The 144,179-nt window shown below is 39.6% G+C and overlaps 2 protein-coding genes across 3 annotated transcripts; both read right to left on the bottom strand.

Moving 5' to 3' along the window:
* Window positions 1-29,459: 29,459 nt before the first annotated feature.
* cables1.S (Cdk5 and Abl enzyme substrate 1 S homeolog) lies at window positions 29,460-82,438 on the bottom strand. Of its 2 annotated transcripts, none has more exons than XM_018223669.2 (10): window positions 81,388-82,438; window positions 53,905-53,976; window positions 50,973-51,065; window positions 49,164-49,241; window positions 39,682-39,787; window positions 37,602-37,758; window positions 37,163-37,266; window positions 34,453-34,559; window positions 32,768-32,975; window positions 29,460-31,569 (listed from the first exon to the last, which is right to left on the bottom strand). In XM_018223669.2, the coding sequence occupies exons 1-10, from the start codon at window positions 81,969-81,971 to the stop codon at window positions 31,429-31,431; spliced, it is 1,650 nt and encodes a 549-aa protein (XP_018079158.1). In that variant the 5' UTR covers window positions 81,972-82,438; the 3' UTR covers window positions 29,460-31,428. The 2 variants fall into 2 exon arrangements, with proteins under 2 accessions (XP_018079158.1, XP_018079157.1); XM_018223668.2 differs by lacking the exon at window positions 81,388-82,438 and adding an exon at window positions 74,198-75,238.
* Window positions 82,439-87,031: 4,593 nt separating this feature from the next.
* On the bottom strand, window positions 87,032-132,861 carry rbbp8.S (retinoblastoma binding protein 8 S homeolog). Its single transcript, XM_041567847.1, is given in 19 exon segments — window positions 87,032-87,390; window positions 89,524-89,665; window positions 90,300-90,396; window positions 91,452-91,524; window positions 92,469-92,687; window positions 93,129-93,234; window positions 93,315-93,406; window positions 96,164-96,281; window positions 99,104-99,848; window positions 101,296-101,387; window positions 101,631-101,719; window positions 101,873-101,968; window positions 112,289-112,479; window positions 114,227-114,299; window positions 116,620-116,732; window positions 117,613-117,708; window positions 119,532-119,574; window positions 122,471-122,678; window positions 132,521-132,861. Coding segments are annotated over 18 exon segments (2,601 nt in total). The 5' UTR covers window positions 122,589-122,678; window positions 132,521-132,861; the 3' UTR covers window positions 87,032-87,292.
* Window positions 132,862-144,179: the final 11,318 nt, after the last annotated feature.

The raw sequence follows: 144,179 nt of genomic DNA, 5'->3' as shown, positions 1-144,179 counted from the left end.
CTAAACAGCCTATTGATATTGAAGAAAAAGGGTTGATTTGGCTTTGCTGAGGCCTGAAATTGTACCAAAGCTATCAGTGAGCACCACCAGAGCCACTAATGATGGGCCCCTGTCCCCCAGGTAGACCAAAGTCTACCAAAGGCGAATGGTTCGATGGCGAGTGCAAATAGCAGGGGGGACAGGGGGCAGCCCTGTCTGCAGCCCCTTGACAGGGAGAAGCCTGGGGTACTTAAGGAGTGTTTGCACAAAGTCGCCCTAGGGGCTTTGTACAGCATTTGAACCATGGCTGTATTTTGGGCCCAATCCGAAGGCTGCCAGTACCTGCCATAGATATGGTCATTCAACAGTGTTGAAGGCTTTGGCAATAACTAGGGCAGCTATGGCTCTACTCCCTATGTTGTCTCTTGGGGCCGTTAGGTTTAGGTATAGGCGTCTGGTGTTCAAGGCAGGGGTCTTTTGCCGGTATGAACCCCTTCTGATCTGGGATAACCAATTGGGTTATAACTTTGCCCAGTCTTCAGGCTAGTATTTTAGCATAGTATTTTAGCATAGACCTTTGCCAGGCTTTGGCAAAAGGACAATGGCTGCCTCATTGAGCGATTGCGGGAATTGTTGAATTGCTTCCTGGAATAGTTGTAAAAGAATCGGGGTTAAAGTCATGGACTGCCTTTTATAGATTTCAATTGGGGTGCCATCTGAACCATCTGCTTTTCCCTCAGGGAAGGAGTCAATTGCCTCCTGTATTTCTATGCCAGTGAGTGAAGTCTGCTTCCATAAAGTCTCTAAGCTCTTGTGAGAGTGACGGGAGAGCTACAGTATTTATTCTTAATTAGCCTGAAATACTGTAATAGTGTCATGGCCCTTTCCCTTCTGTTTTTCAAAGTCTTTATTTTTGTTTTCAAAGGAAGGGGAAATACAAACAAACACTTGATTCAGAACGGTAGCAACCATTAACATGTAGTGTCTTCGATATCTGGACCAGAGAGAGGCAGTTAAATGCCAGGGAAATACAGAGCAGAACAATTTTACACAACACCTTACATTCATATAATAGTGCAGTTTAACCTGCAGTTTAAATTCATATTTTCCTTTAAATGGGTGGTTCACTGTTTAGTATCTTATAGAATGGCTAATTATAAGCAACTTTTCAATTGGCCTTCATTTTTTCTTTTTTATAGTTTTTCAATTATTTGCCTTCCTCTGCCTCTTTGCAGCTTTCAATTGGGGGTCGCTGACCCCATCTAAAAACAAATGCTCTGTAAGGCTTCACATTTATTATTATTGCTACTTTTTATTCCTCCTTTTTCTCCTATTCCTATTCCAGTCTCTAATTCAAATCTGTGTATGGTCGTTTGGGTTATTTGGACCTTAGCAACTAAATTGCTGAAATTGGAGAGCTGACGAATAAAAGTTAAATAACTCAAAAACACAAAAAATTGAAAACAAATTGCAAATTATCTTAGAATATGCAAATCACTCTTTACAACACACTCAAAGTTAATTTACAGGTGAACAACTTCTATAACTGTCTACTCCAGGAGTGTCCAAACTTTTGGCTCGCAGGGCCACATTGGAAAAAGAAATATTGTCTGGGGCCACACATGAAATACACAAACACGTTTGATTTGTAAAAGTAAAGGAAATACACAGAAAAGAACTTCAATGCCAGTTGGATAACCAGATGGAGCTATACACTGGAATATGGGGCACCTAGGTATTAAATAGACTTATTATTATATTATTATTACTAGGGATGCACAGAATCCAGGATTTGGTTCGGGATTCGGCCAGGATTCGGCCTTTTTTAGCAGGATTCGGATTCAGCCGAATCCTTCTGCCTGGCCGAACCGAATCCGAATTTGCATATGCAAATTAGAGGCGGGGAGGGAAATCGCGTGACTTTCTGTCACAAAACAAGGAAGTAAAAGATGTTTTCCCCTTCCCACCCCTAATTTGCATGTGCAAATTCGGATTCGGTTTGGTATTCGGCTGAATCTTTCGTGAAGGATTCGGGGGTTCGGCCGAATCCAAAATAGAGGATTCGGTGCATCCCTAATTATTACTAACTGGGCAATGGGCAGAGTCCCCCCTCCTCCTATATCCATTGCGACATGACGTTTCCTTGGGAACCAAGCTGGGCCGCTTTCATATGCATCCTGGGCTGCATGTGGCCCTCGGGCCGCAGTTTGGACACCCCTGGTCTACTCCATGATTCTTTTTACTGTTTACTTGACTATACTGTTTTCTGCAAGTGCATCTAGCTGAACCAACTAGCCACACAACTTGGCTTACAACTGCACATCACTCCTCACTTTTGTAAACCTATATGCCTGCTACTACAGGAGAGCCAGGAGCAAGATATTGTAAAAACAATATCATACACCCAAACCCTTCACCCTCAGCTCTGATGGTAACCCTGGTCCTAAGCTACTGAGCACTTGAGCTCTTCTCTTAAGACAAAGTGGATAGCTATTATTATTATAGTATATATATATATATATATATATATTTTCATACAGCAGCTTCCTCTCATGGCTGGCCACTGAAGCAATACATTATGTGTTTATGCACTTTATACATTACTATCTAAGTGAAAGTTCGTGGTAAGCTCTTCTTACAGATCATTAACTAAAACATGCTCCCGGAGCACTTAAGTTGTTAAGTCAATGGGCTTGAGCATGCAGAGGCAGGATAGTTACTAATGAATATTATTTTTGAAGGAATTGCTCAACCAAAAAAAGCATAATAATTTGTATTAATTGGAGAGAAGACGCCACACAGTCACACAGTTTTGTTAGTAGTGCCTCTGTGTGCCTAAAGGTGGCCATAGACGCAAAGATCTTTCCCCCGATATGCCATTAAACGAGCATGGCTATATCAGGGGTAATCTGATTATTCGGCTGTATGGCCGAACGATCCGATTACAATGTGCCATGGGCTCCAGCAGGATCGGTCGGGTCAAAATCAAACCTGACCGATCAACCAAACGACCGATCTCCGCCGGACGAAAGATGTCGGCACACACGATCCGAAAATCGTACGAATCCTCGATTCGTACGATAGGATCTGTGTGTCTATGGCCACCTTAAGGGTGGGAGTGAGTGCTGCAGGGTCTTTTCAAGATCACTTCTGCCCAGCTTGGCCTTGTAAAAAAGCATGGACAATTCTACCTGTACAGCACAGAGCACCTCAGAGAAAGGTGCAGACTAATGATGTTATTTTGTACCCCAAAATACTTCCTGAATGCATTCAAACAAAGCCACTTATTAAGTAAGACATGTTGAATTGTTGTGTAATAATGCTAATACTGAAATATGTTTTCCTTAGTACCCTTACATTATGCAAAAAATAGATTGTTGCTCCATCTAAGTTTGCAAAATATCTGCTTTCGAAAATTCATTAATGCTATTATGTTTATCTTGAAGTTGTAGCTTCTGCAAATGTTTGTACTATTGTCTGTTTCACATGGGGGTCCAGTTCTAGGCAGTGACCCCCCTAACAATGCCAAGAAGGCAAAAAATACCCATCTGAAGCCTCTCCAATTTGCCTCAGAGGGGGAAAAAATTCCTTCCTGACTCCAAAAAAGACTCCAAAAATCAGACTGGTCCATGGATCAGCTTGTACTATGGTATTCTGTTGAAATTGTGGCTGTGTGTGTGTGTAAAGAGATAATAACAAAGAGTCTTGTGAGGCAACTTCGGACGACATCGGAAAACACATCCTAGTCATCCCGCCGGCGATTTAGATTCTAGATTCATTTTGTTGGATATGGCTTATATATATTTAATTTCCATGCTGCAGTAGTTCACTTATTTCCTGTTCCTGACGAATGACGTGTTGCTTCCATGTGCCCGTCTGTATGAGTTATGGGGTGATATCACAGCAGTAAGAGGCATATGCAGGGTTTTTGTTTTCTTAATAGCTGGCTGACTCTGTGATTATTCAGAACCACAGGAATGTGGTAAGGTTATAAAAATGAAACATCTTCGAGCATGCAACTGCTTATACACTTCATATTTCACTCTTGGTCTTAGAAGTTGACATAAACCCACACAAGAATACACATCTGGGTCTGGCTGTAAAGTTTTGGGAGGCTAAAGTATAATCATTTTGTTGGATATGGCTTATAATTCCTATATGGTGGGTGCAAATGATAATAAAATGTTGGAACTGTACAAAGACCCGCCGATTGCAGTTACATGAACATCAGGTGGTTTGCTTTTCTGCAGTCCTCCAACAAATCTAGTCCATTTCCATAGAACTTTTGAGAAATGTTATGTAGAGGAACTTCAATATTAAGGTAGCCTAACATGCATAGTACCAAGCATATGGCCACCTTGCTCTTAAAGTTCTTAGCCGACTGTTAAAGGAGAACTTAACCCCCCAATTACAAGTTCTGCTGCACTTACTCGGCACTGTTAGGTGAGTATTTTAGGGACATTTTCAGGGCTATTGAAGTATGCAAGGGGAATTAGGGTTGGGGAATATCTAGGTTAGTAGGTAGGGGCTTTTCTTAATTGGGGGGGTTGAGTTCTCCTTTAAGAGGAGCTACATAAATTTTCCTTAAAGGAAAACTATACCCCCCAAACAATGTAGGTCTCTATAAAAAGATATTGCATAAAACAGCTCATATGTAAAATCCTGCTTCATGTAAAAGAACCATTATCATAATAATATACTTTTCTAGTAGTATGTGCCATTGGGTAATCATAAATAGAAAATTGCCATTTTAAAAAATAAGGGCCGCCCCCTGGGATCATAGGATTCACTGTACTCACAACCATACCAACAAACCATACATGTTAGGTCACATGAGCCAATTAACAGACAGCGTTGTGTCTTTTGCTTCCACACTTCTTCCTGTTACAGTTAGAGTTGAAGTATTTCTGGTCAGGTGATCTCTGAGGCAGCACACAGACCATCACAAAATGGTGGCTCAAGGCAAGAGATGTAAAAGGGCAATATTTACTTAAATATATATTCCAGTTTGGTAAGATTCTTTAATATGCCACTTAATATGATATGAACTATCTGTTGCTTAAGTGTTCATTTTGGGGGTATAGTTTTCCTTTAAGATAAACCACCAAGATCCCTCTACTATTGGTCTAAACAGCCCCCAACTAACCACATGTGTCCAGTATGGTTTAAATCTGCCAACCAAATCTGGGCATGCAAATGATACTCTCTGAGACCGTTTGGGTGCAGGACACTGTTCATGTTTACTTTCTTTTATATAACAATAAACCTTATGTGTTCTCCGTTAAATATATCCCGGCATCATTATGAGGGGTTGTTCACCATTGAGTTAACTGTTAGTATGATGTAGAGAGTGATACTCTGTGACACTTTGAAATTGGCTTTCATTTTTTATCATTTGTGGTTTTTGAGTTATTTAGCTTTTTATTCAGCAGCTCTCCAGTTTGCCATCTAAATGGCCCCAGCAACCATGCACTGATTTGAATTAGGGACAGAAATATAAATAGCAAAGGCCCGGAAAATTTGCAATAACAATAAATTTGTAGCCTTACAGAGCATTTATTTTTTAGATGGGGTCTGTGACCCTCATTTGAAAGCTTGAAAGAGTTCAGTTATAAAAAATAAATCATGAAGACCAAGTAAAAAGTTGCTTAGAACTGGCCATTCTATAACATACTAAAAGTTAACTGAAAGATGAACCACCCCTTTAAAAGAGAACTAAACCCTAAAAATGAATATGGCTAAAAATGCCATATTTTATATACTTATTGCACCAGCCTAAAGTTTCAGCTTGTCAATAGCAGCAATGATCCAGGACTTCACAATTGTCACAGGGGGTCACCATCTTGGAAAGTGTCTGTGACACTCACATGTTCAGTGGGCTCTGAGCAGCTGTTGAGAAGCTAAGCTTAGGGGTCGTCACAAAAGAGGTGGGGTCTGTTATATAACTGATGCTACAAGGCTGGTTATTAAATTCTGATGCTGATTACACTGGTTTCCGTGCTGCCATGTGGTAATTATCTGTATTAATTACTAATCAGCCTCATATTGTGACATTTATATTCTATGTGTACTGTATATTGTGAGTAGATCCTTGAAGGGATACTTTCATTTGAAAAAAATTTTTTTTCAAAATGAATCAGTTAATAGTGCTGCTCTAGCAGAATTCTGTGCTGAAATCCATTTCTCAAAAAAGCAAACAGATTTTTTTATATTCAATTTTGAAATCTGACATGGGGCTAGACATTTTGTCAATTTCCCAGCTGCCCCTGGTCATGTGACTTGTGCCTGCACTTTAGGAGAGAAATGCTTTCTGGCAGGCTGTTGTTTTTCCTTCTCAATGTAACTGAATGTGTCTCAGTGGGACATGGGTTTTTACTATTGAGTGTTGTTCTTAGATCTACCAGGCAGCTGTTATCTTGTGTTAGGGAGCTGCTATCTGGTCTTTTGATCTTTTGTTTGGCTGCTGGGGGGAAAAGGGAGGGGGGTGATATCACTCCAACTTGCAGTACAGCAGTAAAGAGTGATTGATGTTTATCAGAGCACAAGTCACATGACTTGGGGCAGCTGGGAAATTGACAAAATGTCTAGCCCCATGTCAGATTTCAAAATTGAATACTATTGAATTGAAACTATTAACTGATTCATTTTGAAAAAAAAAATTTTTCCCATGACAGTATCCCTTTAAGCTCAGTAAGTGACAGCAGCACAGAGCATGTGCAGTGAATCATCAGAAAAGAAGATGGGGGAGCTACTGGGGCATCCTTGGAGACACAGATCTTCCATACTAAAGGGCTGTGGTTGCATTGGGCTGGTACAGAAGCCCAAAGCATAATGTACAACATTTCAAGCTACTTCTTTAATTACACTTTAGTTCTCCTTTAAAACACTTCACCTGTTGTGGGTTAAGATGTTTCAGGCAGGCTACTTATATGCTGGGAGTCAGAAAGATAGATTGTGATCAGAGTAGTTCTCAAGTAGCCTGTTGGACTACCTAGACTACTGTGTTGGAATACTTCAGCAAACATGGTAGGATGGATCATTAAAGCTACATCTCCTTGTTTTTCAGTGTTGTGTTATTGGCCCTTGCATCCCACCCAACAGGTAAATGAAAACTGCAATTTTATATTAAAAATACTTTTTATGTCATGTTTTTAAGTTCAAGAAGGTGCCCGATTTTAAGTAAATTAAGAAGTCACATGGATGACATTGTGTCTAAGGTGTAAAACATAATTTTTTATATATACTCTACATAATGAATTGGGGGCACACAAGACATGTAGATTATGTTTTTGTGCAAATGGTATTTCAAGTACAAACATTACCATATTCTTACAGTGAAAGAGGGAAATCGGTGTGAGCCAATGGAGTGGGAATGTGCTCTTCTATTTCTGGGGACACGGGAAGCTTAAGGGATGTCTCAAAGCCTCTCAAAAAATACTAGATACTGTAGTTTTTCTATTCAATAGATACCCAGAAAAAGGAACATGGCACTGAACCTTTCAAGCTGTAAAGAACAGTAAGACCTTTAGAATCAAGCATAATATATTATAAACACAGGCATTTTATACAGTGATAACCTAAGCATTTTCCACTTTGCTAAAGATATCTTCTATTGTGGAATATTTCTGTAACTGGGCAGTTAACAGTTAAGTATCTTAATAGATGCATCCATTTTCCCATCTGTAAGGGAAAAACTCCCTTTGCACAATTAAAAAAAAAAAAAAAAAGTGTTCCAATTACAATATATCATCATTAACAGTCCTGGTGGAGAACTGACCTCTGTTACATTGTTTCAAGAGTAAAAACCAGGGAAACAAATGGGAAAACAAAAATTGCTTTCAAAATGGGAGAAAGTGTGGTCAAAATGGGATGTGTACACTGTCAGGCTTTCTGAAACAAGGGCCTAAACCCAAACAGTTGGAATTGGACTTTGACCTGCTTATATGGCCACACCCGGATTTGATTGTTCTTTGGCTTCTCCCCCTGCTCCTTCCCATCATTACACAATTTGTCGTGCAATCTTCAGTGGATTGTTGGTTAACTGGAGGATATGTAGGAATTGCCTATATTCTACACCTTCCACTAGTTAATGTATGATTCCCTGTTCTAAAAGAAAAATGGATAACTTCTCCTTTTGTTCCTGAATGTAATTTATCTCCTTGAAATATACTAAACTGTTATACAGTGTTCATTTTCAATGCGTATTGTTTGTATAACTACGATATGTATGCACCTTTATCCAATAAAATTTTAAGTTAAAAAAAAAAAAAAAATTGCTTTCAATTGCATTTACAGTCACAAAGAACTTGGAGATTTCCACATTGGTAACCTTAACTTGTATCTTTGTGTTTTCCTCCATTAGGTGACCTCATCACTGCCTTGGAGTTTCCGTTTCTCTATTTCTACAGATTCCACACCGGGTGTTGTGCCAGGTAATGCCTGTTGTAACACTATGCTATGATGGATTTGTTAGGATTCCCAGACACATCATCACACCATCACGTTTTTGTACATAAAAGTCATAAAATGTCTGCCTGGAAGATTATTTGCTTAAACATCATTAATTTTCAAACACCAACTTTGACTGTAGAACATCAAGCACTTTGTACCTCATCAAACGAGCAGATCTTTTCCTGCAATGCCCACCTTGAGGTGGGTGATATTGGGCTCATCCGAACGTGGGCCCTAGGACCCAACGATCAGATCTAAATGACAGGAATACAGACGGTCAGAGTGAGGACCACATCAATGATCCGATGTGACCCTCACTCCGACGCTATTTTTAAACCTGTCCAATTGATATCTGTGTGATTTTCGGGCAGATCTCAATCAGGGAAACCAGTCGGAGGGAGCAATACACATGCTGGTAAGCTGCCAACGTTGTCTGACAGCAGCTTTTATTGGCTCGTGTATGGCCACCTTTAGATCTCCTGTCTGGAATGGCCATGGCAATTGCTTTACATTATTTTTAAGTTCCAGAAGAGATTCAGCGGTCACAGTAAATAGGAAAGTCATCCACTGGAATATTCCCTCCATTAGTATTTCCTGCCATTTATTTTACTCTGTAATGTATAATATCCAAAACTGTAGAGCCAAAGGATCCAAACAGTGGAAGGGGCAGGCCAGTCTGAAAGACTGTAATTTATCTCCTAAAATGCCCTTGCGGGAAGGTGTATATAGGGCAGACTTCACGCCCTGTAAAAGAAAGGATAAAAGAGCACAAATCGGATATCCGCAACTTTAAAGTAGGTACCCAGACAGATACTTCTGTATCGCGTCATTTTTCTTTATTAAAACATAGCCCTGCCCAGCTTAAGTGGCAAGTGCTGGAGGTGGTGCGAAAACCAGTGAGAGGTGGTAGTATTACTAGATTACTGCTGCAACAGGAAACAAAATGGATTAGGAAGTTAAACAGTATGCAACCAGAGGGTTTAAATGAACACTGGAGTATCTCCAGTTTTTTGTAAATCTATACTTGAACTTTGAAATGCACTTACTTCCTCTAAATTTTTTTCTCTCCTTCTTTCCTTAGATAGTAAATGCTGCCATAGAAATAGCAGAAAAGTTGTGAGTAAATTGTGAACTTTTTCTACATAAGGGTAAGAGTAATTTTTGGCAGCTAATTGAAATACTATAATAATTGTAGTGTTAAAATGACATTGAAAAGTAAAGCTAAAGATATAGCCTTTTGTGAAGCATTCTATGAGCTCTGGGCAGGCTTGGGAGCAGTGCCGGGGGTGAATTTTTCTAACTTTTCTAATTTTTCTACCATTTTAACTTTTCTATATTTATATCTTATATGGATTCTGCGTATAGATCCCTATGGACAATACTACACTATACTGGAGATGATCTGTCGATGAACTCTGATGCGGAAATCCTTGGAACTGTTGTTATTTGTTTTTATTAGGCTAGGCCTTTAAAATTCCTCAGAGGCAGTTGCCTTGTTTGAATTGTTCTATATACACGGGGAGGTGGGGTTAATGCACCTTGAGCATGGTTACCACTAATGAAGGGTGGAGTTTAATGTTTAAAACCATTGTGGAGAAAGCAATATGTTATCACTTGAAAAAGAGCTCAGCTCGAAACATGTCGTGACACAAATAAAGCACTGAATTATTTTGCAGCAATCTTCTGCGTGAAACCCTTTCATTTACCATAACGCTATTTTTTGATTATATGCTTCATTGGACGGAAGCAAAAATGATAAGGGTCAAGATATACTGAAAATTTCCTCGACTGCCTCGTTTACAGTCTGAAAGACTTGTCCTTGTTATTTTTAAAGGGGAACTCTGCCTTCCAGACCAAATTTTGAATAATTTGATAAAGAGGCCCACATAACACAGAAATCCCTAATATACCCATCAGAGTTACCTGTTTCTTCAAAATGTATGAATAAATGCCATTTTCCATGCTGAAATCCAGTTGTTCCTCCAGTTCTTCTCTTTCTGCATCATTTGAAATCCTGGGGATTAAGGAGGGATTAAAACACTGATGTTACAAATTGTAACAACTTCTCCACAGTTTACAGACAGCATGCAGGAACTACATAACCCACAATGCATTGCACTGCGATGTTCTGTTCCTTATTGAAATCACTTGTGCAGGGAATTGTGGGGTTTGGAGGATGCAGGCTAAGGACAGCTGGCTGTTAATTCACAGTAACAGTAGTCAGCCAGCTCAGCAAAGTAGTCAGAGAGATCAGCAGAAGAGCAGGGGGCTAGGCTTAGGGAACTGTCAGAAACCATTAAAAATCATGAAAAGTCTGCATATTTTTTAATTGATGTATATTGCAAAGTTGCTTTAAATTGTTTATTTTTTAAAAAGCTTAAGTTATGTTTTTTGTGCGATTTTCTATTTATGATTACCCAATGACGCATACTACTATAGAAGTACATTATTACGAAAATTGTTTATTTACATGAAGAAATGTTTTACATATGAGCTGTTTTGTACAACCTTAGTTTCCTTCCCTGTTTTACCAAAAAGGTGGAACCAGTGTATGCTTTACTTTAGCTAAACTGAATTATAACAACTATGGAAATTAAAAAATTACAAAAATACATTTACATACCCATGGCTGGTTATAACATTTATGTTACCAAAAACCTTATTGATGACTTATCTTTTTTTCTAATGAACTAAAACCATATTCTGCTATTTGTTTCCTATTAGTGGGATATTGGGTTTCTTGCTGATGCTTACTTCTGTTAAGCTGAGGAGCAACTTCTCGTTATAAACAAGCTGCTGTGTAGCCATGGGGGCAGCCATTCAAGCACAGGATACACAGTAGATAACCGATAAGCACAGTAGAATGCCATTGTTTATCTGCTATCTGCTGTGTATCCTGTGCTTTTTCTTCTTTTCACATCTTTGAATGGCTGCCCCCATGGCTACACAACAACTTGTTTGTATAAACTATAGTCTTTCTAAAGCAAATGCTCCATTTTTAGCATTGCAGGGCAACAGTACATTATATTTTAATTACTTGAAAACACTTTTTGTTGTTCCTGGTCCTAATTATTTATTGTTTCTCTACTTATTCTTTCTTGCAATAATTAAAAAAAAAAATAAAATATATATTTTTTTATACAAAAAAATACTATGTACACTTTCTTTACATTGTCACAGCTTGTGTTTGCTGCTGAAGATCAATTATAATTCAGGAAAATAAGCTATTATGCAGAGGGTTGTCATTCTAATTTTGATTCTATTTTGAAAACGCTACACGTGGCTGCAGATTTATCGAGGGGTCGAAGTGAATTCGAGGGAATTTTCGAAGTAAAAAAATTCAAAGTAATTTTTTGGATACTACGACTTCGATTTGAAGTAAAATAGTTTGAATATTCGACCATTCGATAGTCGAAGTACTGTCTCTTTAAAAAAAACCGTTGACTTCAATACTTCGCCAAATTAAACCTGCCGAAGTGCTATGTTAGCCTTTGGGGACCTTCTTCAGTAAGTTTTTTGAAGTCGAAGTAAAATCGTACGATTGTACGATAAAATAGTTTGATTCGAATGATTTTACTTCGACAGCAGAATGGCCAAATTTTATGACAAAAGTTCGAATTCGAAGTATTTAAATTCGATGGTCAGATTTTGAAGTATTTTTTACTTTGAAATTCGACCCTTGATAAATCTGCCCCGTGATTCACATAAGGGTGAAAACCTTTCACCATAAGCTCTGCTGTTGACAGTAGATCTGCTGGACAAATAGATATAGGAATCAACAGAAATAAAACATTTATTTATCTTTTTGGTTTACTTGCTTTTTAAAAAGGAACAGTATCTTGTTAATAATTCAGGTAGAATTCCTAATGTAGCAGGAAATTAATACAATGTAATCATGTTCCAGAGATGGTCCATTAAATGCAGATTCATTTGGTGTTTCTGTAGCAAAAAGATGTTTCGTTTTACCAAGCAGCCATTATTCTGTGTAGAAATAATACATTGTTCTGTGCTGAAGGAGCAGCACCATACAGGATTCTGCGCAAATCAATGGTTTTCTGCTTTCTTATTACCAAAAGGAACTTAGCTCCACATTTAAAGGGATCTCAACTATTCAGTGATTAACACGCCTACATAGTTTAATAATGGATATTAATGCTGGGGAGAATACAGTAAAGGGCTGCTAAATACTTGCTATAACTCACCTTCACAACATCCGCTCTGAGGATGTATCTTTGTGGTTGTTAATGCAATAGGTATATATATATATATATATATTATAGTTTTTTGTGTTTATGAAACTGATTGTTCTCCTTCTTGCATTACTCTGCCACAAAGTTAAAACAAAAAGAACCACTGAAACCCCCTGAAAGAAAAATTGTTACACAAGAGTAACCTTAGAAAGTTAATTCCAGCTATGCTTTTATAGTTGCTATTTATGATGTTATTATGATTTCTGAAGTTATGAGTTTTGCGGCTTTCCTTGTCCTTTAATTTATACTTAAAAAAAAAAAACTGCACTTAGGGGCAGATTTATCAAGGGTCGAATTTATGGGAGTTTTTTTGAAAATAACCTCGCCATTCGAATAAAAAAAGACCAATCGAAATTTATTTTAAAAAAATCTAAGTTTATAACTTCGGGTGAATAGGCTGTATTAGAATAGTTCTAATCGAAGTTTTAGTGCATCGATCGAATTTGAATTGAAGTATTTGCCCCAAAAAACTTAGATTTTTCAAAGTCCAACAAATGGTTGTAGGAGGTCCCCCATAGGCTAAAACAGCAGTTCGGCAGGTTTTAGATGGCGAATGGTCGAAGTTTTAATGAGAATAAATTTCGCTATTCGAATAGTGAAATTTTTTTCAAATTCAAATCGAATTTTGGCCTTATCGATAGTTGAAGTACACAAAAATAACAATTTGAATTTTTTTACTTTAAATTTTCACTTCTGCCCCTAAATGTATAAATGCTATAGCAATTCTAGAAATTTGAGTAATCCATTTCATACTGGTTGGGTGGATTGGCATGAAAATGTATACAAATTTCAGTAGGGATGCACCGAATCCACTATTTTGGATTCGGCCGAACCCCCCAATCCTTTGTGAAAGATTCAGCCGAATACTGAATCTGAATCCTAATTTGCATATGCAAATTAGGGGTGGGAATGCAAAAACATTTTTTACTTCCTTGTTTTGTGACAAAAAGTCACACGATTTACCTCCTCAACCCTAATTTGCATATGCAAATTCGGATTCGGTTCAGCCGGGTAGAAGGATTCGCCCGAATCCGAATCCTGCTGAAAAAGGCAGAATCCCGAACCGAATCCTGGATTCAGTGCATCCCTAATTTTCAGATATGATTTCCAAAGGAATAAGAGAAAAGTTAAAATTTTATATAAAATGTGGATGTCCCATATAAGTTAAATAACAGGCAGGAAAGTGGTTAAATCCCATAGTTCCTTTGTAGTCTAATAAATGACTGTATGTAACAGAACAAAATTCGCATGGAAGCTTTTTTTTTTACTATCCCACGGAAAACATGAATCCCCCAGAACCATAATTTTCCAGTCAGTAATAAGTATGTCTCCATGTTTCCATGACATCACTGTGAAACTTGTGTGAACCCTATAGAAAGTTGCAGATGGCTTTCAAGTTCTCTGGGCTGGCTTTTTTTTATTTTAGGGAAAAAAAGCAATGAAAAAGTATGAATTCTGTTTATTCCTAGAAGAGAGGGACATAGGAGGTACACTGACAAATGTGCTTTCACAGGGGAGAGGCACACAACTACTACTAATAATATAATTATTGGCTATTATTGGCTTCTGCATCCCAAAATATGTATTTCCACATAGCACTGGTTTCCTCTGTTCTGGTGTTTGCTCTGTGATATTATTGGGGGTTAAACACACATTCTACTACTTATTTTGGGAGCAGATTAGAGACAGGCAAAGCCATGAGAACAATGCAGTATGAGACTCAAGATGTCTTTCCACCCGTTTTTGTTTGGATAGGGTCGTAGCCTCTCTGTGGAATCTACTGCTTTAGTGTTTTACTGCCACAGGATGCATTTCTATGAAGAAATACTTGCACGTTTTTGGGCAGGTTTATAGTTTTTTAATGGGATTTGGGTGGGAACATTGATAAATGTAACTAAATATGCCCAATTAAATTAACGTTGTCACATTTTTAAAGTGAAATCTGGGAACAGGTAGAAGGTGGTGGTGCCATACCTTCTTTTTGATCATTGGCCCCTTTAACGGCACCCATTTAAGTTCAAAATAACCTATTTTTATAGTATATTTCCTTATACAGGCTGCAATTTAATGCAACGCTATCCATATTACCCCCACAATGAGCAAATTAAATATATTTGCGTTTAAATTACCGATGTTAGTTCATTGGATGTTTCGGATAGTAGCCTGAATTACTGATTGGTTGCTATGGGAAACTGCACTACAACTTAGCACCAATATTGGCAAATGAGCCCTATAGTGATGAGCTTGATATAATCATTATTTCCTACACTACTGGCTGATTTTCAAAATGTTCTGTTGACATTATATGGAGCATGTTAGGTATAATAACTTTTAGACATGAGGAGGCATGTTACAGACATGGGTAATCGGCTATGAATTGCCACCTGTTATGTACAGCTGTGATGTTATTATTAGTATTTGGTAACCACTGATCTATTCAGCCATCATTCAACTCTTGTACTACAATTATCATTAGTACTTCAGCATGTTTAACCCCATAAATGCTGTAGATCGTATTCTATATGGCTGCGACAAGGAAGCTTTGTTGTGCTAATGTTGTAAATTCTGTACTTTCGGGGGTTTGTTTAAATATGGGGTAAGAAGTGGTTTAAAGGGATACCGTCCCCTTCAAATCCCCCTGTTCGTAAATATTTATTCATTATGTTATGCAGTACTTATTAGTGATGGGTAGTTGTTTTTTTTTGTACTAAATATTCCAGTTTACATTACAACACCAATTTAATTGAGGTTACCAGGTCATTTTGAAAATGAAAGATTCCAGTTGCACTGATTGAATGTGTAATAAATAAAATCAGCGCTGCCCTTCTTGTTGAATATATTATAAAGATCTCCAAAATAGGATGATGCTTTATAAATTCATAATAATAATAATAATATATTTTTAAAGTGACCTTGCATTCGTAACCTGATCTGATAACCGTATTTCATGTATATTGTGCAGTTGTTGGCTATTCTTTGCTAAACTTTCTCAATCACTCTACAATGAATCTGACAAATGCTCTGAGTGAGGGGCAAATTTATTAAGGGTCGAATAGGAAATTCGAATTTAAAATTGTTTTAGGTCAAAACTCTCAAATTTGAATTGGGAATTATCCAAACTCGATTCGAATTATAGTTCAAATTCCGAGATTTACCAAACCTATACCTTGGGAATAATTTTTTTGACTATTCGCCACCTTAACGGAGAAGCAAACCCAAAAGTTTAAAAAAACCTACCCTACATAGACCCCCCTCTCTCCTCCACCCAGTGTTACCTCCGGCAAATGCCCTTAATTTTTTACTTACCCCTCGGTGCAGATTCAGGCATCAAGTTCACGAGCGCCATCTTTAGCCGCTTCAGTAATCTTCTAAATAAGACCGGTGTAGCGGCGCATGCGCAGTTGGAGCAATTTTCTGTCTTGTGACAACTGTACATGCGCCAAAACTCACGAAAATTGCAGAAGCACCAGTCTCATTCCAATTTGAAAATGCTCAACTGTACATTTTGGGGCCTATATGTACAGTGAAAAGATACAGATGCAAGCAGAGTGAATGGCAGGAGTCACACACAGTATCAGTTGTGCAACTAACCTAACCGTGGGTTTCAGACGACATCTAAGGCTGCTGTGGTCTGAACCCTCTGTTGTAAAGATAGCTACAATATCAGCAGCAATAATAACTTCTGCTTTGTAAGAAAAATAAGAGACATTGTTCCTATGATCACATTTCCCTTTATAGCCACAAACTTGTTTACTATGTTTCAAAAAATGTAACTAATTTGATTTCTTCCAAAGCTATGGGGCCCATTTACTTAGCTCGAGTGAAGGAATAGAAGAAAAAAAACTTAGAATTTCGAATGTTTTTTTGGCTACTTCGACCATCGAATTCAAATCGAACGATTCGAACTAAAAATCGTTCGAATATTCAACCATTCGATAATCGAAGTACTGTCTCTTTAAAAAAAACTTCGACTCCCTACTTCGTCACCTAAAACCTACCGAGGTGCAATGTTAGCCTATGGGGAAGGTCCCCATAGGCTTCCTAGCAATTTTCTGATGGTAGAATTATCGTTCGATTGATGGATTCAAATCTAATTGCGGTAAATCCTTCGACTTCGATATTCGAAGTCGAATGATTTACATTCGGCAGTCGAATATCGAGGGTTAATTAACCCTCGATATTCGACTCTATGTAAATCTGCCCCTATGTGTTTTTCACAAAAACATTCTATATTGAGTTAAAAAGGGCATTTAGCTTCTTTTAAAATCACCCTTATTGTGTAACACATGATAAATATACTGTATGTCACCTTTTATAACAATGATACTGTACTTCTGTTATATACGATAACACTGCCCAGGGGCAACGTGTTGATAAATGATGGCCAATTTTGCTTAGCATTCTTAGCAGTCACACTGGGCTTGGGATGTGCAATCTTCTTGATGCCTGGAGTACCAGTGTAAATGCTCCTCCATCCCATAGGAGTCTTACACTGCCTCAGCCCATTGTGACCAGACAGATCCCCTTCCCGTCTTTGTTTTGTGATATGAACACAGTTCCTCCCATAAACAGAGAGAGGCACCATCACTTTAATCCAGCAAATTGTTGAAGGAAAAAATCGAATTGAAAAATTTGATAGTCAAACTTTTTTTTTTTTGTTGAAATTTAGCTGTTTTCGATCAAATGAAAATCGTTTGATCGAGCGTAGAACGATTTAATCGATCGAACGAAGGATTTTCAAAAAAACTTCTACTTCTAAAAACTTAGCCAAATATTGGCTATAGGTTGTAGGAGGTCCCCATAGGCTAACATAGCAATTCGGCAGGTTTAAGGTGGCGAAGTGTCGAATTCGAAGTTTTTTAAAGAGACAGTACTTCGATTTCGATTTTAGAATTGATTTAATTTCAGTCGGATTTCTAGGAATCTTTTCTTACATGTGATAGGCTCCATCTCTCCATATTTAGCTTGCCCATATTGCTAATTTTCTCTAAACAAGTAGGCACATGATTTTTTTTCTTGCCATACCCAGCCTGTGATGCTTTCACTGTGAATTGGCATCCATGAGGAAGTCAAGCAAGGACACGGGGCTGGATACATTCCAGATCCAGTTGTTTGAGGCTTAACTATTCTGTGTAGTCAACAACTTAGAACTCTGTGTATTTTATGTACTTCTTACCCAACTTTGTAGATGCTGTGCTAGTCGGAAAGTGAGCATAATGTATTGTTTGCAGTAGTACTGGCATCATGATCACAATCATCTTTACAAACATTCAGTTCTTATTCATTTAATTAACTGGGACTCACTGTTTAGTGAATGTTATTTATTAGTGGAAAACATAATTACAGGGAAATAACGGGTTTACAGTAAAGTCTGTTACTAGAAGTATAAAATTCCAGCCAGGACTATGTTTGAACTATATGTGATTTATATTCTTAGCGCTGGGGTGTGAAACTGTCAAGCTACATCCTCTAGCTTAATGTAGAATGCTTACCAGGGCCGCCATTAGAAATCACGGGGCCCCTGGGGGCCCCACCCACCCCCATAAAAGTTTTTTTTAAAAAAAAGCATTGGTGCCAGGGCCCCCCTTACAAGTAAAAAAAAAATTGGGGCCCCAAAATGATGGCGGCCCTGATGCTTGCATTTCATGACAGTTGCAATTTTGATATCCTTGCCAAAGCACACTCTACACTGCTGCTCACTCTTACCTGTCAAGTCAAGTTTTTAATAGCTATGTTTCTTTAATAACCTATTTAGGCTCACTATTATAAGACTTTGACTAAGATCATTTTTGTTTGGTGTTCCAAAAACCCAAACATAAAAATAATTTCCCTACAGGAAGAGGCCCCACTCTATGAAGGTGTTGCATTACTTGCTTGAACACAAATGACATCTAGGGGTACAGTATAAAGGTCCCCATAGATGCAAAGATTTTTCTTTGCCAAACTGATTTTAGTGAAATCCGACTAAATTATCGTGAAGTTAGTGGGATTCAAACGATCGTTCATGTTATGATTTCTCGTCCAACATCTGTCAGAAAATTGATTGGCCAGGTTAAAAAATCTTTATCGGTCCCAGTGCAATGTATCTATGTTTGCAGGGCCAAGCAGGCAGCTCCCCTTGAGTTTTCTTGGCAATATCGCCTGAAATGGTCTTTTTAGTTGATGAACATGATCGTTTAGAGATAATCGTGGTCTCACGATAAAGAAAAGATCTTTTAAAGATCTTTACATCTATGGCCAACTTTACAGCTGGATTTTTTCTACTTGGTGGTCTGTGTGTTGAAGAAAGCAAGTTATGCAACAGCCTTATCTCAAACCCAACAATAAAAATTGTCATTATTTTGTTGGTCTAACTTGTCTCTCTTGCTATTTTCTTTCAGGTTATTACAGCTTGTTTGTCAGTGATTTTTTTTTCAGATTACAAAAACTGTACCCCTGACTTTATGGTAAGATTATCTTACTTTGGGCATTAAAATGATTTCAGAGATTTTATTGCAGTTGTGGAGGAAAGTATCACCATTTTTGATCAGTTTAGTCACAACACAGAGATTGCCAGATGTAACAACTTGACTACTTTGTGGTCCAGCCAACATTGTTTTGGTTCCCTTTTGTCCACCACAAATTCACTGATATATAAAAGTAGGGTTAACATATCCAACACAATAAAATAACATTACCTGGACCCATTCACTGTGCTGATGCTGGCTAATTCCAAACTTTGGGAATCATTCCCATACAAATGTCCTTTTGGTAGCGGTGCTGGCACTTAGATCCACAAAGAATTAAATAATAATATTCTCCAGCTAAGTTCAGTGTTTTCTTAAAGTTTAACTGGCAAAAACAGAGCTAGTGGGGAGTAGCATTAGTTCCTTCAGTTTATTGCCAATGGGTATTTGTATATTTGGAGGGACTATGTTGTGCACTTGATAGGAGCCCCTTAATTAAGGATTTCCTTAACCTGGTATTTATACATTGGGTACTCACTAGATTGCAGCAGTTTAGATAAGTGATAAAAGCAGTGCTCATGTGTTCATACATGTCCATAACAGTTAGTGGAATATTCCGAGACTGGCATTGAGAAATAAATCAGAAAAACACATACAATTCACATTTTAACTATTCATCTCATCTATTTATCCTCAAAGCTGCTGAGATGGAAAGCAGTTAGATAACTGTTACCTATTATTTACATGTGTAACTGTTCCCCCCCATAATACTGTCTCTTTAATATTTACATAGTATTTACAAATCAAAACGTAATGTCATTGTGCTGTAATGATCTTAAGTTTCTGTTGCCGACGAGGATGGATTTCCTGCATAAAGCCGTGAACTCTTGGACTTGGCCTTGAGGTCATTCTTAGCTATAATTCCTGCCATGAGAATATTGTTCTTCTGATTTTATGAGGCCTCATTAAAGAACGATTGCAGCCCTTTTCATACTAAGTTCCTACAAACTTAAAACCTTGTAGCTTATTATATCTGTGAAAGCCTACAGGTGCATTGTGATTCGTTCATTAGGAATGGCGCCACTTTCTGCAGTATTTAATAAAAAGTTGTTTAAAGGTCGAATTTCTCTTTCATGTGAATTTTTTTTAATTCGAATATACTAACAATTAGACTGGGAGGTTATTCTAAAAAAATTTGAATGGCTAATATTTGATCAAATGGTTCTGTCCCAAAAATTCGAATAGTATTCCATTTGTACGAATCAAAGTTTTTTTTTCCGAAAATAAAACTCGAATGTCAGGAAGGCTATTAACATCTCCAAATGGCTCAACGGACCTCTGCCATTGACTTGTACATGAGCTCGGCAGGTTTTAGGTAGCGAATATTTAAATTAGGAATGTTTCCAGGGTTGAGGTGTGATAAATCTCACATTCTAATTTACATTCGAATGTTGGAATTAAAAATCTAATGTGTGAATTTTGACTCTCAAAAAATTCAAATTTACTAGTCGACCCTTGATAAATCTGCCCCTTAATCTGGCACAGCCAGTGCATTGGTTCAGATGTGAAGTTTCTGTGTGTGTGTGTATTTAAATATACTATGGTGTGTGTATATAATAGTATACTAATGTTTACTTTGACCTAGCTTTCCAGCTAACTCTCCAGCTGATGGGTTAATCTATTCCAAGTCTAGCATTTTGCCCTTTTCTCTTTACTTGGGTGTGCCTTGCTATTTTTCCATGCCATGTTGTAAGGACACAACAGTACGCACAGTTGTTGTGGCAATACAATATTTAGAACCAATTCTCGATGTATACATTTTTTCTTGGTAAATAGCGAGGGAAAATAAAAAATAATATACAGTAATGTTATGATAAGGATATTCCAGGTTTAACACTGACCAGAAATACAGAATCATTTATTTTTTAAGGAAAGTGTCATCCTTACTACCTGCTTTCTCTTGCACAGAAAAAGATAATTTTACTTATTTTGAAACTGGATTTATTAAAAAAAAATATATATATATAATTATAGATATATTTATAGATCTACCGTATATAATTATAGATGTTATCACTTTAAAAAAATCAAGGTCTGCACAAGGCTAATGGGCAAACACACACACACACATATTTTGAAGACTATGTTACGCGGGAGGCTGGGCAGGGGGAGATTTTCCAGTGTGCACGCTGGCAGCACTCAGGCTCGCGCCTCGTAGGGGGAGGGCCGACAGGGGGGCCAGGTGCCCATCCTGTACCAGGGCCCACCAGCGAGTAGTAACGCCACTGCTTGCCATGAATAACAGCAGTGTATTTTAAAATTTGCCTTTTTGTATATGAAACAAGCAGCACATTTTAGGCCAACAATTTTACATCTGTCTCTTAAATAATCAAATGAAGAACAAAAGCTTAGCTAAAGAAGTAGACTAGAAATGTTGTACATTATGTCTTGGGCTTCTGTACCAGCCCAAGGAAACCACAGTCATTTAGCAATAAAGATCTGTGTCTCCAAAGATGCCCCAGTAGCTCCCAATCTTCTTTTCTGCTGTAAATCGAAAAATAGCCGGAGAGCACACCTTTATGTTTTTAAAAGGTTTTTATTTTGCAGACGATCCTTCACCTGATGAAGGCTGTTGTAGCCGAAACATGTTGTGCACGATCGTCTGCCAAATAAAAATGAAAACCTTTTAAAACCATAAAGGTGTGCTCTCCGGCTATTTTTCGATTTACTTGGAATCATTGCAATCTGGCACGGGGACTGCGGCTCGTTGAGAAGCACTTAACACTACTATAAGGACAATTTCATATTTAATCTTCTTTTCTGCTGATTCACTGCACTTGCTCTGTGCTGCTGTCACTTACTGAGCTTAGGGACCCACTCACAATATACAGTACACATAAAATAGAAATGTCACAATATAAGGCTGATTAGTAATTAATACAGATAATTACTACATGGCAGCACAGAAACCAGTGCAATTAACATCAGAATTTAATAATCAGCCCTGTAGCATCAGCTTATATTACAGGCCAACTTCATTTTTTGCTTGATGATTTGCAACAACCCTTAAAGGAGAACTAAAGCACCCTTTGTGACTCTGCATGTGCAGTCAGTATTTCTAGAGGGACACAGTTCAGGGGTAACACTGTGCAGGGAGGGGCTAGTGGGGACTTTTGGCTAAAGGGGGGTTTAGTTCTTCTTTAAGCTTAGCTTCTTAACAGCTGCTCAGACCCCACTGAACATGTGAGTGTCACAGACACTTTCCAAGATGGTGACCCCCTGTGACAAGTTTGAAGTCCTGGTTCATTGCTGCTATTGACAAGCTGAAACTTTAGGCTGGTGCAATAAGGTCAGTGTATAAAACGTGACATTTTTAGCCATATTAATTTTTAAGGTTTAGTTCTTTAATCTGTAGTCATGGTTGGCAGAAGGCACTGTGCCCACACTCACACTGTCTCTCTTTAAAGGAACAGTTCAGTGTGAAAATAAAAACTAGGTAAATAGGCTGTGCAAAATAAAAAATGTTTCTAATATGGTTAGTTAGCCAAATATGTAATATATAAAGGCTGGAGTGAACAGATGTCTAATAAAACAGAATCCAACCTCCTGCTTTTCAGCTCTATAACTCTGAGTTAGTCAGTGACTTGAAGGGGGGCCACATTGTACATTTCTGTTCAGTGAGTTTGTAATTGATCCTCAGCATTCAGCTCAGATTCAAAAGCAACAGATATGACCCATGTGGCCCCCCCTCAAGTCTCTGATTGGTTACTGCCTGGTAACCAGTCAGTGTAAACCAAGAGAGCTGCAAAGCAGGAAGTAGCGCTCTGGTTATTATGTTAGACATCCAGTCACTCCAGCCTTTATACATTACATTTTTGGCTAACTAACTATATTAGGAACAATTTTTTATTTTGCACAGCCTATATATTTACCCAGTTTTTATTTTTACACTGTACAATTCCTTTAAGGGCACACATACATTAGTTAGGTCATAGCCAATAAATGTACAGAACTGTGTCTTTTACCCCTGTTGCTGGGAGGACCTGCATTATTTCCTGTCAGGTGATCAGTGAGTGACACAACAGCACAAACTGGATGTAAATTGGCGATATTTGACAGGAGTCTTAGAGCATTTTATTAGGATATAATATATCATAGTGTGAAGTGTTTGGTCACAATGTATAGCACTAATAGCTGCCCTGTTTATTCTCACTTAAAGCCTTGTACAGACTAGTTATTATTATTACCTGTATGTAGTAAATAGGAATCCCTTCATAACTGCCACTGACTGACACACAGTGCCTGTATATTACATTTGCTGTTGCTGGAGCTTTTCTCAGGGATGAGAAGAAGAAGCGCATCTCACAGCAACACACATATAGTATATTGTCATGTATTGTAGTGACGACGTTGGGAGCACTTTGCCTAATTGCACAAATACATAGTACTGACACGGTCTATTCCATGGGAAAATCCTCTGGCCTGCAGCTCCTAATTATTTTATCAAATGTCTTCTCTCCTACCCATGAGGATTCTTCTAGCAGTCTCAGTATTGGCACCCCAATATTGCACGTTGCACCCCATGGTAACTGCTGTCTGTTGGATTAAGCCTCGGGGTGTTGATTCAAGTCAGTCTGTGGTAGGAAACATGGCTAAATAATGATTCAGTTAATTGCACATAAATTATGCACAAAGTAACCTTTATCTTCAAGTGATGGCCCTTACCATTGGGCATTATCTCTTTACATGTTTACGGAAAAGTCTTCTGAATCTGATTCTCTTCAATATCTGTTGCTTTGATAAAGCCAAAATCCAGCAAACTGTTACTGTATCCCAGGCAGATGAAGGCAGTTTGGCAAAGGGAAAAGTGATTTAAATGCAGTGTATGCCGTACATTATACCCACCGTGCTCTTACCTGTCTTTTTCACATTTTGCATAAAGGGCACACCAGAACACATCTATACACACGCCTTTATACTTAAGGTGGCCATACACGGAGAGATCCGCTCGTTTGGCGATGTCACCAAACGAGCGGATCTCTCTCCGATATGCCCACCTTGAGGTGGGCAATATCGGGCTGATCCGAACGTGGGCCCTAGGGCCCAACGATCGGATCCTAACGAATGGCAAAGGGCGGTCGGATCGCTGGACCGCATCAACGAACAGATGCGGCCGCGATCCGACAGGATTTTTTGTCCCACCCGATCGAGATCTGCCCGACTTTCGGCCAGATCTTGATCGGGGAAGCCCGTCGGGGCGCCCCATATACGGGCCAATAAGCTGCCGACTTGGTCTGTCAGCAGCTTTTATCGGCCCGTGTATGGCCACCTTTACTCTATACTTAAATGGCAATTGAATTCTGTGCATTTGGCATCAATAAACACAAGAAATAACACATTGCTAATGCATTTGGTTCAAGAAAATATGGAGCAAAAAAACCTCTTGACTCCTATGCATTCACTGAAATTTCAATTTCATTTTCACTCATCAAATGCAAAGCCCATTGTTGAACATTTGTATTTATATTGTATTTGCGGGACACTTAGGGGCAGATTCACTAAGGGTCGAATATCGAAGTCGAAGGATTTAGCGCTAAACGTTCGATCGATCGAAGGATTTTTCGTTCGATCAAACGATTAAATCCTTCGAATCGAACGATTCGAAGGATTTTAATCCAACGATCGAAGGAAAATCCTTCGATCAAAAAAAGTTTAGCAAGCCTATGGGGACCTTCCCCATAGGCTAACATTGACTTCGGTAGGTTTTATCTGCCGAAGTAGGGGGTCGAAGTTTTTTTTAAAGGGAAAGTACTTCGACTATCGAATGGTCGAATGGTCGAACGATTTTTCGTTCGAAACGTTCGAGTCGAAGGTCGTAGTCGAAGGTCGAAGTAGCCCATTCGATGGTCGAAGTACCCAAAAAATACTTCGAAATTCGAAGTATTTTTCATTCGAATCCTTCACTCGAGCTTAGTGAATCGGCCCCTAAGCTTTGTATTTATATAGCTGGTACACCAGGCTGTGTTTGTATTACTGACACCCTGTGAGGTTCTGTATTATATACCCAGCGCAGATCAAAATGTCTTCCAATTGTAAACGGAACATCTGCCATTGACTTCGACATAGGGGTGCCACCTGGCCAGTATTTTACTGGCCATGTGGCACTGATGGTTGATCCCAATGTTATTAATAGGGAAAAAAGATAAATATATAGGAAGGCCGGTATTTGTTTCCAGAAAAGGTGGCAACCCTACTTTTACATGAACTTGACAGGTTTAAGATGGAGTACTTTTTTATTCAGACTTTTAGCAGTCTCTGGGTTTAATAAATCACAAAAAATTTTAGGTTTTTTTGTCTGAAAATAATGGTGTTTTCCCTGTTAAGAGGGTAAGTATGGGTACCGTATATACTCGAGTATAAGCCGAGTTTTTCAGCATCCAAAATGTGCTGAAAAAGTCTACCTCGGCTTATACAGTAGCTGAGAGTGCAGTCACTTTTAATCATTTCTATACCAACAGTTCACTTGGGGAGAGACTGCAATATCCCACAATGCCCTCTGTTGGTTATATGAAAGAATAGCAGTGCGCCCTCTGTTGGTTATATGAAAGAATAAGTGACTGCAAAATCACACAGCGCCATCTGTTGGTTATATGAAAGAATAACAGTGACTGCAAAATCACACAGCTCCCTCTGTTGGTTATATGAAAGAATAACAGTGCGCCCTCTGTTGGTTATATGAAATAACAGTGACTGCAATATCACACAGCGACCTCTGTTGGTTATATTAAAGAATAACAGTGACTGCAATATCACACAGCACCCTCTGTTGGTTATATGAAAGAATAACAGTGACTGCAATATCACACAGCACCCTCTGTTGGTTATATCAAAGAATAACAGTGACTGCAATATCACACAGTGCCATCTGTTGGTTATATGAAAGAATAACAGTGACTGCAATATCACACAGCGCACTCTGTTGGTTATATGAAGGATTAACAGTGATGGCAATATCACACAGCGCCCTCTGCACATGGTAGTGGGACAGTGGGACAATGCACACAGTAATCCGTTTGGCAATTCTCTGTCACCATCAACTTTGCAAAGAAGTCCGGTTGATCGCTGGGGGGGTCACTTTGGCAGAATGTGCGCTGCTGGGAGACAGGGCTGTAGTTGTGTCTAGGCTTATACTAGAGTCAATAAGCTTTCCCAGTTTTCGTAGGTAAAATTAGGTACCTCGGCTTATACTCGGGTTGGCTTATACTCGAGTATATACGGTATATATAGTAAATTCTATAGAATGTATGTCTAAATCCACTTAATCCACAATTTTAGCTTATGGGCACCTATCACAGCCAAAATCAAACACATATTAAAGGAGAAGGAAAGGTTAATTACAAGTAAAGTTATTTACATTGGCCACAAAGTGGAGAGATACTTACAGGAATCGTTTCTCTATATGTTTCTCCCTGTTGCTGTAATCCAAGATCATATTAAAAATGTTTGCAAGGTGCATATAATAAAAAAGCCATCCCTATTGCTATTCAAATTGGCTCTAATAGGACTTGCACATGCACAGTAGAAATTTTGTAAGCCCTGCACATCCGAACCAGATCCTTTACTTCCCCCATGCGAGCAGTGATAATCAGGTCAGGTGGTACAAGGCGACATCATCGTTGGGCACTTCACAGAGGGAGACACAGGACGTGACGCACACGCAGCCAACATGGAGGCCGCAAAGTCAGTAAAGGGGTAAAACTTCTTCTAAAACAGTTACAGATAGGTATTAAAAATTACCTTTCCTTCTATTAGGGATAGGCAAATTTTTTCACCTTGTTTCGCTGCGGAAATGACTCCCATAGACTCGCATGACAAAAAAAAAATTGCTGCCCGTTAAAGATTGTTTGATGCCCATACACGTTAATGGCCGTCGGAGACATTTCACCGGCGGCGAATTTTTTGCGAAACGAAACAGGTAAAATTCGCCCAAGCCTACTCCCTATATTACCCAATTGGGTGGATCACAAGGCATGTTTAGTACTTTATGGCCACATTTAATACATTAATCAGTGCAAAGCTTAAGAAAAATGGATTTTTATTGATCTTTATAATGAGATGATAATGTGAAGATTGGAAACATCTTGCTTCAAGATCACATTTGTTTAAAACCAAAATCTCTTAACTGTAGGGCTTCCCTAATCTGTCAGCAGGTTCCCACTATAGGACATGATGTTCCTGATACCCACACAGCAGTGCAGCTTAGACAATACATTTTATTTAGTATGGCCAGTGGGGTCTGGCCACAATCATGAACGGCTGATTTACACTGATTTGATTATCAGCTCATCAACTAATCCAGTTACTATAAAAATATAGTCCCATATTGTATTATTGGTGACCAAAGACATGCAATGATGGGTGTCTTTAACCAAATGGGGTTTCCATTTTGGTGGATCTGATATGCTGGGAACACAATTGTTGGCCAAATGTACTGACCTGTTCCTCTGTGTGTGGCCACTTAAAGAAATATCTGCTGCATGGACAGGGGAACGAGCTGAGGCCACTGGGAGCCGGACACATTTCCAAGATTTACAGCAAGCAAGGCATGATCTATATTTGATTAGTGCACGTTTGATAGAGAGAGGCTAGGGAATATACAGTGGTGTGAAAAACTATTTGCCCCCTTCCTGATTTCTTATTCTTTTGCATGTTTGTCACACTTAAATGTTTCTGCTCATCAAAAACCGTTAACTATTAGTCAAAGATAACATAATTGAACACAAAATGCAGTTTTTAAATGAAGGTTTACGTTATTAAGGGAGAAAAAAAACTCCAAATCTACATGGGCCTGTGTGAAAAAGTGATTGCCCCCCTTGTTAAAAAATAGCTTAACTGTGGTTTATCACACCTGAGTTCAATTTCAAAGGTTATAAAGCCATTTCTAAAGCTTTGGGACTCCAGCGAACCACAGTGAGAGCCATTATCCACAAATGGCAAAAACATGGAACAGTGGTGAACCTTCCCAGGAGTGGCCGGCCGACCAAAATGACCCCAAGAGCGCAGAGACAACTAATCCGAGAGGCCACAAAAGACCCCAGGACAACATCTAAAGAACTGCAGGCCTCACCTGCCTCAATTAAGATCAGTGTTCACGACTCCACCATAAGAAAGAGACTGGGCAAAAACGGCCTGCATGGCAGATTTCCAAGGCGCAAACCACTTTTAAGCAAAAAGAACATTAAGGCTCGTCTCAATTTTGCTAAAAAACATCTCAATGATTGCCAAGACTTTTGGGAAAATACCTTGTGGACCGACGAGACAAAAGTTGAACTTTTTGGAAGGTGCGCGTCCCGTTACATCTGGCGTAAAAGTAACACAGCATTTCAGAAAAAGAACATCATACCAACAGTAAAATATGGTGGTGGTAGTGTGATGGTCTGGGCTTGTTTTGCTGCTTCAGGACCTGGAAGACTTGCTGTGATAGATGGAACCATGAATTCTACTGTCTACCAAAAAATCCTGAAGGAGAATTTCCGGCCATCTGTTCGTCAACTCAAGCTGAAGCGATCTTGGGTGCTGCAGCAGGACAATGACCCAAAACACACCAGCAAATCCACCTCTGAATGGCTGAAGAAAAACAAAATGAAGACTTTGGAGTGGCCTAGTCAAAGTCCTGACCTGAATCCTATTGAGATGTTGTGGCATGACCTTAAAAAGGCGGTTCATGCTAGAAAACCCTCAAATAAAGCTGAATTACAACAATTCTGCAAAGATGAGTGGGCCAAAATTCCTCCAGAGCGCTGTAAAAGACTCGTTGCAAGTTATCGCAAACGCTTGATTGCAGTTATTGCTGCTAAGGGTGGCCCAACCAGTTATTAGGTTCAGGGGGCAATTACTTTTTCACACAGGTTTGGATTTCTTTTCTCCCTAAATAATAAAAACCCTCATTTAAAAACTGCATTTTGTGTTTACTTGTGTTATCTTTGACTAATAGTTAAATGTGTTTGATGATCAGAAACATTTTGTGTGACAAACATGCAAAAGAATAAGAAATCAGGAAGGGGGCAAATAGTTTTTCACACCACTGTATGCCCTGGTTATTATTTGGAAATATGCTCATATCTTTTTGGCAAACAGGCAGTAAAGTATGATGGCTATTTATGTGCATAACACATCCCTGCTATTGATCTTTGCATTTATACATAAGAAAATGACCTGCCTGAGATCATTCTAAGGACTCACCAGCATTTCTTTGATGACTGCTAGCTGTGTAACTATGGAGACAGCATCAGTCATGGCTCCAATCCTAAATCAAACATACAGAGAAGAGAAGTTGGGGCATTTTTGCAGGTAGAACTGCACCTTTATGCTTTACAATCAAAGAGAACAATACATTTAAGACATTTAAAAAAGAAAATGTATACTATGTGTGTATGCTAAGTGGCCCCTGAATATAAAACATTAAAATATAATAAATCTTTGAATCCACTGGGAACACTGATAAGTACATTCAATCTTGTTTTGTACCCAAGGCATCTGTGAGAGATCTCTAAGTCAGTGGGAAGCCTGGATCTCTGAGCCATTGTTCTCTAGGCATTATTTGAGCACACATTGGGCAAACCATTGGTTTTATCTTACAAAAATAGAGTGGAACAGAGAGGTCCCGTATATCTGAGCTCTGCAAGTGTAAACGTAGTCATTTATGTAGTGTATCTTCTGCCACTATGAAATCTGTTCTCTTTAAAGGGGTGGTTCACCTTTTAGTATGTTATAGAATGGCTAATTCTAAGCAACTTTTCAATCTGTCGTCATTTTTTCCTTTTTTTATGGTTTTTGAATTATTTGCATTCATCTTCTGACTCTTTCCAGGTTCAAATGGGGTGGGGGTCACTGACCCCATCTAAATAACAAATGCTCTGTAAGGCTACACATTTATTGTTATTGCTACTTTTTATTCCTCCTCTGTATATTCAGGCATCTCCTTTTCATATTCCAGTTTCTTATACAGATCAATGCATGGTTGCTGGGGTAATTTAAGCCCTTGCAACCGGATTGCTGATACTGCAAACTGGAGAGCCAATTATTAAAAAGCTAAATAACTCAAAAAATAATGAAAAATTAAAACCAATTGAAAATTGTCTAAGAATCCTACTAAAAGTTAATTTAAAGGTGAAAAACCTCTTTAATGTAGTGCAGTTGCTGCTCTGCTTCCTGGCGCCTGACCCTTTATTCTTTGCATAGAAGGATCATTTCTGACACACTGAATGTTGCAGAACTCCTGGGAATGCTGGACATCCCTGCTTAAATCTCTCCAAACACTGCCTAACAGGTAGCACAGTAAATTGTGCTTGGTATGCACTCTAACATAGAGCATGGAAACATAACACCAAAGAGTGCGACTATTGGCATCTCCTCCGCATTGGAAAAGTGCAATTCTTGGGCGTGACGCGACTCTACACCAAATCATTGCCACCAAATGACAGAACATAAAGGAAAAACAAGGTTTCAGGCTAAAGCTGGAATATTTCTGGAATGAGATAAAAATTTACACTGCTCTATATTCAGTGTCAATGCACTAAGAGAATAAAAAAAAAAAAAAAAAGATCCATCTCTTTGCTTCCCTTATTGAGAGGATGAAGACACAAACACATGGAGACATTTCTCCCTCCCAGACCTAAAACTTTGAGGGATTGCTCCAACAAATAAAAAAAGGTCAAAATGGATTCAGTGTCATGGACCACAAACAATAAAAAAAAGTGCATTTCTTTCCGTTGGCAGAAATAGGAAATAGATTGGCACAGTCTTTTTGACACAGTGAAGGTGGCATCTGAAGTCCACTTGGGAATTCCATAGCAAAATGACCATTTGAGATGTTAGAGGCATTGTTTGCTACTTGCCATCCTGCTCCAGGCAGTTGTTAGTAATATGTAATGCAATTTACAGGTCTCAAAAGGTAAAGCTCACCAGGTACAAGAAGAGGTCCAGGTGCACCGCCCTGAACCTTCAGATGAGGGACCGGATTACCATGTTGTAGTAGAGCCGGCACTTCAAAGACCAATAAAGGCTGTATCCACATGTACCAAATAAACGTCTAATCATTTTACAAATCTGTCTGGAAGATTGGTTTTTGAAGTGCCTGCTCTACTACAACACAGTTATTAGTCATAGTGCTGTTGATAGGGAAAGTATAAATGCCACGCCAATATGGAAAAGTTTTCTTAACACTTATTTTTGCAAGTGCTGTAGTGGCTTTATGTCCATGTCAATCAGTCAATGACACACACCAAAGAGACAACCCTGTGCTAGGAACTCTGCTGCAGGCGCCGATAATGAGGCATCACTTCATGCTCTGGCAGGTGAAGAGCAAACTCCAAGGCAACCAGGACAGGGAACTCAAAGGCCATCAGCTCTCGTCTGTTCAGCCGGAACTTCTCCTCCAGCTTCTAAATAGACAAACATAATAGTGAGTCACTAAGCTGGACTTCATCAGTCATTTTAGAACATCATTTGACTTACTGGGACCATTCTCAGATAACTCTGACTATGGTCATGGTCACTACTATATGCTTTCTACCCTTTACTCCCTGCACAACTTCCATTGCTCTCTCTCTCCCCACTACTCCTTGCACAACTTACATTGCTCTCTACCCTCTATTCCCTGCATAGCTTCCGTTGCTCTCTACCTTCTACCCTGAACTTTTGTTGCTCTCTCCCCACTACTCCCTGCACTCCTTTTCTTGCAAACCTTTTTTTTCTGTAGATTCTGGAAAATGCCAGAGGGGCCACTATAAGATGACACAGGCAGTCACTATTAATTGGCTTGTGGGGGGCTGTTTGGTCCTCTGTGTTCTTGAAACACCAGGATCTATTTTTAGTCTCAGTCGAGACCTGACTGTACCTCATTCTCTTCCTCTATGACCTCTATGACCTCATTGAACACATTCCAATCTCTCTCTATAAACCCCCTTCCTGTGCAACTTTTTCCATTCCCCATGGACAATTTCTCTTTATATTCCCTTTCTGAATACCTTTTTCTATTTCCTTCTTTCTGAAGATCTGTTTCTCACCCATCTCTAACAGCAACATCTGTCTGTTTCTTCCTACTGTGTGCTCAGCACCCTTTAACCTTTAGACTTTAACAGAACCAAAACAATGTAAGACCAAAAGAGGAACCCTGGCAGCCTGGCAAGAGCCTCTGGGCACAGACGCAAATTCTGTCTTAAATATAAAGATATTTAACTCCCAAAAGAAAGACATGCTGCCTGGCTAATTCCCAGTCTAACCACAGTGTGCATTTATGAAGTAAGCTTCTACATTTTGTGCCAATACTTTTAGGCTGGAATCAGACAGGGATTTGATGGGGTTGTGCAGGTAGACAAGCTGCTGGATTTTCAGTGATTTTGTCACCAGAATTCTCTTTCTCAGAAACTTGTGATATTTGCTTGCTGGTTTTTGGCCTATGGCAGAACACGTGGGTGTGCACAGTTTCCAGAGCTACAACAAAGTATTATAGGGAAACATTCCTAACAAACTGTATAAGCAATGGTCTAAGCACACACTTTTATCTTGGACAACAGCACCTAAGTATGTCAAGAACCTCCACCCTTTTGTACAGCACTAACCATCCCATATTATACTTACATCTATTAGGTGTTTCACTTCATGTTTTCTGAGGTCACTGCCAATCTTGGCGGCTAACAAGATGCAGGCACTAGCGCAAAGCTTTCTGTTCTGTTTGTTTAATTTACCCTTTAGAGCAAGTTTTTCAAAATACACGAAGGCCATGGCGACTGTGGGTTCCTCGTACCCACACTCATCCTGCGCTAGTTTGCGAATGTCCCGTTTTAGGCTGAGGAAGAAATAAGATTTTGACTTGTTATTGCAGGCAGAAAACTGAATCCATACTCGAGGATCTTGTGAAAATCCCCCAACACCCCCCCCACCCCTCATGACAATATATAAATAGTTTCCACAAGTTAAATAAACATGGATAATAAACATGGTACACGTATACATATTTATAGAACAGATTGAGGAATAATCACCATAGGCACAAGGTCCTGTTTACATCTCTCATTGACTGGCATGTGCATATTACAGCATTTTCAATGAAGAACGACCTCCCAGACTCCTGCTTTGTTCTTATTGGCATATATGTGTGTGTGTGTGTGTGTATGTGTATGTGTTCTCTTGGCTGCAGATTTTTATAGACTGGAAAGAACTCCCTGACAATCACATGTTGTAGGTGTGAGATCAAGTACAGGGCACTATTTTATTATTACAGAGAAAAAGGCAATCCATTTAAAAAATCCATTAAAAAATTGTTTATTAAATGTTTATTTATTTATTAAAATGGAGTCTATGGTAGCTAGCCTTTCTGCAATTTGGAGCTTTTTGGATAATGGATCCTATATCTGTATGAGTAAAAGTTAGAAGCAGCTGTAGAAAAATAGTATTAAAGTGGAGGAAGGCAATGTTAGTACAATTGGTGGAATATAATGGTTTTGTCAGGTGAGGGAAAACTGGAAATAATTTGCTGCTGGGCAGTTAGAAAAATCACATTAAAGATAGTCTAAAATAGCTTAATCACACTCAATTTGCGCAGTGATAAGTAAATCTTGCTTGTTTTTGGAAAACTCAATAAAAATGTTGAAAAGTAAAGATAGTCTAGTCTTCTGGCACTTGTCTTTTCATCACTCTCCAGAGTTAGTTAAAGCACAACCTGTGCTGCTTTGGCACTGAGTTTTCAACAGGGGTGGGAGTAGAACCCACGATCTTGTGGGCTTGCCAGATCAGGGGTACGCACTCTACTGACTCTGCTATATATGATTCTGTAGTTCTAAGAGGGAAAAGCTAGTTATTTATAGAAGGCATTCCTCATCTCTGGGTTGTTTTATTCTTTCTCATAAAATTCAAATAGCTTTATGTGTAGGTGAGTGGGGTATCTGTAAGAGCATACAGACTTATGGAAAAGGTGATCTTAACAGTGTGTGTCACAAAAAGTACTGCAGAAAAGAGGTACCTAATGGAAGTATTCTTTTCATACAAATGTAGAAATGAAACCTATAAATCAAGTCATAACTATATGTGGTCTGTGATGTATCTTGTTCAGTGATATATTTGGTTTGGATCCTTTAGGTGCAAGTGTGCCGCACCTACTTGATGCAGGGCATGAATTGAACCCTGGAGCTTCCATCTTGTCAGGAGGTGGCAGTAGCTCCAGGGTTCCCCTGCATCAATAGGAGCAACCGCACCCAATTCAGAGAGAAGGCACAACTCACTGGGTGCTGTGCTTATAGATGTAAATGAGCCCCATTCTGTCATACCTTCTTATTTTGCTGAGGGTCAGCTTGATGTGAGGAAATTTCTCCTTGAAAGTTTCATTCATGTCCTTTTTGAGGTCTGAAGGTTTCACGTACTCTATGATAGTGGTCTGTAACCGGAGATAAAATACATGCAATCGTTTTAGATTTGTGCTGAGCAATCAATACATGTGTCACTACATTCTCCCAGCAATGTCAAATGTGACAGGAGCCATGTTATTCCTGTGCTGGTTCTTGTGTCAACTCATTGTGGTAAAGGGCAAAAGAATGAAAGGGAACATATACATATAAGCTGTGGGTTCATTCACAATTGAGAGAGAGAGAGAGAGAGAGAGAGAGAGAGAGAGAGAGAGAGAGAGAGAGAGAGAGAGGCAGCACCAAGACAAACAGATCCATCATTAAGTCTATTCACAATACAAAGCTGTTCATTTAGCTAGCGGGAATTAGCTACTGTATTTATGTCTACCCAAGTGCAGTAATGCAAAGCAAACAATATCATGTTTACTTTGAAACAGGTGACCTGTAAATGCTATCTGCTGATTGGTTGCTACTGGTTACCGCACCAGGGCAAACTTAAAGGGGCTGGTCACTTTTAAATTATCTGTTTGTTTTTTTTTATTATTTGTGTTTTTTGAGTTATTGAGTTTTTTTTTCAGCAGCTCTCCAGTTTGCCGTTTTCAACAGGGTCCCCTAGCAACCATGCACTGCTTTGAATAAAAGACTGGAATATGAATAGGAGAGGCCTGAATAATAAAAATTAGCAATAACAATACATTCGTAGCCTTACAGAGCATTTGTCAGTGACCCCCCTTCTGAAAGCTGCAAAGAGTCAGAAGAAATGTATAAAAAACTATAAACATTAAATCATGAAGACCACTTGAAAAGTTGCTTAGAATTGGCCAGTCTATCACATATTAAAAGTTAACTTAAAGGTGAACCACCCCTTTAAATGTCTTTTATTAGATAACACCCTTAGAATGACAGCTAGCACATCATTCCTCCACATGTATTGTTTATTCTCTTTTAGCTGGTTGGATATCCAGTGCCCTTTCATAGCATATTTTAAAACTGCTGTTGTCAACAGCAACCAGTCAGGTTGTGCTTACATATTGGAATTTTTCATAAACGCATCAAATTGAATTGCTGATTGCTTGTTATAGGCACCTACACTCAAGCAATTTAGCATCTTTGTTCATAAATCAACCCCTCTTGTCATATCTATCAAGGTGAATGTGCAAAAAACCTATTAAGTGCCCTAAGTACAAATAGCAGAGTCTCATCCTCCCGATGCTTCTAAAGCATTTTATTGTGCCTGGATTTTGGCACATAAATGTATATGGAAGTGTTTCAAAGCCAAAAATTGGTGTCCCTGCACCCGGTGCCATTGTGTTGGACAGCAAAAGCTTTTAGGAGCATATGTGTGTAAAGGGTGGCTACATAATCTTTTGGCTTTCTGATAAGTCGTTACCTGGGTGAGTGATAGACAGAACATAGAAACAGCTTCAGCACTACTATCCTTTTATCATCAGCTAAAATACTACTTTATTATATTATCACATTACACTTCATACAAACACAACATTGGATTTATTATTGGGCAGAAGCCCTTAAAGGGGACCCGTCACCCTCACCCAAAAAAATGTCAAAATCCTATTTTATCACATTAGTCAAGCAAAATGAACTTTTGATTACACTATATAAATGCTTTGAATCTTGTTTCCTTCAGTCTGGGAATTCATAATTATAGCAAGCAGGCAGGAGCCATTTTGTGGACACTGTTATTAAGACAAGCCTTGTATCATCTCAGAATTATGTTTGTGCACCAGAATGGGGGACCTGATGTCCATCCCCATGCCCTGGCTACACAATTAAATGGTGAAGAGAACTGGGGGAATGTGAGGAGAGCAGTGACATGTAGGAAGTGCTGAATGGAAAGTGAAAGTAATTGTCTGCTCCACCTCTATACCTAGGCATAGAGGAGGGGCAGACAATATTTGATTGACAGCTGAGATTTTTAAATGAGCTTACAACAGCTATGAATGCTTTAATAAAAAATAGAAATTGGATTTCATGTTTAATTTGAAAACATATTAGAAATATATTAGAGGACTTTTATTATACAGATTTGTGTGTCTGGGTGACAGGTCCAGACACAAATCATACAGCGAATGGTATTTTCATACCAATGGCAATGTTCACTTCCCCCAAACCATAAGAAGCCCTGCCCTATCAGTGTGTTAAACCCATCCCCACAATATATTACAGGAATCCAGAGAAGATGTCCATATAAATATATTAGCAACTGATCATTTCAGCACCTATCTCCTGGTCTGTGTGTAGGGGGGGGTCTGCTTATTTTCTGATCTGTTCTCACCTTCCCTTGCTTATCTGCATTTTCCATTTAACAAATTCTACATTCCCTCTCATGTGCCCAAGAGAATGCTGGCACCATCACTGCTGTCACACCACATGCATGATTAGCATATAACAGTAACAGGAGAAATTGGTTAGAATTTCACAGCTTTCTCTGCTTTTAACTCTACATGGAATTTTCACAGCATCACAGTAAGCGTATCCTAAAGACAGGAATAAATTCCTACATTCCACAATCTACAATATCTATACAAATTAATACTCGGCCAATATAGGCCCTATTAATATCCGTACACCACAATAGCTAAAGTAAATATGAATAAAGTACCTTTACACTTACCATATAGGAAAGGAAGGTTAGAACCCGTTTGTGCTTGCCACATGGCCACTGTGGATCATCCAGAAGGTTAGGATCGTATTCAATGAACTCTCCTATGTCACTTCCTGCAAAAATACAAAACACTCCTGGATAATCCATCATTTTCAACAAGAGAGTAATAGACAGTACATAACCCCAATAGAAATTGTTAGATTGTAAGTTATTTGGGCAAGAGGTAAGTACCTCTTGGCTTGGTTATTGGTTGTTTTATAACATTTCTAATATGTTTCTAATATGTTTTACGTATAGACCCATTTATTGATGTGGAATATGTAGGCATTTCATAAACATTATGTTAAGTTAATAACAGTAATGATAATAATCTTTATAATAACAGAAAAGCAAAATGTTTCATTCTCTCCAGAAGAAGAAGCTATGAATGTGCAGTATTTAGTGTTACCTGTATCAATGCTGCCTTGAACACTGTTGGCTCTGCCCAGGGTCAAGTTGCGATGACTCGTGTTCCGAAACTGAGAGAAGGAGCAGGTAGAATCGATAGTGTTTCTCCGGGCTCCCAAGGCATTGGTCGGGTACAGAAACTGTGTATATGATACAGTCTGGAAAGAAGTGAAAGTGACGGGATTTACAAGCAGTTCTTTGTCTTATTCCCTTTGAAAGTTAAGGCACCAAACTGCAAGGACATTTCTATGTGGGATAGAACATTTAAAGGTGACTTTTACCCATTCTACTCAGAAGCAGAACGAAAAATGTTCTTTTACATTTCATTTTGAAAGACAAGGTGCCCACACAACAGACATTTATGGGCTTGTTTATTATTATTTTTTGGATATCAGATATCTGTGCCGTGGCAATAATTTGACGGGAGTTGCATGATATGTGCCTATGTATGTATCCAACCACATAATTCATCATTAAGGAAATGTCTAGTATAATAATATATGTTTTTATCACAATAAGGTCATAATTGCTGTGCACTACAGTTTTTGCTGTTATTTTGATTTGTTTGTTATTTTGCCCTTGTAAAGAGGTTACACAGCCCGCAGCCACTCAGTTCTCACCCCCGAGAAATGAACTTCAGCAGTGGGTGCAACAAGTGAGCAATCAGAAGCCAGGGGGCTAGTACTGTTGATGGCCCAATGGAAGGCCTGACAGACCTGCAATCATAACATACAGTCTGTGAGATAAATCATTGTTAAGGGAGTCCGAAACAATTGTACTGTAGTGGCAATTAACTTCTATTAGCCCTGACGGCAAACATGTGGATCTTTTTTTCTGTTAATCCCATTACTAACCAGGTTATTTGGCCGTGCCATTAATAAAAGATTACGTCACATGAAGTTGGTGGCTTTATTCTCTGGCTTCTTTAATAGGGATTAGAATATTACAGGAGGCCTATGATAAGTAATAAGGTCTGCCAACGGAGATCAATGGAGCTAGAGCAACACTGACAGCCAATTGTAACATCTTTGTATAAGTAAAGAAAAGATTATTACACTATACAGACAACAGAAAACACAAGTGAGAAAGTACAGATAAATGTATATACAGTGGCCCTTTAAGTCCAAGATGTATTGGTTGTAATTCAGCAACAGCTGTACAGCCATAGGGTGAAATCCCTCTTATGAGTTACATAACAGTAAAGTAGCAGATCATACTAAAGGGCAGAGTTATTAAGGTTTGAATGGTAAATTTAAATTTGAATTTTCGAGTTGGATTTTTGGTCAAAACTCACAAATTCGATTTGGGCATAATCCAAATTCGAATTTGAGATTTATCATACCTCATCCCTGGGAACAACTCAAATTCGACTATTCGCCACCTAAAACCTGTCGAGTTCATGTAGAAGTCAATGGCAGAGGTCCAGTGACCCACTTGAAGACGTTAGGAAGATGTTCGGAGAAAAAACTTGATTCCAGTTTAGTAGAATTCTATTCCGAGTCTTGGGGATGGTAATATTCGTTCAAGTTTTAGACGTTCAAGTTTTCTCTTAAATAAGATACTATTCAAGTTTCGAAGGTCATTCGAGTTCATAAAGACTCTGTAACTGGACCTTTCATAAATATGCCCCTAAATGTTATGCTGTCGTCCACAAACTCTAACTTGTAATTTAAAGGCATGAAAAAAAAAGAAACATGTGTTGTGACCACTCCAGCAATGTGTATATGCGTGTGCATCCCACACAAGTAAAGCCCAGCCATAATACGCAGCATGGCTTTACTTATGATAATGTCACAGAGGGAATCGGAAGGAAAGTTCATATACAGTATTCATGATTTATTCACTGGGAAACAGTGCCACAGCTTGCGGTTAATGTGCTTTGTATATTATTGACTTATTCTTGGAAGGAAAGGTCAAGACGAGCCTGGTCATGTGCACCTATAAATAAGTAAATAAGGCTTTATGCTTAGCAGAGGTCTGCACAGTGCTGTCCAGTTTATCTATTAAAGCACCATATGCCACTTATAGGTAGAAATGAAGGCAGCTTCCCATAATGCACCGGTTTATGCTTACATTCTCACCTTCCCATCAGCACCAAGTTCTACTCCCTCGAGGCCTAGAATCATCTCTCGGGTTCCCATACCCCCTGAGGAATGACGCTGCCTTGTGCTTTCCAGTTTCAGGTCCCTGTGGGTTACAGGATAACATTAGGTAAAGCCAGACAATGACTAGTTTCTCCTGTCACAATTGCATTTATCATCCAAAGAAACATTCATGATCATTTTTCTTTAAATAAGAGTATATAATAGATAAAGTGCCACCCTTACCCACATGGCATTTCCTTCCCCTGTGTATAGGTATACATAAAAGTATTGGTTATACACATATTTTACACAATACTGGGGTTTACAAGAAAGCAGAGGCAGTTTACAGCAGGCAACATTGCAAACTCCTTATTCACTAAGAGAATGCCAGGCTTGCCAGCTGCTGCCATTCCTGGCGTTTCACAAAAGGCATAGGGAGACGCACTTAACGCAATAACAACATGGTGTACAGTGTGTTTATGAATGTTCACAGAAGGCTTATTGGGAATATGAAATAACATGGGCAAAGTTTGCCCTTAATATTGTAAACCACACTGACCACACACAGCTTTGCTTTCCTCATTCTATATGTACAAAACACATTGGGGCTCATTTAGGGCCCTTATACATTGGCATTTTTACCTGCACTCCCCTGCTTTGTGCTTTCTTCCATTCAGCCATAGGGGAGTGCAGAAGTAGAGGCAGTGAATTATTTGGAAGGGGGCTGTACTCACAGAGATGCATGTAAGCGCCAAACGCAGGTTGGGACACGGAATGTTGCATTTCACTTGTGTTTGGCACATACATGCGTTTGTGTAAGCACCAAACACCGAACGGTAAAATGCAACATGCTGCATCCCAACCTGCGTTTGGCGCTTACATGCGTCTGTGTGAGTACAGCCCCCTTCCAAATAATTGACTATGTCTACTCCTGCGCTCCCCTGCGGCTGAATGGAAGAAAGCTCAATGCAGGGGAGCACAGGTAAAAACACTGGTGTACAAGGACCCTAAGGGCTCTTACACACGGGCATTTTTACCTGCGCTCCCATGCGTTGCGTTTTTTTTCCGTTCAGCCGCAGGGGAGCGCAGGAGAAGACGCACTGAATTATTGTCAATGGGGCTGTACTCACACAGACGCATGTAAGCGCCAAACGCAGGTTGGGATGCAGCATGTTGCATTTTACCCAAGTTCGGCACTTACATGCGTCTGTGTGAATAAGCCTCATTGACAATAATTCAGTGCATCTACTCCTGCGCTCCCCTGCGGCTGAACGGAAAAAAGCACAACGCAGGGGAGCACAAGAAAAAACGCCTGTGTATAAAGGTGGCCATACACGGGCCGATAAAAGCTGCCGACAGACCGAGTCGGCAGCTTATTGGCCCGTGTATGGGGGCCCCCCGACGGGCTTCCCCGATCGAGATCTGGCCAAAAGTCGGGCAGATCTCGATCGGATGGGGTTAAAAATCCCTTAGGATCGCGGCCACATCTGTTCGTTGATGCGGTCCCGCAATCCGACCGCCCGTTTGCGAACGCTAGGATCCGATCGTTGGGCCCTAGGGCCCATGATCGGATCAGGCCGATATTGCCCACCTCAAGGTGGGCATATCGGAGGGAGATCCGCTCGTTTGGTCTCCATCACTCAAACAGGACATTATTGTATTAGAGAGGGTACAGAGAAGGGCAACTAAGCTGGTAAAAGGTATGGAAAATCTTAGCTATGAGGAAAGACTGGCCAAATTGGAGATGTTTACGCCGGAGAAGAGGCGCTTAAGGGGTGATATGATAACTATGTATAAATATATAAGGGGATCATATAATAATCTCTCTAATGCTTTATTTACCAGTAGGTCTTTCCAGCTGACACGAGGTCACCCATTCCGATTAGAAGAAAAGAGGTTCCGCCTAAATATTCGGAAGGGGTTTTTTACAGTGAGAGCTGTGAAGATGTGGAATTCTCTCCCTGCATTAGTTGTACAGGCTGATATATTAGATAGCTTTAAGAAGGGGTTGGATAGCTTTTTAGCAAGTAAGGGAATACAGGGTTATGGGAAATAGCTCATAGTCCAAGTTGATCCAGGGACTAGTCCGATTGCCATTTTGGAGTCAGGAAGGAATTTTTCCCCCTGTAAGGCAAATTGGAGAGGCTTCAGATGGGTTTTTTTGCCTTCCTCTGGATCAACTGGCAGATAGGTAGTTAATAAAAGTAGAAAAAAAAAAAGGTTGAACTCGATGGACATGTGTCTTTTTTCAACCTTACTTACTATGTTACTATGTTACTATGTATCAATACGGCACCACTAACCATTTCATAAGGAAAACCAGGGAATTCTCGAACCCATATACTGTATGTCATCTGTATGTTTGCCAAGTGTTGTACAGCCCTCTAGAATATGTTGGTGCTTTAGAAATGCACAATAATTTAAAATGTCCCTATTTTTTTGCACAAATTATGCAGGAAGCTCACAATAGACGTATTTTTTAAAATTAAAATAAAAAATGACCCTCCTTCATTGAACAACAGTACTTGTTTTATACTGCTATGTAATCTTTCCTGGCTTTTTTTTTAGCAGTGACTTCTTTCAAGGAACAATGTAAGAAAACAGCCCATATGTAGTTATGTATATATGTATTTATATATATTTCACAGGATGGTTGGTTATCACAGATGATTTCTTGGATATCCCAGTGGCTCCATTTGTAATTTGATTACGTGGCTCTGTAATTTTAAAGTCTTTTTTTTTTTTTTATATATTATTTTTCAGCCATCTAATCTAATACAGTATAATTCAGCCATCTAATACAGTATATCTTGAGAAATTTTTTGGGATATCGAGTGCTCCACCTAAGCAGTATATATTTTATATATCTCTGTTATTAAGAAATGATGGGTCGATTTTCTGTGTAATAAGATAGCACTTTGGATGGTAAATAAGCTAGCATAAAAAGCTAGCATAAATCCGTGATCATGGCAAAACCATGCTACCGTTTTTGTAATATTTAATGTTTTCTTCAGCCTGTTGGTACTGAAGTCTAATAATAAAGATACAGAAAACCCAATATCCCAAGCATTGGAAAAATGGCTGTGTAATTAATTACATGGATAGAGACTATACAATGAATGGAACATAGTTCGGCTGGGCATAAAGGGTATAAGTATAAGCTTATAAGTACAAAATTATAAGTTTATTCATGGAAAAATCTCGATGATGACTTTCAAAATTCTAGAAATATGGTTGTCCAGTTTTAGGCCTTTGGCTTGCATGTGGCCCTTCAAGGAATGTTTATGGCACTCATCTCATCAGCGTAACACTGTATGGTTTATAGACACAATAAATCAGATTACTTGGAAATGTTACACAGCACTGTTTGGGCAGAGCAAGACGAGAAGATTCGGGGAGATTTAGTCGCCCGGCGAGAAATCTCTTCATCAGCCGACTAATCTTGCCCGAAGAAGAGGCGATTTGTTGCCGGGCGACTAATCTCCCCAAATCATCTCGCCTGTCTCTGCCCTAAAGGGTAGTTCACCTTAGACTTGCCTTTTAATATGATGTAGAAAGTTATAATCTGTGACAATTTGCAATTCATTTCTTATTTTTATGTTTTCTTTTTGTCATTTAGCTGTTTGTTCAGCAGCTCTCCAGTTTGGAGTTTCAAGAGCTTCAGGTTGCTAGGTGCCAAATTACCCTAACAGCCAGGCAGTGGTTAGAACGAGAGACTGGAATATGAATAGGAGATGACCTAAATAGAATAAGAAATAAAAAGTAATCACAATGTAATTGTAGCCTCACAAAGCAGTAGTTTTGTTGCTATCAGGGTCAATTGCCCCCATTTCACAGCTGGAGTCAAATCATTCAAAAGCGTATTGAAAGTGTGCATGTGAAATGCTTTGGACCTGGGGTTTTCTGGATAACGGATCTTCCTGTAATTTTGGATCTTCATACCTTAAGTCTAGTAGAAAATTATGTAAACCCAATAGGCTTGTTTTGCTTCCAATAAGGATTAATTATATCTTAGTTGGGATTCAGTACGAGGTACTGTTTTATTATTACAGAGAAAAAGGTACAAAACTGTAAAAATGAATATGGCTAGAAATGCCATATTTTATATACTAAACTTATTGAATCAGCCTAAAGGTTGAGCATCTCTATAGTAGTAATGATCCAGCCCTTCATAGTTGTCACAGGAGTTTCCCATTTTGGACTCTGTTGAGCAGCTGTTGAGAAGCAAAGCCTAGGGGTCAACGCAAATCAGCAAGCAGAAAATGAAGCGGACTATTAAAATTCTGTTGCCAATTGTGTTGGTTTCTAAGCTGCCATACATGAATGATCTGAATTATTTACTAGTTAGCCTTGAATTGGCTTCTTTAACACCTCTTTTAAACCAGTCGCTCTCCCAGTCTAGAATCTGGACTTGGCAGTCTTCAAATGCTTTTTCTTTTAGATGTAGATACACGGCTGAGTTCTGACCGGAGGAGCTGGTTCTTCTATGCTGCACCGTACGCTGGTGTAACTGTTGTTTGTTTTCCCCCACATACAAATCAGAGCACTCCTCACTATACTGCACTGCATACACAATGTTACTCTTCTTGTGCTTTGGGATGGGGTATTTTGGGTGAACTATTTGCTGCCTCAGTGTGTTGCTGAGTTTAAAGCAGATAGGGATGTTTTTCCGACACCCCAGCTACATATGGGAGGACCAAGTTCTTTAAGTTCTTTCTCCTGTCCTGTTTTCCACCTTTACCGGTAGTCTTGGTGTTATTGCTTCTTTTTCCACCGGTTTTCACAAAAGCCCAATCTGGATACCCACATGTCTTCAGGGCCCCTCTGAGATGTTTCATCTCTTTCAACTTAGCCTCTGTGCTGGTGGGGATCTTTCCTGCTCTGTGATGTAGAGTTTTGATGACCCCCAGTTTGTAATCTAGTGGATGGTGGGAGTCAAACAGCAGGTACTGTTCTGTGTGGGTAGGTTTCCTGTAGACCACTATTTGCTGCTTTCCACCCTCTGACTCTTATCAAACAGTCCAAAAAAGCCAGTGGGTCATCTTGCACATCTTCTGGACCACAACTTGACGTTGTGGTCCACTGTGTTGATGTGTTCAGTGAAAGTCCGTACCTCCTGTGTATGTATTTTAACCCATGTATCATCTACAAAGCGGAACCAATGACTGGGAGTGATTCCTTTGAAGCTATCCAGGGCCTTTCTTTCCACTTCCTCCATGTACAGGTTTGCCACAACGGGCAAAGCTGGCAATCCCATGGCGCAGCCATGCTTCTGCCTGTAGAACTTATCCTTGTACTTGAAATATGTGGTACTTTTTTACCAGGAAGGACCATATTTGCTCTGGGTTAAGCTTTGTTCTGTTGTCAAGGGTGTTGACTTTTAGCTACCATTTTCTCACTATTTAACTGCCTCTGTGATGGGAATGCATGTAAAGAGAGAAGTAAAATCATATTATACCATGGTTTCTTCTGTGCCCAGTACTAACCCTAGGATTTTGTCAGTAAAATCCTGGGAGTTCTGTATGTGATGCACTGTATTTCCAACCAATGGGGCTAGGATATTGGCTAGGTATTTTGCCACGGTGTAGGTCACAGAGTTAATGCTGCTGACAATAGGTCTGGGAGGGGCCCTATTCTTGTGTATCTTAGCAAGTCCATATATACATGGAGGGGTTTCCCATAGTGTAGAGGTGATGATATGTGGCCTGATCAACAGCTTTGTCTTCTTTCAGCTGTTTGAAAAACTCTATGACGTTTTTCTTGTAGCTGTTGGTTGGGTCCCTTCTTAGGGCTTCATATGTGTTGTTGGTTGGCACGTTTGAAGACTGCCAAATCCAGATTCTAGACCGGGAGAGCGACTGGTTTAAAAAAAGTGTCAAAGAAGCCATATATGTAAAAACTGAAAAACCAAGTCTGAATAGAGGCGGGGGGGGGGGTGCGACATCTATTGTGTGCCACATAAAATGCTGTTTTGGCACCTCTCCCTGGAAGGTTTAATAACACATCAAAGATCCAAATTTGCTAATACAATCAACACCTAACTTAATAACATCATTGTGAATTATGATAAACAGATTATGCTGATTGGAGCAACATTCCAGAGGATATACAAATTATTTACAAGTTATTCTGATTTTAGAAAGCCAGTTGGATGAATGGTGAAACGTCTTCAAGGAAAAAACACAAGTCCAGTTGATATCAATATTTCTATAGATATACCATGACCTGGATGAATGAGAATCTTCACAAACGTACCCTTCTGCTGTGGTTGCCTTTCTTTTTCATAGGTTTTGAATTATTTGCCTTCTTTTTTTGCCTCTTTCCAGCTTTTCAAACAAAAGCTCTTTAAGTCTACAAATGTATTGTTCCAAAGAAAACACACTGCAGCATTCTGAATCTTGTTATTTATTGTGCCAAAACAGGCAATGTGTTGGGCTAATGTCCTTTATCAAGCCTGCATACCTGTATACCTGAAAAAGTCAAAAGATTTGGAGTGATGCAGCAGGTCTTCTTTGGAGTTATATTTGGGTTCCTGACAGTATGACAAGCAGCTTCGACGCTACAACAAGTGGATTGCTATAGTTGAGCATTGCCAGAATTGTGTTACAAACAGGGGCGATCCGCCAATGAGGCGAGCTGAGGCGCTCGCCTCAGGCGGCATCGCCAGCTAGGTTTCCAGGGGCGGCAAAAAGCCGCTCCTGGTGCCTTTAAGAGCCGAATTTCCGGTTTTTGAACCGGAAATTCGGCTTTACTAGGGCGAGAGAGCGCAATTGCGCTCTCCGCACTAGCGTGAATCGGGCTGGGGGGGCGGCATTACTGGAGCCGCCTCAGGCGGCAATGGATACAGAAACGGCGCTGGTTACAAATGTATATTTATTACTCATCTTTAAGTGCTTCTATTCATATTCCAGTCTCTTATTCAAATCAATGCAGAAACTCGAAAATTAGAGTGCTGCTGAATAAAAAGCTAAATAACTCAAACCACAAAAAATTAAAAACAACTGCAAATTGTCTCGGAATATCACTCTCATACTAAACGTTAATGTAAAGGAGAACAACCCCCTTTAAGTTTAGGATCAAAGAGAACAAAATACACGTAAGTCCACCTTAAAGTCCATTTAGGATGAAATTTGGGGTGAATATGTATTTGTTCTCCAAGATAATATGAAAATTATGACTGAATGGCTGATACACTCATTTTCCTAGGTCACTAATCATTTCAGATAAGGGATTCCTTGGCCAAATGCTGGACCTTCAAGCGAAGTTTGAACCTAAATCACTTACACTTGATTGAGGGATGGCATAAGGTACATTGGCCTTTATTATTTGGATGGTTTTATCATTGGGAGGATGAAAAGAAATACACATAATTTTAACTGCTCTTTAAACAGCCCAGAAATAATAATAAGTCTGACTAATATACGAGCATTGGGTTGGGGCAATGAAAAGCACCAGTTGAGCGAGCATATAGCACTATAGTTGGCTATTCAGCTGGAACAGGGCACGATACCGTAATGAAAAACAGGCAGAGCAATAAGAACAAAAGTTCATTTACTCTACAGATGCAACACGGACCTCTAGCAAGATAAAATCTAAACAGCAATCATTAAATATTTGCAGCCCCACAGCAAAACAATGGGCCTAATGCACGGAAATGCAACGGCGTAAAACAAAAGCACATGCCAGAGAAGAGGCAAATCCATAATCATAGAAGCCCAAAGATGCAGGTTATTATTCTGAGAAATAATGAATCATGGTGGAATCCTAACACATTCCAATGCAAATACTCTGTAATAAGGACACAAGATTGGTTTTATTGCTCACATTAAAGTAGCACAGTGGCACAGCAGTACTTGGGTTCTGGGTTCAGTTCTAGCCAAAGCACCATTTGCAGTATGCATATCTCAGTGGGTTCCATTGGTATCTTAGTTTTCCTCACACTCCAAAGACATACAGATAGGTTAACTAGCTCCTGATTATTAATATTAACCATCGTTTGTGTGAATATGATGGGCTCTTAGATTATAAACTCCACTGGGGCAGGGGCTGAGGTGAATGATGTATAATCTCTGCTAGAGAATATGGCAGTGCTATAAAAATCTGATAATACTTAGTGCCAAAACTAATAGCGAAATGGGTACCATATTATGACCCCCAGTTGCTTTACAGGTTGTTGGGAGTTGGTTACCATGACTGGTGGAGCTGCCCAAAAGTTAAACACCTTGGATGTTACTCCCAGTGGCCTCAAAACAGGAGCTTATTTTTGAATTCCTGACTAGGTGTACTGCCAAACAGAGTGTCCTATAGGCTGCCAGTCCACATAGGGTCTACCAAATAGACAACCCTTATTTGGCACCCACAGGGACTTTCTTCATGCTTGTGCTGCTCCCCAGTTCACTTTACATTTAAAATGTGTCTCACATGTTAAAAAGTTTGGGGACCCCTGGTGTAGAGTATATACTATAATAGATAATATTTGGGAGTTACCCCTGCTAAAAACCCATGGGAGGCATTACTAAATTGAAGGTATCACTAAATTTGATTTATCCTTCACGTATATCTTTAACGCTACCAAACAGTCCATTGCTGCAGATTGGTAGTCTCATTTCTTACAATTTAACAAAGTTAAGGAGAGGGTGGTGAAGGTACATTTGTAGAAAAAACTAATGGCTCAATCCTTAGGGCAGGATAAGTGGCTTTTACCCAGCTGACCCTAGCATATAAGTGTCATAGAAAAAGCTGCAGTGAAGGGCAAATATGACTGAAAGAACAGTCCCTAAAAAACTTATAATAAAGCATGATAACAAAAATAAAATAAGCGCCAGGATAAAAAAATAAACATTTACATTATCACTGTAGTTTTCTGCTGTCTAGTCTTATTTCTTTTTTTGGAAAAAAGCAAACAATTCTAATGTCTTCTACCGACCCTTAAGGAAGAGAAGTCAGATATATCATAATGATTTGTGATGGGAAGCAGGACTATTGTAACAATATTCTAAAAATATATGCATAGCTAGAAAGGAGCAACTTTATCTCAGATGTGTTTCTAGTTCCCTTGTTGAGGAATTTGGAAAAAATTGTGCCAGGACTCTAGGAAAAGAGACAGGGATGTCCCTCTAACACCCTCCTCTAGTCCCTTTTGCATGAAGATTTGGCAAAAGTTAGCAGTGTCATACAGAGAGGTGTGATTCTTTGCTCTATAACTACAACTTGCAAATTCAAACGGAGTAAAGTTCATAATCATGGTGCTTTGTACAAATTTCTTACACTTTGAAACCTTGATACATTTTTGCAAATGAGCCCTTAAATACAGTATTTTATTAAGACTGCCTTTCAACAGTTTTACAAAAAGGAATTGAATGCCCTTTGGCTATCCTATGTCAAACTACCACAATGATACTTTCAATCCACAGCCTTTAATAAAAAGAACATTGGTTATGAGAGCTACTGTCAAATATTCTGTGTACATTTATACTTACCCAACATTGGCACAGTCTCGATATGGCAGCACTGAAAATATACCACAGAACGACCTTCTTCCACTAATAAGGACTATCCTATGAAAGAAACCATAAAATGTAGGCATTCCTTCAAGTCTCAAGTGCTCAGGCTGAGAATCTATGAAAATAGCTAGAATGTAATATTCCTACTATCTCCTCATATTTTATAATTAGAAAATTATCTCCCTAATGTATAAAAAAATTTACTTTTATCTCAATATACAATAAACTTTAATCCAGTGTTTTATCACCTTTCTTTCCTTCTGTTTATTCATTGACATTCTAAGACTTTATTTATATAGACATCTATTTATAAGTAGGGTGTATCGCCTACTGCTTAGTGATACCTAGACAGGTTTGCTCTGTGTACATATTTGCATTTATAAGTGGGAGGTTCCTTTATTATAGTTTTTTTCACCGGTAGATGACATTTATTTTTTTTTTTTGTTTTTTTAAATACAAATTGCTTGTTGGCGTACTCCCTCAACCTAACACTTTATTTCCCATGCCATTGGTCAGTAATAGTATTAGCCAACTCCCACCAGAACTGGCCAGTTAAAGCAAGTGTAATCTGTCATGGGCTCACAGAATGAGTGTACTGGCTACACCCTGAAAAAATGGTAGGTTGAGGAGCACACGCTGAGGAGCTCACAAATGAATGCTTTACTTGCTAGCATTTTACCAAGTTAAGCATGCTCAGGAAAAGCACCCTTAAACCTGGAAACACGTGTTAAATTGCTGTCACTCCACTTGCCAATGGTGTAGCATGTCATTGGCAGGGAAAATATCACATTTCTAAAATTTAAGAAAAAAAAATAAGGACTGCTCGTGAAACAGAATTATTAAACAGTGTTGAGGATTACTTTAAATAGTAACAGATCAGAAACATTCTTTTTCTAAGCCTCCTACTCGTGATTTTACATGAGCAGCACATCTGTCAGATTTTTGGCTACTGCTTATCTGCACCACTCTGTATAGAACTCTATTAGTTTTTTATTAAAGGGGTTGTTTTTTTCAGTTGAGTTGTTTTCAGATTGTTCACCAGAAACAACGACTTTTTTCAATTGCTTTCCATTTTTAATATTTAACCGTTTTTCCTAAATCGAAGTTTAAAGTTGAATGTTCCTGTCTCTGAGGTTTCAGTCTGACGGCTCAGAGATCCAGGAGCATCTGAACTGTTACATGCTACATGTAGTTGATACAATTAGTTGACAGTAGTGGTGGAATATTAGCAACTATTGTATCAATAATAACAGCTGCCTGTAATAAAAGTCAGGGTTTCAGCTCAGCAGGGACAAAGATAAGAAATGTATCAACTAAATGTATCAATTTAGAACAGTTAAAGTATCAGCGACCCCCATTCCAGAGCTGGTTTGGAAAGTGAAAAATTAAACGTTAATATTAGAAAAACAGTCACAAATAGAAAATAGAAAGTAATTGGAAAAAGTCTTTATTTCTGGTGATCTATCTGAAACCAACTGAACTGAAAAAAGTGATTGAAGGTGAACAACTTCTTTGATGGCTACACTGATGTTTCATAAGCAGAATGCCATCAGAGAACCTTGGCTGTATGCATGACCAGATCCCCTGAAAACTGTGTGGGTGCTCTTTCTCCCGACATATAGAGTAATATGACAATCGCTGTTTACTATTTAGTTCACTCATATAGCTAGAAATGAACAGTGTTTGCCATTTGTAAAAGTACATCTGTATACATTCAGGAAATTAAGCTTGCCTATTATCCTAGACCTGGAGTTGAAACGTTTAAGTAGTATTTAAACACATTACCTGCCATTCTTGGTGTCATGCTGCCGCATGCTCTTTATAAAATGAACCTTCTTAAAGTTCTTTGGTCTGGGTGAACCGGACAGCGTCCGACATCTAAAACAAAACACACACACATATTTGAATGAAACTTTTCATGGGTTCCTAGCACAATAGCAGGAAAGAAAGACCAGACAAACGGCTCGGCTACCTCTGGGTCACAGGCGACAGTGCTATAGAGAACAATCCAGTCTGAGGCTAAGAGGCTTCATATATTGTTTTCCCATTGTTTGGAACATTTTCTCACATTTCTATTCCAGCTCACTATTCTATACAGACACATACACACACACAAATTTTAATACAGAAATGCTGGCCTTGAGGAAATTTTCAGAAATGTAAAACAAAGTGCTTATTTTGGCAAAGCTTTTGTGTAGAAATATATCTTTACCCACTGTAAATTTATTAGAATGTGACTTTTCCAAATATATATGGTTTTCTGGGTCAACTTGTTTAACCATTTTGAATGTGTCTGAATGTGAACTTTTCAAAAATGTATTGTTTTCAGGGGTTGGCCTGGCAATCCAAACAATGCTGTGAATAGATTTGCACCAGGGGACATGGGAATTTCAAAATCAGTTTTATTTTCACCAATATACTCAAATATGTTTTTGATATACAGTTGAGTTCAGAAAAATAGCAGTCCAACATCACTGACATGATCACTGTTTTTGGTAGAACTTGTATTTCTACATGGCAAATAATTTACTAGTAGGTGTAGTAGAGTAATAGACAACCAACAGACCCAGCAGTCATGCCTTGCATGCTGCTGATTCTGTGTAATTGAATCATTAATTGAGCCTTGTTCAACATAATAATAGCAGTGTTCAAAATAATAATAGATTGTTTATATAAACTATTGTAGAGTTTCTGAAGCAGATACACCAGTTTTACCAGTACAGGGCATAACTACATTATACACTGCATTATATCCTAAACTTCCATTTTTTGGTGTTACTGGTCCTTTAAGGAAGCATGCTGGTTATAGTGCATTTGAATATAATGGGTTGTTCCAGAACAGCGTACTTTGATTAAAAAGTTGAGAGAGGGGAAAACAAATAAAGAAGCGCAGATGATAGGCTGCTCAGCTAAAATGATCTCAAATACTTTAAAATGGCAACCAAAACCTGAAAGATGTGAAAGAAGATGGAAAACTACCATTTGAATGGATAGAAGAATAGCCAAAATAGCAATGATCAGCTCCAGGAAGATTAAAGAAGGACATGTGAGTACTGTTACAATTAGAAGATGCCTATGTGAAGCCAAGCTATCAGCAAGAAGCCCCAGCAAAGTCCCATTGTTGAAAAAAGACGTGCTGAAGAGCTTACAATTTGCCAAAGAACACAATGACTGACCTAAAGAGAAATGGCGCAACATTTTGTGGACTGATGAAAGCAAGATTGTTCTTTTTGGGTCTAAGGGCTACAGACAGTTTGTCAGATGACCCGCAAACACTGAATTGTGCATGGTGATGCAAGTATCATGATATGGGGATGTTTCTCATATTATAGTGTTGGGCCTATTTTTCACATACCTGGGATCATGGATCAGTTTCAATAGATCAAAATACTTGAAGAGGTCATGTTGCCTTATGCCGAAAAGGAAGTGCCCTTGAAATGGTGGTTTCAACAAGGCAACGACCCCAAACAACTCCAAACGTGCAAAATTTTGGTTTTAGACCAACAAGATTGACATTATGGAGTGGCCAGGCCAATCTCTGGACCTTAATCCAATAAAAAACCTGTGGGTGACATCAGAAATACAGTTTCTGAGGCAAAAGTAAGAAATGCAGAAGAATTGTGGATTTAAAGGAAAGCAAAATATTTAAACAATTTTCAGTTTATACAGTGAATGAGTTTATAAAGAAGAATACAGACACTGGTACTTTTTGGAACAGCCCAATATTCCATTTTATTCACTTTCTGTAAAGGAATAACACAAATTTGATAAATTTTTCATGTTTTGATTTGAATTAGAATGTGCAGTGTTCCCAATGCATTTGTGTGTATGGAAATAAAAGAGCTATTATAAATATTTTGAGCTTTATCCACTTTTTTAAACACACTGCTATTATTCTGAATACAAATGTATTTCTGTATATCTTGAAAAATACCGATTTTAAAATTTTAGGCATGCAGAGGCATATATCTTGTTACAAAAGTAGAATTACACAATTCAGGCAGATTGAGGAATCTTTGGTTGCAAAAAAAATTATATATTGTGGTAAGGTCACTGCCTGGATTCTAGCTGACTGTTTAGCAGAATGAACAGTGGTTCTTAATATTCATAGTTGACAGAAAGATATGTAGTTATATTTTTCCTAATCTTTTTTCAGTAGATGTGAAACCCTTAAAATCATAGTTTCCAATCTACCCTATGTGAGCCAATTTAACATAGACCTAGGCCAATAAATGATAACTGCTGTTTTGCCATGGGCTATACAATGGGCAAATGAGCCAATAAGTAATTAAAGGCTGGAATGTTTAATATATGCTTCATTAATTGGTGCAAGGTTTGCTTAAATGTATAAGAAACTTTTAGCCTATGATTAAGGGGTGTTCCTGAAATGTGTTAGGTGTCCATTACACAGCAGCTCCTTGTTTTTTTATGGTACAATAAACATAGTTTTTACTCTATGAGGCAGTGTGTCTTCAAACTTTTGTTCTCTATTGGTCTTAAATTAGGAGCACTGAATGCACAGAAAGCACAACAACAAGGCTCAGAAATGACAAGTAAGAGGTTACAAATGTAATGTAATGAAAATACATGATCATTCCCATAATGCTTGTTCTGGATTTACTTGGTAAAAGAAGAAAACATCAATTTCTAACCGGGACAAAATGTTATTTACACAATTAAAATACCAAGTAAAAGAACACAAGAGCATAATATTTACCTCCGTAATGGAGCATTTTCTTCTATGTCTTCAAGTGTTTCTAGAGAAGATCGCTGGGAGATCAAGCGGCGCCTTAAAGAACAAAAATAACAATTTAGATAGTTGCCATGTGAAATGCAGTATCCGCAGCTGAGAATTATACAGTGAATTCCACAGGCAGAATGGCGAAACCATCTATAAACGATCTACAGGGTGCTTAGATTGTAAGGTTATAGGAAGCCAAGGCAATTAATTGTGAATTCAATGCCAGTTAGCAGAAAAGAATTATGTTCATTAGCTACAGTATGTCATTATCTGACCAATAATAGCTTTGTAAAGAAACAAAAAGTAATATTTATAAGGAATTTATCAGGGAAATCTATCCTCCGCAAAAGATTTGGTCATACATGGAACTGTTCAGACACTATAATTAGTGTACTTAAATTTTAGAAAATTAAAAACACAAAAACATAAAGTTGCTCCTTACAGTTGTCACGTGACTATACGGGTATGGGGTTGGTTTGGCTGAACACTATAAAACACATTTACAAAGATAGCGTATAGTGCATTGTGCCCTGTTTACAATTTTGCAGCAGTATTCCTCACAATCTCAGTGTCATTACAGACGTATGGGGAGTTCCGTCTGGCGCAATTTCCACACTGCACTGTGTTCATAAATTCTTCTTGTGTTTAATAAGTAACAACAAATATATCATAATTCCTTTAGTTCTGAAACATCAGCTATGTAGTAATGTAAGACAGGGGTCCCCAACCACCGGGCTGCGGGCCAGAACCAGGCCGCGGACAGTCCTGAACTGGGCCGGCAAACAATTAACGCGAGGCGCAAATTGGACACCAGCACGGCCAAATTGGACACTGGCGTGCCAGATTGGATGCCGTCGTGCCCAAATCTGATGCCGGCGCATGTAAATTGGACGCCAACCCCTCCCCAACCCTCTCCTGACCTCCACTCCCTGACCCTGGGCCACAAAAGTTTGGGGACCCCTGATGTAAGCTACCAGACTACATGTGTGTAAAATTCTAATGCGTTTTAGCTTCCCCTATGAAATATACCCTCTCAATGGAGAACCATGTGAAACTAACATAAATATGCATTCAGTTCAGTTTTTCCATAACACTCTCTAAGCACAGTCCTGCTTCCAATTCAACCTTGCAGGGGAGAAAATGTACTGACCCCAAAATAAATGCCTGGTTCAGTTTCTATTGGTTTCCTAAATAACTGCAGTCTCTCAACCCCACCCGTGAATCAGTCAATATGATAATTCTCTCTCATGTGTATGACAGATGCATAACTTTTTTCTTGCCATTGCAGGAAACCTTTTGCTGCACTGATGGGGAAACCCCCTTTAGTTGCAGGGTCACTTTAAGTACCAATGGGCCCAGGGCAAAGATCTCATGGTGGGTCTCCACAGGCCTAAGAAATTAATGATAGGACTAAACTCGAACAGGTTTAAGTATTCCATCTGATGAGTACCATATAAGTGCATCAATGTGGTCCTTTACTGATAAATCAATGTGGCCCAGGACATGGGTGACCAAATCAGGCAGAGATCTGCTTATTTCAGCATGAAATTCAGTATCATAGTGGAGACACGGTACCATTGCTAGAATAATATGTCAGCATTTTATTTCCTTTGTAGACAATGAACATGTTAAACAAAGCTGTTTGTGTGCAATATACCCCATAAGGGAAGTGTATGACATCCAATTGAATAAAACTTGATTAACAGCCAGTTCTTCCATCATGTCTGTTTATTTTTTTCTCCCTTGCATTGTCCTTTCAACACATGCAATGAAAACAGCTACGTACTTGCCCAACAATTGAACACTACACCCTACCGTGACTGAGTTTAGGATTGGACCAAATGCTGGTTTAAGCTCAGGCAATTTTCTAGACATTCTAACCAGCTAAGCTCCAATCAGACACACAAAAAAAATCATGTGTAAGTATTAATGTGCTCAGAATGCATTTGCTGTGGCTTGGTGATATATGCAGCACATTTGTTGTTCTGTTCTGGCAAACTTTGAGTTTAGAAGTGTTCTGAAGAAGAAAAAACAGTGACCCCTTTAAGTGTCCATTTGAACAAAATAATATATTGGTTACAGAAAACATGGTAGATTGTGTTAAAATATACAACATGTAATAAAGTAACCAGGGATGAGTGGAATCTATAATATTTTGATTCAACTGAATATCAAATCCTTAAGTAAAATATTTGGCTGTGTAAATAACTGAATTTGAACCATCCGTTAAAGTCTCTTAAAAATCATATGACATTTACTTTGGTTGTATACTACTTTTTGTAGATTCATTACTTAGATGCTTACGCTGTGGATATGCTGCTACATGAACAGAGAAGATACATCTGGTTTTCTTTTGGGTCACCTACAGAAAGAATGTAATAAGGACTCCAACCAATAACTATGGGAAGAATCGAGCACCCACTGGGAAGCCGTAACGATAGTTATAATGTAGTACCCGTGGGCTTGCCAGCAGCCGTACCAACCCTCTTGAAGGTCCAAGCTTTGACCAAGGCCTCCTTTAGCTCATGAAATGGATACAGAACTGTTTTTATGTCAGTCACTGTGTCAGCCATAGTTTCAAGAATATCTAGGGTAGCAAATCCACTCGAATATTGCCCTAACTTCTGGATTCAAGCTGGAATTTTAGGAGTATCTAGAAAAGAAAATAGTCATTCTCTCCAATTCTCACCCTTCAGGCTAAGTACTTCTACCACTGAAAGGGTCAGGAAATCACAAGCCCATGATACATGGGTGTCTTTCATAGTTTATTGTCCTCTGAGGGAGAACCAAGATAATATAAAAGTCTCCACCAGCAGCTGTTTCCCTTTTATTTAAATGGAAAACCAAGGCCTATAATGTAGAATAAATAAATATGGTGGAATTTCCCAAAACCAATGCATATGACAGACTTGCAGAAAGTTCTGAAGAGTCTGCAGCTAATCACAATTGTGCAGGGGAAAAAGGTGTTGCACCCAGAGATATAACAGCTATACCAGCAATAATAAACAATAGCTACATAAAGGTCAAAAATGCTAAAACCAAATACACAATTAGGAGAAAAGGCCAGATTAATAATTGTAAGGGGAAATGGTGTTAAGTGGCTACTTATCCCAACACTTGTGTTACTTAGCAACCGTCTAATCGCATGCAGTCTAGTGCAGCCCATAAAGCAAAGCAGGAGTGATCAACGTTATACGTAAGTGTTTATCAGTATTTAGCACCTGCTAATAGGTGGAGTTGGCTAGGAACTTAGAGAAGGAACACCCAATATTTGCTACAGAGCATAAGGAATAAATCCATGTAATGCAGTCCCTCCAGTTCCGGATTTGTGGAAAGGCCACCTAGGCCCGGGCCTAGGGTGGCAGGATTTTAGGGGGGCGACATGCTGCCAAACCACACCCACATTGGTTCAAAAACACTGGGGATGCGCGGGAGATACAATCATTTTTTAAATTTCCCATGCAGCAATCCCCATTTCTCCAGATGATGAAAATTTGCACAAATAAAGGGGAGGGGAGAGGGGCAACGAACGGCAGTGGGCCTAGGGGCGCCCACTATGTAAATCGGGCCCTGAGTCCCTTTGAATTTATTTGATTATGAAAAGAAACCCTGATCCAGCACAGGCTACAGTAATTCTTTCTCTGGATGTGTACTAGAAGTGATCACCAGTTTTTGGGCTATTTTTGTGCTCTCAGTATCCCATGATGGCTCCTCTGCAGCTAGCTAGCTATGGCTGCTGGTTGCACCTCTAGGACCACAGGTTGACTTATATAGCACAATGAAACTTCTTAATTGAGACAATACAGGTGTTGGACCTGATATACAGAATGCTCACAGCCTGGGTCTTTCCATAATTTACAACTTAGTACCTTACGCCTACTTAAAAATGATTTAAAGATTAAATAAACCCAATAGGCTTCTTTTTGCCTCCAATAAGGATTAATTATATCTTAGTTGAGATCAAGCACAATGAACTCTTTTATTAATACAGAAAAAAGCAAAAATTCGAATTATTTAATTAAAAATTGGCCTTCCCCTTTGTTGGAGCTTTTTGAATAACGGGTTTCCAGACAAATACGGTCAATACATATACGGTCACAGTTCTACCCCTATGGATATAATGGTATGAGGGGGGCCCAGCTCCTTACTAAGCCCTCACCTACAATACTCACAAGACCACATAAGTACTACCAGACAACAAAGCCAGTAGGATTTAGGAAAAAGAATATACGAATATTGTTCCAGTAAACAGTAAGTATGTATATTTTCCTTATGAACGGAAAAATGTTCTGTATTATCATAAAGGAGTGTCAGCTTAATACCACAGTGCTCCGATTTCTAGGGGTTGCCCCTGTTGCTGATTTCCTGATGTCCCTCTCTATAACTCCTAATAATTACTGGCTTACTTTAAACCCAATAGAACTTCTGATTATCATGTTGTGCAGAGACCCAGAGACAAAGAACTCCTTGAAATGAATTTCAACATGTCCATATAATGCTTCGTCTCAGCAGCCAAACATCCATGCATACCTTGTTCCACTGGTATGGCATTTTAGGATAAAATGCTTCAATACAAGCTAGTTATTACAGCAGCAGAACAGAAAAACATAGGCTGAACGCAATATGTGATAGCATCTGGCAGTGCAACAGTCTGCAACCAAGTTAAATAATATCACAATATTCAGGAACAAAACAGATAAAAATATGGTTAGTCACCAGAGACTGGAGTCCCTATGGCCTCATTCTGCCTTAATTATATACTATAAACAGATGAAAACACATAAAGGGATTGCTAACATACCAGGTATTAATTGTATTATACAGTACCAAGTAAGGCAGATTTTATTACTAAGCCTAAACCCTTTGCAGGCTCAAGATAATGTAAAGCTCCCATCAAACAGCAGACATAGGTGTGACTCAGCTTGCACCAGTTCCACAGGGTAAAAAGAAAAATACAGGCATGGGACTTGTAATCCAGAATGCTCGGGACCCCAGGTTTTCCAGACAACTGACCTTTCCGTAATTTGGATCTTCATACCTTAAGTCTACTAGAAAATCATGTAAACATTAAATAAACCCAATAAGCTGGTTCTGCCGCCAATACGAATTAATTATATCTTAGTTTGGATCAAGTATGTGGTACTGTTTTACAGAGAAAAAGTCTATGGGAGTATATGGGAGACTGCCTTTCCATATTTCTGAGCTTTCTGGATAATGAGTTTCTGGATAACGGATTCTATACCTGTACCAGCATCTACAACTTCAATATAAAATGTTCCTTCACATTAACAAGAGGTTCTGCATCATTCCCTGCATTTCTGGTTGTTATACAAATAAAGCTGTTGCATTTCAGAAAGAAAAATTGAGTCAAGTTGAAAATACCTTTTAACCAAATACAGTAATTTAAAGTTTACAAAAAGTTTTTTCCGTTTTCTCTGTAATAATAAAACAATACCTTATACTTGACTCCAACTAAGATATAATTAATCCTTATTGGAGGCAAAAAATCTTAATGGTTTATTTAATGTTTAAATTATTTTTTGGTAACTTGAAGTCTGCAGGTCTCGAGCATTTGTATATGAGGTGCCTTTTCTGTATCAAATTGAAGGTGAAAAGAACAGTACTGAGATAACAGTAGTAAGTTTTTGATCTCAAGATCCTTTTCCATTAACATTTTGTAACTGATCCAGGGAATTTTATGCCATGGGCAAAAAAACAAAAAACAGCCCCAGTCCCATCGTTTGCAATTAAGAAATGGCTAAAAAAAAAAAAACCTTTTTAATACTATTTCAAGCACTTTTTTCCAATTTTGTGTATGATAGGGTTAAAGTAGATTATGCCAGGTAAAGGTGGCCATACACGGGCAGATTAAAGCTGCCGATATTGGTCCTTTAGACTGATTCGGCAGCTTATCTGGCCATGTGTGGGGGCTCCCCATCCCCTTATCTTCTCCCATCGGGGGCTCCCGATCGATCAAAAATTGGCCAGATATCGATCGGTCAATTTGATTTTTCGTACAATCCAGGACCGCATCGGCTAGTTGATTGGAGCCCATTCGTAGTATTGAAATTCGATTGTTCTCCCTAGGACCGAACGTTCGGATTCATCCGATATTGCCCAGCCGTTATTGGGCTGTCAGGACTTACCCTGGTGGTCTAGTGGGCAGCGGGGTCCACCGCCGTTCCTTCGGCGTGGACGCCCGCTGCGCAGCTCCGCCTTCCTTCCTGGTGCCGGTTTCCTCTAAGGCGCGCGCGCAGCACACACTCGTTTCTTAAAGGCGCAGTGACGCTGGTGTGTGATGTCAGCGCACAATGGCGCCAAATTCAACCAGTATTTAAGGGGATTTTAGTTTTCAGCAAGTTGCCCGTTGTTAGGTTCAATTAGCTTGTTCCTGGGTGTTATTACTTGTGATTCCTGTTTTGATCTACTGTGTTTGACCCTTGCCTGCCTGCTTACTACTCTGACCTCTCCAATCCTGACCTTGCCTGCCTGAAACTATGTTGTTCTCTCCAATCCTGAAACCTTGCTTGTTCTCCGACTATTCTACGATCTCTATCCTGATTCTGGCCTGTCCGACTATTCTATCTGCTTGTGCTGGCCCGGCCTGCCTGTTCCTGGTGGCTTCCTATCTTCCAGTATCCTTGTAAACAGCTTTGCCCCATTGCCTGCCAGAACTAAAGCCTTGCACCTCTCGTTAAGTGGCATCTGAGTAAGCCGAGGGCTCCTCACGAGGCCAAAGGCGGTCACTTAACTGGTGAAGTACGAGCCGAGACCAGGGTGCTTGGCATCTGTTCTGGTGTTGGGTGCCGACCGTGACATGGGCATATCGGGTTAAGATCCGCTCGTATGGTGACCTTGCCAAACGAGCGGATCTTAGAGTGTATGGGCACCTTTAGACAGAAAATCAATGAGGTGTATCTACTGTATGAACAGGAAGAGTTTATGTTTACCTGTAAAATATTCAGGTAACTGAAATCCTCTCTCTAGTCCCAACAGTGCAACAATAAACAGACATAACAGTTAGATTCAGCAATGAAAGCTATGCCTAACAGTATAAAGCTTCTTTGCCCCCCACTTTTATTTTACGAATTACTCTTTAAAAATAAAATTACCCAAAACACTAAAAGGAGGGTTTTTTTACTTACTGTTGTCAAAACCTTCCCAGTTGTTGGAATGCAGATGGAATAACTGCTGAAGGACTTACAAGTGGGAGTCAAGGTTAAACCAGCATCTCAGACTGCATTATACAGGCACAAATAACTATTATTATTTCCAGAGCCACTCGTAACATTGCCAAAGACTCCTCCGCTCCAGACACCCATCATTACAAAAAATGTCAACACTGGTGGTTAAAAATAGAACATTACATAAAATATTACACCTTATTATTAAAGCATGTGGATAGGAGTGAGGCCTGTATGTTTATTTATATAACTAAATAATTTAAAGTAGATTGCTGCCCAAAAACTGTACTTGCATAATGAAAATAAGAAAAGTCTAAGCAACTTTTCAATAGACTGATTAAAAATGTTTTATGGTTTTAAAGATATACGTATGTGTAACTGCTATTGCAATCAATACCTGTTAGGCTATTTCTATTCTCTGTACTACTGGTTCTGACTCGTGAAACAAGGTACTGGAACAGAACTGACTGCTACATTGCTTTACATGTCAGAGCCAGAGAACAGAAAAGGATAAACAAAGACTACCTTTAAAGCCAAACACATTTACTAATAACTTAATTGAAACTTAACTGAAACCATTGAAAATGTGTAATGAATGTATATTGGAATGTTTCTTGGAATTACATTTCTATCACTATACTATCTGGTGCCTAGAATGATTTGCAAATCAGATCAAAGAATCTAAAGAGATAAGAAATAAAACTGACATATAAAATAACCTCTACTTTCACTTGTTCCCAATAATATCAGTGTTGAATTCAATTAGTGGGGTCATTCATCCTGTGAAAAAACAGGTGTCAATTACAGCCCTTACTTAAGGAAGGAAGGGAGCAAATGTTGTGCATGCTGGTTATACTGCATTTCTCTCTGAAAATCTGACTAAAATGGGTCGTTCCAGACATTGTTCAGAAGAACAGTGTACTTTGATTAAAAAGTTGATTGGAGAGGGGAAAAACATATAAAGAAGTGCAGAAAATGATAGGCTGCTCAGCTAAAAAGATCACAAATGCTTTAAAATGGCAACCAAAACCTGAAAGATTTGAAAGTAAATGGAAAACTTGTATTAGAATGGATAGGAGAATAGCCAAAATGGCAAAGACTCAGCCAATGATCAGCTCTAGGAAGATCAAAGAAGGTGTAAAGTTACCTGTGAGCACTGTTACAATTAGAAGATGCCAATAAGCCCCTGCAAAGTCCCATTGTTGAAAAAAAAATGTGCCGAAGAGCTTACAATTTGCCAAAAAACACATTGACTGGCCTAAAAAGAAATAGCACAACATTTTGTGGACTGATGAAAGCAATATTGTTCTTTTTGGGTCTAGGGGCCACAGACAGTTTGTCAGACGACCCCCAAACACTGAATTCAAGTCACAGTACATAGTGAAGACAGTGAAGCATGGTGGTGCAAGTATCATGATATGGGGATGTTTCTCGTACTATGGACCTATCACATACCAGGGATCATGGATCAGTTTCAATACATCAAAATACTTGGAGAGGCCATGTTACCTCATGCCATAGAGGAATGCCCTTGAAATGGATGTTTTAACAAGACAACAACCACAAACACACCAGTAAATGAGCAACATCTTAGTTCTAGACCAACAAGATTGCCGTTATGGAGTGGCCAGCCCAATCCCCGGACCTTAATCCAATATAAAACTTGTGGGTGACATAAAAAAATGCTGTTTCTGAGGCAAAAGCAAGAAATGCAGAAGAATTATGGAATGTAACAGGTGCCAGAAGTTGGTGGACTCCATGAAACACAGATGTGCAGCAGTTCTCAGAAACACTGATTATACAACTAAATATTAGTTCAGTGATTGAAAGGAAAGCAACATTTTTAAACATTTTTCATTTTTATACAGTAAATGTTTGTGTTTGTAAAGAAGAATGCAGACACTGCTATTTTATTGAACAGCCTAATATCCCCAAATCTTATAAATGTTTCTTCATGTTTTAATTTGGAATAGAATGGGCAGTGTTCCCAATATGGAAATAAAAGCTTTTATAAGTATTTTGAGCTTTATTCACTGCTATTACTCTGAACACAACTGTATATATAGTGAAAGCATTATGCTCCACCCAAAGTCTGTCCATTTCAGATAAGCCTTGTCCAACTGTGACCAACCCCTTTGTGTCTCTGGGACCCCACTCTATCACAGGGCCCTATATGGAGTACCCCCTATCTGAGTTTTTTTTTGGCAACATTTCATGGTTTTTTTCTTTAACAAATTCCCGAATATTCGAGGTTCCAAAGAATAGTCTCGATCATATTCACGTATTTTCACAAATCGTGAAAAAAAAAAAATTAGAATTTTGATAAATCAGCCCCTTCGTATTGGTATTGGTAAATGGCACACAACAAGGCGCAGTGCACACTTGTGATTACATAGTAACACAGTAAGTTAGGTTGCTAAAAGACACACGTCCATCAAGTTCATCCTTCTAATTCTATTTTAACCTGACTAACTGCTAGTTGAAACAGAGGAAGGCAAAATTGCTATGGAATTCTGGCTAAAAAACTTTGCATGTGTTTCTGCACCTCATGCCCCACACATTCATTTGTAAACAAACTCTATAAAGTTTGAAAGACAATTTTCCGTTTTACTTTACTACTCAACAATTATGTGCCGAAGTCTAATGTTCACTATAAGAGCTCTGTCAGTTCTGCTGTTGCAACTATTTCAAGGCAATGTAGTAGCAGTGGCAAAAAATGAGAAACAATCCCCTTGTTGGCCCCATTAAAGGACACGCCTGAACAATTATTACCTAAAAACACAAAGGATGACATGCAAAAACTATGCAGGGGTGGGGAAGCCAATCACAAGTGCCTACCTCAAGTCCTAAAGAGCAACAATGGGCCATACTTTGACATGGCTACTCCTTTCTGGAATGCTGGCCGATTCCCTTGTGTGACATATAAGGTGAAGCAACTACAATCTAAGATGCAATGATTTTTGACAGGATCCATGCCTCTGACATACTGCTCTTATATTACCATAGGGTCTCAGCCACCATAAAGCATGTCAGGAAATTCAGAGCAGTTCAGCTAAGGAAAAGCTATTTTCCAAAGGCTCTATTAGGAACAAATTCTCATGTTTTCATCTGCTGCAAATAGTCACTTTGCACACTGTGCTGAAAAAAACAGAAAATAAAAATTGCAGAAGCCCTTCCTACAATTTTTAGAATCTACTTTAACTTTATAATATTCTGTGCACATCTGTATACACATTATGTGAACACAACGGACATCCAACCGCCAAATTCTGAAAAATGAAAAACATTGATTTATGATTAACTGCCCCTCTCTCATTTAACTATACAGTGTAAGTTCGTATTCTTACATTGTAGGTGCCTATTACTATGGGTGTTAGCACCCAGTGCAAATGTTTTTCCGCCACTTGTGCATCATAAGGTCAGGCACAAGAGAGCGCATTGTAATGCACTGCTGGGGTATGCCCGCCTGCAACTGACAATTTAATTGCACTGTGAGTTACTTTCTATCCATTATGACTTTGTTATGGGGGATGGAAAACAAGCTATATTTCTGCAGATTGTTCCATTATGCATTAGTGGACGAAGTACTGCTGCTATGGAGAGATTCCTAGATAACCATAAGTGGTGTGGAGTAATATGTTAGTGATAGTCAGGTTATATCAGTGAATGAAGATAAGACAGGCTATTATAATATAGTTACAATCTAACTCCACCCTTCCATATACAGTCTCCATAATACAGAGCAGTGCTGTTTAACTTGCTACATGTAGTGGGCCGATTATTTCTCAAACACTGTATCATGTTTGAGTGCTGGATTAATTTTAAAGCATTATTTTGTAGACTGAAGTCTATGGGGCCTTTGAACAGTCTGGGGGGGCTAAATATTCTTTATTCTTCCGTTGCAGGCCTCCAGTTGGACAGCCCAGACATGGAGTGTAGGGCTTTACATCTCAAAGAAACCTACACATGGCTCCAGGAACATGTTTCCTTTCCTCCTATACAATTTTAGTTTGGCTCAGTTACAGCAAGGATTCTAAAAGCTGAATATAACATGTAAAATGAATCCTTGGAACTCAGGAGCATTATTTCCTGGCCATGCTGCTCCCTCTTTATCTTTCCATTCTCATCTCCAAATTTACACAAAGCCTTATATTTATGAAATGATCTCTGCTCAGTGCTCACCCGTGTTCCATGAAGCACAGCCAAGTCTAAATAGCACAGAATCCAAGCACAAAGCACTGCATGCTCCAGCAGCGGTAGCCACAATGCCATTCACAAGTCAGTCTGGGTTACAACAAGAAAATGGCAACGGGATATCCATGTGTGTTACTTCTGTGCAGCAGTACTTATATGAATAATACATTCACTACAGTACAAAAAAGACCAGTTGCAACACTGAATTGGATTTTCGTATGTGCGAATGTTCAGTTATTTCTGCTTTGACTCCCACCAAACCAAATGCCATTTGGTTGCTAAGGTCACTGACTCTAGCAACAAGAAAGCAGACATATAGAAAGAAAAGCTTATCATAATCTAACAGTTCTGGCCTTTCCTATTCATTTGGGAGTCAGTCAATGACAGCACTACTTGTTTGCAGTGTCAGTCACCTCAGTCTACAGTTTAAATCCCTGACTGAGGACATGCAGGGCAATTATAAAAACACAATAACTCAAAATATGAATAAAGAAGGCCAACTGAAAGCTGCTCAACACTTCAAAGTCAGCTTTTTTTTATATTTTTTCATAATACAGCAAATGTATACAATGTCTGTACTGCAGGCACTTACTCTTTATGTCTGGATGGCAGCACAAGTTACTCCTGTATATCGTGTCTTACATTAATGGTGTCTTTCCAGATGTGCAAGTTACCCATGCCATGTGCACTAATGCATCCCTATACCAAACCTGATACTAGATTATTATCTGTATGCGGATAACAAGCCGGCGGATCCACTTACTCTATAGCCCATCATATTCAAAGTGAGCATATATTTTTCAGAAACAGCAACATTTTTTAAACATTTCATATAGTGTCTTTGTACTATTTGTAATTAAACATAGGGTTTAAATGATTTACATTTTACAGCGTCCCAACATATCTGGAAAAGGGTTTGTTCTTCAAGGGAGAGGCTGCACGATCCCCAAATTCTATACCTTGTGTAAAAACTTGGACAGAGGCACAATAAAATCAGTCTTTATATGTTCAGCTAAAACAAGGCAAGGGCCTTATGCGTTTTGGGCGCTTCCACCCCTAAATGGATACTGAAGTAAAAAAAAAAATATTTATGTACATTAAAAGGTACCTATAGGTCATGTTAATCATTTTTCACTGATTTGGTTTGTCTTTTCAAATAATTGTTACTTGAAATTTCTAAACCTGACTGTTTTGGTGTCATTATACCTTTATCATAGGGACCTATTATTAAGGACAGAAGGGCCTGAAATGCGTATGGCCCTTGCCTTGTTTAAGGTTTTTAAATAATGGTTACTTGAAATTCCTAAACCTGACTGTTTTGGTGTCAGTACCCCTTTTATCATAGGCACCTATGATGAAGGACAGAAGGGCCTGAAATGTGTATGGTCCTGGCCTTGTTTAAGATAAGCAAATAAAGGCTGATTTTAATGGGAGATTTGGGTCACATGACTTATTGAAATATAACCACCCACTTTTTGAAAAAAAAATTTGTGTAGGAATGCACCAAATCCTGAAATTCCTATAGGATTCGGGAGAATCTGAGCTTATTTTGAGCAGGATTCGGCTGAAACAAATCTGAACCCTTAAAATCACGTGACTTTAGGTCACACCATTAAGTGGATTAAATACAATACAAAAAAATTGGACTCTGCCCATTTTATGCAATTTGCACATTATCTTCCCAAATGTAAATGAGCCCTAATATATAGGATGGAACTGAATTTAGGAACCTTAAACTACTGTCTGCCCTTTAGGCTAGGGCCAGACCAAGTGGTCCCTGGCCTGCAAAGAACCACAGGCCAAGAATCTGTTTGTCTGCTGATGCTGTCCTCATCGATGAACCTGCACCCGGAAGCACTGGGTGTAGGCAGAAATGGTGGTTATCAGCAAAAACCTGCAAGAGTTCACATTTCACAGCCAATATCCGCTACATCTAGATGCACCCGGGTGGGGACAATGCTTCCGGGGAATATATATATATATATATATATATATATATATATATATATATATATATATATATAAATTTTGACTTTTTTAACATATTATTCTGGCTCTGCGGTGCTCCGTTCCTCTACATTGATTTGGCAAAAAACATCATCAATTGTGAAAGGGGACATCTGCCATTGACTTTTACATGACTTTGGCAGGTTTTAAAGGGGACCCGTCACCCAAAAAAATGATTCAAAATCCTATTTTATCACATTAGTCAAACAAAATGAACTTTAATTACACTATATAAATTATTTGAATCTTGCTTACTTTGGTCTGGGATTTCAAAATTATAGCAAACAGGCAGCAGCCATTTTGTGGCACTGTTATTAAGGCAAGTCTTGCATCATCTCAGAATCTTGTTTGTGCACCAGAATGAGGGACCTGATGTCCATCCCCATGCCCTGGCTACACAATTAAATGGTAAAGAGAAAGGGGGTAATATGTGGAGAGCAGTGACATCTAAGAAGTGCTGAATGGAAAGTGAAAGTAATTGTCTGCCCCGCCTCTATGCCACGGGCATAGAGGAGTGGCAGACAATATTTGATTGACAGCTGAGATTTTTAAATGAGCTTACAACAGCTATGCATGCTTTAATAAAAAATAGAAATTGGATTTCATGTTTAATTTGAAAAGGACTTTTATTATACAGATTTTTGTGTCTGGGTGTCAGGTCCACTTTAACTGGAGTATTTTAGTTTTGTTCCCTCTAAAAATTTGAATTTTTCCCCTTAAAAACAGAAAAAGAAAAAAAAAATCAGAAAAAAATCAAGTCTCGATAAATAGGCCCCTTACTCTCTTAATAAACATAATTAGAAAGAAGCATATTTCATAGGCACTCCATGAACTGGTTTATATTAATCATGGATCATTTGTGTCTCTATAGATATACATAATATATGAATGGTGAATGATGAAACCATATATAACAATGAACAATGGCAATAAGGGTTACAAGTTCACTCCTATTATCATTAATCTGACAGCACGGGTGTGCCCATTAAAAGTGAAAATCCTGCAAGAGCCATTCTGTTGTCTAACAGCTGAGAATGTGACAAAGCCGGAGGGTAGTAATAATTCTGCTACATTTACAGCATGGTAATAACGACATAAAAATCCCATGCAGCCCCTATGCCAGTGCCACATTATGAATAAAATGACAATACGGTGTGAAACAGATTATCCCCATTGTACTGTTAATTGGTCATACACTTCACAATACAAATTCTTCAGAGAATTAGTCATCCATTGCCAAGAAAGACTATTTTAGGCTGATCATATGCAAAAGGCTTTAGGGTAAGGGCACATGGTAAAATTCTGCCTACCCGTCGGCTAGAATCTAAATCGCTGGTGGGATGGCACTCGGAACGCTTAGTTTTCCGAAGTTGCCCAAAGTTGCCTCACAAGGAAACTTCGGAAAGTGGTAGCGATCCGAGTGCCATCCCGCCGGCGAGTTGACGCAGGGCGTCTAATCTCCCGAAATAGCAGCATGTGTCTCTGCCCTTAATTCTTCTGCCCTTAATTGTTCGCCACATTGTTATACTCATGTGTCGTTTTGCAATTCAAAATGATAGAAAACTATATATTCTTCATGCATATTTGAAGAGACAGTAGAGATGCCTTCTAGGAAAAGCACAATTATTCTAGCACTCAAGACTTGGAGGGTAAGGATAGAGTGGTGTCAGCTTATTCATATTTCATGCATATTGGCAAAGGCCAAGCCTTGGCTCTCCAGCATCTGCTGATCTCCCAACATCAAGTAGCTGCAAGAAGCACAAGGTGAATTGGATCATGTTCGAAGCCTTTTGATACTGGACAAGCAAAATACAATGTTACTGAAACTGTAATGGGTCTAACTAGGCACATATAGATCAGTTTTGGCTCCAATAAGCAATTTGGGAACACTGGCTGCTGCAGTATTGCCATGTTGTTTGGCAAATCAACCAGAGCCAATTTTTTCTTTGCTTGTGTCAGATATTTGCAAACAAAGAGGCTGAATGTAGTTGAATGTCCACCAAATGTGGAATGGAGTCATGGATGCTTCATAACAACCCCATATCAAACCACTGGTCCTAATGTAGGGCAGCACCACTTGATTTTAATCAGTTATAAGGCCTTTTTCTTAAAAGCAATTTATACAATAATAAAGAATTATCCATTTCAGCTAGGGTTTGTTTCTCACCGGATCCATATTAAGTCTGGATACCTACCCGAGACCCAAAAAAAGGAAGAAACGCCATTATGGAGCATAACTAAAAAAGTATGGAGACCCATATATTAAGAAACCCTGATTTAAATAGGCATTCTCTCCACCCAAATACATAAATAAGTCTTAGGGCTGAGCCTCACAGTTTGGGAATCACCAGCATTTCTGGCTTTCTGCACAGTCAAGATTATAGATCCCGTAGCTGTACTTGTGCATCAGACTCAACACCTTACTCGGAAGTACATAGCGAAATATGTTAGTCAGCCAGAATTTACTATCGATTATACAGCTCACAGAAATCCAAAGTGACTTCTCAAATCCTTATTATTTGCTGTAGGGGAGAACATTATTTGTTTTTCAATCAAAGACATACATACTGCTGGAAAGATACACACTGTGAGAAGCACAGGGAGGCCCAGAAACAGAAGTGCAAATAATCTAGTGTGAAATGAAGAGAGTTATGGACAGAATGGCTGGAATGCAGGAAGGAGGGCTGGCAGTACCGTATGGGAACGCAGGAAGGAGGGCTGGCAGTGCCGTGTGGAAATGCAAAAGAGGAGGGAAGGCAAGGACAGAATTCAGGAAGGAAAGTAGAAATCCTTTGCAAGGAATTAAAAGAGGAGGGACACGGCTATAGAGAATATGGTCACGACTAGGGCTACAGTAGGTACTAGTTATAAAACATATGCGTTGTCATTCTCTAAATTCTCATTTATTTATATAAAAAAAGTTGGTAGAAAACAGAGGTCAAGATGTGCAGATATAATGGGCCATTTGGTTCATTTCTGCTGTTCTGTTTCTATATGAATGAATACTGTATGTATTTAAGATAAGAGAGGTTAGGTAAGGAACGAAAAGAAAAATGTGCAATGGGCATCCGCCTACACTTACAATCCAAAAAAGTATTTAGAATATTTATAATGGATAAAGAAATAATAAAGTAATAAGCATAAACTGTACTTTCAATCTACACATGTGGCTCTTTGTAGCCTAGCACCTTTTGGGCAGGAAATTAACTGTACTGGCAATGTCAGTCATTTACCAAGTTATGGGAACTACAGGAGGCCAAAGTTACAAAAAGTCTATGTGCCATCAGCCTAAGAGTACACTGTATGAATGCCCCTAACATTGTATCAGCACCCCTCTCTGCTAACAGATCATCTCTACTCTGTAAAGAATAACAGTTCATGTGACTGCGCAAACAGGTTTCTCCGGTTGCCATAAATACGCAGTGCAGGTGATCACAAACAGGAGGGACAATGTCTGCATGTCAAAAAAGCACAACAAAAATCAAAAGGTACCTGCAAGACTGATGGAGAAGTATGGATAGATTTAAAAATAGGGAAAAAGCTTTAAAGGGATTAAAAGTTAGGTTAATTCATGTTATAAAATGGCTAAACGACTTTTTCAATTTTATACTTTTTGCATTATTTGCCTTCTTATTCTGATAAGAAGGCAGCTTTAAAATGGGGGTCACTGACCCAATCTAAAAAAAAGTAAAAAGGGTAAAAAGAAAGGCTACAAATGTATTATCATTTGTGAAAAAATATGATGAATTTAGCAGAAAAAAGTAAGACGTTCTGATAAAAAGTCTGTCTTTTGCCAATAAACCACAGGACTTAAGTCACATAAAGCTGATGTTACCATAAAATTGAGATATACAAACCAGATTAAAGAAGTTGATCCCCAAACCCCACTTTTCATGGAGGAGGCAGCAGGGCATTAGTAACGTCAGGTGTCTATTTTTTAATCCTTAGACAATCTCTGGCCACTGGGGATTTTGGCTGAGAAAATAATGCCCCCATACTCACTTATTTCTCACATTTCATGGTCAAGCCTATGGATCCAATGTGCCTCAATCCTTTTTAAGGCCACAAGCCTTATTGTTGCTGGTTGGAGGGCCTCGAGTAACAAACACCATCAATTGTCCCCATCCAGCCAGGCACTAAATAGGTGTCTCCCAGGAAACCTCTTATACAACTTTTTTAGCGAAAAATTCAATGCAGGCATTATGAGCACTAGAATGTCTGGTGTCTGGTGTTTTTTACTATTTGTTGTTGTTGTTGCCATTTCTGCAGACAGGCAGCCGCTTGCCTCAGCAGATCTGAACTCCAGTAATGGGAGGAAGCCACTTCCTTGGCTCTCTTATCAACACTGAGTGAATGCAAGTTCAGTATCCTGTCATTTGAACTAAACAATTGACTACAGACAGCTAGATCCAATGTACAGTGTAGGGAAACACATTCAATAATTTACATGTATCCAGCAGTCACGCACACCTGTACTCTGACACGTTGTTTTATATTACTTAGACCAAACAGCTCAGTATAAATGTATTTAAATAAGATACTTTCTCCCGCCATCTGAGCTGTAATCCCACAAAAACACACACAGGAGCCTATGACTGCCTAGGAGCTACCCATTTATCTGTTGTCTGTTTGGAAAAACAGAGGTTTGTTGAATATTTCCCCTTTATCCTAGCAGTAACCCTCTTCATTCCTCAGGTCTTCCAAGTATCATGCAAGTATGGGATTATTTATCCCGAAACCTCCAAATTACGGAAAAGCCAGCTCTAATAGACTCCATTTTATCCAAATAATCCACATTTTTAAAAAAGTATTTCCTTTTTTTCTCTAATAATAAAACATTACCTTGTACATGATCCAAAGTAATATATTTACATGACTTAAGTAGACTTATCGTATAAAGATCCAAATTACAGAAAGATACTTTACCTGGAAAGCTCCATTCTGGAAACCAGATCCTGTACCTGTTTTATAAATATGGGGACAATTCTGATACAGGGTATAAGTGTTCTGGGCTGCTTTTTGTTAATTGAGCCAATCAAAAACTACAATCTAAAGGTAGAATAATAACCCAAAAGAACTACATATAACATAGTTAATGATTATGGGTCTAACAAGGCAATTATGTTTTAGGGCAGGGGTGCCCAAAAGGTAGATTAGGATCTACCAGTAGACCTTTAGCTGGTGTTCAGTAGATCTCAAGCTTGACTAAATTACCCTCCTATTTCATGTTTTTCATTAAGATCTTTTTTTATGTTAAGGTTACATAAGAAATATTTGTTTCTTAATAATAGCAATATAGATTTTTTTTCATAAATGAATATTTAAGTAATATTTTCCATGGAACAGAATGCTAACAATGCTTTTATGGATGTAGACCATAATGGGACATCACTAAAAGTAGACCTCACATTAGCAAAGTATGGGCACTCCTGTTTTAGGGACTTCTTTGCAAGAACTACAGGTGACAGATCACGAACACTCAAAAGTGTTTCCATCCATGGGAGGATGCTTACAGGAACTAAAACTTAAAGGGCACAAAAAAAAAGCCAGACGGTCACTGTTCATCAGGTAGAACTGGCAACCACACAAGATGTGTATTAGTTTGCCTCTGTTAGTCTGAGATGGCATAGGACTACATATTGTTGACCTAGATTAGTATTAGAGTATAACACTTAAACAGGGCGAAAAGGAGATTATCACTAAAGTCAACTCACGCATCAATTCATCTAAAGAAGGGGAAAATAGGAGACATTTTCTTCCCTAGTTCAGTATAGGCGTCAGATTTTTACCTTGATAAACACTCCAATGTAACATACAGAATAACCCTAAAATGTTGTACAAGCCCTTTCCAGCTGGGTTAAATGTCCAGAGTATCACTACTACCTATCTACTGCACATACTGTGACAAAGCATTTCTAAAACAGAAGATGGAAAATGCCTTACAGGTGCAACCATTTATGTCTTTTTTTTTAGAAAACCCCATGTTAGCCCTACTGTAATGCCCTTTTCTCATGGAAAGAGCACAGTTGGTGTTCGAAACGTTGGATTATTTCAATAAATCTTGATTTTTTTTTACAAGTATTCCCGCTGAGTGCGGTACTATGTTACTTTATTTACCAGCACCCAGGCAAGTTGATGAAACAAGTTTAGGGTGTGCTCCTCCATGTTTTATTTATATATAAACATATATGACACAACATTAGAAATACAATGTCAAATCTTGTCACCATTATCCACCTCCACCCTTCATTTTAAAGAGCTTTATGTTAGGGGGCTCATCAACTATTTCACAAATATATGGCAAAGTCTGCCGTATTTTCAGGAGTCGTTTCTTGTTTGGTCTACGACAGCAAGAATCTGCTTTCCCCGAGACAGCATGCTATGGAACCTTGCAGTAAATGGCAATTCATAGCTCACTGCTGGTTCACCGCCCGACTGAAGAACAATAAAATACTCCAAGTGTTTCTAATCCAGCAGGTAATCTAGTGTTTTATAAGCAATGTAGTTGTAAAACAGTCCACAAATCATAATATAACCCCATTCCTAACCTCATTTGCAGTTAAAGGTTTCCTAGCAACTGCCTAGTGCCAAGCACAAAGGTTGCAATTTGTATTATTTATGAATAGGGAATTCTATATATCAATACTAAAGTTAATAAAACCCACAGCTATGCATTCTACACCAGAATTCATATCCTTGTCCCATTGTACTTCCTACTGATATCGCTCACATTTCTTTGCCTTTGTAGCTAAACTATAAATATGTGTATGCAAATAGATTTGATTTTTATGTCCCATGGGCACTAATTTGTTGAGTTAGAGTTGCACTAGGACCTCAGTTGGGAGCTTTTTGCCCAGTATAGCATGGGCATGTTTGATGCTTACCGTGACCTCTGCATATCGAAGGCACTGCTGGTCCCACCCTGCACTTGCTCAGGGCAGCAGAAGGTTTGAGTAACAGGTGTCCTACAAAAAGCAACAGGTAAAATTGCAGATGTAAGGGAGTTCAGGCGTCCTCTGCTCCCTAGGCATGAAGCTGGTGCCATCACTGGAACACTGCTTAGAAATGCATCCTCCTCCTCTTCCTCACTATTCTGTCTTAATTGCTGTTTTTTGAGTTGCATCTCTTGCTCCATGTTCTCCTGTCTGCATGCCAATGCACAAGGCAGTAGTTCTGGAGGAGAGGCCCAAGCTATCCTGTTGTTCTGTGCATTCATCAGATGAAGAGGTGTTGCATGAATGACTGCATTAGGGCTGTGAATTGCTCCTTTCTCTGATTGCTGGCACTGACGACTTCTGCCTGTTGCACAAGCAGCCCCCTGTCCCACTGCCCCCTTATCCTGCAGGGGTCGCCCATCCAAAGAGATGTTGTTGAGAAACGAGAGGGCAGCCTGCCTCCTGCGCTGCTGCCTCCTAACATGATCCAGACTATGGGTGCCTGGTGACTGCATAGATGGCACTAGAATGATTCCATTACTGTTGCTGCTGGTAGCAGTGGCCATACTTTGTGTATGAATGGTGAGAGATGAGTGTAGGCTGCAGGACTACCTCATAGCACATGAGTGCACAGCAGCAGCAAGGTACTGCTTGTTATTGCTAGCACTTGGGAGGGATCATACACGACATGCTTCCTCTCTTCCCCTCCCCTGTTTATTCCTAGAGCACGTGTGCCCTAATGGGCTGGCTCTCCCCAGCCTAATTATCACTGCAGCCTCTTCACGGACCACATTCGCCACCTGCAGGACATTTTATACAACAGCAATAGAAAAGTATGCTAAAGGCTATGGGAAACAAGGGCACTCCCTAACTGATGATGTATTTTAATGCTGCAGAATAGCCATATCTGGAATAAATGCATCCTTCAATGTAATAATGTCGCAAGCCCAAGGCAGCAAAATATAAAGGGGCAGATTTATCAAGGATTGAATTGAAAATTCTAATTTTTCTAATTGTCCAAACTGTCAAATTTGACTAGGGAGTTTTTAAAATTTGAGTTGTTCAAAAAATTCAAATCCGGTTTTCTAGATTTATCATAGCCCTTTAAGAATTTGAATTTGACTATTCGCCAACTAAAACCTGCTGAATGGCTGTTTAAAGGAGAACTAAAGCTTAAAGAAGTAGGCTAGAAATGTTGTACATTCTGTTTTGAGCTTCTGTACCAGCGAAAGGGAACCACAGCCCTTTAGCAGGGAAGATCTGTGTCTCCAAAGATGCCCCAGTAGCTCCTCATCTTCTCTTCTGCTGATTCACTGCACCTGCTCTGTGCTGCTGTCACTTACTGAGCTTAGGGACCTACTCAAAATATACAGTACACATAGAATACTAATGTTGTAATATAATGCTGTTTAGTAGTTTTAATACAGATAATGACTACAAGGCAGCACAGAAACCAGTGCCATTAGCATCAGAATTTAATAATCAGCCTTGTAGCATCATCTTATATGACCTCTATATACAACCCCTAAGCTTAGCTTCTCAACAGCTGCTCAGAGCCCACTGAGCATGTGAGTGTCACAGACACTTTCCAAGATGGTGACCTCCTGTGACAAGTTTGAAGTCCTGGTACATTGCTGCTACTGAGAAGCTGAAACTTTAGGCTGGTGTTATAAGTTCATTATATAAAATATGGCATTTTTAGCCATATTCATTTTTAGGGTTTAGCTCTCCTTTAAGTCAATGAGAGAAGTCCAGGGATCAATTTGGAGTTGTTTGCAGCCTTCCTGACATTCAAGTTTTTTTTTTTTCAGAGAAAAAAACTCAAATCGTGTTTTTCAATTTCGAATTGAATTTGATTTGAGTTTTTCGGTCGATCCTAATCACCTAAGTTTAAAAAATTTGATTTTTATAATACATTTCAATTGGTCGAATTTCGGTTTCGAGTTGGTACATACTCCAAAATAAAATAAAATATTATTTTTTGGCTTCACTTTAAAACATGCAATAGGATCACTTTAAATGCACTCCTCCACACATTATTTTGTGTAACCACATTGATTCGTAAATCTGCCCCTTTCAGACCATCAGTTGTCCAGGGGATGCAGCTGCAAAATCCAATGCTCCTACGAAGCCAGTGCAGTATTTACAACATAAAGCCAACATAGCTATTTATGTATCAGAGGGATATTTAGCCACAATATTCTAAAACAGCAAAGGGAACATACACCAGCCAATTAGAGAAAGACTATTGAGCTCACTAGGAGGAAGTCAGACATTGTTCAAATACAGCAATGTAGAGAAAAAAGACATCTGCCATAACCTATTTTTGTGTTCCAACCTATTAAACAGATTGTCTGACAAGAGCCCAATCACTTGGCTTTATGCAAAAAGGCATATATAGTTTTTCCATAATAAACATATACACAGACCTGCCCGTTTCCTCAGACCGGAAGGTACTGCCCAAAAGAGCTTACAATCACGATTCGGAATCTTTGCAAGACCTATACTGAAAGCTGGTGCTTTAAAGGTAACAACAAAGCCACATATGGCTAGAAATGGTTTCACGTAAGGCACGTGCCCGTTGTTATGTCACAAACACTGTGTTCTGTTGTCTTAAGCTCTTCTAATATGAAAGCCCTTTAGGTGTTGATACACAAGGCAATCAGTTTAGCCCATCAGATGTAGAAGTAAGACAAAATTTTAACGCAATTTAGTAGTCACTGGATTTTTAAAGAAACAACTGAAAAATATCAATGAGTACATCAAATGAATGTTGGCTGTACCTTCCATTTCCATAAGTCACCTCCAAGGTCTATTTGCCAGCTGTATTTAGAACCAAGGCCAATAGTCCAGGCAATCATATGAGAACTAAAATAAATCACTTCAGATATAGTATTTATATCTGAAAAAACAAATCTGATCTAACATGGCTTACCAATGATCAGTTTTCTACCAAAAACATACTTTTCAATAATATTCCCAGATCTCTCAACAGCAATCAAACAAGTCAATCACCCTATCCATCTCCAATCCCTCCATTGTCTTTGCCTTTGCAATACTGCCCTGTCCAGGATTTATCTTTTACTTTTCCTATTTTCCTGTTATATTTCAAAACTTTCAATGTCTCCTATAATAAGAGTATCATCTTCTGTCACGCATCTCTCTGTCCATGCTCAGCCCAAGGACCCTTATCATTCTCTCTTTATAACACATAACACATAATTTTGAATAACACCCAGTAATGTGTATTAACATTAATGACCCCACTATTACTCATTCACCCAATCCTGTCTATTGAGTTATTTTGGTTCTGCCCTATTTTGGTCCTGCCCTCTCTTTCACTCCTCATAAACAATCAATAACTAAATAATGTCACTTTCCTCAAAGGAGCATTTGTAAAGCACAATACACACAAGATGCCATTTAAAATTCTAACTCACACTCTCATCATGTCAAGTAATCACTATCTGTGACATGATAATTATTGGCCTCCTCTCCAGAGACATTCACTACTCTCACACTTAATTGACTGACCATCTTCCCCACTCCTCGTGTCTCCAATTCCTCTATCTTTTTGGATTCTAAGCTCCAGTAAGTTACAGGGTAGAACTTTTGATATGAAGCATAACAAACGTGGTGTAAAGGTGATACCCTTCATTGGCTTCCTAAAATGATAATCACAGCAAGCTTTCAGAACATTGCAGTTCGTTCTTCAAGTAATCAGCTTTGAAGAAGGAACTACAATGTTCTGAAAGCTCAAAGGTATCACATTTACACCACTTTTGTTGCTTCATATCAAAAGTTATACCCTATAACTTTTTCAAGGGGCTAACACGGTACAAAAATCGTTACCTGGAACCAAATCCATGTTTACCTCTTTCATTGGCCAATATTAGTATATTGGATGTGAAGGTGATCATCTGTTCGTGTTTCCACATTTTATAGGCATGGCAGAATTTGTAGCTTACAAATATGGCAAAATATTTGACTTGAATCTGGGACATTAAAGGAGTTGTTCACCTTTAAATTAACTTTATTATGATGTAGAGAGTGATATTCTGAGACTATTTGCAACTGGTTTTAATTTTCTGTGGTTTTTCAGTTCTTTTTCAGTAGGTTTTAATTCAGCTACTGTCTAGTCTATGGTTTTAGAAATCTGGTTGTTAGGGGTTATGCATTGATTTGAATAATAGACCTGAATGTAAATAGGAGAGGCCTGAATACAAAAACGAGTAATAAAAAGTAGCAATAACAATACATTTGTAGACTTACAGAGCATTTGTTTTTTAAATAGGGTCAGTGATCCCAAAAATCTGGAAAGCATCAGAAGAAGAAGAAGGCCAATACTATTTTTAAAAAATGAAAAGCCAATTGAAAAGTCGCTTAGAAATAGCCATTCTATAACATACTAAAAGTTAACTTAAAGGTTAAGTCCCGGTTAAATATTATTCATTATAATTGTATATATAAATGTGCTAAATGGTTAGCATAAATCAGGGATCCTCAACATTTTGAACCTGTGAGCAACATTCATAAGTAAAAAGGTGTTGGGGAGCAACACTAGCATGAAAAATGTTCCTAAGGTGCCAAATAAGTGCTGTGATTGGCCATTTGGTAGCCCCTATGTGGATTGTCATCCAACATTGAGGCTCTGTTTAGCAGTGCACCTGGTTTATATGCAGCCAAAACTTGCCTCCAAGCCTGGAATTCAAAAATAAGCACCTGCTTTGAGGCCACTGGGAGCAACATCCAAGGGGTTGGAGAGCAACATGTTGCTCACAAGCTACTGGTTGGGGATCACTGGCATAAATGGTTCAGCTGCGAGGGCTGCACCCTCTGTAGCATTCTATAGTGTCCAGCATGAACTAGTTAATGTGACCAGGCTGTTCTTATACATTATTGGCCAATACTCAGAGCATCTCTAGTCATATGACATCAGTAAGGCCAAAGCCCTGACTCTTATTATATAACAGTGTGAATGCAAATTTTCAGCACACTAATCCTCCAGTGGTGCAGAGGTCCCTATGACCTTCTCCCCACATGCTGGCATAGACTTGCTATGGTACTGTGCACACATCTGGTACATGACAATGGCTTCCTATAATATAAATATCACCATCTGCCGGAAGGCACCTCAAAACCATAGGTGTGTATGTGCTCTAGTTGCAACAGGGCACATAGAACAGGTGAATACAGGCCATAAACCTACAAAATGATGGGGAACTTATGGCATGCAAGATCAGTATTTCACCCATTGTGTTACTCCAAATGGCTCTGTAGGAATACCATTTAAAAAATAGAAAAAAAAAACAAAAACAGAATTTCTGGTACTGTAGTTCCCTTTGTAACTCACCAGGTTAAGTCCCTGACAGGAGAAGTATGCATTCAATTTGGGGTCCCTTATTCCTACCCCAACAAATGCCTGGTTTTGCCATACAGATATTCTTCCATATTGCATTACTTACTCTATGTGCCAACCTAATATATGAGGACTAGACATCATGGCAGCAGCGACTCATTCTCACAGAGTATTTTCTGGGTATAGGGGATGCCCTGTTCCCCAATGTTGCACTTGGAATAAACCGCTGTCATCTGGGTTTTTTATTTTGCTTGTTTCTTGCCTTAATTAACAGATGTATTTATTTCATTTTTTTAGTGTCTTCACTTTGGGCCTTAATATATAAATGATGGTCTGTGCCAGCGCAGGATGTGCCCATTGGCTAATGTAACACTGCCCACAAGAGGCAGATTGTGGTGCAAAAATGCAGAGTTGTCCACTTTCTGGATGAAATCTGACCCAGTTGAGCAATGATAGCTGGATATGGCAGTGGAGCATTCTCTGCAGAGAAAAAGCCACATGACCAACGTTCCCTTGAATTCCTTCTCGTCTATGTGCACAAAAGATTTATTTTGTGTGAATATTTTAAAGCAGTTTTTAAAAACAGTGTGCTCTGGTCAGAATTGATACAAAATGTTGTGTTTGCCCAAAATCTGTGTGCGTGCACATGAGCTCACACCTTGGAGGGACCATTGCATGTGACATTAGCCTAAAACTATATTATCCAGTAATTGTACACATCAGGCCTGGATTTGTGGAAAGGCCACCTAGGCCCGGGCCTAGGGTGGCAGGATTTTATGGGGGCGGCATGCTGCCCAACCACACACACATTGGTTCAAAAACACTGGGGATGCGCTGGAGATATAATAATTTTTTTAATTTCCTATGCGCCAATCCTAATTGCTCTTGTCCCCCTGGAGGGGACAGGGGCGACAAATGGTAGTGGGCCTAGGGGCGCCCACTATGTAAATCAGGCCCTGGTACACATACTAGCATATTTTTTAGGCTATGGATTTAGGATTTTGGGGATCCCTCTAATTTCTGTATGTCCCCTACTTTAAACCAAGTCCATAAGCAAAAGGAGGAGCCGCTTTGACCCAAAAATAAGTGAAAAGTCAAAGGGGGCCTATGGGCAACAGTCAGACATGTCAGTGGGGCAGGAGGGCAGCACACGGAATGAGAGTAAAGTTGCCCTGGCTGCAGTGTGTTAGTGAGGCTGCAGTGTGTGTTAGTGAGGCTGCAGTGTGTGTTAGTGAGGCTGCAGCGTGTGTTAGTGAGGCTGCAGTGTGTGTTAGTGAGGCTGCAGCGTGTGTTAGTGAGGCTGCAGCGTGTGTTAGTGAGGCTGCAGTGAGTGTTAGTGAGGCTGCAGTGTGTGTTAGTGAGGCTGCAGTGTGTGTTAGTGAGGCTGCAGTGTGTGTTAGTGAGGCTGCAGCGTGTGTTAGTGAGGCTGCAGTGTGTTAGTGAGGCTGCAGTGTGTGTTAGTGAGGCTGCAGCGTGTGTTAGTGAGGCTGCAGCGTGTGTTAGTGAGGCTGCAGCGTGTGTTAGTGAGGCTGCAGTGAGTGTTAGTGAGGCTGCAGTGAGTGTTAGTGAGGCTGCAGTGTGTGTTAGTGAGGCTGCAGTGTGTGTTAGTGAGGCTGCAGTGTGTGTTAGTGAGGCTGCAGCGTGTGTTAGTGAGGCTGCAGTGTGTGTGTTAGTGAGGCTGCAGCGTGTGTTAGTGTTGCTGCAGTGTGTGTTAGTGAGGCTGCAGTTAGTGATGCTGTAGTTAGTGAGGCTGCAGTAAGTGTGGCTGTGGGTGCCTTACCGTGACCTGGGGTTGTCAGAGGCACATTGCTCGGGGCTGCAGAAGCCGCTCCTAGAGGAAGCAGCCGGTAGAATGCTGCCATAGGTGAATGAGTTCAGCCTGCCCCGGGTGCCCGAGCTCAGAGGGGAGAAAGTCACGGCGCACACAGCGGGAACAGCGATAGGAATGTTCAATCCATCTCCTGATAACTGCAGCTCTTCCTCCGTGTTGCCCTCCAGAGTTCCCTCAGCGTCCACCACATGCTGCCGGCTGCTCCTGCTGTGTGGGGAAGCCACATGCTGCTTGTGCTGACGCAGAGGAGTCGCAGGCGATACCGCATGAAGTGCAGCAGGACTGTGCGACTTGTCAGGTGACGGCTGCTGCTGCTGAGCCTGCGGGATGTTGCTTGCAGCGCACGTATTCTCCTGTAGGGGGCGTCCGTCCAAAGAAATGTTATTGAGGAATGAGAGGGCAGCCTGCCTCATGCGGGGGTCCGAACACTGATATCTTCTGCCGTGTTCCACACTTTGGCCACCTGGGCACTTCATGGATCCTGCAATCATTAGCCCATTGCGGCTGCTCTCGCTACTGACGGCCGTGGACATAGCGGCCCGTGCGCAACTATGAATGAGGGAGCTGCAGGGTTACCTCATAGCGCCCAGTGCCTCCCTCACTCCTACACCGCTTGTTATTGCTGGGAATGGGGCGGGATCACTCGTGACATGCTTCCTCCTCGCGCCTGCAACTGCACTGGGCTTCCTAGTGTGACTGAATGACTGACTGAATGACTGACTGCTGCTGCCACCGGACGTCTGGCTCGTCCCATTGCCAAAAACTGGCACCTTTCACTGACATCTTCCCACAGAAATGACAACACTTGCGGCTGCTGTCGGCATGGCCCGTCTCACTCACGGGGCAGTGTCTATTGACCGAGCACAACAGCCATACTTGCCTTTTCACTTTTTTGTGGTAGTACAGAGTCTGTCACATGTTTACACACAGACATGGAGGATATGAAGACTTTCCTCAAAAGGTTACCATTGAAGTAAATTGAATAAACCATTCTGAGCAACTTTGCAATTGACCTTGTGGATTTTTTTAGTTATTTGCCTTGCTGTTTTGCCTCTTTCCAGCTTCCAAATGGGGGTCACTGACCCCATCTAAACACTCTAAAGCTACACATGTACAGTTATTGCTGCTTTTTATTACTAATCTTTCTATGCAGGCCTCTCCTATTCATATTCCAGTTCTCTTATTCAAAGCCATGCATGGTTGCTATGGCAATTTGACCCCCTAGCAACCAGATTGCTGAAATGACAAACTGGAGAGCTGTTGAATAAAAATACCTCAGAAATCACAAATAAAAAATGACAGCTTATTGCAAACTGATTTAGAATAGCAGTCTCTAGATGTACATTTTGTTTATGCTGCACATTTTCCTAACCTCTGACAATAAGTGAATAATATTTGCGAGTGTATTTAATTAGTCAGTGTATAAAGTACATTGATTAATTTCCTGCAGTCATTTTGCAGTGGACAACTTACTTTCAAGTGCTGCCAATACACTAAAATGTGTTCAGCCCTCTCTCTATATATAATAAAGCAAACTGGTAACAGTGTATATATCTGAGCACTCTGAAGCTAACAGTAAAATATTCAATAGCTCTATGTGCCCTATATGTTTTATGTCTGAAACATGTAAGGTACATAAAACAATTTGACGCTCCCAGTGCTATAGCTCTGGGGCTGGTGCACCTGGACCACTTTGTCTACCCGGTGGGTTATCCACGTTTTGGCTTCTAGGTGCCCCTTTTCATTGTTGATAGTATATGTGAGGCCCCATACTACTAGTCCTAATGACTAGAAATCTCCAAAGGCAATTATGCAGAGGGAGAAGTACAATATTCTGAAATGGCCATCACAGTTCCCTGACTTGAATATCATCAAAAAGCTATGGGATGATTTGAAACAGGCTGTCCATGCTCTGCTGCCATCACATTTAACTGAACAGGAGAGATTTTGTATGGACGAATGGTCAAAAATACCGCCATCCAGAATCCAGACACTCATCAAAGGCTATAGGAGGTGTCTAGAGGCTGTTACATTTGCAAAAGGAGGCTCAACTAATTATTGATGTGCCCAAATGTATGCACCTGTCTCATTTCGTTATGATGCATATTGCATATTTTCTGTTAATCCAATAAACTTTATGTCACTGCTGAAATACTACTGTTTCCATAAGGCATGTTATATATTAAAAGGAAAATGATACTTTGAAAGCTCAGCCAATGATAAGCAAAACTCCCAAAAATTAAGAGGGGGTTCCCAAACTTTTTCATGTAAGTGTCTGCCAAAAACAAAACATTGTGAAATGATTTCTTAAATGTTTTGAACTATGTAAAGACCCAGAGCCTTATCACATGCTGCTTGTGCAGATATTGTGCATGAACCGACGATTGTGAATTTACTCTGAACCTAGAAAGAATGACACAAATCCCGCCACCAAAAAAGCTTCTCTTGTCTTTTTCAGTTCAAATTGTAGTTTTCCATCTTCTTCCACATCTTTCAGGTTTTGGTTGCCATTTTAAAGCATTTGAGATCATTTTAGCTGATCATCCTATCATTTTCTGCACTTCTTTATATGTTTTCCTCTCTCCAATCAACTTTTTAATCAAAGTACGTTAGTCTTCTGAACAATGTCTGGAATGACCGGTTTTACTCAGGGGTGTCCAACCTTTTGGCTTCGCTAGGTCATACTGGAAAAACAAAAATTGTCTGAGGCCACACATGAAATACACAAACACTTTTGAAAAAAAAGCTACAAATGTACAGTTATTGCTGCTTGTAAAGTAAAGAAAATACACAAAAAAGAACTACAATACCAATTGGATAACCAGATGGAGCTACACACTGGAATATGGGACACTTGAGTATTAAATAGACTTATTATTACATTATTATTACTAACTGGGCAATGGACAACGTCCCCCCTCCTCCTATATCCTTTGCAACATGACGTTTCCTTGGGAATCAAGCGTTTCAAGCTGGGCCGCATTCAAATCCATCCCGGGCTGCAGGTTGGACACCCCTAATTTAGAACAAGCTATTAATTTTTGAAACAAGCCTCAATGATTCAATTACACAGAATCAACAACATGCATGTCAGGACTGTTGGATCTGTTAGTTTTCTATTATTCTACTACACCTACTAGTAAATTATTTGCCATGTAGACATACAGGTTCTACCAAAAACAGTGATTAATCGGGTTCATGATGTTGTACTGCTATTATTCTGAATACAACTGTATGTATGTGTATATATATACAGTTAGGTCCATAAATATTTGGACAGAACTTTTCTAATTTTGGTTCTGTACATCACCACAATGAATTTTAAATGAAAAAACTCAGATGCAGTTGAACTGCAGACTCAGCTTTAAATCAGTGGGTTGAACATAAAAATTGCATAAAAATGTGAGGAACTAAAGCCTTTTTTTAACACAATCACTTCATTTCAGGGGCTCAAAAGTAATTGACAAAATAATTTAAAAAACTAGACCAGCCTCTAATTCTCATTATGAGGATAATGTCATTGAACAGGGCTGGTTGCTGTTGTACCTGGTTTGAAATACACATTTTATCGTTCTTGGAAAGAAAACAGATATCAAACTGGGAAGGCTTATTTAAAAATTTGATCAGGAGTCAATAGGAGTGGCCTTGCTCAGCGCTGAAAACGCCTTAGGAACTAGCTCATAGTCATATGCAAGAAAAACAGTAAGAGGCTGTGAAAATATATTCATAAAATACCTGGTGAGTTTACTGGCCTCTGCAGCCATAAATTCAATCTATTATATATACATACATACATACATATAAAGTTACCAGATCCATGCTTGAAGGAGAAGGAAAGATAAAATCATTAGGGGGTGCCAAATTGTTAGGTGCCCCACCACCCAGCTATTTTAAATTTCCTTTATGTAAGCAGAAGGAAGAAACTATAGTAGAACCCCCAAATGGTGTAAAATCCAGGAAAATGTAAAATCAGGGAAATATATCATGCATAATATTTAGGTGGGACCACAAAATAATAATGTAAAATGAGGGGAAACTTAAAATCAGGGGATGTAAAATGGGGGTTCTACCGTACTTCAATGCTACCAAAAGATTAGTGAATTTCAGATGGACACAATATTATTTAGTATACTTGTATTACCACTATAAGAAACCTTTATTATTTATACAGTGCAAAACACAGCACCCTACAAGTTAAAAAGGTGCTAAAATCTCGAACTGTATATTATTATTAATGTTTTTTTGTCATTCAGCTGGTAAAAAAAAAACATTCTAGTGTTTCTAGAAGAAAAGGTGCACTACTTGGAACACCATACCATGGCAAAGTCCAGCATTTTACTGTCCTAATGAATGCCCACACCATTGTAGATGATGGCAAGTAGCAATATAGTGAATATTTTCACATCTACTCTCTAAAACATTGCATTTCAACTACTATTTGAAGCGCAGTTACAAAGCAAGTGCTGATATTAGGCCAGGTCCATATTAGGAAAGTTTTCTTTTTACTGACAAAAAGTGGAGCAGCATGTGTACACCAAACCAGTTAGTGGGCTGCCCTTGCTGCTTTCTAAACCCTTAAAGGAGTAGGAAAGTTCCTTTAACTTGGGGGTGCCAAAAGTTAGTCACCCCATGCGATTGCATGTACTTACCTATGTACTTACCTGAAACCCAGGGCTGGTGCACCTATAAGAAGAAAACTGCACCGTCTCGGGATTCTTCCAGCGAGCACCACTGAACAATCTTTTCCGGCTTCTTCTATTTTCAAATTTCCTGGGGCATACGCATTCCATTTAAGTTAGGCTTTAAGCACTACTGCGCATACGCAGCTGCAAAAAAAAAGAAGCCAGAAGACGGTAGCTTTGTAATGCTCGCTGGAAGGATCCCGGGCCAGTGCAGTTTTATTCTGATCAGTAGCGATCCTAGAGGGCAGCGCAGTGCCCCGCCCCCTCCGTACGGCCGCATTTGGCTGCATTTTCAGCGGCGAATGGACTGCCGGGGGGCCCTGAGGGGGTGCGGGCCCTGGCCCGCTCGCACCCCCTGCTCCCCCGGTAGTTCCGCCACTGATTCTGATAGGAGCACCGGCCCTGGAGTTTCAGGTAAGTACATGCATCACTTGGGAATGCCGAAATGAAAAGACCTTTCCTTTTCCTTTAATAAAATTAGTTCATTGAAATACCTAAAACATTTCAAGTAATTTCCTCCATATTTAAAGGTTGATACAACTAAATATAGGTAATTTTTTAAAACAAAGACATATATTTCTGGTACAAAAAAACTTATTATAGCAGTCTGCGCATGACACTGGTTAAGCACCCTCTTAAAGGGAAACTGTTGCAACTATTAAAAAAAACAACCCACTAAACTGTAGTGGATGTTTAATAAATCTGTTACACGCAATAATCTTTGTTCGTTAAATTAACTAATGAAAGAAACAAAACTATTTAATTGTGAGTTCTTAAGGGTCTGGCCACACGGGCAGATTTGGGGAGATTAGTCGCCAGGTGACAAATCTCCTCTTCTTCACGGCGACTAATCTTCCTGATCTGCCTTCCCCTGGCTAAAATAAAAATCGCCTTGGGGCAGGCACATGGAGCACTTCGTTTTCAGAAGTCGCCCCTTAATTGCCTCATGAGGAAACTTCGGGCGACTTCGGAAATGAAGCGCTCCATGTGCATGCCCCAGGCGACATGACTTATGTACTTACATGAGAGCAGACAATGTTTGTGGCAAGGACAAATTATAAAGTGAAATTTAAACGAGTTAAAACTTGCCTAACTATAAACTGCATATGAGCCAAGGCTGCAATACTGCTTAAAATCCAATAGGTATAAAAAGTAAACAGTTGTTGAGGGGTTTAAGTCTTCTGCTCTTTAATCTTCGATGTAAATATAGCATTGTAAGGTTGTCTTCTTCGAGGGCGTTGGCAAGGAGAGAGCTCTTCTTTAATGTAGCCTCAAGGAAAATGTAACAAATAATTATAAATTAGGCTAAAGTTGTTTGCTTTATCAGCTAAATATCTTATAACTAATCATTTAACAAAGTATTAACTCACATAAATCATAGTCACTGATCTGGATTCGGGGTGATAATGCATAAAAAATCTGATCAGCATAATCTAACAAGCATTTTATTAAAGTTGCTGTAATTTTTATTTGTTATCATGGAAATCAGTGTGCTGTACTGTGAACATATCTTTATAATATTGTATATTGTAATCTTATGTCACACTAGTGTGTTTTAACCAACTGTCAATCCAGGCAGAAGGAAGACCATGATTTGATATTACAAGAAATACTGTATTTTTTGCAAAATACAGACAAGAGGGTTTAGCAAGAACTCAAATCTTTTTATTGAGTTTCCATCCACGAACTGCTACTTAATATATATATTAATATTCCATTGCCATGAAAGGTTATTAACATTTTTTGGCACAAGCAAAGAGGATCAATCTACAGTGAGACATGATTAAAAACTTTTAATAACTATGAGTGACTAATCTTCCCCGATCTGCCTTCCCCTGCCTTCCGCCGGTTAAAATGAAAATCGCCTGGGGGCAGGCACTCAGAACGCTTTGTTTTCCGAAGTCGCCCGAAGTTTCCTCGTGAGGCAATTATGCCCCCAGGCGATTTTCATTTTAGCTGGGGGAAGGCAGATCGGGGAGATCATTTCGCCGCGAAGTAGAAGAGATTTGTCGCCTGACGACTAGGGATGGGCGAATTTGACCCGTTTCGCCAAAAATTTGCTGTCGCTGACGCCCATTAAAGTCTATGGGCGTTTCAAAAAATTTTTTGCTGCAAATTTTTTTTGACGCGCGTCTTTTTATTTTGACGCATGACGCCATACAACTCTATGGACGTAGTTTTTTCGGCGAAACAAGGTGAAAAAATTCGCCCATCCCTACTGACGACTAATCTCCCAGAATCTGCCCGTGTGGCCAGACCGTAAAGGTGACTGATGTTGTCAGTGCTGCTTTTTTTGCACTGGAAAAATACATTTAACTTTTCAATTCTAGTTCAATTCAATTCTGGCACCACAGATCTGATAAAATTATCCAGAGTAGAGGAGAAAACAGACAACAATACATACATTTTAAATTGTTATTAAAGCTAAAACATTCCTGACAGCTCCAGGAACAGTTCAATATAAAAATAAAAACAGTGTAAATAGATAGACTGTGCAAAATAAAAAAAAAATTCTAAGGAATTTAGCCAAAAATGGAATCTATATAAAAGGCTGGAGTGAATGGAAGTCTAACATAATAGCCAGAACACTACTCCTGCATTACATCTCTAAAAGGAACAGTAACACCAAAAAATGTAAGTGTTTTAAAGGAACGTTCAGTAATAACAAAAAATAAATAAATAGATAAGCTGTGCAAAAGAAAAACTGTTTCTAATATAGTCAGTTAGCCAAAAATGTAACCTACAAAGGCTGGAGTGACTGGATGTCTAACAGAACAGAACCCAACTTTCTGCTTTTCAGCTCTCTAACTCTGAGTTAGTCAGCTACTTGAAGGGGGGCCACATGGGACAAAACTGTTCAGTGAGTTTGCAATTTGCAATTGATCCTCACATTCAGTTCAGATTCAAAACAAACAGTTATGACCCATGTGGCCTCCCTCAAGTCACTGATTGGTTGCTGCCTGGTAACCATCAGTGGAAAGCAAGAGAGTTACAAAGCACGAAGTAGAGTTCTGGCTATTATGTTAGACATCCAGTCACTCCAGCCATTATGCATTACATTTTGGCTAACTAACTAAATTGGAATTTTTTTTTATCTATTTACCTAGTTTTTATTTTTATACTGAACAATTCCTTTAAATGAATGACAATATAATGTACGGTTGCCCTGCAACAATTAAACTGGTATGTCTGCTTCAGAAACACTACTATAATTTATACAATCAAGTTGTTGTTTAGCCATGGGGGCAGCCATTCAATCACAGGATACACAATAGATAACAGATAGGTTAATTTTGCAGAACCTATTTACCCAGTTTTAATTTTTACATTGAACAATTCCTTTAACTACAGTACAAGCTTAGGTTTGGTGATGTTTTTTTTTTAAAGCTAAGTAGATATTTACCTCTATCTCGGCATGTTTGTGTTGAAGGAAATCCCACCTCCCAAAAATTCTCAGGGGTGCTTGGTGGAATATATCTGAATCGATGCCTTGAGCAGGAAGAAAGCTTCTTTGCTCTCTCTTCCTCTGGAAGGTCAGCATAGTACTGAAAAGACACAATACACAAAGCACTAACCATTTTTGCTTTGTTTGTTTGAAAACTTGAGTGTATATTTAAGACTGAGTGATGCTCCATCATGAACTGAGATAAGATATACTGTATCTAATGAAATGTTTGGCCAGTATTCATAAAGTATTCGCACAACGCCATATACACAGAGAGCAAGATCCAAATAAGCCTGCATTCAAAGAACTATTTATCTACATGGTTTTTGTATTTATATGCCAACAGCTCACTAGCCAATTATCACTTTGGGAGCATTGGCTGGATACTTTATAGCCTGTCTGAAGAACTGTAATCAAGAACTGTGTTCAAGCAGTAAATTTATAGGAAGTAAAACAAAATACAAGTTAAATATCTCAAGTGTGGTAATCTATTATAGGATTATGATAAGCATATTATTTGGAAGGAATTGTGTCCCATTCTTTCATTGTTTACATCTAAGACAAGAAACTGTTTAACAAACATGTAACTCTTTGAATGATCAATGTGTCAGTGTGCACACAGCAAATCATAAGCCAGCAAAAAGAGCTTTGTAAATGTAACAGTATCATATATTTAATCAAAGCCGTCTTGTTTTAAAAAGCAAGGGAAGGTATCTCTGGTCCTATATACTTACTAATTCACACTCCTTGCAAGTATGCCCGAGCATTTTTCGTCTTTCTTCTTTGTTGCAAACAACTTCAATGTGAGGAAAATCCATTGCAGGCTTTTTTCTGCAGAGTGAAATATGGGCTTCACTTAAAAACAAAGACATATTAAATTGGGAATGCACCAAATTCACTATTTTGGATTCGGCCAAACCCCCGAATCTTTCACGAAAGATTCTGCCATATACCTAAACAAATCCTAATTTGCATATACAAATTAGGGGTCGAAAGGGGTAACATTTTTCCCTTCCCCGTTTTGTGACAAAAAGTCACGCAATTCCCTGCCCCTAATTTCCTAATTCAGTTCAGCCTGGCAAAAGGATACATCAGCTGTTGTTTGGCTATAGCTGACTTTGGATAGAAGAGCAGGTTAAGATATTAAAATAGAATATTGGTAATACAGTGTGACGTTAATTGCAAGATATTAAAAATCCATAAAGGTCAAGCAAAGTCCAATTCATTGGGTGATGTCCCAGTGGACTGAATTGCTAAATTTTTTCCCTAGGCGGTGCTCCCTTTAGGGAAAATTAATGCAACCCTACACCACCATCTTACTTGTCTTTCTCAGGCATCTCTCTTCAAACATAGGGGTAAGTTTATCAAAGAGTGAAGTTCCGCCACTAGAGTGAAATTCCGCAGCTCTCAATTCATTTCTATGGGATTTTGAAAGGCGTATTTATCAATGGGTGAAAGTGAAAGTTCACCCTTTGCATAGAAATGAATGAAGAGTGGCGGGATTTCAATCTAGTGGCGGAACTTCACTATTAACTTCACTCTTTGATAAATATACCCCTTGTGCATAGGCAGTAGTGTAAACGTTTCCCTGCACTACAGAAGATTTGGAATGGTATGTAAAATTGCAGCATTACCCCCAGGTCGTGTTTTGTTTTTTTCTACCAAAATTAGCACTTGCCCAGGGAAAACCATAATGGTTTCCTTGTCCTTTAATGCCTATACTGTGAAACTTTAACTATGCTGCTGAACTACAGCAGCCAATATATTGCCACACCAAAAAGATGGTGGATGGCAGGAGTTGCAGTATAATGACAACAGAAGTGAGCACAAACTAATATTTCAGTCTATATTCTAGAAAAACAGGTCAGGTTATTTTATTACATTACCGTTCAGGTCTTTGGAAATATGGCTCCACAAATGCCTTCTGCTTCTGATAGGGCTCTCCTTTAGATTCATGCTCTGGTGGAGAAAAAGACAGATATGTGTATATCCATTAAAGATATCCTTAAGAGCTAAGTGATGTAATATCTTTCACTTGTGTAGTATAAAAAAAGAATGTACCCTCTGTTGTGAAATAGGGTGTACATAATGATATACATTAATGATATATATAAGTCACATTGGAGTTTTTTGAACTTTATAAAAGAATATCCTTTTATTTTACAGTAGGGGGGACATTATTCACTATTTAATGTGTATTACAGTAGAAGAGGAAAAAATTAAGATAAACCCAAGAATCTCCTTGGAAATTAATAACTGGAAACAATGCTTGAAAGTATACGACTTCAGTAGAGTGTAGCTAAGGGCACCGCTACATAAAACACAAGTACCTCACATTTAAGACAAGTGAGTATTTATCTAAAGGTTTGATCATGTGGATCATTATTTTTTTCAGGAAAACCCACCAGACAGTTGTAAGAACATAGGTATGAATCTAAACTATACTTTGTATAAAAGAGAATGATTCTGTTCTCTACGGTTCAATTTATATGTAACTGTTAAGGCCCTAAATATATCACAAATAGAATACCAAACAATAGAAGTTCACAAACAAAAACATTAAGTTAGTGGGTGCAAAAAAAAAAATCTTTTAACAAAAACATTTTATAATGTGTTACTAAGACACCTCTGGGAGTTTGGTTCTGTAAACCTGCTTCTGCCAGGCTCCAGTTGTCAGTTTGTATAGTCTCTAAAGTAAATGGGGGAATTTTTTATATGGATAGTTATGGGGGGGTATGATTGTAGCCCAAGGTAATGCGAGTGTATTCATACTCAAGTTCACACTAATGAGATGCACCTCAGTCTTGTTTTGTAATATAAAGTTCAGCTTTCACTTTAAATTTTTTATGGCAGAGGGTTTTCAGATGCATTTTTTTAACTCTACAATTAGAAAGGTAACTGACCTTTTTCAAGTGTGATTTTTTTATTCTCCTTGGAAGACATATCACTCCTTTCTTTGCAACTGATGTGTTGGGTAGGGCTATTGCCTTTAATGTACGACACATATTCCCCATATTCAGTTTTGTCAAACATTTCTCCAAAGCTGTCTTGACGTTTGCTTTCTTTTTCTGCAGTGTGGAAATTGAATATTATATCACTAGTGAGAACAAATTACATAATTTCTATTGTAAGCAGAGTTTATCTTTCAGCCATCAATTAATATGTAGCCAAACATCTACATCTTGAGGAGGTAATCCATACTCCAAAGAATATAAAGCAGGAACTCACAGATCCCACAAACAGGTGTGAATAATAGATACGAATCCTTTATTTCAAAAACACAAATAGCATAGACTACTTCTGTACCTGACGTTTTGGAAATAAAGGCATTTTCTTTACTCACGCCTGTATATAGGATCTTTGTGTGCCTACTATCTAATACAATTTATTCCATTACTCCAAAAAGACACAGGTAGGTTATCATTATACTGTATGTCAGTTGATGTGATAAGGATGTGATAGATTTTGAGCTTCACTGGGGAATGGACTGATGTAAATGAAATATAATCTCTAAATTTCAGCATAATATGTGATTATAATAATAAAATTAAGCAACTGGTCACACTTGCCGCTGTCACCTGGATCCCCCATCTTCATTTTAAACAGGCAGCTTTCACTAGCATACGTGTAATCCATGTCCTCCAGCTCTGGCTTTGCAGGGCTCCCAACCTTTACAATGGAACAAAGTTATGTAATATTCATGTATATTTCTGGCCACACATATTCAAAGTAGAACTGAATTTTTGTACCTTAGAATCTTCCATTGTCATATCAATTTCATAATGTGAAAGGTCAGCCCCTGGATCAATGATCCACTGAACACTATCCATTGCTGGCCTTCCTAAAATAGAGATATATCATTGCCCCTATTTAGTATGAAGGTAAATAAGCACTTATACTATCTGTAGCATCTTAACCATAACATAATTCAATCTTTGCATTTCTCCAAATTTGTCATTTAGCACATAAACTCCCAACAACCTATTACTTGTTCTAGTTAGTATTTTACAGTATTCATTTTACTCCTGTACAGAATTTCAGAATGTCTGACATTTTAACTAAATGATCATTTATATACATTCATTTGAATTCAATATGAATGTGAATAATATGAATGTTGAATAAATATGCCCCAAACCGTCATAGTCTAGCATTGCTGGTAAGAGAGCTTGTCAGGTTATTAGTCAAAAGTGGGCTGTTTTGGATGTTTTAATCTATTTATTTTAATGGAAGGACGTGGGTCCTATTGTGACAACAAACAAACACACAACTACACACAACACTAGGGAGCACATTTACCTAGGGTCGAATATCGAGGGTTAATTAACCCTCGATATTCAACCGTCGAAGTAAAATCCTTCGACTTCGAATATCGAATTCGAAGGATTTTGCGCTATTCCTGCGATCTAATGATTCAAAGGATTTTAATCCATCAATCAAAGGATATTCCTTCGATCAGGAAATTGTTAGGAAGCCTATGGGGACCTTGGTAGGTTTAGGTGGCGAACTACGGGGTCGAAGAATTTTTTAAAGAGATAGTACTTAGACTATCGAATGGTCGAATAGTCGAACGATTTTTAGTTTGAATCGTTTGATTCGAAGTCGAAGGTCGTAGTCGAAGGTCGAAGTAGCCCATTCGATGGTCGAATTTGATTCTAGAGGAGATTGGGAGCCAGTGAAGGGACATGCATATGGGAGCAGCTGATGTTGAGCGGTGAGATAGATGAATGAGTCTAGCAGCAGCATTTAGAACAGAGGAGTAGGTTGCAGTAATCAAGGTGGGAGATGATAAGAGACTGAATAAGTGTTTTTGATTCTGAACTGAGATATGGTCGTATTCAGGCATTGTTGCGCAGTTAAATACAACAAGATTTTGTAGAAGTGTTTGAATGTGTGGTGAAAAAGACAGAGTCTAGGATAACTCCTAGGCAGCGTGCCTGTGTGGTGGAATGAAAGGTGGTGTTGTTTACTGTGAGTGATATCTGAGGGACAGGGGAAGATCTTGGAGGAAATATGAGTTCTGTTTTTGAAAGGTTTAGTTTCAGGTGGCATTGTGACAGGAGAAGACAGCCGAGAGGCAGTCTGTAACTTGGGAAAGGACAGAAGGAGAGAGGTCAGGTGTAGACAAGTAGAGTTGAGTGTCATCAGCATAGAAGTGATACTGAAGTCCAAACAGCTGAATACGTTTTCCTACCTAAGTAGTATAGAGCGAGAACAGCAGGGGGCCTAGAACAGAGCCTTAAGGAACTCCGAAAGAGAGAGATGGAACGTAGCAGAAGTAGAGTTAGAGAAGGCAACTTTAAAGGAACAGTCAGACAGATAAGATGTAAACCATGAAAGAGCAGTGTCACGAATGCCAGCTGAGTAAAGAATGTCTAGGAGGAGTGGGTGATCAACTGTGTCAAAGGCTGCAGAGATATCTAAAAGGATTAGTATGGAATAGTGTCCTTTAGACTTTGTCAGTAGAAGATCATTGGTTACTTTGGTGAGAGCAGTTTGAGTTGAGTGTGATGGACGGAAGCCAGATTGCAGGGGGTCGAAAAGGAAGTTGTGAGTCAGATGCTGTATCAGGCATTTGTAAACAAGCATTTGCAGTCAGTAATTTGGATGCGAATGGAAGAAGGGAAACCGGACGATAGTTAGCGGGAGAGCTCAAGGAAAAGGGACACTCCTTTGATGATATCAATGTGCACATTTTGGACAGAGAGGGCAGATGGTTTGAAAGAGGATGAAAGATGCAATTTATGCCAAAGTGGAGAAACTATCCCTGAACAAGGGGGAGGGGGCTGCGACACCACTTGTCATCAACGTACAATGCCACTTTGACATCTTTACCCTGGCGGTTTCCCAACAATTCATACTTTCGGTCATGTACATTGAAAAATTAAAGGAGAACTAAAGCTTAAATAATGAAGTAGGCTAGAAATGTTGTACATTATGTTTTGGGCTTCTATACCAGCCCTAGGTAGCCACAGCCCTTTAGCGGTAAAGATTTGTGTCTACAAAGATGCCCTATTAGCTTCCCATGTTCTTTTCTGCTGATTCACTGCACATACTTTGTGGTGCTGTCACTTACTGAATTTATGGACCCACTCACAATATACAGTACACATAGAATATAAATGTCACAATATAAGGCTGATTAGTAATTACAGATAATTACTACATGACAGCACAGAAACCAGTGCAATTAGCATCAGATTTAATAATCAGCCCTGTAGCATCAGCTTATATTACAGACAAACCTCATTTTCTGCTTGATAATTTGTGGCAACCCCTTAGCTCAGCTGCTCAGAGCACACTGAGCATGTGCGTGTCACAGACACTTTCCAAGATGGTGACCCTCAGTGACAAGTTTGAAGTCCTGGATCATTGTTGCTATTGAGAAGCTGAAACTTTAGGCTGGTGACTTTACTACCCTCAAGGGTTTCAATTCTGGGGAATTTCCCTCCACTTCAGTTGAAATGAAGAAGCCGCTCGGATGAGTGGTGAAAGGTTTTCAAGAAAAACTCTAAATGTCCAGTTGCCTATGACTTAATTCTATTAGATACTGTATTCAACTTGTTTGTAAGATCCAAGGTCAAGGGAATTACTGCACCTTGTTGAGATTCTTGGCAAGCTTGAACCATGTGCAAGTTTGGCTGAAGGACAGATGTTGGCTGGACAACTCTGTGCACTGCTCTTGCTTTTCTTTTTGGCTCATCATAGATTTCTGTCTGAAAAAAGCGACAAAGATGTACATATCAGAAAGCACCAAAAATCACAGCCACATATGGATTTCAGCACATAAAAATCACGTTCATCTTTGTGTACTCACAATTAAATCTCTTTCTCTTCAGTTGCTTGGGGGACACAGGGACAGTGGTATAGCTGGCACCACTACGAGGCAGGACACAACAAAATAAAGAAAAACTAGTCCCACCCCTCCTCTGTAGGCAGAGATTGCTCAGTTCGTACCAAAGGAAGAGCAGGAGGTTACTAACTAAGGAAAAACACTTTAACTGATTACAAAAAACTGATGGTTGCTAATGCCAACCATGTTTGAAGCCAAGACAAGGCCTCAATTCCGGGAGGGAAGCCCTGTGTCTCCCAAGCGACTGAAGATAAAGATATTTAAAGGTGAGTACACAAAATCTCCTTTTCTCCAAATCTGCTTGGGGGACACAGGGACAGTGGGGACGTACCAAAGCTGTCCCCTGAGAAGAAAAGGGTAGGAAGTAGAGGCCTACATGGAACCAGCCACTGCGGCTTTGAGTACTTTCCTGCCGTAGCGGGTGTCAGATGCCGCAAAGGTGTCAAACTGGTAAAATTTGGCAAAGGTATGAATGGATGTCCACGTTGCAGCCTTGCACAATTGTTCCGCTGAGGCTTGGTTTCGAAAAATAAATAGATATAAAAATAATGCACTCCTGAACAGGAGTAGAGAATGTACTAACCTCCTGAGGACACAATGAAAACTGAGCTATCTCTGCCTACAGAGGAGGGGTGTAGCAGGTGGGGGAGGGACTAGTTTTATTTTGTTGTGTCCTGCCTCCTAGTGGTGCCAGCTATACCACTGTCCCTGTGTTCCCCAAGCAGACTTGGAGAAAATAAATTTCAACATTTTTTACCTCCTCTAAGGCTGTTTATTAGTGGACATTAATAACTTAATAGATAGTATATCCAAGGTTTATCAGTAAGGCATATTTTCATTTTATTTTCCCTTAAAAAAATGTAAAGATATGGGCTGCTGCTAGATGGGTAATAGCATTGAATTGGATATCTCCAACACTTTCTATACCACAATATGTATCCCGACTGAATTACATGGAGGAAATGTTATATTTGACCTCGCTTATTGAGGATAAGAGAGAAGTTCATATGGAACGTTGGCAGCCATGGTCTGAATTTAAACAATCTCCTTCGTTCCCCTTATTACTCGCCTAATTTGAATTACTCGTACATATCCCGCATGGCATAACTCACGTTTCACCTTTGTTGATTCTTGGATAATGAGGACATACGTATATATATATATTTTTTTTTTTTTTGTTTTGTTAATGTTTATTGCTTTCTTTGCCTTGATACAGTTTGTCTCTCTTTCTCTCTTTTACTACATTTCGCTTCAGATGACTTTCTATACGCCTTACCATGTAAATGTCGCATGTGTGTCACTATACTCTGTATAAGAACATTGTGCTGCATTTTATGTATAATTGTATCTGATATCTTGCTATGTATCCTTTTTTTTGGAAAATAAAAAAAGAGAGAAGTTAAAAAAAAATGTAAAGAGTACTGTAATTCCTAAAATAAAAGGGCTGGACTTTTTCAATCTCAAGCAAAGCCACTTAATCTCACTGCGAAATTGTACACTTCTGGTGTACCCCAAACAGTTGAAGTCAGGGTCCTACAGTGCCTTATATAAGTATACCTCACTCTGTATTCCAGCATGAGATGTCATGGTAAATGACTCTTGAAGATTAAGATAAACCAGTGGTGCAATTTGTGTGTGAATGCAGATTTTAGATAAATCAAGTTCAAGCTGTGACAAACACTATTGTGCAGGTCCCTTAACAGCCTTCTGAAGGACAGCTGGAGAAAGTCAGTTTGTGATACCCACTGAATATCCTGGAAACATCACAGGACTACATCTGCAGTCTCAGGGATTATGTTTTACAGTGCTATGACAGTATCAAGTATGGAAGCATGCCTTTGACTATTAAAAAAAAAAAAAAAATTGCATATGGTGAACTACTACATATCTCAACGGGTGTCCTATGCATTACCAACGTCAAAATCATTGGAAGGAAAAAAAAAATGTAAAGCCTGATCATGTAAGGGCGCAGCTCTCAGCCTGCATATTTTTGATAGCTTTTCGCATATTTGGGCTGACCTCTGCTTCTGCTCTGTGTGTGCATACAGGAAGAGCAAATTCAAATCAATGGAGCCAGGGCACAGAACGGATCTGCTTCTCTCAGCCTGCAAAAATACAAAGGCTGAGAGTAGCAGAGACTATATCTTCATGTGCCTATGCCCTAAAGGATATATGCTCCCTAGGCTATATGCTCCTTTTAAAAGAATAATAGGAGGTATAGGCCTTTAGGGTAGGGACACACTGGGCGATTTGGGGAGATTTAGTCGCCTGGCGACTAATCGCAGCGACTTTTCTCCCCGAATGCCTCCCCTCACTCTGCGCCTGGATAAAATGAAAAGTCGCCGGCGCTAATCACACACGGCGATTCGTTTTCCGAAATCGCCCGAAGTTGCCTCACGAGGAAACTTCGGGCGACTTCGGAAAACAAATCGCCGCGTGTGATTAGCGCAGGCGATTTTTCATTTTATCCAGGCGCAGAGTGAGGGGAGGCATTCGGGGAAGATTGGTCGTGGAAAGTCGCGGCGATTAGTCGCCAGGCGACTAAATCTCCCCAAATCGCCCAGTGTGTCCCTACCCTTAATACCAAGTCATATCAGACACTGAACACATATGCTAAATTTCATGGGAATCTGTCATTGGAAATATACAGCACAGTGGCATAATGATTAAGTCAATACATTTTACCTCTGAACCATCAAAAGGCTTGTCTTCCTTGGTTACTTCCTTATCTTCATGCAAATTCAAGGCACTATGTTCTACTAACCCAGACACAAATACTTTTTTCTCTCTTGTTTGCTGGTGAAGGTCCGCTCTTAAGTCTATGTGCAATGGTTTTTTGGGGTCAGGCTTCTCTGGTACCAGCAAAATAGTTTGCTTTGTTCTACTCCTGCTGCTTTCATGGCTTCTGTCCTGTGGCCTGAACACTGAAAAACGGTCAGAAAGATCCAGGGGCTTGTCCAGCATGCTATGTTTTGTGCTACTAATGTCATTTAGAGGGATATTGTTTTCTTTATCAAAGCTCTCCTCTTGTTCTGCTTCTGCATTTTTCCGTTTCCCGTATCCGTTTCCTGTCTGTTTATGGTGCTCACTGTCATCAGGGTCTCTGATTGTACTGTGAATGAAGACAGTCTGTTTGTTGCTTGAACATTGGCTAATTACAGAATCTATTCCATGGCAGAGATGAGTTAAATGTGCTCCATCTTCTGCCTTTGACTGTACAGAGTTCAATACAAATTCTGATGTGTTTCTAGAACACTGGGATTTCAGTTTACTTTTCAGCCCAACTGGTAAAGGGGGGGAGCTACAGTCCATTTCTGTGCCTCTCCTTATGTTTCGCACAGGTTCTCCAAAAACAGGCGAGGCTTCCTTTTTACTCCATTTTGTGTCATTATCATAAGTCTGAGACACTTCCATAGAACCTTCTGAGAATCTAAACACAAACAGAAGAATAATAATTGCTGCACTTACTCATACTGAAGCAACATCGGACTGGGACACCAGGGGCCCACCCAAAAACCTTTGACCAGGGGCCCACCAATAAATTTTAGGCCAGGGGCCCACTCTTAGGGGCACATTTACAAAGCTCGAGTGAAGGATTCGAATTAAAAAAACGTCGAATTTCGAAGTGTTTTTTTGGCTACTTCGACCATCGAATGGGCTACTTCGACCTTCGACTACTACTTCGACTTCGAATCGAACGATTCGAACTAAAAATCGTTCGACTATTCGACCATTCGATAATCGAAGTACTGTCTCTTTAAGAAAAACTTCGACCCCCTACTTCGGCAGCTAAAAGCTACCGAAGTCAATGTTAGCCTATGGGGAAGGTCCCCATAGGCTTGCCTGCTTTTTTTTGATCGAAGGATTAGCGCTAAATCGTTCGACTTCGATATTCGAAGTCGAACGATTTTAGTTCCTAGTCGAATATCGAGGGTTAATTAACCCTCGATATTCGACCCTTAGTAAATCTGCCCCTAAGTACTATTTTTCTCCCTCTCCTCACTCCTCACTCCTTTACATACTATACTTTTTTTCCATCTATTTAGCCTCTTTGTTCTCATAGTAATAGGGAATGACCATGAAATAGGTCAAATGTTTAGCAGCATGAGGGCCCAATTACACCTTAGCCCACCAGGAGTTTTCCTGGTATCCGGTGGGCCAGTCCGACACTGTACTGAAGAATAGGTTGGATATTTGCACAAACATGGGGGAGTGATTTCAAGTCAGGAGCTAAAAAAATGCATGCTTTTTTATTTGAAAAAAAAGATTAACTCTTAAAATAAAAAAATACTCAAGACACTACAGGCACCCAAGGAGTTTTATTCAATTGTAAAGGAAAAAAGGAAAGAAAAAGAACCTTGTTTTGTGACACAGTCACAAAACAAGGTTCTTTTTCTTTCCTTTTTTCCTTTACAAAAAGGAACTGTGTACTGTTGCCCTTTAGAAGAGTCCATAAGCAAGTTCATGCAGCATGATAACTCTTTATAAAAAGTAGGGGAGATTAGAAAACAAACAAAATCACATGGTTATGGAATTACTTTAAGATAATGGCACATGGGTCAGTCAGTTCAGAATGTTGTGTCATCTACATGTTTATCCACTTGGCATGGGTCGAGTGAAAAAACACCTGGAATGCCCCCCCCCTATTCATTACTGTGTTAATTGCTTGCACTTGTGGGTGCACCACTTGTAGGACATTTCCTTTGCTTGAAAATGCACATGAGTACCATGAGGACCAATAGAATGGAAGCAAAAGATATATATATATATATATATATATATATATATATATATATATATATATATATATATATATGATCTGAAATACAGATAGCCACCAGAACACAGTTAATCACATTCTATCATTTAACACTTACTCAACTTTGACTTGCCTTGGGGAGGAATCTTCACCCTCGTGAAACAGTGGGGCACCGATGATCCTTGGCTGATTAAAGACACTCTGGGACTGCTACAATGGATACAACATGATATAATAATGTAAAGGTTTCAGGGAAACTATCAAGTATTTTTAACAATAACCAGTCAATTTATTGATTATTATACAGTTTTTGTAATTTGATCACCAGAAAAGTGCTGGTTTATAATGCAAGCATCTACAAGTACTGTACAAAGTCACAAAAGCAGAATTTATTTACTGATCACTATAACACACATTCAAAGTTTTGCAGAAATTATTTCTACCAATACTTACAGATTCCTCATGAGCATCAAGGCCAAGTGTTTCTGCAACAACAACCGCCAGGTTGAACACTGGCTCCTCTGAACTAACTTCATATTTATCTGGGATGCAAGACAAAATGCATGATTTTAAATGTGCTGCTTGAGGCTAGAGATGCTTTAAAAACCACAATGAAATTAACCATGGAATGTATTAGCAGCAATCTGCAGCACCAGCAGTATTTCTCATTTCTACCACAAATGACACAAACTTACTTGGAAGAGAAGTGAGTTCTAGTGTTTCAGCCACCAAAATATCCTTTCCTTTTATCACATTGACTTTAGTCAATGTTTGAGGTCTGTTCCCAGAGTCTTAAAATAAAAAATAAACACACACATAAAAAACCAGCAATAACAGTTTTTTTTTTTAATTGTAAATTTTACATATACCTAAATTAATGATGCCAAATAATCCAAATAATAACAACATTTTTGTGCTGTCATTTTCACTCTCCTATGTTAATGTTCTAAAATTTAAGTTGTGGTAAAAGGGGAAAAAGAACACAATATAAAGACTGGATTAAATCATTGTATCCTGACATTTAATAATAATGTGCTAAAATGTTTCTAAATTTGGCAAAAATCCATTGGGTGATCCAAATTCCAGCTAGATGCTCAGTTTAACCCAAAACTGAGAATACTGCCTGAATACACATTTCTGGGCAACAAATGCCTAATGGCTGCTAGTATTCAGATGGCCCGTACAGTGCCCTGCCCTAAATGATAATTTAAATTTTAATACTGACAATCACATATCAGGTCTCTGATGAAGTACATAGTTACGAAACGCGTCAGACCATGAGCTAGCATTTCTTTTTAATCTGATGTAAATCAATAAAGGATGATCTTTTAACCGAAAACGAACCTGAGCGATCTTTTTGACTGCAACGTCTTGGATGTGTATTGTGAAAACGTCTCCCTTAGTGACAGACTCGGGCGGCAGCACCCGGGTCACCCCGTGGAGAGGGTAAGCCGATCCTTATATTTATCTATGAGTGCAAATAACCGTTGGAAATAACGTGTGAAGGATTGTGTAATAAGCGCAGGGCTCGGGGCAGGTGCACCCGAGCCAATTACTACCAACGGTGAGCGGCCTTTAACCGCTATAAATCTTTATATTATAGAGGATCAAGCGGACAAAAATTACTTATACTAGTTTGAACCTCAAAATTGGTGTTGGGATATTTTTGGAATGATATCAGGGATTCCATGTGTTTTAATGAGATGTGGCTCATTATTTTAGATCCCTTCAACAGTTGGCTAGAATATGGCACTTATCCTTAGAAAACACCAAGGGGCCAATTCATTAACTTCGAGTGAAGGAATAGAAGAAAAAATACTTTGAATTTCGAAGTGTTTTTTTGGCTACTTCGACCATCGAATGGGCTACTTCGACCTTCGACTACGACTTCGAATCGAAGGATTCGAACTGAAAATCGTTCGACTATTCGACCATTCGATAGTCGAAGTACTGTCTCTTTAAGAAAAAACTTTGACCCCCTAGTTCGCCACCTAAAAGCTACCGAACCCAATGTTAGGGAAGGTACCCATAGGCTTGGCTAAATTTTTTTGGTCGAAGGATAATCCTTCGTTCGTTGGATTAAAATCCTTTGAATCGTTCCATTCAAAGGATTTAATCGTTCGATCGAAGTATTTGCGCAAAATCCTTTGACTTCGATATTCAAAGTCGAAGGATTTTCATTCCCAGTCGAATATCGAGGGTTAATTAACCCTCGATATTCGACCCTTGATGAATTTGCCCCCAAGTGGCAGCATTTCTCCAAGTACCTTAAAGTGAGCAATCTATCTACCCATTCAAAGCCAAACATTGCCGCTACAGGAAAAAGAAAAAACTAGTGGGTCTGAAAGCTAAATATGTAAAGAAATTATTTTTACAAGCAAATGCAACACTCCCACCATTTTTCTAATTTTTTTCAAGCAAATCGTTCTACTTTTTTTTTCCTGGTATGATTTGTATCAGTGTAATTTACATATGATGAGATATAACCTCTCAATCTGACACAAAGTTCCATTATACCCTACCCTGTTGTTTTAGACTTAAATAACAGGATTTTTTGATACTCACCGTTAAATCCTTTTCTCTGTAGTCGATAGGGGGACACAGGGACTCTTGGGGTTTAAGCTCCACCCTCCAGGAGGCAGGACACTATTAATAAAATTAAAATTAAGGGGGCGTGCCCATATAGTGGCTTAACCCCACATGCTGTAGCATTCCTTCAGTTGGTACCAAAGAGACTGCTGAAAGATAAACTGTATCAATACTCAACTTGCAAACCAGTAAATCAGGAAAACGTTTCCATAAGACCAAGTGGTCAACATTTCGCTCAGGGTTGGGAAGCCCTGTGTCCCCCTATCGACTACAGAGAAAAGGATTTAACGGTGAGTATCAAAAAATCCTGTTTTCCCTGTCGTCTAAAGGGGGACACAGGGACTCTTGGGGACTTAACAAAGCAGCCCCAGACAGCAGGGTGGGAGCGAATTCAGATAAGGTAAAGACACGTTACTGTACCACAGTGTGTAGTACTTTGCGGCCGAAAGCGGCTTCCACTGATGAGAACGTGTCCAGTCTGTAGAATTTAGTGATGTATGAACCGAAGACCGGGTGGCTGCTCTGCAGATCTGGTCCAAGGAGGCCGAGTTGCGCCAAGCCCAGGAAGCACCCAAGGATCGTGTGGAGTGAGCTCGAACATTGGCAGGAGGAGTTCTGCCCTTAGCTAGGTAGGCTTGTCTGATGGTTTCTCTGATCCAACGTGCGATGGTAGTCTTGGAAGCTGACAGGCCCCTCCGAGGCCCGGACGTAATGATAAAAAAGGGCTTGAGAGCGCCGATATGATTTAAACGGTCAAGGTACCAGCGAAGTGCTCTGACCACATCCAGACTGTGAAATCTCCGTTCCTTGTCATTCTTGGGTTCTGGACAGAGAGATGGAACCACAATCTCCTGGTTCACGTGAAACGATGACACGACCTTAGGCAGGAAGGAAGGCACAGTCCTCAGGACTGCCTTGTCCCTATGGAAAACCAGCAGAGACAGATCACAAGATAAGGCACCTATTTCCGATACCCTGCGAGCAGATGAAATGGCAACAAGGAAGGCAGTTTTCCAGGTGAGCCACTGTTCAGGGACGACACCCAGAGGTTCGAAGGGAGGGTCAAGGAGAGCCTCCAAAATGAGGTTGAGATCCCATCCGGGGACTGGTGATCGATAAGGTGGAACGATATGTTGTACTCCCTGTAGGAAGGTGCGGACTGAATCGTCTAGGGCTAGACGAGACTGGAAAAGGACAGAGAGGGCAGATACTTGGACCTTCAAGGAACTGAGCTTCAGACCGAGTCGAAAACCTCGCTGTAGAAAGGATAAGATCCTGGGAATATTGCATTCATGGAAGGAAAACTTTGATTCCTCGCACCAGTTCCAGTAGCTGCGCCAAACCCTGTGGTAGGCTTTAGAAGACGTAGCTTTGCGTGACTTCAGCATAGTGGCAATCACATCGTCCGCTATACCCTTTCGTCTCCAGATGGCCGCCTCAACAGCCATCCCGTCAAAGCGAACAGTCCCGGATTGTGGTGTAATATGGGACCCTGCTGGAGAAGATCGCTCCTGGGAGGGAGGCGAACTGGTTGAGCTATGGACATGTCCTGAAGATCCGTAAACCACGTTCTCCTGGGCCAATACGGAGCTATCACTATGACCGTCGCGCAGGATTGCTTGATTTTCTTCAGAACCCGAGGAAGCATTGGAAACGGAGGGAAGACGTAAGCCAGGTTGAAACTCCAGACTTGTGTCATGGCGTCCACCCCCAGCGCAGCCGGATCCCGAAAACGGGCGTAAAAGGCTGGAACTTTGCGGTTGGCTCTGGATGCCATGAGGTCGACTTGAGGACGTCCCCACCTTTTCACTAGGTCTGTGAACACTGCGGGATGAAGTTCCCATTCTCCCGGATCCAGCTGGTTCCGACTGAGAAAGTCTGCTTGCGTGTTGTCTACTCCCAGAATGTGTATGGCAGATATCCTGACTGAGCTGAGCTCTGCCCAGGCTAGGATTTGTACCACCTCCGCTAGGGATGCTTTGCTGCGGGTACCTCCTTGTCTGTTGATGTACGCGACAGTGGTGGAGTTGTCGCTTTGTACTCGGACGGACTTGGCTTTGAGTAGGGGAGACCAATGTCTTAGGGCAAGCTTGACTGCCCGAAGCTCCAGGACGTTGATGTGTAGCCTCGTCTCTGTGGGAGACCAACGGCCTTGTACTGACGAGTTGTTCCACGTGGCGCCCCACCTGAGGAGACTTGCGTCTGTCGTTATCACGGTCCAGTCCGGAGTTGCCCAGGACTGGCCCGTCGTCAGATTGTGGTGGTTCAGCCACCAGAGGAGTGACTCCCGTGTTGTTTGCTGTAGAAGAATCCGTTGGGACAGGGGACCCCCTTTCCATCCCGACAGAACGTTGGCCTGTAGAGGTCTCAAATGTATTTAAGCAAAGGGAACCGCTTCGATGGACGAGACCATCAGACCAAGTACCTTCATTGCGAGGTGGACTGTGGGGTGCCGGTCTTGAAGGAGGAGATTCACTTGCGCTCTGATCTTCCTCTGCTTGTCCAGGGGCAGCGAGACACGTTGAGTCAGTGTATTGAATTGGAGACCCAGGAATAGCATTTGGTGACTGGGTGTCATGCTGGATTTGTTCCAGTTGATGGTCCACCCGAAACTCTGAAGCAGCGATATCGCTTGTTGCATGTCCCTTCTGCTCTTCTCTAGTGTTGGGGCCTTCAGGAGAAGGTCGTCCAGGTAAGGAGTGATCGAGATTCCGTGGAGTTGTAGGGTTGCTGCCGTCACTGACATGAGTTTGGTGAACACTCTGGGGGCAGAGGAGAGGCCGAATGGGAGTGCCACAAATTGGTAATGGAGATTTCGGAATGCGAATCTGAGAAAACGATGGTGAGGAGGCCAGATTGGAACGTGGAGATACGCGTCCTTGATGTCGAGGGACATCATCAGTTGACCTGGTTCCATTCCTCGGATGACTGACCTGAGAGTTTCCATTTTGAACCGGACTGATCGTATGTGTTTGTTGAGGAATTTCAGGTCCAATACTGGTCGGAAGGACCCGTCCTTCTTTGGAACCAGGAACAGATTGGAGTAAAATCCGCAAAATGTTTCTGACGGGGGAACTGGAATGATCACTCCATTCTGTTCCATGTTCGTAATGCAGTCCAAGAAGGCTCGGCCCTTGGCTGGGTTTGAGGGGACTCTGGACATGAGAAATTTTCTGGGAGGAAGAGAAGCGAAGTCCAGGTGGTAGCCCTCGGAAACGATTTCGGTTACCCAAGCGTCTGACGAGTATCGTGTCCACACCTCCCGGAATCTCAGCAATCGTCCCCCTAGCGGTTGCAGTGACCCCGGAGGGGGTGACCCGTCATCCTGAAGTGGCCTTGTCGGCTGGGGACTTGTTGTGGAATTTGTTGTTCTTCCATGATGGCCGTCCCTTGTCGTTTGGTTTAGAGCGAAACTGAGAACGTTGGGGAGGACTGTGCCGTCTGGAAAAACGTCCGGTGTGGCCGCGAAAGGACCGACCTCGCCTGGAGGAAGTCGTGGGTCTTGACTTGCTTTGGGGGAGGAAGGTGCTCTTCCCTCCCGTGGCCTGTGAGATTATCTTTTCGAGCTCCTCACCTCCTTGAAGGGTAGTGAGGTAAGGGACTTCTTGGAACTGACATCCGCAGACCAGTTCTTCAGCCAGAGCGTTCTGGGTGCTGCGACGGAGAGCGCTGATGTGCGGGCGGTAATCTGTGCTGTATCCAGGGAAGCGTCGCACAAGTAAGCTGCCGCCTCCGCGAGGGACTGTGCGGAAGGCAGGATGTCAGCTCTGGGGATGCCATCTTGAATATCAGCAACGAGGGATTCTGCCCATGCCTGAATGGCTCTCGCTACCCAGGCCGAGGCGAGAGCTGGACGAAGGGTTGAGCCAGCGGATGAGTAGACTGCCCTGAGGAAACCTTCCAGACGTCTGTCAGATGGGTCCTTGAAGGCTGCGGCGTCTGTGACTGGTAACGCTGTGGATTTAGATAATCTCGAAAACTGGTGCGTCCACAGTTGGAGGCAGTGACCATTTCTCTACCAAGTCCTTGGGGAATGGATAGGATTTCGAAAATTTCCGAGTAGCTTGGAACTTGCGCTCCGGCGAATTCCATTCTTCTTGTATTATGTTAAGGAGTTGGTCATGCGAAGGAAAACATGCAGAAGCTTTGTGTTTTCTTTTAAAGTTAGAAGATGAAGCCTGTTGTTCAGGTGTCTGTGTGATTTTTAGCACGTCCATCACCCCCTTGATAATGCCCTCTACGTCGTGAGGGAGTTCCTTGCTTTTGGAATCTTCCGCATTATACTCCTCTGCTTCTGAGGAAGCATCAGAAGGTGGGAGTTCCCCCTCTGAATGAGAAAAATCCTCTCCAGCTGACGAGACGTCAGAGGGGGTATGGGTGTCGGTGTCACCCTTGGAGCTGGGAAGCCTTTTACGCTTTCCACTGGATTTATGACCTAGTTTGGCTAGGGCTTTGCCCAAATTGGTGGCAATGGAAGGAAGGCCCTGCAGGGATGCCAGGGATTGGGAAAGTTGAATGGCCCATAGGGGGGCAGGGGGTTCTGAGGAAGTGCCCGCTACCCCATCCATTGCAGCCAAATCCTGTGCGGTTTCCCCAGATTCAGGGACCGTTGGGATGGACCCCATGGTGGGCGCTGGACCCTGCCCCTTTGAGCAAGATCTGCAGAGCGGGTCAGCCTGGCCCCCAGGGATTTTTAGGTGGCAGTTTTTGCAGGTAAAGTAAGTCACCTTGCTGCTGGTGCTCTCCCCCCAGCCCTGGGGAAAAGTCCCCCTGACTTACCTTCTGCCACGTGAACAGTGGCTGAGGTACCTGCTGAAGGAATGGCCGTCAGGAGATGTTCTTTGTAAAAGGGTGCCTAGAGGTAACCCAAGACTGCTGCCTGAAGGTAGAAGCCTAATCCCCAAGAACAAGTGGCTCCCGTGTCTCCGGGTCAGGAGGAGGAGGACTGCTGGCAGAGTGGAAGCAGGAGAGGAGGATACAGTAAGCGGCAGCTTACTGTGACTGTGGGAAGTGGTGGGAGGAAGTTCCGCGCCTTCTGAAGCCTCCTCTATGCTTCGCGCCGAAAAAACAAAATGGCGCCTGGAACGCATCAGCGCGATGCGTTCCACTGCGCGCAGGAGAAGGGCGCGCAACTCACCAACAGCCTGCCTGTGTGGGAGACCGTCGGAGGGAGCAGCGAATGCATCGCTTAGTGCAGCTAGGTCTGGGCTGGGGTGAGGGGGGGGGAGAGCAGGCCAGAACACGAGTAGAATAGATATATCATACTCACTGCTGGCTCTTCACCGGTCAGAACATCTGCTGGCCCCAGTGGGTTGCAGGGATTTTTCTGTGCAGGTCGGTTATAGCCTAGAGGGCTAGAATATGACCCCGGTGAGAGATCCCTCGAGGGGGGGGTACACTCAAGGAACAGGCAGTCCTGCCCTGGTGACACCCCATAGATATGCTTCTGTCTTGAAGCTGGTATCCATCCTCCTTGAAGCAGGACACTTTTAAAACTGAAGGAATGCTACAGCATGTGGGGTTAAGCCACTATATGGGCACGCCCCCTTAATTTTAATTTTATTAATAGTGTCCTGCCTCCTGGAGGGTGGAGCTTAAACCCCAAGAGTCCCTGTGTCCCCCTTTAGACGACAGAGAAATACCTATATATATATATATATATATATATATATATATATATATATATATATATATATAGTCAACTACAAGAGGTCCTCTGTACTCAACCCATTATCAATATATTTAAGACAGAGACATTTTGTGCATACTGCTACTAAAAAATGCCTTACCCTTTAAACAACACAGGGATTGTTTGTCCATATATTGCAATATATTTAAGCTGGCCAACTACGTCAAAGTCATCCCATATCTGGCCAGTCCTATGCTTAATTTTCATCTGATTCATTAAGAATTCAATTGCTTAATTATACATTTTACAAAGGGACTAAGTTCTACCTGCAATTTACTAGCTGCTTTCAAAGTAAAACTCCCAAACTTGGCTGCCCTTTTATTAGACACCAGTGGGATCACCCGACTATAGCTGGGAAGGGTGGGAGCTACAACATGGAGCTGGTCACTGCTCCTGTATACTGTAACTATAACAAACAAGGGAAAGTTGTGCTCACCACTATTTTTTAAAACCATTAGGCGGGGGTGCAATGAGGGTGTGACCACAAAATACATATAGTCAACTACAAGAGGTCCTCTGCACTCAACCCATTATCAATATATTTAAGACAGAGACATTTTGTGCATACTGCTACTAAAAAATGCCTTACCCTTTAAACAACACAGGGATTGTTTGTCCATATATTGCAATATATTTAAGCTGGCCAACTACTTCAAAGTCATCCCATAGAGTGCAGAGGACCTCTTGTAGTTGACTATATGTATTTTGTGGTCACACCCTCATTGCAACCCCGCCTAATGGTTTTAAAAAATAGTGGTGAGCACAACTTTCCCTTGTTTGTTATAGTTATACAGGAGCAGTGACCAGCTCCATGTTGTAGCTCCCACCCTTCCCAGCTATAGTCAGGTGATCCCAGTGGTGTCTAAAAAAAGGGCAGCCAAGTTTGGGAGTTTTACTTTGAAAGCAGCTAGTAAGTTGCAGGTAAAACTTAGTCCCTTTGTAAAATGTATAATTAAGCAATTGAATTCTTAATGAATCAGATGAAAATTAAGCGTAGGACTGGCCAGATATGGGATGACTTTGACGTAGTTGGCCAGCTTAAATATATTGCAATATATGGACAAACAATCCCTGTGTTGTTTAAAGGGTAAGGCATTTTTCAGTAGCAGTATGCACAAAATGTCTCTGTCTTAAATATATTGATAATGGGTAGAGTGCAGAGGACTCTTGTAGTTGACTATATGTATTTTGTGGTCATACCCTCATTGCACCCCCGCCTAATGGTTTTAAAAAATAGTGGTGAGCACAACTTTCCCTTGTTTGTTAGATAGATAGATAGATAGATAGATAGAGAGATAGATAGATAGAGATATATATATATATAAAAGAGAGAGATAGATATAGATATAAAAGAGATAGATAGATAGATAGATAGATAGATAGATAGATAGATAGATAGATAGATAGATAGATATAGATATATATATATAAAAGAGATAGATAGATATAGATAGATATATATATATATATATAAAAGAGATAGATAGATATAGATATATATATGTAAAAGAGATAGATAGATAGATATAGATATATGTATAAAAGAGATACAGTAGATAGATAGATATATATATAAAAGATATAGATAGATAGATATAGATAGATAGATAAAAGATATAGATAGATAGATATAGATATATATATAAAAGATATATATAAAAAAAATATATATATATATATATATATATATATATATATATATATCTGCTCTTATTTACATGTATATTTCCCTTAAACAGATAGTAATGTGTGCAAACCTTTTTCAGTGGCACAGAATGACAGCAACAACTTTATCCACCTACAACTATCCAACCAGTAGTATTACATGCTTCCCTGTAGTTGAGATTTATGGTGCTCATATTGTATTTTGCAAAGACACCATATGATTTAAATAAAGAATATAGGGGAGTCAGTCAGCGCAGGCAACGTCTAGGTGGTCTATATAGCTAGGGAATGACCCCGGTGTGTTGCACCTCGTAGGCTGCCTATGTAAAAACAGGTAACCCTGCTTTTCTGGCCTCACCCCGGGTATCAGCCATATGCTGAAAGTAGAGTCACGCATTGGTCCAACCTTTCCGGGAAAGGACCCTTAAAAAACTGAATATGAGTGTAAAGTTTACGGGTTAAAGCCTGATGGACACGCCTCTTAATTAATATTTAAGTGTCCTGCCTCCTGGAGGATGGCTTAACCCCCCTAAGACGACAGAGAAATTGTATTCATATGATTTAAATAAAGAATATAGGGGTTGTTTATAAACAAGGCAAGGCAAAGAACTGCAAGCTAATAATCATGCTTTTTACTTACAATGTAAAATTGTACCCTAAAATTCCAGTATACTACATGAACACCTACTAAGCAGCATGTACTGCAACCACTAATTAAAGTTCTCAATTGGCATATTATGGGCAAGTTGTTTTTGTGTCAAACTGGTGTCAATGGAGGTTGTAAATTGTGCAAATGCTGATTTGAGTGATTAATAAAATGCACTTTAGTCGTGTGTAGACATAGAATACCAACGAGAACTCCCCCAGACAATTATTAATTCCAAGGACCCATTGTGTTTGTGTGCTCTGCACCTGGGACCCTGTTCAAAATTACAGCTGCAATTTTATCAAATCACGTATTAAATATTGAGGAGAATCTATAGCTGCACATACATTTGTGCAAATGTTTGCCCTTTGAACTTGCTTTTGTAAATGAGCCCTTATAAATTCAAAAATATTCTTGATGAAACTAAAATGGGTTATTTTACCCTTTTGTTTATAAACTGGAAATGATGCATACCTCTGAAACCTTTTCATGAGCATAAGAGGCAATTAACAGCAGACTTACTGATCTTGCGCTCAAATGTCAATGAGTCTTCTGGTGTTCGCTTTGTGTAAAAGATGTGCCTGTTCTCTTTTTTTCTCCGCATTCTGCTCACCATACTCAAAGAAAAGCTACTCAGTGGTGAGTCAGGGATAACACCATCTTCACCATCTCCTGTATCTGCCAGATTTCCTTCATCACTCTTCTGCCTGGGCCTTTTTTGTTAATAATGTACTCGTTAATAGAATGTTGCATAAAGAAACTACGATCTATGCAGAACTCTGCATCAAGAGCAAATTAAACATAACATAACTGCTTAGGAATCATTGAGAAGAGACAGTTAGGTTGGCAAAATAGTCAGGTTTAGGAACTTCAGGTAACAATTACTTACAAAAGCAGACATATCAGAGAAAAACAATCAACATAACATATAGGCAACTTTTATTAAAATTTTGAAGAGTAGTTAGTGTCAGGATCACTTACAGAAACGTTTAAAAATTAAAAAACCAATAGGATGTTGTTGATATGAGCATCGAATATTTGGGGGGTTATTTATCAAGGTCCGAATTTATCTCAATATCGCCTGCTACAAACTCCGATCTAAGCCACTCTGGTTTTTAATGCTTATTTATTATTACATTTTCCTGATAATTAACTTTTGTGGGAAAAGCTCAGATTTTCACGATTTTTTCGTGAATTTTCGTGAAAACTCCGAATTTTTCTGAATTTTCACCCAAAAGCTCAGAAAACATTGTGAAATTGCCTGAAACCCCAGACACAACCAAAAATCAAGGGTAATGTTCTCAATGACTTTTATGCAACCTCGACGGGTTTGAGATGCCATGTTTTTATATTCTGGCTTTTTAGCCCTCAGGGTTTAATCAATTCTGAAAAATTCTTGATTTTTTTAAAAGCCTATTATAACACATCAAATCATTTCAGGGATTTTCGGGTATTCAGAGCTTAGTAAATAACCTCCTTAGTATTACAGAGATAAAGAAAATTGGTAGATAATTAAGAACTGTATAAAAGTGTCACATGTGTATTGCATGTTTCTAAAGGGATACTGTCATGGGAAATTTTTTTTTCTCAAAATGAGTCAGTTAATAGTGCTGCTCCAGCAGAATTCTGCACTGAAATCCATTTCTCAAAAGAGCAAACAGATTTTGTTATATTCAATTTTGAAATCTGACATGGGGCTAGACATATTGTCAATTTCCCAGCTGCCCCAAGTCATGTGACTTGTGCTCAGATAAAATTCAATCACTCTTTACTGCTGTACTGCAACTTAGAGTGATATCACCCCCTCCCTTTTTCCCCCCAGCAGCCAAACAAAAGAACAAGACATATTGAAATAACTATATGACTACACCCTATGCAAGCAGAAAACAAATTATAACTTTTAAAAAATAAGCAAATGTTAATTTTTCACTAAATAAACAGCTTTACTAATCTTCGTTTTCAGACACAAGTATAAAGTCTACTTTTTAATGCTGAGTCCTTTTACTTCTGCTTCTATGAGTGTCTCTAAGATTAAGATTGTAAGGCCAGTTTCTACTTTAAACATTGGCATCTGTTACACAGACAGCTCAGTCGTGTGCCAAACTTTTACTCACAAAGGAACAAAGAAAAGGAAGTCAAGACCAATGAGTCTGCATGAACAGGCACTGTATCATTTTAAGCAGATTGCCAAGGAAAAAGCTTAGTGAGGCCCCAGCTTGTTACCATTATATATATATAAAAGAATAGCCAGCAAACATGTAAGATTAAATAACATCTGAATTATAAAGTAACAGCAGTAGGTCTTAAGCCAAATACTGGCACAATGTTAACTGAGCAAAATGTTCTAAATTATAAGAAAGTATTTTTCATTTTATCCCACCCCATATAGTGCTAGGTATAACCATGGCTGCTTTGCAACAGAAAGAAGATAAAAGCAAGAGTGTAAATGTTTGTACTTGCCTGCTTCGCTGCATGTCATGGAGGTGCTCGGAAAGCCTTTTATTTTCATCCTGGAGAGCATTCTTTTCATTCACTGCAGCAAAATAGACATAAGCTTGTCATTATTTTCATTTTCAGCAACCAGATATGGTTTAAATATAACTAAAGGATGCCGTTTGCTCATCACAGAAGGCCTTATGCTGCATCACTATTATACACATTCTCAGCATTCCTATGAAAGCAAGTTTCCCACCATTGTTTAAAGGGGACATGTCATCCAGACATAAAAATCTGTATAGTAAAAGTCCATTTTAAATTAAACATGAAATCCAAATTCTTTTTTTTTATTAAAACATCCATACCTGTTATAAATAAACGTGTTTAAAAGACTCCACTGTCAATCATATACTGCTTTCGGCATAGAGGCGGGGCAGAAAAATACTTTCACTTTCCATTCTGCACTTCCTAGATGTCATTGCACTCCCCCCTTACATTCTCCCTCTTTACCATCTAATTGTGTAGCCAGTGCATTGGCATGGGCATCAGGTGCCCCATTCTAGCACATAAATAATTTTGGCAAGATGCAGTGTTAACAAAATGGCTGCTGCCTACTTGCTGTGATTGTGAATTCCAAGACAAAAAAAAACAAGATTTAAATAATTTGTAAAGTGCAAGTGAAGTTTATTTTGCTTGACTAACATAATAAATAATAATGCAGGTATTAGAAACACTGTAAAATATTTGAGTATATTTGAACTTAATATCTAATCTTCTGTAACTTTAATTCTGTTTGTTAAGATGGCCATACAGGCAAATATATGCTTATTTGGCAAAGTTTCCAAACGAGCAGTTCTTTTACTGATATGCCCACCTAAACATAGATGATATCTGACTTATCAGATCATTTGGCCCAAGGCAACAAGTCACTGTGTTCCTTGCCCAGATGGGATTTTTAAATCTGCCCAATCAACAATGGACCGATTGGGAAGGTTTAAAAATCTCATTGGTGAAGAAACAAAATGACTTGTTTCCATCATAGTTTAAAAGAATAGGGATTTCCAGAATAATGCAGGGATAATATATATATATATATATATAGAGAGAGAGAGAGAGAGAGAGAGAGAGAGAGAGAGAGAGAGAGAGAGTATATATAAATATATATATATATATATATATATATATATATATATATAATACACAAAAGCTATGAATTTCTTGTAAATTATATACTTGTAAACGATGAGTTCTGATGTCATCAGTTATAAACAGTGAGTTCTGATGTCATTTCTGTCACATGACTCATTGAAATTTATGTATTATAATAAATAAAGTACCCCCAGTTGCAAAATATGAGGATATTAGAAGTTACCTCAGAGTTCCATGATCTGTTTTATATGGCCATGAAACTCCTCGGTAACTTATAATATCCTTATATTCTACAATAGGAGGTACTTTATTCATTATATATTAATTTGACCTTAATGTCTACGCCTCTGTAATGGTAATTCTGTTTCTCAAGCTGGCCATACAGGTAAAGATGTGCTTGTTTGGCAAAGTTTCCAAATGAGCAGATCTTTTACAGATATGCCTACCTAAACATAGGTCATATCAGGCTTATCAGATCATTTAGGCAAATGGTAACAACTTGATTCGTCCTTGCCCCAGCAGGATATTGAAACCTGCACAATCGACAATGGACCGATTTTCGGACAGATATAGGGCAGGTAGGTCCCTTGGAGGGCCCCATACACTGGCCAATAAACTCCAGACACTATACACTATTTAAATATAAATGATAAATGACAGCGGAGTTTTATAATTTTATTTTTGATAAAGCATATTATATATTGAATGTAATAAACTTTATGCAGAATTGAGCTGTTATTGGAGCAGGGTACAGCAGTTTTTCAGCAGTTTTTTTTTTTTTACCAGAGAGATGTGCAAGCAAACTGGTTAGAGGGATGGAAGATTTAAATTATGAGGTTAGACTGTCAAGGTCGAGGAATGCCCTGCAGGGTGATGTTTTGATGGCAGATTCTATTAATGCCTTTAGGTTTGGCTTGGACAAGCACATCATCATAGATATGGTGATACTAAAATCTACAATTAGCATATATATTGGTATAGATTATGTGAGAGCATAGATAGATTGGTAAGAATAGGTGTACTGTATGTATATGCACTGGGCTTATTTTGAAGGGATTGAACTTCATGGACTTTGGTCTTTTTTTCAACCCAACTTAACTATATAACCAGGCTGGCATAAAAGGATGGACTGTGCCAGAAACAGCACAATGCAAAGATACTGTATATGCTTTCACTTTTCTAGGCATTTCACAGGCATAGTATGTCATTTTGATAGCATTCTGTTCTTCTTCATTACTGTGGAAAAACAGTGTAAAAAGGAATCTCACTGAGCTCTGTGACGAGTTTCAGATTCTGTTGTCTAATGTTTTCAAACTCTTGCTGCTTTTTCCTCATGTGATCTTCAGTTACTGCACAACGGTCACATAGTCCAGCTCGGAGTCTGGAGATAAAACAACATAGGGGTATATTTATCAAAGAGTGAAGTTAGAGATCTCCACAGTCCACAGAGTGAAATATCGCCTCTCTCCATTCATTGCCATAGAAGTGAATGGAGAGTGGCGGTATTTTATTCTGCGGACTGTGGAGATCACTAACTTCGCTCTTTGATAAATTTACCCCATAGTGTCGAAGAAAGTGAAGCCTAGTAAGATTGGTTTCCATTCATGAATATAACTGATCAGTGGAATACTGGCCGCCATATAATCTTTAAGCCACAGTTATTGCATTATTATGATTTTTTAAATAAAGCAGCAAAATATTTTATAGCACTGCACAAAAAAGGTGGTGGACATCAAGCCTACAGATTACATACAAATACTTACCAATACAAGAGGTAAAGATGGCAAAATCTTATGGAAATATAAAGACTGATCTATGTGCAAAGGGTGTGTAAAAATGATCATGCTTCAAACCAAAGCACACCAGGTGATGCTTGTGGGCCTGTGGTTATCTGCATAAAATGGCTATTTATTCAACTTATTCAAAAGGAAACAGAAGATGTGATTAAAGGTGGCCATATATGTACCAATATAATTGTACACAACAAGGTTTCATATATTTGGTCTGTGCATGGTGGGAAATGAGGCAAACAAAAATAGGACAATAGTTTTATCAATTTACAACAATAATAGCATTCTTCTCTGGGTATTAGTGTATGGTTTTTTATTTTCTTATAGGGTAAATTAACTATCAAGGAGAGACAGGATATCTTTACAGCTGTTTGACTGCAATTGTAGTTAGGGGGCATTTTAATGATACTTCAATTTAGAAGTATTCTCTGATTAGAGTGTAAAAAGCTTACAGGCAGGTGCCATACATACCTCTCTTCAAGAACTTTAATTGTGTCATGCAGCGTCTTCTGCTGCTCTCTTAGTTGTTGGTTTTTCGTATAAAACTCTTCTAGCCTTTGTGCATCACTAGTGAAACCAATATAATATTTTGATTTGATTAATTATCCTAATAAGTTAAGGACCAACATGCAGTAGTAGTACACTAGTTATGCGTACAATAGGGACAAACTGCAGCATTACATTCTCCATCAAGATAACTACTTGCTATGGCAACGAAAAGTGTTCAGCACCAAGCCTATGGGAAAATGCACTCACCAAAGTTCAGCAAGTCTTGTCCTGCCAACTAACTAAAACAAGAATATTGCCTTGTCTAAGAGATGCAGGCAACGTAACTTTTTATTACAATAATTGCTAACTCTGAAATTAAAGTTCCGTAGGACAGTGACAATGGTCAGTGATTAGGCGCTTTTGGCTGAGCAGAGATCACACTGGACCAATTTCCATGGGGTATAGTAATTTGGTTTGAGAACATGCATTGCATGTTTTTAATACATTACCACTGAAAGTGTGACAAATATCCCAAAACGTACGGTAAAAGGACAATAGTGTTTAGCCTGATGATAATGACTGACAGTTTGGCTTAAAATTAACTGGCACTCATGCTTTGTGGACCCAGCCTCCATAAGATTCAATGAGAAGCCTTGGAAAAACCTAAGGAGTCTATTGTCACACTGGTTAGAGGAGAACAAGTCACCTATAGACAGCTATTGTATCTACAATGGAGCACTTGTAAAGAGTAAACAATAATTACAGCATCTGGCGTGATATGCATTAAGTCACTATTCAAGCTTGCTGATAGTATTCATTTATTTCAGACAGCACAATGTTTACAATGCTCACCCTGATGTACTGTATGTCAAACTCATTCTCATTCTCTAATTCAACTCTTTTACTTTGCAACCTGAAGTGAATCATACACAAGATTATACTTGCCAGTGACATGGCCTAAAGGGGTTACTGAAAAACACAGTCCGAGAATCAGCCCCTATGCTTGAATCAGCCCCTATGCTTGAATTAACTTCTTATATTTTGACCTGTGCATGGTTTATTTATAAAGAGAAAATTTGTACAGAAAGCAAATTTGCAAAAAAAAGATGGGCACAGCAGTGCAATATTTTAGGGATTAGCAAAAAACATGAGCAACACAACCATTTCCGAATAAATATGTGCTGCATTGTGTCGGCTTTGAGTTTTCATTTCAGTGTAGGGGTTGATTCTTGGCCTGAACTTTTCAGCAGGTCGAGTTCAACCCTATTGCATGGGTAATAAGAAAGCTGGATAATACCCATCACATGCATACCATATCAGGTTGTGGATTCAGTCCTTTACCCCTTGAGCCCTCTTTGTGATCCAAATACTTGACTGGAGAACTCAAATTCTCATAGGAGCCCAATTTGTTCCACCATTTGGATGGGCTATGTGGTTAAATATCCACACAATCAGTGCCTTTCCTTCACAGAGTGCTGTGTTTAATAACAACAAAAGGAATATACAGTATCTCAGACAGTGGCATTAGTCTTGTAAGACTATCACTTTTTTTAAAAAATATATAGACCAACAGTTATAAAAGCATTCTGAGCTGCTGTTTTTTTTTTTTTTAACAGAAATGAAGAAGAAATAGTTCATAGAACTGTTACTTTCAGAATAAAGCAATTAAGATTTGCATATTCACCATGAAAATGGTAAAGTGTATTTAAATAAACTACTGTTTTTGTAGTATTTCATCACAACTGTATTTGGACATACACATAAATATTCTCTTGGATCTTTCATGTAGCAGTGACAGTAATATGCTTTTCAATTATATTTTAATAAGTGCTTTACTTTATGAACATTGCTCATTGAATGCACCTAGTGACAAATAATACTTACAGACAAATAATACTTACAGACATCTTTGTTTCTTCAGTTTGCTAATTTTCAAAAGCAGTTCTGAAAAAAAGCATGCATTTATAAAAGATGCATATAACACTTACTGTAAATCTAAGTGTAAATTTTGCTATAGGTATTTTAGAAGATTAGAATTATGTATGTGCCTCTAGCAATGTTTACAGACTCTCCTTCAAAGAGTTTAAACTATTAGGGCACAGACCTCTCATGTAGTCAAAGGGAAAATATATCCCGCCTACCTTTTGACACAAGCTCATTGAGGTACATAAACACTATCTGAACATTCAGAAATAAATATCATTTTTTTTTCTAAACAAATATAACATAGTCTACAAATCCCTGAATGAGCTCATGTCAAAAAGAGGAGGGGGTATATGTTCTATTTAATTCTGTTAAATTATATGATGTCAAACCATGTGTAAGCATTACCATGTTGCTCACAGAACAGCACTGTATAACTTAGTCATGCCATGTAAATAAACAGAACAGGATGTGGAACATTTTCTCTTATGAATCCAAATGTGTTTATTCCTCATAATTTACACATCACAAGAAAATGTGTCCTAGAGGATAGCATTCAGTGTGGATGCAGTCCTCAATCAGTGGGTCTGCTATAATACTGTATGATGGCTGGATATAACAAGAACTCTAAGACTGATACTTAAAAAGACTGTGGTTTCAGTCTTCATGAAATTGTCTTATGTAACATAACAATAACAATTACAACAGTCCTTATAGAACTGGATGATGAGAATGCATTCACTTTATTTGGTTTCTATGGGATGCAGGAAAGCAATAGATAGATGGGGACTCGTAAACATACCAGAGCCCATCCAGTTTATGTTATATTTAATGCAACACGGTCATTCTCATGAACATTACTATGTGTTGCTGTTGAAAGTTAATTTGGATTGATCTACTAATGTCAGTGCTAAATTGTACCAATGCAGTTACCCATAGAAACAAATGATCAATTAAAGGAGACAGAAAGCTACTAAGGCATTTTATTGCCTATAGAGTAGACACAACAGTGCAAGCAAGAAAGCCATTTTTATTCTTTAGGATGCTTTTCCATACCCGAGTAAACAGCTCTGGACACTGTCTCTGTTTGTTTAAGATAGCAGCTGCCATATTAGCTTGCTGTGACATCACTTCCTGCCTAAATCTCTCTATGCTTGCTCATAGCTCTGAGCTCAGATTACAGCAGGAAAGGGAAGAGGGAGGGAGAGAGGAACAAACTGAGCATGCTCAAACCCAAGCCCTGGAGCTTTATGCTGAAAACAGGAAATCCGATACAGAAGCCCATATGTACACAACAGAAGGAAGAAATGTGGTGTTTATTTTGACAGAGGACTCAGAGCAGCATTTGAGGGTTTACTGGTGTATTTATATAGACTTTTCTGATACAGCTTACTTAGTTGTAACCTTTCTTTCTCCTTTAAGTCCTATTTTATGACATTATGTCAAACACAGGTGCATAGTATTTATTAACATGTACCTATTTAAGACAATGGCAGAGGAAGAGCCGTGGGCCACTATGGATTTTTATTTGCTTGGAAGATGGCAAATAAACTGTCACTGCCTACTAAAACAATCACTTAAGGAAAACTATACCCCCAAAATGAATACTTAAAGGGATCAGTTAATAGTGCTACTCCAGCAGATTTCTGCACTGAAATCCAAAAGAGCAAACATATTTTGTTATATTCAATTTTGAAATCTGACATAGGGCTAGACATATTGTCAATTTCCCAGCTGCCCCAAGTCATGTGACTTGTGCCTGCACTTTAGGAGAGAAATGCTTTCTGGCAGGCTGCTGTTTTTCCTTCTCAATGTAACTGAATGTGTCTCAGTGGGACATGGGTTTTTACTATTGAGTGTTGTTCTTAGATCTACCAGGCAGTTGTTATCTTGTGTTAGGGAGCTGCTATCTGGGTACCTTCCCATTGTTCTTTTGTTTGGCTGCTGGGGGGGAGGGAAAGGAGGGGGTCATATCACTCCAACTTGCAGTACAGCAGTAAAGAGTGACTGAAGTTTATCATAGCACAAGTCACATGACTTGGGAAGCTGGGAAATTGACAAAATGTCTAGCCCCATGTCAGATTTCAAAATTAAATATAAAAAAATCTGTAAATTGACAATATGTCTAGCCCCATGTCAGATTTCAAAATTGAATATAAAAAAATCTGTTTGCTCTTTTGAGAAATGGATTTCAATGCAGAATTCTGCTGGAGCAGCACTATTAACTGATGCATTTTGAAAAAAAAATTTTTTCCCATGACAGTATCCCTTTAAGCAACAGATAATTTATATCAAATTAAGTGGCATTTTAAAGAATCCTGCAAAACTGGTATGTATAATTAAGTAAATATTGCCCTTTTACATCTCTTGTCTTGAACCACCATATCATGATGGTCTCTGTGCTGTCTCAGAGATCACCTGACCAGAAATAATACTGTTCTGTAACTAACCGTAAAAGGGAGAAGTTTGGCAGCAAAAGACAAAAGACAGTCTGTTACTGTAATTGGCTCATATGATCTAATATGTATGTGTGCACTGTGAATCCTAGGATCCCAGGAGGCGGCCCTTATTTTTTAAAATGGCAGTTTTCTAAGTTAGGATTACCCAATGGCACATACTAATAGATAAGTATATTATTATGAAAATGGTTTATTTACATGAAGCAGGGTTTTACATATGAGCTGTTTCATGCAATATATTTTTATAGAGACCTACATGGTTCAGGGGGTATAAATTTCCTTTAAACAAGCGAGTATATTATACTTTTCAGTCTCTTGGAAATACATCAGACTGTGTTTCCATGTGGCAAATGCCTGAGAAGTTCTTGTAAATTGTGTGTTTTCAGGCAACAGGCAAAAGATTTGGTGCCTCGTTCTGACTACTGTCATTAGTTTACTTGTGCATATTCTCTATATACCTTGTAATTCTTTGTCGTGGCATTCCTTCAGTTTTGACCAAAGTTCTTTGAACAAATCACCAGTGGGGAGGCTATCAGAAGAGCTTGGACTGCCACAAGTGGATTTTGAGATGTTCATTTTGTGGGCTGTTGTAGTTAATAATCAATGTGCTGATATTAGTTGACAGTCACATAGTGAAACTGCTTCCTAGTAAAAGACTGTAGTGACCTGAAACAGAGATTTACAAATACAACATATGAATATATTCAGGCAGTTTAAAAGCACAGGACTTACACACCCTTTTATTAGAATCATATTGTCACTGATCAAATTTAAAACTGGATCAAGTTATGTTGACCAATTTTATTCATTGAGGTGGTCAAAAGCCTAGATTTCGAAAAATCACAGTGGCTAGATCTCTCTTATTTGCATTTTAATTGGTCAGTGATACTTAAAGTGATACGGACACTAAAAATGTTCTTTTCAAAATATTAATCTACATTTAAAGTTACATATAGGTCATTTTGATAATTTTTTGCTGATATTTCTGCTTTTGTAAGTAATTATTACTTAAAGGTGATAAACCTGACTGTTTTGCCAACTTGACTGTCCCATCTCAATCTGTCAGTTTGAGTTTCTATTGTTAAAGGAGAAGGAAACCCTTTTGCAAAAAACCCCGTACCCCCACCCCACGTAGACCCTTCTCCCTCCTTCCCCCAGGCTAACTACCAACCCCCCCCCTGGGGAAATGACCCATACTCCATACTTACCCCTCGTCGCATATTCTTCCAGTGGAGTTCCACGCATCCATCTTCCGCGTCCTCTGTAAGCTGACTGGGAGATTAGTATTTCTGCACATGCACAGTTGGAGCAGTTTGCAGGTTTGCGACAACTGCGCATGCGCAGAATTACATGGAAATTTCCGATCTTCCAGTCAGCTTACCGAGGAGCCAGAAGATGGATGCGTGCAACTCTGCTGAAAGAATTTGCAACGAGGAGTTAGTATGGAGTATGGTGCATTATCCCGGGGGGTAGTTAGCCTGGGGCGAAGAGGGAGGGGGGTCTACGTGGGGTGGGGGGTATGGGGTTTTTTGAAAAAGGGTTTCCTTCTCCTTTAACTGACTACTGCTGCACAAATATGGCAGCCCCCTCATAAAGGAACATGGGTGTAAGAAAGGTAATGTAAAACCATCAGGAAAATACTTTTATGGCAAAACTATAAAAATAGTGTTATAATGGATATAAAAAAGAAAAGTTTTTTTTCCTGGTGTCAGTATCTCTTTCTCTCATGTATCACACAGTTTTTTTTCTGCAGGTGAAAAAAAATGCAGATTCTGCTATGATTGCACAGTTACTGGTTTGAATGCTTGTTCCTGTGCCCACAGCATGAATTTGAGCCACCTCCATGGAAGCAGGTCATTTATTTGATACCTGGAACTTTTGCAGCAACACATTTTACATAATGGAAAATGACCCTGGAGTCCTTGTAGATAATAAACTTGGCTGTAGCAAGCAATGCCAGCCAGCAGCATCAAGGGCAAATAGTCTAGCGCTGTATTAAAAGGGGCATTGATTAACAGGAGGAGGGTGTTATTCCGCCATTGTATAGAGCACTGGTAAGTCCCAATGTAGAATATGCCGTACAGTTTTGGTCTCCAGTTCTCAAACAGGACATTATTGTATTAGAGAGGGTACAGAGAAGGGCAACTAAGCTGGTAAAATGTATGGAAAATCTTAGCTATGAGGAAAGACTGGCCAAGTTGGGGATGTTCAGGCTTGAGAAGAGGCGCTTAGGGGGTGATATGATAACTATGATTAAATAGGGGGTCAAAAGTCGGCAGCATCGCTAGTGCATTGAGTGCAATTGTGCTCTCTGCACCAGCAGAGCCGAATTTCTGGGTTAAAACCTGAGGCAAGGGTCTCACCTTGCCTCAAGGCAGGAGCGACCCTGATACTACTAGTTGATCCAGGGACTGGTCCGATTGTCATCTTGGAGTCAGGATTAATTTGTTCCCCCTCTGAGGCAAATTGGAGAAGCTTCAAACTGGGTTTTTTGCCTTCCTCTGGATCAACTAGCAGTTAGGCAGGTAATATACAGACTTAAAGGGTTGAACTTGAGGAAAGGGTGCCTTTTTTTCAACCTAACCTACCACGTTACTATGCATTACAGTATAGTTCCCCCAGCACCCTTACAGCAAAGTATAACCCATTACAGTTCTCCAATAAGCAGTACAAGGAGGTACCAGGCAATACTCACTGTACAGTTCCTGCAGCACAAAGTTATCACAGTAAAGTGTGACACCACAGAATGAACCAACACAACACACTGTGATGGTTACATTTCCCTTTCAAAGCACAAGTGCACATACAATAGCACCCATCCCAGGAGCAGCAGCAGCACCCCAGCATACGTACCACTCATAGGCAGGAAGTAGATACACGAGTAATAATCAGACACATGATTCCGGCCATACTAAGCATTACGGTGACAGAATACAACTAACAACATGTGGCTTTCCATCTACAAGTAAGGTCTCCCGGCAGCACCACACCGCCTCCGTTATCTGCTCTATTACTTTCCCCACCCAGTCCAGCCAAGCCTCCCAGGGTGCCCGGCGCCAAATACAAACAAGCAGGAAACCTGCCCACTGTGCCCAGTCACACATCCCTCCCCCGTCCTCCCGAGCAGCTGAGACAAGCGCACATGCTTGATACTCTTCTCATTGACTGCTTGTCATTCTGTGAGGAACATCCTCCTCAGTGATAAACAACTCCTAAAATTAACCGAATCGCATCTGAATCCGCGTTATGTTAGCCCTATATATGCCACTGTCAGTAATGGTTCCCCTCATCACTTTGGTGCCCCCAGCACCTTGCAAAAATATTTCACACCCTGACCAACTGTTTTGAAATGTTGTTCTGTTGGCGGGGGAAAACAGCATGTGGTTTTAGAGTATAGATGAGAAGGGATTTTGTTTTATCATGTGGCACACAACTGCTGTTTTGTGTGTTTCTCTTTTATCCTCACTTTTGACCCCTAATTATCTACCTGGTTAAGTACTAAAACCATTGTATTACACCAAGCTTATCTTTGCTATGTCGTGATCTGAATTTTGGGCAGGGTTCCCATAGCGGCCTGCATCCATTGGCACAATTTATTTATGCTGAGAGTACAGGCTGCTCATGCCATACGACACCAGATTTTCTCTGGAAAATTTAAAGGAACAGTTCAGTGTGCAAATAAAAACTGGGTAAATAGATTGTATGTGCAAAATAAAAAATGTTTCTAATATCTATATAGTAATCTATAAAGGCTGGAGTGATCGAATAGGGTTGCCACCTGTCCGGTTTTGAACCGGACAGCCCGTTTTTTTGGAGGGCTGCCTGGGCCAAATAAGGAAAACCAGGCAGGACTTCCCAAGATTGACGTGGCCATCGACTGATTGCCATGTCATAGCCCCGCCCCTGATGCAGTGACATGCCCCTTGCATCACAGGTCCGTCCCATACATCATGGTAACCAATCCGTAGAAACCAAAAGAGAGCTGCAAAGCAGGAAGTAGTGTTCTGTACTGTATTATGTTACACATCCAGTCACTCCAGCCTTTATACATAACGTTTTTGGCTAACTAACTATATTAGGAACATTTTTTATTTTGCACATACAATCTATTTAAACAGTTTTTATTTTTACCCTGAATAATTCCTTTAAAGGGGTTGTTCACCTTTAAATTAACTTTTAGTATGACGTAGAGAGTGATATTCTGAGACAATTTGCAATTGGATTTGATTTTTTATTATTGGTGTTTTTTGAGTTATTTAGCTTTTTATTCAGCAGCTCTCCAGTTTGCACTTTGAGCAAAATAGTTGCTAGTGCCATGTTGCACTTACTTCATTAGTGTGGCCCACCTGCTGTCAGTGAGCTGCCAACTACAGAAGGGAGGAGGGGAGCACAGGTGTCTGCATCTTCTTTCAGTGACAGCATTTTCTTCCCTTATTGGTCACAGAATTTTAAGTCCCGGTAAAGCTGCATGGTGATTGGATGAGCTGGAGGGGAAGTTCAAACCTCAGCTATCCAATCCCTGAGCAGCTCAACCGGGACTTAAACTCTGTGACCAATAAGGGAAAGTAATGGACAAAAGATGCCTCCCCTTGTGCTCCTGCCCTACCTTCCGAAGTCGGCAGCTCTCAGAAAGCAGGGGGGCCCAGCTAATCAAGTAAGTGCGGCGTGGCCTCGGGGCCCCCTACAACTCTCCCCACTGTCCCCCCCCTGATGGAGGCGCTGGTTATGTCTCTCAGTCATCTGGCAGATAAAATGTAAAAAAGGCCAGTGCCACATATAGACATATGTATTCTTTTCAATACAAATTAATACAGGTATGGGATCCATGGAAACTGTTCTGTTATACAGAAATGAAGGAATGGTCGTTTCCCATAGACTCCATTTTATCCAAATAATCCAGCTTGGCTGGCTTTTATGATACATAAAATCAACAGGTTCAGCACTCTTGCTTCACATAAGGAATAACAGTCCTACTTTAACACCCTCACTGGTGGTCACACAAACTCACATTTCCAACCCTCACTGGCGGGGACGTACACAACTCCCAGAATCCTCTCGGACTCACTCTAGACACTCTTGTCTCCTGGGAGGTGTTTCTCTCTTCCTCTCTCCAGTCCTTTTGGAACGCTCTCCAACTCTTTAACTCAGTGGGGAATCACAATCTCTTTCCCAGCTTCTTCAACACACTCACTTTCTTACCTCCCAACTGTCCCGTTTTCAGCTGGACAGTCCTGCTTTTGACAGCAAAATTCCCAATTTTCTCTGCACTGAACAGCCAGAAAAAGATACAAAGTTTCTAACTTAATTGGCTTTTGGCAGTGAGCCCAGAACAGCCACCAGGTGCACAAAGATACCTTTGTAACAATATTGAAATATGTTCAAATTTCATAACCTGCTAAATGTTGTAAAACTAACATGGTAATAAGGGAGTGTGGCCACAAAAATGGGCGTGGTCAAAACATTTCACAGCGCCACACGCGGCAACTTTTTTTGTCCCAATTTTTATTTCAAACATTTTGGGAGGTATGAGAAAGAAAGACGTATAAGCTATCATGTAATATCACCTGAGATACTTACAGTAAATGCACCACAGCCCAAATATACATGATGGTAATGTAAATTCTGACCAACAGAAGCTTCTTTGCGTGTAACAAACTAATTGCCAGAGGCCTTGGCTAATGTACATATATATGACTATTGACCCAATCCATTGAAATATGTTAGGGTATATTTGTATCTACTTTTTATTATCACTTATTTAATAGCAATCGACTGGTCTTAAAGGGGTAGTTCACATTTACATGAACTTTTCACATGATGAGAGAATAAGACAGTTTGTAGCTGGTTTCATATTTTTGAGTTATTTCATTTTTTATTCAGCAGCTCTCCTGTTTACAATGTAAGCAATCTGGTTGCTAGGGTCCAAATTACCCTAGCGACCGTGCATTAATTTTACTAAGAGACTGGAATATGAATAGGAGAGGGTCTGCATAGAAAGATATGTAATAGAAAGTAGGGATGCACAAAATCCAGGATTTGGTTTGGGATTCGGCCAGGATTCCACGGGGAGAGAGGGGACCGGACATGGGGTAGGTGACAGAGAAGGTACGTGCCTGTTGTCCCCCCAGCTTTGTGCCCTAGGCACACGCCTACTCTGCCTTCCCCTAGTTCTGGCCCTGCTGGTGACTAACTCCCTGCAAACTTTGAGGACCCTGGTATTAATATTTAAAGAATGGCAGCAATTAATGTAAACCAATGAAAGTCTATAGGTGACATCTGATGAATGGCAGGAGTTAAAATTTCCCCACTGAAATCTGATGCTGTTTGTAGCTCTGCCCAATAGTCAGCATCCAACACATATTGCTTTTTAATTTGGGCTGACCTAATGACGTTGGGATTCATTCAAATTCGGGTGAATGGCATCGCTCCACAATCTCGGAATCAAATTCCATTCTAGTTTTTTCTCTTCGATTTTCAGGAAGGCTGCAGACAACTCCAAATTTATGCCAGGATGTCCCCCACATGCTAAAACAGCAATTCAGCAGGTTTAAGGGAGGAACTCCATGGTGTGGCTCAAACCGACAGGTCGCCATGCGACAAAACAAATGCGACGTGTCAGATGTTCTGAAGATACAGGAAGTGAAGGAGAAACACAGGTTAGAACTACATTTATCTTACTGACGGATGAAAACGCTACATGCTGCATTTTCATTCCGACAGTCGGCTCCAGCAGCACACTGGAGTTCCTCACTAAGGTGGCAAATAGTCAAATTTAAATTCTTAAATGTCCAGTACATGATAAATTTCAAAAAATCAAATTAGATTTTTTTAAAAACTTGAATCGAACTTTAACTATTCCCTAGTCTAAATTCATTAAAAAAAAATGAGAAAATTTGAATTTGAATTTTCACATCGACCCTTGAAATATCTGCCCCATAATATTGTGCCCTTTTCACACACATATCTTACAGTATACATATTTGCAAAAAATTAGGGATGCACCGAATCCACTATTTTGTATTTGGCCGAACCCCCAAATCCTTTGTGAAAGATTCGGCCGAATACCAAACCGAATCCGAACCATAATTTGAATATGCAGATTAGGGGTGGGAAGGGGAAAAAATGTTTACTTCCTTGTTTTGTGACAAAAACACAATTTCCCTCCCCACCCCTAATTTGCATACGCAAATTAGGATTCGGATTCTGTTCGGCCGGGTAGAAGGATTCGGCCGAATCCAAATCCTGCTGAAAAAGGCCGAATCCCGAACTGAATCCTGGATTCCATCACCTTCCATCGTCATTCTGGTGTACAGAAGAGGAAAGCTCAAAAATGAGCACAACATTTACTCATGTAGTACTGAATCATAAAATGTGACAGCAAACTGGAAATAACCATTGAACAAAAAAGGGCATAACGTTACATAAAAAGAAAAAGTATCACAAATGTCCCCCAGTGCAAATATTTGTATAGACATATACTGACCTATACACTCTCATATATAAAACAATATTTAATTCTAGTCTTTTTAAAACACTCAGACATGAATTGTTTTATTATTAGGATTGACTGTATAGTAGCATGGTTGCAGTAGTTGTGATATAACAGTGACAGCATCATACAAGTATTAAATATTTTTGACCAAGAGATGGCACTGTTGGGTGCGTATGTCTATGGCACTTCTCAGCATTGCAAGCAATATGAAAGTTTTTACTATTACATACTGTACATTACAAATAATATTCTGCACACAAAATAAGCCATTAATTCATATTCTACTTAGCTGTAAATATTTCATCCTTAATATGGTCTCACCGTAACTGTGAACAGAGGATGCAAAATATGTTGCAAATGCTTGCACAAAGATGACATTTAAGTTTGTAGACAGCGAAAATGTCTTTATGGTCATAAAACTGTTCTAGGCTGAAAGTTGCCTATAGTTTAAAAAGTTTTATAGCCATTGATGAACTAATAAAGCAGAAAGGTTGTCATTTGACAAGGTCACATGCGCCACTCATAGAACAACCTGATGCAAAGGCTATTGGGTGAAAAAGAGCAAGGCCCTGAGTACCCTGTTTCAATAAAAACCTGCAGATACTTATATATAAAACATGACCCAGTAGCTGGGTCACCCTCTCTTCAGTAAAAGGAACTGGTGGAAAAAAGTAAACTAACCCATCCCCCCGTCTCCCTGCACCAGTGTTTCTTAAAAATTGGCCCAAATGAAACGTCATAATAAACTTTGAGACCCAAAAATTGGTTTACAACATGCTATGTATCTTTATTTTAATACTTATTTTCTATTGTAAGTAGAGTTTTTGCACGGCAGTTGCAGCACACATTTTTTCTACTGCATTTTCTGAAGTCGTCCTCGTGAGGCAATGAATGCATTAAACTATATACGTACCATAAAATACCAAATGCAGGATGTCCATGTGAATGGGAGGGGAGTGTTTGAAGAGTTTTCCTTTTACATAGGAATACTAAATTCATGCCCTCATCCATTTCACATGCATTTGAAAATGGGCACAAAAGAATTCTAATTTTCTAGTGCACATGTAAGGAGGTGAACCAGATGTAAGTGTGATATGTGATAAAAATGTGTTTGATTGTGAAATGTGTGTTTGTAAAAGTGTTGGGTGTAATTTGTGTAAATCGCCACTAGATGGCAGAGGTTTAATTCTTAGTTTAGTTGTAATTTCTTCCCCAGACACTAGAGGCCACTATGGAGCACACAAGGGCTATAAAAAGAGGTGCCCTGCCCAAGGTGAGCAGTCTTGATGGGAGGGCGTGACAGAACGACATCAGCTGATCGGTGAGTGAAGACAACATTGATAGATAGGAAAAGCTAGAATAGGAAAGATTTTAAGTAAAACTAGGTGCACGAGATAGTGAGGATAGTTAGTAAGGGCAGCTGTGGCCCCATCAAGGAGGAAAGTGGAATTAGTTTCCTACGGGCACTCCGTAAGTAAGGGAATCAGTGATAGTTTAGGACAAGGTAGGAAGAACACCTGAGTTTCTGGACAGGAATTGGATGGAAAAGGGTCCTAACCTGGAAGAGTGGAGGGATATCACCCAAGAGGTATCAGGCCACTATTGGAGAGTGGGGGGATATGGGTGGAGCATATATCGGACCACTAGTCAGTTAGGTGTGATCCAAGATCCTATGGCAGGTGTGCCTACTCTGCAGTGGTTCCTTGAAATAATTGAACTGGAAGTGTCTTTCAACAAGTGTGTGCTGGAGTGACTGTTGAGTGTCCTGGTGTTCAAGAAAATTGGGTTACCGGTATGTTCCCCTTTAAAATCTGGAAGCCCCTCCCACACACACATGGCTGGTGAAATGTATTTGCAGTTTACACTGTGCCTCTGTAAGTATAATTGGGGATCCACTGTATATGGCAGTGTGCCAGACATCCCCATAGGCAAAAGAAAGGAGGACATTGCACTAAAATGCTTACAATCACAGATAAAAAAGCAGTAAATGTCAGCTGCTGACTAAAGATGGTATAGCTGAAGATGCAATATTTCTGAACACCAGTAATCTGCCCCAAAATACACACGTGCACACTGTTAATGTTACAATTTTAAAGTGAAGTGCCTCCTTTTCCCCTGCTGCAAAAAAAATCCAATTAACATTTGTCCTAGAGGTTGTGATTGAGGCAAAAGATATCATATTTTCTGCCCTCAGGCTTTTATTGAAACACATTCCATTCCCCTGAAACACGCCGGAAGACTAGTACTGATGTAATTTTGCCAACAAACGATAAGCCTTGAGCAAAACGGTGTTGAAAACTCTGCAACCCCACAGGTATATTTCTTCCAACATTCCCCTCTGAATAGGCAGACTAAGTATATACTGTATACCTGTCATTGAACTGCACACATTTCAGCATAGCTTTGCTCGATGATTTTCATTTTTCACCTGTTTTTTTTTAATCATTTTTTTTGAAAGACATCATTTAACACTAGATTTTATTAACTATTTTAGCCTCAGAGAAGGAACAGCTATACTATAGAAGGCAACAAGGTCCATTAAAAATTTATTTTAATGATTTGCTGATTCCATTGGTCCTGAGCTAAAGAATGTTTCAGGACACATAGGCGTTATAAAACCTGCCTTCACTCCTTTCTATTTCGTTTATATTGTGCATAATACGTAACCCCAGACAGAGTTAATTCATTACCTGGCTGTAAATCTGCCCCTGTTACTATTCATGTAATTTAGGCTTCATTTTACAAGGTGCCTTGAAAACTTGTCACTGATCATATTTAATAGACATTTGTAGAACACTGGTATTATCTGATCGCCAGGAGAATGAACTCAAACTGCAGTACAAATACCAGCAATATGAATTTATTGGCAATAGCTTGCAGTTTTGCAATATTTGCTCCATTAAATTAATGATCACATTGACTGCTAGGAAATGAGACTGCTTCAAAAGCAGTCAATATATTCAACATGCCATAAATACCTTTCTCTGTATAGCCTAACAAAACATATAGAGCTTACCACTGAACTGAAGAAGTTTGTTGAGTAGCTCTTAGGGGATGCTGGGTATCTACTGCTTTCTGCTCCTTCCAGCCTCTACCTAGGCAACTGACAGAAGAATCCAGTCGGAACCATCCTAGGACAAGTGTTGGAAGTGCATGTGTGCTAAGCTACACCTCACATACATACAACGTGCAATGGATATCCTAATATTTCATTCAACTTGCTGGGCAGGTTTCAGCATTCTGTGTAACATGGAAGGATACCAGAATTTGTTGGCATGAAATGCCAGTCAAACCGGTTCCTCAGTCAGCCAATAACCAGTCCAACCAGTTTGCATCAAAGCACAGAGAAACACGCTGTGGCTGAGCACCGCTAAGCTCCATGCTGTTCTCTGAATGATTGATTCCTCAGGCACCTCCCAACGAATGTGGAGAGAATGTTGTAGCCTCCAGCAAAATAATTTTGCAGGCTGCTGGGGGAGTGGAAAGAGCATCTGTGTCATACTGAGAGATTCTACCAAATCTATTGCTCTCACAATGTAGTTTTCTTATAGCTTTGGTTTCATATACATTAATGTAAAGTGTTGATTATAGGTAAGTGTTGTGTTTCAGTTTGTGGGCATATCTTTGTGCACAAAAACATTCCTTCTCTACATATTGACCTTGATATACAGTAAATGTGTACCAGCTGCTATATTGCTGTCTTGGCAAAGGAAAGTTCCATAGATAAAAACACCACCACCTATTTATGGCCTCTAGGGGAGTTAAGAATTGAAGACTTGTAAATATTTACAATATATAAGGCAAGCATTATAACAGATCTTGCCAGACTAACTTAATTTCTTTTTATGAGAAGGTAAGTAGGGACCTCGATTCTGGGATGGCAGTGGATGTGATTTACTTAGACTTTGCTAAAGCATTTGATACATTGCCACACAGAAGGTTACTGGTTAAATTAAGGAATGTTGGCCTGGAACATAGTATTTGTACCTGGATAGAGAACTGGCTAAAAGATAGATTACAAAAAGTGGTGGTAAATGGAACATTTTCTAATTGGACCAGTGTTGTTAGTGGAGTACCACAAGGTTTTGAACTAGGTCCCTTGCTTTTCAACTTGTTTATTGATGACCTGGAGGTGGGCATTGACAGTACTGTCTCTATTTTTGCTGATGATACTACATTTTGCAGAACTATAGGTTCCACGCAGGATGTTGCCACTTTGGAGAGTAATTTGACTTATTTGGAAAACTGGGCCACAAACTGGAGAATGAGGTTCAGTGTTGAAAAATGCAAGGCAATAATATAAATATGAGTTATACACTAAAAGTCATATAATTCCAGGCAGTGCCATTCTGTGGCTACTAATGGATATAAACTATTGATTTGCATAAAAAGGCCATCAACTCAAGGAATGAAAACATAATTTTGCCTCTTTATAGGTCCCTGGTAAGGCCTTACCTTGAGTATGCAGTGCAGTTTTGGGCTACAGTCCTTAAGAGGGATATAAATGAGCTGGAGAGAGCGCAGAGACGTGCAACTAAACTGGTTAGGGAGATGGTAAATTCAAATTATGAGGGTAGACTGTCATGGTTGGGGTTGTTCTCTCTGGAAAAAAAAGACACTTCCGAGGGGACATGATTACACTTTACAAGTACATTAGAGGACATTATAGACAAATAGAAGGGGACCTATTTACCCATAAAGAGGATCACCTCACCAGAGGCCACCCCTTCATACTAGAGGCCACCCCTTCATACCAGAGGCCACCCGTTCATACTAGATGAAAATAACTTTAATTTGAAGCAGTGTAGGTGTTCTTCACAGTGTGAACACCATTTTCTTTTCATCAAGCCCTTAAACATGGAGTATGGTGGGTAATGTAAAAATACAGACATAGTGGATGTTGGGTTTAATTAAGCATTTCATTAGTATGAAAGCGTGATTTCACCATATCTAATAAGCATTAAAGGAGACATTTTTTTACTCAAAATGTCTCCTTTAAGGTAAAGTAAGCATCTGACTCAAACATAGTTGGTTCTGAAGCCTCAGGTGGCAAAATGGCCCTGATATCACCTAGAGCACCCTGTATGCAGAGACCTATATTATAGGGAAATAAAGTGAGTGTTATAATCATTTTTAGCATGAATTAGAGTAATCTGAAATACTACCAGTTGTTACAAAAATGTTTTGTGGTCAGAAAAATAATTTTCCAACTTTTTGCCTATAAAGAAATCTCCTTATAACACTGTGTCATCTGATTGTTGAGTGAGTAATTGTTGTACAAACACACCCTGTCTGTTCCAGCTAAGCTACAATAGTACAGATTCATACATGATCTTATTATTGCTGGTTCAACATTTTTAACTGGCAGAACATTTTAAAAGTTCCATGATGAAAGGCAAAATGGATTTGCAGATTATTTTGAAATAATACGGTTAGTAAGTATAATTAGCATTATACCTTAGGGTATATTTTTGCAGGATCAATATAATGTTTATGTTTAAGAGACAGTAGTTATTTAAGTGGCCTAGAAAGTCATCACATGGCAGTTTTTCATTTCTCATTTAATCCACATTTTATGACAAAAAAATGTACTTTGGACAAGAATATCTGCTGAGTATTCTGTTGCTGATAAAGTAGGCTAATGGATGCAATTTACAGTGTGTGTGGGTTAACCCGGAACCAGCAGTGACCCATGGGTTGACCACTGGTTGGGTTGAAATTTGGTTGATGATTACGAGTTGGTTGCGAGCTCGACTGGGGAAGTACATTCGTCCACTGCTCCCGAAGATTCCCAATCTTGGAACCAGAGGTACACAAAGAAGTAGTGCATAGAGCAAGAAGAAGCGGGCACAGATCCTACAATGGCAACATTTTGCAGGTTGAGTTTTTCCTGACCCGTACATTGCTAATACATTAGCAGTTGAGCAGTTGAACCTGCATGGTAAATCAGCCCCAGAGAAATTGTTAAAAGTTGCATTACCATGTCAAGACTCTTATAGTAATATATACATACATACACAACAAAACGAGGGGAGAGAAATGGGGCGCTTCACATATACAACATTCAGGGGCAGATTTATTAAGGGTCAAATTGAAAAATCTAATATTAAAATTAAATTTTACTAAGACTTTACTAAGACTTACTCGAATAGTCCAAAATTCGATTTGAATTTGAAAAAAATTAGACTATTCAAAAATCGAAAGTTATCATGTATCTCTGTAAAACTTTGACTTCGTCCATTCACCATCTAAAACCTGCCGAATTGCTGTTTTAGCCCATGGAAGACCTCCTAAAGCCATTGTGGAGTCATTTGGTGGACTTTAAAAAATCTAAGTTTTTTGGGGCAAATCCTTTGATTCGAATGTGATCGAAGACGTTCAAAATTTGAATCGAACGTATAAAACGTATTCACCCGCAGTTTAAATATTAGATTTTTTAAAAAATTGGTCTTTTTTTATTTGAATTTCGAGTTGATGTGAGTTTAAAGTAACTCCCATCAACTCGAAATTCGACCCTTGATAAATCTGCCCCTTAGTAAGAAGTATAACATAACATCTCGGTGGTTGCCTGCTAAGCCATGCTGGCCAGTCGTGTTCATCTTTTAGGTATATCTTTTACTTTTGGAGAGCTGCTTGGGGTGGTAGGTCAACAGAAACTGAAGGGATGCAGTTTGAATATTCTCAATGTACATACAGACTCCTTAAATGTAAAGGGCAAATTCACAAGCAAGAACATTACCTGCAATATAAAAGATGTATTTTACCTATAATTCATGTTTTATCTGTGATCTATAGATTTGTAATTAATGCACTGAATGAGCTATTCATTCATCATTGTGGTGCAGTTTCTGCTTATTTTGCCATTGTAACAAAGGGTATTAATTATGTCAAGAATGGTGGTTGGTGCAGTTCCAACATTGCCTGAGTTTTGGGTGTGTATTAGCAAGCTTCAGCTTGGTTTGCTGAATATTTAGTTTGCTAGTATTATTATTACCAAACATTTCATGTTGGTGTCCTGTTGCAGTTAGAATGTGCTTGATAACTCCAGGTCATTAGAAGAGGACAAAAGAAGCCTAAACTATTCCTGCAAACGATAATAACTGCAGAGTGATTTTTTATGGATGAAGCTAATACAATTATGGAAAAGGAATGGCAAGCTCTGTAGATTATTAATAACATTTTTAGATTATCAGGCTGTGTATAACAGATAACAGTGGTATGTAGCTTGTTATTTCCAAAACCTTAGACAAAAGGAGGCAGCAATCAATTGATTGGCATTCATGTAACAGCAGGGATACATTTTATTTATTTGCAAAATGCCAGTGAACGTGAAATATGGCTATAAACATGGATCTTGTTGGTTATGTACAGAAAGGACTATATCTGAATTACGCTGAAAAAAAATGTTTGTACCCTGTTTTCCTGCCTAGTTATGCTTCTAATGTAATTTAGAGATAGAAAATATCCATCACAAAGGCAAACACTAGACACACTGGGCTGAGGTGACCCTTTAGTAAATGTACCCCCTAGAGTGTTGTGGATCAGATTTGTGGAGGCTTATTTACTAAAGGACAAGGAAAGTTAAAGGACCAGTAACGTCAAATTTTTTTTTACAAAATTAGTTAGTATACATCGAAATATAAACACCAACACACTTTAAAATTTTAAATTGCAAAGCCTTTATTAAAAAATAACTTACTGAAACTCCACTTCCTGTCCTCTTCAGAAACGGCGACCATCCATCCTGCAGCAGTTGATTTCTTCTCCCTGACTATCTCTCCTGGCCACCCTATGTCTGCCGCGCTCTGCTCTACCAGCAAGATTGACAGCCAGCTTCTTCTTCTCCTCCAGTCACTTCTTGATGCAGCGTACTGGTCCTGGTGCGCTGGCCTTCTCCCTGCACACTCGGTGTGCTGCTGCTGCTGACTGGGCCCTGCTGCCCCTTGTCTCCGCTGAACCCTGTGTGATGGAGGTCCCTGCTGGTGGTCTGCGACGGAGAGCGCTTGTTGTTGCTCCCACTGCCCGGCCTGTCACTCCTGATCGCTGCTCCCATTCAGAGGCAATCCTGGCCCCTCCGCCACCTGAGGCAGCAGCAGCTGCTGCTGCCCCCCCTCCCCTGGAAATTCGCTCTTAAAGTACCAGGAGCAGCATTTTTGCTGCCCCTGGTACCTAGTGGGGCGCTGCTGCCTGAGGCGACAGCCTCAACTTGCCTCATTGGTGAAGCACCCCTGCTCCCATTAATAGTAGCGCCATGGAGAGCCTGTCCCGCAGTGCTGCTGCAGATTCCATTGCCGTACTTCTCCACCGATAACCGCTTCAGTTCAAGCGGCAGCGCCTGGGACAGCGCCACGCTGACAGGCTCTCCTGTCAGATCCATGGCGCTCTCTGCCGCCCCCCACACGCTGCAGATCCCCTGTCAGCAAGAACTAATGAAAAAATATAATCTGAGCACGTTAATAAATAAAAGCGATGAAGAGTTCTGTATTGTCCTAATGAGAGCCTGTCAGCGTGGCGCTGTCCCAGGCGCTTCCGCTTGAACTGAAGCTGTTATCGGTGGAGAAGTACGGCAATGGAATCTGCAGCAGCACTGCGGGACAGGCTCTCCATGGCGCTACTATTAATGGAAGCAGCGATCAGGAGTGACAGGCCGGGCAGTGGGAGCAACAACAAGCGCTCTCCGTCGCAGACCACCAGCAGGGACCTCCATCACACAGGGTTCAGCGGAGACAAGGGGCAGCAGGGCTCAGTCAGCAGCAGCAGCACACCGAGTGTGCAGGGAGAAGGCCAGCGCACGCGGGTTTCGTGCCAACCACAACTGCCCCATAGATGATCACCACCAGGACCAGTACGCTGCATCAAGAAGTGACTGGAGGAGAAGAAGAAGCTGGCTGTCAATCTTGCTGGCAGAGCAGAGCGCGGCAGACATAGGGTGGCCAGGAGAGATAGTCAGGGAGAAGAAATCAACTGCTGCAGGATGGATGGTAGCCGTGTCGCCGTTTCTTGAGAGGGCAGGAAGTGGAGTTTCAGTAAGTTATTTTTTAATAAAGGCTTTGCAATTTAAAATTTTAAAATGTGTTGGTGTTTATATTTCGATGTATACTAACTAATTTTGTAAAAAAAAAAAAATTGACGTTACTGGTCCTTTAAACTAAAGAAGTAGGCTAGAAATGTTGTATGTTATGTTTTGTGCTTCTGTACCAACCCCAGGCAACCACAGTCCTTTAGCAGTAAAGATCTGTGTCTCCAAAGATGCCGCAGTAGCTCCCCATCTTCTTTTCTACTGATTCATTGCACATGCTCTGTGCTGCTGTCACTTACTGAGCTTAGGGACGGACTGAAAATATACAGTACACATAGCAAAGAAATCACAGTCACAGTATAAGGCTGATTAGTAATTAATACAGATAATTACTACATGGCAGCACATAAACCAGTGCAACTAGCATCAGAATTTAATAATCAGCCTTGTAGCATCAGCTTATATTACAGGCCAACCTAATTTTCTGCTGGATAATTTGCAACAACCCCTAAGTTTAGCTTCTCAACTTCTCAGAGCCCACTGAGCATGTGAGTGTCACAGACACTTTCCAAGATGGTGACTCCCTTTGACAAGTTTGATGTCCTGGATCATTGCTGCTATTGGGAAGCTGAAACTTTAGGCTGGTGCTATAAGTTCAGTATATAAAACATGGCATTTTTAGTCCTATTCATTTTTAGGGTTTCCTTCTCCTTTAAAGGTTGGATTATAGTGTTTTTAGAAGTTTTTGAATCCAAGACTAAACTCACAACTTCTGAAACCACAATTGTCAGTGAAATTTATTAAAAGGTCTTAATATAAAAAGTACAAACAAAAACAAAGCTGAAAGCGAATACCTCAAAAACTTCTAAAAATGTAGTATTTTAGACAAATCCTAGCAAAAAAAATATCTGAAATCCGAATTGATTTAAAGAGGTCCAATAAAAGCAGTGCAGCTCCCATTGACTTCTATAGAATTTCGACAACTTTCACTTGGCGAAATTTGGTTTAAAAGGCTTTCAGGGTTTTTACACTTAATACATTTAAATGTTTTAGAGCTTTTTAAAAATATAGGAAAACCACATATTTTTCAAGATTCATGGAAAAAAAAATCGCAATTTGATTGTTAGTAAATGGGCCCCTTAGACTAGAATGATGGCAAACTGTAATAAGGGCTCCCAAAGACCTAGAGCTAAAAAAATAGAATTGACCTATTTTCAGGGATAAAATATCAAATTGAACTATATGCATTGATTTATATTATGGGTTAGTGTACTGCAGAAACAATCTGGGAAACGCATCTACATTTTCAAACTTTAGCATAGCAACAAGTTTGGTTTATACTCAAACTCTGGGTAAAACATTTTTATTAATACCTGAAAAGAAAAAACATTTTGAAAATAATATTGATCATCTTTTTTACCTGTACATTGGACTTCATGGGCCTGATCTTGCTTAAAACGATACCGTCACGTTCCTATAAAAATCATAGGAACGTGTTAGTATCAAGAATATGCTGCTCCTGGGAATAGTTCCCTCAAAGCCGCCCCCAGCCCCGCGAACCTTTGTGCTGCCGACCCGCTGACACTACTAACGGATCTTCCCTGTTGCTTCAGTGATGCTGGGCTTGGGGCAGAGCGATCCTTCCATAGGCGGAAGTCCTGTTTTCATTTGTAATTAGCCTATGGAAGGATCGCGCCACCCTCAGCCCAGCGTCACTGAAACAGAACCGAAGATCTTTTAGCAGTGTCGGAGGATCGGGTTAATGCAGGTTCGTGGGGCTGGAGGTGGCTTTGAGGGGAACTATTCCGGGTGCAGCACATACTTGATACTGGCATGTTCCTATGATTTTTATAGGAACGTGTCAGTATCGCTTTAAAGGAGAAGTATAACTCATTGTTTCATCATGAGATCAACAAATAGGGCTTACATAGGTCAGCTCCTCCTATTTCCTAGTGAGTTACATGGTTTTAGTATAGTGGTCCCTGTGAGGTATATAATTATATTGCTGGAATACAGATTATCCTCCTGCAGAATGAACTCCACACAACAAGAGGTAAACAGAGGAGGTTTTATACTGATGATCCAATTGTCTACCTTGCAACAGGACCAAACATTGAGGGGAAGATTTATCAAAATGTGAGTTTAGAGAATAATAAATAAAAACTCACCCACGTTTTATTCATTCCTATGGGATTTCAAGAATTGTATGTATCAATGAGTGATAGAACTTACCATTTGATCAATATGGTTCTAAATATCCCATAGGAATAAAGAGAACTTGGATGAGTTTTTATTTATTTATTAAGCTCTAAACTCACATTTTGATAAATCTGCCCCTAAGTAGCTTTAGTTTCGCTGTATGGCCTGTTTAGCTCAAGAAATAACAAAAATCTTGGATTTTTTGTGATTCAAGAAGTAAGCAAAAAGTAACATTCATTGAATTCATGTTGAAAAAGGGGGTAGAGTGGCATTACTACAGGCAGGACCGCCATCAGAAATCACAGGGCCCCATACGACAACATTTCCTGGGCTGCGCCCACCGCAAGCCCCGCCTACAGGTCCGCCCTTCCCACCCCGCAAGTCCGCCCCCACCACACAGTAAAAAAAACAAAAAAAATATTGGTGGCTAGGGTTCCCACATGTTAATAAAAAATAAAAAGATATTGGTGGTCAGGGCCCCCCATAGAGACAGGCTGCCGCTGCCTAAACTTATTTATTCATTGTGGCCCTTTATAGATTCAGAGGTTATACACTATGAAGAGTTTAGAAAACCTCTTGTATTGCTATTTGCAGGAACTAACATGCTTCCTAAGCCATAATGCCAGCTGTTTCTTATCTTGTTTCCAAAGAGCTTGCGGAGGTGTTGCCATTTACTGTAAGTTACAGGAAAAATAGCCCTATATTAATTGGAAATCCTATTGAGCCAGATGTGAAGCAATAAATGAAAGCATAGTTTTTAAAGCTATTTCGGATTTGATCAAATATACATATTTCAGGAATTACAAACTGAAGGTGGTATTACATTTACGCTACTAAAATGTGTATTGCTTTAGATGGAAGCCACATCAGCTATAGTGTAGACATATAGGTGTACATTTTACTTTATTAGCATTGTCCTGGAAATTCAGTTATCGAAGACCATTTGAGATTAAAGATAGCATAGCATAGAGATATTGCTCCACAGCACAGAAAATCAAAGAACTGTTCTTAGAGCCAAAAATGTGGTTCTGCCTAAAGACCAGAGTAACAGTAACCAAGGCTAAATTGAGAACAGACTAAGGATGCACCGAATCCAGGATTCGGTTTGGGATTCGGCTGTTTTCAGCAGGATTCGGATTCAGCTGAATCCTTCCACCCGGCCGAATCGAATCTGAATCCTAATTTGCATATTCAAATTAGGGACGGGAAGGAAATCACGTGACTTTTTGTCACAAAAAAAGGAAGTAAAAATTGTTTCCCCTTCCCACCCCTAATTTGCATATGCAAATTAGGATTTGGTTCGGTATTCGGATAAATCTTTAGTGAAGGATTCGGGGGTTCAGGCAAATCCAAAATAGTGGATTCGGTGCATCCCTAGAACAGACTCCATCCAAATCAGTGGGGGTTCACGGGGGAATCTGCATAAACAAAATGTATTCTCTCTCAGCAACAAAAACTGTGAGAAGTAGCAGAAAAAGGGAAGTACTCGAGACACTGAGATAATTATAAATAGCAGGGGAAGTCATTAGATAGTTATACTCCTTGCTGTACAAATAAAAAATGGGTCAGTGCCTATGGCAACGGAGAAAACAAACAACAAGTCTAAAATATAGTGTAGTAGTTTCAAATGTTCCAATTGGACACCATGGGGCAGATTTATCAAAGGTGGAGGTGAATTTTCGAATAAAAAAATTTGAATTTCGAGTTATTTTTGTATACCTCAACAAGGGAATAGTCCAAATTCAATTCAAATTTGCAAAGAAATTAAAAAATTAGATCTCTAGGTCTCTTTAAAAATTCGCATTCACCATTTGCCATCTAAAACCTGCAGAATTGCTTTTTTAGCCTATGTGGGACCTCCTAGAACCTATTTGGAGTCAATTGGTGGACTTTGAAAAATCAAAGTTTCTTTTGGGAAAAACTTTGAATCAAATTCGATTGAATGCGCTATTAATTTGATTCGTACAATTTGGATTCGGCCGAATACGGACCTATTCGACCAAAAAAAACTTCAACTTAATTTCGGTTGGTCTTTTTGAATTCGAATTTTGAAGTTTTTTCAATTCGAAATTTGACCCTTGATAAATATGCCCCCATGTGTTGAAGTGGGGAAATAGTGATGTTTTATAATACTTTCCCTTTACATAACAGTTCACTCTTTCATACTGTAAGATAGTATACCACTTGGATTCCCCTTTAAACGACCATTAGATCTTTCAGGCATGCATGTGTGCTTACTCCAGAAGCTACTTACAAGATAGCAGTTTTATAAGTCCATATAGTAAATTATGGCAAGTCTTAACACAGTATATACAGAATATGGCCAAAAATAACACATAACAGTATCTGGACACTCTATAATGACATCCTCACTACTGAGTTCCAAAGGGTCTCCAAAAGCAATTCCAACACAACAACTATCCCCAGGAATCATGAGGATTTTGTGGGTGATCAGACACAAACAAGTGTAACATCACTTGCACAGTACCAAGCTTAGGAGTTGTCTAAATGTCACTATCATTGGACTCTGGAACAGTGGAAACAACAATTTTTCCACCTGGCTTCTGATGTAAACAGACCATAATGTGTAAATGTGACAGTGACATTAGATGATAAACTTTACTGTGGCAATGACTGATGTATAATCTCATGAATGTGTTGTGGAATATGCCAGCACCATATAAACAATAGTACTTAAAATAATTTTTTAAAAAGGTAAACAAAACATGGACTGGGCTCGAATTGTGTTGCTTTGGTATTTCAGACCTAGAACATATTGGAGCTAATTGCCAACATTACGTGTAAACTTCTGACTATTACATTATCCGTGCATACATACACTGTACATTAGAGTGGTGCAACAATCACGTGTTCCACTATTCCATGTGGCAGAGCCTCTTATTACATTGTGTTCCCCAATGACCCACATTTCCTTTACTTCTAGCACCTGCCACTGTGACACATGCCTTATATATATTATATATATTATAAATATTAAAGATGTTATCGTGTATAGGCTTGGATCTTAAATTTAGGACTTACCAGTAGAGACTTGGGGTACATGTTCACATGCCCAGACCTACAGCTTGAGGGTCAACGTTCATGTCAGTACCCCAATCCATATCTGGCATTCTTTCTTATGTTAAATTCACCAAATAGTTTAAGCTTTTACTTTGTCTTTGTAGTTTTAAAATGCTGGATGCTTTATGTCTGTGCTGCCTTGTTAGTTCTCTAACCAGCTGGATCCCAATACCTGTCATAGGCTGGATATGTGAAAGTCAGGGCTGGTCCTATCAAATGTGGGGCCCAATTGGGACCATGTTGGCGGGGCCCCTAGACAAAGTGTTGCTGGCTACTGACACACCAAGTATTTAGGAAAATAAGGGCATACAGGCACAAAATAGAAAGGAAAGGGGCAGACAAGGTAAGAGAATGAGAGGGATGAAATAGGGACACA

This window comes from Xenopus laevis, chromosome 6S (genome assembly GCF_017654675.1).
Source record: "Xenopus laevis strain J_2021 chromosome 6S, Xenopus_laevis_v10.1, whole genome shotgun sequence".
In the NCBI taxonomy this organism is placed as follows: Eukaryota; Metazoa; Chordata; class Amphibia; order Anura; family Pipidae; genus Xenopus; species Xenopus laevis.
The sequence above is the reverse complement of the archived record's forward strand: the minus strand, read 5'-3'. Positions and strand labels throughout refer to the sequence as shown.

Coding starts and splice junctions, on each gene's coding strand:
- cables1.S (XM_018223668.2), bottom strand. CDS start 74,814: ATGGCCACTGCTACCAGCAGCAACAGTAATGGAATCATTCTAGTGCCA. Junction 49,242..50,972: donor CATGACACCAAGAATGGCAG/GTAATGTGTTTA, acceptor TTTCTTTCATAG/GATAGTCCTTATTAGTGGAA. Junction 34,560..37,162: donor TAACCTTCCTTTCCTATATG/GTAAGTGTAAAG, acceptor CTCCGGTTACAG/ACCACTATCATAGAGTACGT.